At 41.7% G+C, this 131157-nt stretch overlaps 7 protein-coding genes and 1 long non-coding RNA gene across 14 annotated transcripts; 3 read left to right on the top strand and 5 right to left on the bottom strand.

Moving 5' to 3' along the window:
- Positions 1-3443: 3443 nt before the first annotated feature.
- plekhm2 (pleckstrin homology and RUN domain containing M2) lies at positions 3444-23823 on the bottom strand. 5 transcript variants are annotated; one of them, XM_088997126.1, is made up of 21 exons: positions 21711-23823; positions 19300-19406; positions 19118-19227; positions 18941-19040; positions 18217-18304; positions 17967-18141; positions 17634-17693; positions 14156-14432; positions 12870-13246; positions 12572-12788; positions 12438-12507; positions 11813-11903; positions 11600-11664; positions 11238-11326; positions 11028-11160; positions 9718-9890; positions 9472-9537; positions 9236-9395; positions 8360-8539; positions 8138-8254; positions 3444-6141 (listed from the first exon to the last, which is right to left on the bottom strand). In XM_088997126.1, the coding sequence occupies exons 1-21, from the start codon at positions 21771-21773 to the stop codon at positions 6004-6006; spliced, it is 2856 nt and encodes a 951-aa protein (XP_088853252.1). In that variant the 5' UTR covers positions 21774-23823; the 3' UTR covers positions 3444-6003. The 5 variants fall into 5 exon arrangements, with proteins under 5 accessions (XP_088853252.1, XP_088853216.1, XP_088853227.1 ...); XM_088997090.1 differs by having other exon boundaries at positions 12572-13246; XM_088997101.1 differs by having other exon boundaries at positions 12572-13246; positions 14156-14429.
- Positions 23824-23964: 141 nt separating this feature from the next.
- ddost (dolichyl-diphosphooligosaccharide--protein glycosyltransferase non-catalytic subunit) lies at positions 23965-28253 on the bottom strand. The gene is made up of 11 exons (XM_088997173.1): positions 27995-28253; positions 26737-26847; positions 26308-26394; positions 26120-26223; positions 25958-26052; positions 25636-25729; positions 25250-25398; positions 24988-25135; positions 24746-24866; positions 24553-24659; positions 23965-24439 (listed from the first exon to the last, which is right to left on the bottom strand). The coding sequence occupies exons 1-11, from the start codon at positions 28221-28223 to the stop codon at positions 24290-24292; spliced, it is 1395 nt and encodes a 464-aa protein (XP_088853299.1). The 5' UTR covers positions 28224-28253; the 3' UTR covers positions 23965-24289.
- A 1518-nt stretch (positions 28254-29771) lies between these two features.
- Positions 29772-42336, bottom strand: zbtb17 (zinc finger and BTB domain containing 17). Of its 2 annotated transcripts, XM_088997057.1 has the most exons (15): positions 40804-42336; positions 40024-40239; positions 39778-39957; positions 38665-39006; positions 38388-38474; positions 37893-38149; positions 36646-36788; positions 36260-36560; positions 36034-36121; positions 35114-35230; positions 34896-35016; positions 33783-33913; positions 33464-33721; positions 32120-32209; positions 29772-31631 (listed from the first exon to the last, which is right to left on the bottom strand). In XM_088997057.1, the coding sequence occupies exons 2-15, from the start codon at positions 40226-40228 to the stop codon at positions 31231-31233; spliced, it is 2721 nt and encodes a 906-aa protein (XP_088853183.1). In that variant the 5' UTR covers positions 40229-40239; positions 40804-42336; the 3' UTR covers positions 29772-31230. The 2 variants fall into 2 exon arrangements, with proteins under 2 accessions (XP_088853183.1, XP_088853192.1); XM_088997066.1 differs by lacking the exon at positions 40024-40239.
- Positions 42337-42778: 442 nt separating this feature from the next.
- fam131c (family with sequence similarity 131 member C) lies at positions 42779-58995 on the top strand. The gene is made up of 6 exons (XM_088997078.1): positions 42779-46188; positions 47696-47751; positions 52439-52523; positions 53278-53508; positions 53653-53742; positions 56965-58995. The coding sequence occupies exons 1-6, from the start codon at positions 46158-46160 to the stop codon at positions 57228-57230; spliced, it is 759 nt and encodes a 252-aa protein (XP_088853204.1). The 5' UTR covers positions 42779-46157; the 3' UTR covers positions 57231-58995.
- A 5693-nt stretch (positions 58996-64688) lies between these two features.
- clcnk (chloride voltage-gated channel K) lies at positions 64689-78861 on the bottom strand. Its single transcript, XM_088993861.1, has 19 exons — positions 78703-78861; positions 77238-77369; positions 76853-76981; positions 76214-76353; positions 76059-76136; positions 75230-75302; positions 74509-74634; positions 72993-73077; positions 72686-72787; positions 72367-72451; positions 71360-71506; positions 70133-70202; positions 68964-69062; positions 67638-67854; positions 67141-67274; positions 66200-66273; positions 65245-65325; positions 64802-64888; positions 64689-64727 (listed from the first exon to the last, which is right to left on the bottom strand). Exons 1-19 carry the CDS (start codon positions 78854-78856, stop codon positions 64689-64691), a joined length of 2052 nt encoding a protein of 683 aa, XP_088849987.1. The 5' UTR covers positions 78857-78861.
- A 9316-nt stretch (positions 78862-88177) lies between these two features.
- On the top strand, positions 88178-92206 carry hspb7 (heat shock protein family B (small) member 7). Its single transcript, XM_088997044.1, has 3 exons — positions 88178-88509; positions 90952-91076; positions 91603-92206. The coding sequence occupies exons 1-3, from the start codon at positions 88347-88349 to the stop codon at positions 91780-91782; spliced, it is 468 nt and encodes a 155-aa protein (XP_088853170.1). The 5' UTR covers positions 88178-88346; the 3' UTR covers positions 91783-92206.
- A 6756-nt stretch (positions 92207-98962) lies between these two features.
- On the bottom strand, positions 98963-129344 carry epha2b (eph receptor A2 b). The gene is made up of 17 exons (XM_088997022.1): positions 129108-129344; positions 128439-128518; positions 125911-126559; positions 110192-110347; positions 109200-109541; positions 108976-109106; positions 106920-107091; positions 106753-106852; positions 105341-105396; positions 105123-105248; positions 104407-104592; positions 104268-104329; positions 103546-103755; positions 103314-103463; positions 103033-103226; positions 101123-101278; positions 98963-100139 (listed from the first exon to the last, which is right to left on the bottom strand). Exons 1-17 carry the CDS (start codon positions 129193-129195, stop codon positions 100031-100033), a joined length of 2967 nt encoding a protein of 988 aa, XP_088853148.1. The 5' UTR covers positions 129196-129344; the 3' UTR covers positions 98963-100030.
- On the top strand, positions 107031-115598 carry LOC148903143 (uncharacterized). Of its 2 annotated transcripts, XR_016115050.1 has the most exons (4): positions 107031-107171; positions 107555-107669; positions 112706-112844; positions 113048-115598. It is a non-coding gene; the product is annotated as an uncharacterized LOC148903143 (long non-coding RNA). The 2 variants fall into 2 exon arrangements; XR_016115049.1 differs by having other exon boundaries at positions 107100-107669.
- Positions 129345-131157: the final 1813 nt, after the last annotated feature.

The following is a 131157-nucleotide window of genomic DNA, read 5'->3' as shown; positions in this document are numbered from 1 at the left end:
AGTTGTGGTTGATATCGGTTTTCAGCAGACCACAGGTAACACTGCTCTCCAGGTTGTCATTTGTCCCTCTTCTTCCTCCTCGAAGTGACTGGCTCAGTTTGGTTTTAAAGGTGCTTCACCTGAGCTTCTGGCCAATCAGATCCCAGCGGCAATTGGCCATTCCCAGGTGGTTGCAATCACCTTCTCAGAGTCAATTAGTGGTCACCCAACTCCACTGTTTTGGATGGGGAGAAATGCGCACCTTTCTCCCATCCAAAATCCAGAAAACACAAAATTATTTAACATTTATTTTGGCATCATGACACGCTGTCCCAATGATTAAAGAAACGTTTTGTTCTTACTTTCGATTCCTGCTTCATTAATAAATGACCTTAACAATATACAGTGAAACCTCAGCTTACGAACGCTTTAGCTCACAAACGTTTTGCCTCACAAACATTACATTTGCGAGCATATAGTCTTGGCTGTCGAACTAGTTTTCGGCGGACGAACCAAAGCACACAGCGCCACGGTGGCTGGTGAACTAGTGTTCGGCAGATGAACACCAAACCACATGGTCGAACAGCGCCACGGTGGATGGCGGACAAGTTTTTGTCACCCCCTTTCTTTGAGTGCGGACGTGGTTTGTTCTCATCTCATCTCATTTTCCGTACCACTTATTCCTCATTAGGGTCGCGGGGGATGCCGGAGCCTATCTCAGCTGTCTTCGGGCACGAGGCGGGGGACACCCTGAATTGGTTGCCAGCCAATCGCAGGGCACGTGGTTTGTTATCGAGTGGAATACTTTTGCTATTATGGGACCGAAAAAGACCCCACCACAGACTAGTGTTAAGCCGAAAAGGACACAAAAGAAAATTACGGTCGAGCAGAAGAAGGAGCATGAATGAGGTGTGCGTTTGTGCGACTTAGCGTCCCAGTACCAGTACGCTAAGTCGACCATTGCTACGTGTGGCTAAGGGTGTTTCTGTGTTGTCTAAGCATCGGTCTAGGGCAATAGAAGATGTTGAAAAACTTCTGTTGATTTGGATTAACGAAAAGCAGCTAGCAGGGGACAGTGTGAGTGAGGGTATTATCGCCGAGAAAGCACGGCAACTTCACTTGGATATCATCAAGAGGCAACTACATCAACGACCATCACAAAGGTAAATAAAACAACTTTATTATATAGTTTATTTCTTTAAATACAATACAATAGCACATTTATTATACATAAAATAAGTTATATTTTGTGGAGCTTTAAGGCTTATTTAGTAGAAAATTATGTTTTATGGGGACCTGGCAAGGGATTATTCTCATTTTTAATGGTTTCTTATGGGAAATAAATGTTCGGCAGATGAATTTTTCGCCTTACACATTTTCTGGGAACCAGTTAAGTTTGTGAGCTGAGGTATACTTAAAGAAAGCCAATCACCATTCAAATCATCAAAACTATCTTTTATTTTCCAAGAAACTTCAGCGTAAAATACGTTGTTTGTCATTCATTTTTAAGAAGTGTAATGATAACTACACTTGTACTATCCATATTTTGGCTCAGTTCCTATTTCCTTGCAACTGTACTTATGCACTGATGGCTTAATGAATTAACGCAACATCATGTTAATTCAAATAATAATATAATAATAAATTTAATTTACAAGCACCCTTCTGAACACCCAAGGACCTGATTGGCCAGACGCTCAGGTGGTCCCAGCGGCAATTGGCCATTCCCAGGTGGTTGCAATCACCTTCTCAGAGTCAATTAGTGGTCGCCCAGCTCCACTGTTTTGGATGGGGAGAAATGTGCACCTTTCTCCCATCCAAAATCCAGAAAACACAAAATTATTTAACATTTCTTTTGGCATCATGACAAAAACAATAAATAATAAAATAGCAGATTAAACTAGACCATGAAAGCAAGTTTAAACAGGTGCAAATGCTTGGTGTTTCAAATCCTAAGAAAATGTATTTCTGTGTAACATCAGGAACACTCATTAAATGTCTTGGAGCATCCTCAGCCAACAAGATGATATACAGCGGTGTACATTCACAGCTTTTCTGATTGAAATATGCTCCCTTAATTTGAAACACACCTTGCAATTACTGTAATCATCTTCTGTCGGTTTGAAGGATATTATATGGCCCCTTCGTCTTTATTTCCAGTAGTGTGAGCACGTATCACACATTTTTTTCTAACAAGCATTTTTTTCATTGCCTGTATGAACTGATTCAAAAATTCTATGTACTCTTCTAAATTATCATGAAATCATAAGCATGTTAAAACATAGCAGAAAACATGGTAAAATGCATAGTTGAGTGACATTATTTCAATCCCCCCAACTTGGCTGTGACTGTTGATACTTGTGATATGATGCAACAGTAGCGTCGTTGAACCCCTTCGCAGCAATGGTAAACGTAGATGACACCTCCCTCTGGTGGTCAAAATTAAGATAACATAAAAAATGAAAACAAATGTCACAAAAAGTACGTCCACAATAGAGAACAGTCGTCTCAGAATTCAAATTGAAGTTTAGTGTTAAACTATGTCCAGTAATCCTTCGTTTTTCGCGATCAACGGGGTCCAATATCACCCGCCAAACATAAACCCGCAAAGTAGGATTTCTCCGTATTGTTTTTCCTCACATGGGTCAAAGTTTTGCTCACAAGGGGCAAGAGGCCATGTATACCCTTAAACTGGAAAGTAATGGCACTTCTTCACACAACACTCTCATCATTTGTTTCTATTCTGATGTGGTTCCATTCCACAGGCACTGCTCCGTAATGCAACATTGTCATGAAAAAAAAAACAGTAAAACAGTCATATTTACGGAAAATGACATTCGTAAGGCAAATAATATACACAGTGTTCAGTTTTGACTTTATTCTGTTCTGCCACCAGGTTATTATTTTCCAATCATAAGCACAGTTGGCAGTATTAAAAAAAAAAAACACTGGCGCGTGCATGTTCTTTGTAATTTGTGCTACATATACATCCCAATAAAATGGTGTAACTTACATATTTTACTTGCATGACAGTTTTATGAAAACAAAAAAGATGATGTCATCCATCATTGGCCAGCAATGTTTCACTTAATGTTGACATACATTCTTCACACTTGCCACATATGAACTTTACTGTCTGCTACTTTTTTCTCCCCCCTTCTAAAAAAAGGGAAATCCCGCATATAAGATTTCTTTAAACACTGACCAGCCAAAACTTTCCAACAGTTAACGTTTAAGTTTGATTAACATTGTTAGAAGTATGATTGTAACAATATGCTCATTATTGTGACACGTTATACCAAAGCTTAGCTTAGCCATACCTTTGGCTCTGCAGTGTTATCAAAACAAGCAACAGCTCTCAGTATTTGCACACCACTGCAGAGTAACATCGTTCATAATGCTGTAGCCTCTTGGTGTGTATATGATGGAAAGTAAAGTGCGCTTGGGTACCCGAATGCAATACACTGCCTAAAATGACATGCAAGGTCAAATTTGGTTACAAATATTTGCTCCTTTTGCAGACACAGAAGAACTGTTCTGAACTCCAATGAAAAACATGGGAAGTAAAACAATTGCCATAAAATGCAGAAAAAAAGTGAGGAAAGCGGTGAATTTTGAATGCACAGTACCTTTTTCACCTGAGTTTAGATTTGTTTGTAAAAGGGCAGCAGAGGCAATCAAGTGGCACTTGGAAAATATTAAAGCACTCAACACAATGGCACATGGAAGTGAAATATTTACAGTAGATATGAAAAGTCGACAAACATTTTCCACAAATAATGTGACATAGATTGTACAACTAAATCAAATCTTTTAAGACGTGCACTAAAAACAAATAACTGAGATAATGTGGTGGCACGAAACCATCATGGTTTTGCTTGGAAGGGGGAAAAAAGTCGAGTCGAACATTTGAAGTATATCCGAGGTTGATTGACGGCACTGGTTAGGTTGGCACGTGTGTGCTGAATTTAGACATCGCATGAGTTTGGATTTGATGGGTTCATACTAAACCAAGGTTGTTCAAAGAGGGTGTGTTTTTATTTCCTTTCTTGAAAGATTCAATACTTTTTAAATGTGAGTTGTGAAGGTTGTAGGTCACATTCATTCTAAGACCAAGTTTTACCTTGGTCTTGTTTTTTTTTATATCACAGTAACCAGGCATTTGGTTTATATTTGCAGAAAAGTTACAAGATGAAAGCACATTTGTTTTTTTGTTTGTGGTTTAAAAAACAACAAAAAAGTGAATCATACCATGATTGATTTGTGCTATTGCACCAAGGTCTGCCTCATAATCACAAAATCAGCATACCAACACTGACCAAAACAATGTGCAAGTTTGCATGGAAGCCATCTGTTCATGTCAAGTGCACTATCAGGCTATGTCATCATTTCTATGTCATCCCTCACCTCAACTCAGATAAATCCGAATATCGTCGAAAAATTCATATCAGAAGTTGACTTCAAAAAGTGAAATGGTGATGTATGGAGTCATTAAAAATGGGAAACACATTTCAAAAGGCCAACTCCTGTCATCTTCATTTCTTGAGTTGAGGGAATTTCCAAAAGGTGTGAGCAACAATCATTGTTATGGTGAGTGTGTGTGTGTGTGTGTGAGTGTGCTTGTAGTTAATCTCTAACGTTTTGGATAGAAGCGTGGTATTACAGACAAGTAATGAGATAAGCCAATACATACACTCACTACACACCAAAAGTTAGCTATCAGTGAGCCGTCTGGATTAATCTAAAATGACCTATAACCTTAACAGATGAACTGAGTTTGACCTTTTATTAACCTTTGAATATTCACATCCAATTCAATGGTTGAGTGCTATTTTTCCTCAAACGAAATATCAGCATCTCAACAGTAAATATTAGACTGATTATCTTTTTAGTTTTTTTTCTAAATAATACATTTTCAAACACTGACTTTTACTTCAGAAATCATCCATCCATCCATTTTATAAGACTCTTAACCTCATAAGTGTTGCGGGTGTGCTGCAGCCTGACCCAACTGTCTTGAGGCAGTAGGCCAGGGATACGCTGAACGGGTTGCCAGCCAATCGTGGGGCACAATTACAAATAATCATTTGCATCAACAATCAAAACTGGATAATTTTGATCAACCTGTCATGCATGTTTTGAAAAGGTGAGAGAAAACCGGAGTACCCACAGAAAACATACTAGAATAATGAAACTCCACACACGAAGGCAGAGTCTGGATTTGATCTGTGGAAAGAAGCGCTTTTTAAATCCAATCTGTGGATCAAATAATTGACAGATTAATCGATAAATAAAACAATGATTAGCTGCAGAACTGATATCATTTCTGAATGAATCATGGATCAAACGGCATTTTTGAATTTGTCCTGTTCAGCTCCTTGTTAGAGAATATATAGTATAGTATCGTAGTATAGTGAGTATAGTTTTTGCTTTTTTGAACTTTGCTGTGCCGATGACCATTTTGTGTTTGGGAGCCTTTTACTGAATGAGGTGCTTGTTCTGAAGCCACAAAGGGACATAAGTCTTCTTGTGCCGGTCCCAAGCCCGGATAAATACAGAGTTGTGTCAGGAAGGGCATCCGACGTAAAGCTTGGCCAAAACAAACATGCGGATCAAACCTCTAAAGATGGAGGACACTGATTTGCTGTGGCGACCCCTTGAAGGGAAAAGCCAAAAGAAAAAGAAGACGCTCCTTGTTAGAGAATAGCACGCAAAATGTAGGAAAATACTAAAGACATGCACCTTTAAATTGGAAAGCTGAGAGAAGGTCATTTAAGCTCATTAGGAAAGGTTATGCGTACATTTCAGGAGAAATGTGAAATTTCACTTTTTTTTAGGGCTGACATCAGAATTGATGTACCAGCAAGGAATCATGTAACAGTAAATCAGTGACTGTAGGTCATGGAGAATGATTCTATCTACCTGTGCAGGATGAACCGGTAACAGACCATTGTCCGTATGAGTATACTGACCTATCACTGCCAGTAGTGTGCATTCAGGTGTGCGTGTGTCTGTCTGTGTGTGTCAGCACCAAGGCTCGCGATGTGCTCGGCCCCGTGCCAAACTGTCTGCCCGCTGCCAGGCGCTCTTCATTAAGGCCAGGCCTTCACCGCAGTGCTTCTGCACTGACGGTTCGCAAACCTCAAGGTGAGGGAGTGCCACCTGTGGACAATCAAGACACGCTAGTAAAAGGACAAAAGTGCACCAGAGAATCTCAGACTGGACATCCTAACAAGTCATAATACAGTCATGTACCTGTAGAAACAAAAGAGCAAACAAGGAGTCATTTTTTGGAGGATATCCCGTCAAGTATTGTGTAATCTGCACCTCTCATATGCGCAGTTATTTGAGTCACGATTGTTTATGTCTGCTATTCATTTGTCTGTTAAAGAGGGTTTTTTTCAATCCCGTAACGTAGTCCTCCCTTATAGGAAGGTGCAATCCGCATTTTGTATTTCTCACCAAATAGAAAATCCGGGGCCATCTTTGGTGACCTGACAACCTTCTCTTTTCTGTCTCTCTCCGTTGGCCATTGTTTTGTTTTTTTACATTACGGTGATACCTTCGCTTACGAACTTAATTGGTTCCCAGTGTGCAAGGCGAAAAGTGTGTATCCGAAACATTAATTTCCCATAGGAAACTATTAAAATGAGAATAATCCGTTCCCAGGTCCCCATAAAACATAATTTTCTACTTTCTAATTTTCTAAGCCTTAAAACTACACAAAATATACCTTATTTTATCTATAATAAATGTGATATGGTATTGTAATTAAAAAAAGAAACTGCACTGTATAATAAAGTTGTTTTATTTACCTTTGTGATGGTCATTGATGGCTTGATGGAATGGAGTCGCCGGTTTCATTAGCATTAAACACTGGATGAGGAACGTAGCCTTCTTCCACCATCTTGAGGAATGATTCCTTGTAAGCTTTGGCAGCTTTATCGACAGAACTGGCTGCCTCACCATGACGATTGACACTATGAATCCCTATACGACGCTTAAAGTTCTCGAACCGTCCGTGGCTAGCCTTGAAATCATCAATGGATGACGCACTTCCAGGTTGCCTCTTGATGATATCCGAGTGAAGTTGCCGTGCTTTCTCTGCGATAATTTTACCTAGTTCCTCATGAATTGTGTTCTGTTTGATAGCTTTTTGCATCAAGTGTACAGATGGCTTGTGCGGGTTATTTGTGGAGCATGATTGATGGGATATTTTAACTGCAGTCTACACTCTGCCTTTGAACTATCAATAAAGTTGAAACGAGTCCAAATTTCACTGTGTTTTCTATCCATTTTCTCACTCTCTCTCTGTCGTCTGCCTATCTATTTATTATTTGCAGCTTTGTGTTTCTGTAACCCCCCCGCCCTCACTGCTGCGTTCTTGACCAATCACGTGTGGCTTTAACCGAAGACTGGGCGTGGGGAATAGAGGACAAAACAAGTCGGCTGCCATTTCCGTGTTAGGAGAACGGGCTTGTGCGCGAACGACACATAACTCATTATGGCGCTCTGTGTGTATCCCGAAAAATAGTTCGTATGCCAAGATTAAATTCTCGTGAATTTAACGTTCGTAAGCCGAAAAGTTTGTTAGCCAAGGCGTTCGTAAACCGAGGTATCACTGTATATCTCTTGGACAGATTTGGATTGGATTAGCCTTTATTAGTCTTCACAGCAGCAGTTATGATAGGAAGAGGAAAGTAAAGGAAGAAGTAGAAAAACAAAATACAGAGCTACTGTAAAGGCAGCCACTTTCACGGCGCCATTATAAGTGTGAAGTGATTTTTTTGTAGCTCTGTACTTGTGCATCTATGTGTGTTGAGCCACCATTCTGTTCAAACATCCACTGCTTCAAAAACTACCAATGCGAATGTTAACATGTTCGCGGTTTACATTTTTTTTGCATGACCTTTCCGAAGCTATGTGGTTTTTAATACAAACTGTGTTTTTTTTACAGTAAACCTCGACCGTTAAAGACATTCAACAGCTTGAAACCTCTTTTTAGATGAATTGCCAAGCACAACGAAAAACATGAAGAATCCCTATCAGCAATTAGGGTTCAATCCTTGAACTGCATGCCTCAGAAATGTGAAGCAGACATACTAACCATGCATGTATAAAAAATATCAAAGACAGATAACAGCTGCCCCAAACTTACCTGGAAGATGCTTCTCCACGTGCTGTCCAAAACCTTCAGCAGTCTGTCTCTCTCCTCACACCCGCTGAAATACAAGACCCACGGCGGTAGGAAGCTGTCTCGATCTGTAGCAAATTCCTGTTCGTAAAAAAAGCAGAAAAAAGTGGTGATGAAAACACCTGCGGGAGGACATATTTAAGGCATTTGATTTACTCATAGTCAGTCACGTTCAATTTCACTCACAATGACACAATATTCCACGTTGGCCTCCAGGCGGACGGCCTCGACATCACAGATGTTGGCGCTCCCCAGCAAGCGGAAGAAGCTTGTTTGGCAGTCCTGATGACAAGTCAGCATCTTGCTGTTCGTCACAACCAGACAACACGGGATACACGGGGTGGGGGCTGCACCTTGGGGGATAACCTGGAGGAGAACAACTAGTAGATAAATCATGCTGGTACTCAATATTGGCGAACCCCACCTAGTTGTGATTGTCTATTTACAAAAACACCTATTTGTGTTTTTTGTGTCGGTTCTGTGAAACAGTTTTAAGATACTCCCAAAGCTGTGGCTACACTGGACAGGAACACAGTAATTCTATTCCCTGTCCATTTTTACAACAATTTCTGGGGGAGTGACAATGGTGGTCATGAGTGGCAAACAATACAATACATCCTAATTTATATAGTGCTTTCACAAGAGCTGCAGCTGTAACAAAGCGCTTCACTTAATAGTCAACACAAAGCAAAATTATAAACAAAACAGGAACATCAAAACATGGACAGTTGTGCAATCGTACTCTATCTGTACGCTGTGATGTTTGAGTACAAGATAAACACTTTATTACATGAAGCAGTTCTAGATGAAAGAGAAGAGGATGAAAGCCTCCTTTTCACCAGTGGATCAGAGACGTCATGGTGGAATGTGCACGTCTGCTACAAGCTAAGTTTTGAAAGCAAATACGAAGCTGTAGCATCCATTGACAAAAAAGAGATCGTCTCACATCTTCTGTCCCACATAAATCTGCTTCAATTCCAAGCCACGATAGTAATAAATAATGGTAAGTGATCATGCGTAGATACAAAACATTTTATTGAGTCAAAAAATGTTTGTCCTTACTCCTTTGGAGACAGACTGGCAGAGAAGCTGCATCCAGTCAGCCATGTCCTGTTCATTGTTGGCACTGAGCTCCAGTGCGGGGCGCTCTGTCAGGATGACTTGAAAGGCATGGGGACGCTCCGTGCTGTTTGACCGACGACACCCTCCGCAGCACTCCCCCCTGACATAACAAGGAGATAGTGAGCATCAATCCATCTTTTCACCTTTGCCATGGATTAAAAAAACGTTAATGTTACCCCATAGTGACAGAGAGCACAGGTGTCACATCAGTCCTTTCTGCATAGAGGTACAGAATTCCATTACTAGAAGAAAACAAAGTAATTAGACTATTGACAATGCCACATATATTTGTTCAAAAAGAAGTCAGTAGTTTTGATCTACCATTAACTGCTCGGCAGACTGTGCGGGCTGTGCGCATATTGTGCGTACACTTGTATTAACCAACATAACGCTAGGGGAATACGCAAGATTTCGATATGAACCTGAGGACGAGGTAGCAGCTTTTCCACAGTTCTTTCCCCAGGTATGTGGAGCCAGCCCGGTACTGCATCATCCCTTCCTTAACGCTGGAAGGTAATTTCAAGTTGGGCAAGGTCGCATCCATAGGATCCTCCCAGTGGACCAGTGAATACAAATGTATTGACACTTCAGAAACCTGGAGATACGCAGAAGCACTTCCTCAGATATACAGATATATATGAAAGTTGAATATTTATTGAGTATTCACTGAATACTGCAGACAAATTATTTCTATTTCTGCGAAACAAAAAATTTACATCACTGAAACGTTGGTATATCTTAGATAACATGAGAGGTACCGCCGCTCGTTCCTACCGACTGCTGTCAGGCTTTGCAATTCTCAATGATCACATGTGAAAAAAAAAAAACAAACAAAAACTGGACATAAATTGTAATTGAAAATTGTACAATTGTAATTCTAAATATGGGTTGATGCAATATATCAATATGCCTTTCTTGATACTTGCACTATGTACAGTTTTTTTATGAAACGGTTTTGCACATTTACATTTGCACAGTATACAGTTGACATTTTTATTTTGTTATGCTTAGAATATCTTGTTTTCTATCCTTTTACCCCCCACCCCATCCCCTTTCAAATTGCTGCTGTGGACTGCAAATTTCCCCATTGTGGGACAAATAAAGGTTTTCTGATTCTGATTTCTGATTCTGATTACATTCAATGAACAATTTTAATTGATTGATGATAGGGGCGGCCCGGTAGTCGAGTGGTTAGCACAGTGCAGAGGTCACCGGTTCGCGTCCCGGTCCGACCTCCCTGTGTGGAGTTTGCATGTTCTCCCCGGACCCGCGTGGGTTTTCTCCGGGTCCTCCGGTTTCCTCCCACACTCCAAAAACATGCATGGCAGGCAGATTGACCATTCCAAATCACTAGATGTGAGTGTGAGAGTGACTGTTGTACGTCTTTGTGTGCCCTGCGATTGGCTGGCAACCAATTCAGGTTGTCGCCCGCCTTGTGCCCGACCGAAGACAGCTGAGATAGGCTCCAGCGACCCCAATGAGGAATAAGCGGTACGGAAAATGGATGGATGGAACAATTTTGATTGTAAAATTGTGAAATAATCTTCCAAATAGGTGCATATTTGGATTTCTTTGTGAATTTCCTTTACAATAATTGCTGGCCCAGTAGTTCCTTTGAAATCTGATAAATTTTTGAGCATATGCTGCACTTTCGTGAACACCTTTCTTTGGTGGTGTGCTGTGAAACTCCAAGTATGGGAAACAACAAGCAGCCATTTTAGCACATCTTTACCTCACAGTGAGATTCCTGGGAGATAAATTTGGTGAGAGCGAGTTTTTCCATTGTGGCATCAGTAAGGATGGAAGGATATGGGGACTCACGGCAACCATTCACCATGGCTGTCTTAAGAACGGACAAGAACCATCTGGGGGCAAAAGGTGTTGAGATTACTGCAGGCAGTTGGCATCGTTAAGAGACACAGACAGATCGACACACACTCACGTGGTCAAGGAAGCATCAGCTGTGTCCAACAGAAACTTCCTTCTTCTATTAGTGCAAACTATGCTCACTGTCTGTTGATCAAGGCCCACCTAAAAATATGGCAGCTGGTAAACACAGACAGAACACTACAAAAGAGATGTTATGAAGACAGACAGATTTCTCGATTGGTAGATATAGCAATGCAGATAAATAGCTGCAGTAGACAGTAGTTTATATTTCGGTTGAGTTATGTAGGTTATATAGTTCCCACGAAAGGCAGAAAAGGGGTTTTGAATTTATTTATCTCTTCTCTGCACTATAAACAAAGGAAAAGATAAACCTGGACCGCTAGACAGAAAGATCAGGCAAGGAAAAGATCTTACTGAAAGATAGTCCAGCTCATTATAAGAAACAGCATCTTCCACCGTGTAAGGCTTCTCTGCTGCACCTGCGCAGAATCATGAAATGGTGTACCGTCCTTTAAAGGTGGAGCAGAAAAAGGTAGTACGCACAACACCTCAAGGGTCATACATACTTTTTTTTCCACACAAAATGTGGGTATTATTCTTGCAGCACATTCTTATCGACTCACTGACCTTTTCTCAACAAGTAGATATAACAGTCAGTTAGCAGCAGGAAAAGAGGCTGCAGGTCCCCCTCCATATGGCCAGTACTCATTCTCACCATCTAACAAGTGAGATGAATGGAATAATGTTACACTGGACTGCATCATTCACATATTGCAGTTTTGTAAACATCAACAGCTGCATATGAACGTATAGCTCAAAAAACATTTCAAGAGAAAATTATTTAAATACATTACTATACATTACTATGCCAATATAGAGGTACTATCAGTACATGCTGTTGCCTTTAGGTGCCTTTAACTCAAAAATTTTCAAGATACAAGGTGTCACAAGAGCTATTTATTTTTTTTGTCTTGAGATAAAATGAAATTGAGAGAATCAGTCGCACATCTGACTCGCAGCGCTAGATGGTGGCAGCACACTTCGCAACATTCATCCAACATCAAATAACAGTATTATATTTTGGTTTCCTTGCAGTGGAAAGACAGTATCGGTTGGTGGCAGCCATGAGCTATCAAGCTAGTATAGCCATTCTGGCATTTATTTCAGTGGGTAAAGATGATTTAAGATATGAGTGTTTTCCAGAAGGAAAATTTGGAGCTCAAGGCTGTATAAAATATAATATAGTCATCACCCTGAAGAGTTGCTCCTCATTCTCTCTGAATACATGGATCATGAGGAGTAGTAAGTGGTTGTTGTCGACCCTGAAAGACAAAAAGGTATGAAACGCATGTTGTCAGAAGCACCAAAAACAGATTGTGGTCTTACTTAAATTCAGCAGGGTGAGAACTTTCAGAGGAACTAAGCTTCTCCTCTTGCACAGGAGTCATTTTACACCTGTCTGCCTCAAATTCCTCGTTTGTCATGTTAGGCTCCCTTCCTGCTGGCACTTCTGCCTCTCTTTGATCTTCATGGCCACCTGAAAATATCTTTGACTGGCAAGGCTCTGGAGGGTCATGGCCCCGACCACCTGGGGAAGCAGAGTCTGGATCGTTGGGGGTAAGGCAGAATATGTTTTGGGCGGTTTGCAGGTGGTCTGGACACGAGTCAGAGTCAGGAGGCTCACCCCCACAGTCCTCACGAAAGGGCTGCTGCACAGGAGGCTCGGTAACCCCCTCGTACTTGGGTGGGTCTTGGACATCCTCGTTAAGTCTTTCTATGACATCCCGGAGGGGTTCGCCAACACTATCCATGGAGGTGTCGGTCATTTTAGGAAGCCTTAGGAGGACCTCCTCGCCATCCTCATTGTTTTTCTCTGCCACCGGTGTTACCGCCCTGTCAAGGTGAATTACGGTGCAGTGCAAAGAATCAGAATCCTCTGGGTTTGGAAAGGCGCTGTCGATTTCGATGTGCTCAGATGATAAGGAGTTCTGGACGCTGCTGATGGAATCCGTGGAGCTCTTCCCGCGCCGTTTTTTGCTTGATTTCCTTCGTCTTGCCATCCTGAATGTGAAAAGGAATAAACTCTTCATATCACGTTTTACTATTGTTTTCCCTCTGCTATAGGAAATTGCAGGAGAACAACATTTACTTTTACCAAAATACCTTTTAGCCCAAAATTGGATGACATCCTCCTTTTGTGAAAAGAAATGTGAAGCAGAACTGTGACTGAGATTAAGATTTTAGACAGATATGCTTTTCTGACCTCAAATCCAAAGCATAGCAAAAAAACTACCATCTACTGTCACGTTTTTGTCATTACAGTTACATATAACCTAGAATTTCAAGAATCTCTAAAAATGCACATGTGAGCAACATTAATCATTGGATTGCAGCTGAGTTATAGTCATGTCCATGACAGTAAATAACTAGGTTTCATTTTCCTGCATTTAAAACACTGTTAACTCATTCACTGATATGACGTGGAGCACCATTTCCGAATTTGTTCTGGTTTTTCCCTTTTTTTGGGGGGGGGGGGGGGGGGGGGCTTCTGTATAGCCGCCTCCACTTGCACCTCATATTACTCCAGACCCATATAACTTAGGAATTAACTATTTTTTCTGATGAAAGAAGATTCTAAGGATTCTCAACTTGCGTGGAATGTTTATGTAGTCCTAAAACTCAATATTCTGTGAGATTTTGAGTGAAAATGACAAAAACCGTGGCACTGGAGTGGACACATTTTTGCACGTCTGGCAGTGAATGAGTTAAGATTAAAACATACTGTATGAAATATAATTTTTAAAAATGAAACCTCTACCATGTACAGGTAAACACTTGGGCCTATGACGTTGGAATATTTGAATGTTGGCACTTAATGAGGCCAACATTTTTTTTGAGGTGGGACTTGCTATAAAGGTTTTGAGAGTTGCTAATGTAGACAAAAGTAAGAAATTCAGCAATCTACTTTACCGAATGACTTCCAGCTCGTTGTTGGTGCCTTCTGTGTTGTCTGTCGCGCAGGCGATGTGACTGCCGGCCACATGAACCGGTGTGACGTCAGCTGAGGTGTTGATGTCCAAGTCATGATTGAAAGGGTTGTGTCTGGAAGTTGGACTAGGTAGCGATAGCTGAGCGCCCACCTTTGTCTTGCCATTGGTGGCAGGTGAGACCACCAAGTCACTGATGACGGTCAGAGGATCAGAACCACTGGACCTCGGACAGCTGGCCTGGTCGGTCAGGTCACCTTCTTTCGTGGAAAGTGACACCAAGATAACTGAATTAGTGTAAGAAGCGTACTGCATGTTTGCTTTTGGAGTTGTAGAAATACACAACATTTTGAAAATGCTTAGTGTTTTATCATAAATGGAGTCATTATATTACATCAATATTGTACCCCTCTTTGAACTACCAATGACACAAAATAAACATATTTTTACTTTTTTTTTTGGGGGGGGGGGGGAATTGCTTGCAAACTTTTCTATATGATTTTGTGGTAGACACTGCAAATTCCACATTGCACAAGACTTTAAAGTTTCAACCAAAAAATAATAATTACAAAAAAAAGAAACATTTCATGTGCTACAAAAAAGTAGATATTTTTAAACCAGTGTAGAAAATGGACACAGGTACTGATTCAGATTCAAATTTCCTGTTGACCGGTATTATCATCGTTCATCAATAAACGCATTTTCACAGAAACAATTGTACATTTCCACATCCAAACTGCACACAACATATGAGTTACGATGATAGGAATTGTTGATGTTCATCAGCAGTGTCCAAAACATTAAAGACAACACAGTATAGAAAGCCATCAAGTTGTAGTAGATAGGAAGAAGTGTCGCTGGCCCAATCTGAGCATTTCTTAAAGACTAAACTGAGTACCCACATATTCGTCATTTGCCGGATTGAGTTAAGGTGCTTCAATTAGTCAAAATTCTTTCTTTATAAATACCCTGTGCCATTTATAAGCAATTAAACTCCTGTTTAGACCTTTTCGGGTGGTGGTACGAGTCGATTACTCGCGGAATTTGGGCCGTTATTGAAACAATAAAATTAGCCTACCAGTTTAAAAGCATTTCTCTGATATCAAAATATAGCACTAAAAATATTTGTAATTATAGTTCAGCAGCTTGGTGAAAGAGTGGCTGACACATTTGTGTTTCAGTTTGTATATTGCTCACATTGATAGCATGGGTTTTGTCAGTGTATCCCGGATTCTTCCCACTTTCCAAAAACATGCATGCATTGAAGAAACTAAATTATCCACTACGCATTTAGAATTAGGATTGGTTGTTTATCAAAGTGTGCCCTATCAATGGCTGGCTACCTTAACTCTCCCCCAAAGTAGGCTGAGATAAACTCTACCTTGATGGTAAGGAGGATAAACTGTATAGAAAATGCATTGGTGCACATTTGTTAACTAAAACCACTGATCAGATTCTAGGCCAGCGTCACATACACACACACACACCAAGAAGTGTACGACAGACAGATTGAACAAGATGAAAACAGTGGCAACAGCTGCACTTGACAAAAGAAAAAGGAGGTTTAGAATGGCATCCCATATGACCTTCATGCATAAAATAACAGACTGTATCAGGAGAGCAATGAACTTCAGGTGCTTGGATGCTTTTTTAAAAAAGTCATTTAAAGGACAACCGACACCTCCGGACAAGTTGTGTCCATAATTTGTAAAATCACTTCAAATGACTTCTACTGAGTGCATTTTACAAAGATTCCAGCGCATATAGCTATATTTTATGTTTTAAGACTCGCGCTGAATATTCAGTAAGTCTTGTTTTTGAGTTGATGACGATGCCAGACGTGACGTCACGTCAGGAACGACCCTGACCGAGAAAGCGACACACAATACATTTTGGGTACTTTGTTTGGTCTGAAAACATCGTGTTGATCCGTGTTGATGCCAAAATTAGAAGGAAAAACACATACATAACGAGATGGTGTATCGTTGTGTGTCGCACCAACACTACCAATTGCTGTAACACTATAAAAGTGGACACAAATTCTCAGCAGACAAATCAGCCCATTTCCAACGGAGCTTGTGCGCCATACTGTGCATTTTCTGGGAGCTACATTGGAGTCCAGACGGCTTGAATTGATATGGAAGGACTTCTTTAATCGATTGCAAACATTTATGCTTTCCTCTTCAGAACTATTTGAATCATATTCATAACTAGATGAGTCACAAGAAAGCATCTTCCCCCGAATCTGAACTCTCTGAAGCCATTGTTTTGTGTCTGGAGTATCCTGGCGTGACATCACGAACAAGGAGGCGGGACCTTCAGAAACTAGCCATTTCTGAGGTCATTTTGAAGCAGTTTTGGGACACTTTGTGTCATTTTTATTGGTGTTTTGTATTTGACTAAAAATATCAGCCTGCATGTTTTGGATATATTACATGCTATAAAATGTTTTTTTCGGCCTCTCCTCCACCCCCCAAAAATATTTTTGTTATGTGCTTTAAAAGGTATTTAAAAAAACATTATGTAACCATATACTTTATAAAAACATGTAATTGAATGCAAATAATCAGCACCTACATTATGATTTATTGGATCACGTCAATTAATTGGGCTGCTCCTGGCCACTGGAGGCAATATAATATTGATGGTTTTATAGATACAATGAAGAGTCGACAATACTGTACTTTCAGAGCATTGGTAAAAAGAAATTATATTGGTTGACTAGTTTTGTCTTACAGAATATAATTCTGCACGGTGGACCCCTGCATATTTATACCTTCTATTGTTCACCCCTTTATTTTTCAAAATATCAAGGCACGCATGTTTTTCATGGAAAACAATTATTGGCTGAATTCAAGAATTTTCTTGCTTTAAAATGTAGACAATTTTCAGTGCTATTAAATTGGTGTAAATTATTCACGGTTTGTTGCTATTCAAAGGCTGGCACCATGCTGTTCTAAGATCTCAACTTTGTTCACACAAACACACACGATAATTGCTTCTATCTGAAAAAGGATGAGTCATTTGTATCTTCGCAGTCATGAAAACACAAATAAATATTGTGCAAAGATCAAAGGTAGCGTTTGTTTCGCTCTGATGATTAGCCCTTGTTTTATGACTACATTTCTGAAGATATTGCGCCATACAACAGATGTGTTTTGACATGGCTACGATTACTGTGTACACACTATTATCCTGCAATGTTTATCAAAGGAGTTGCTGCACTTCTGCTAAACGTTATTAGCAAGTCATTTCCAGTGATCAAATGAACTCATACTACTCGAGAATGAAGGAGCCATCACAAGAATTCTGCTTCAGAAAGTAAAATGGAGGACCCCCACAATAAAAACACATTTTGCCTGTTATAATAGCAAAGCAACACACACTACACACATCAAGCAACATAGTGGAAAAGGTAGGGTGTGGATTGGCAAGGAGGAAAGGTTTAACCAATGTCCCACCTTCCCGGTCTGCACTTGGCATTGCCGGCAACACGGGGAAGATGTCACCAAAATCATAATCTAAAAAAGGAGGGATAACATGAAAAATTAGGGAGAGCTTTATGCAAATAGAAAAAAATACGAATTATGGCATGCAAACAAACGTGAATCAATGGAGGGAGAGTAAATAGAAAAGTGGGAACTCTAACTGTAGACTTCGACATTGTGAACAAGGGATGTGTCCATCCATGATGTTTTTCACTTTCTCTTCACGAGTCCTAATGACCAATCTCAAAAGGGAAAGTCAAGATCCGCATTACACTTTCAAGAATATGCAGATTATATTCAGTTCACCTTCACTTGAGGGCGCGATGGCACTGTCATCCCACTCCAGGTTGGTGGAGGTCAGGGAGGTGAAGGAGTTCAGGGATAAACTGTCCGAGCTGGGCAGCCTTTCCTCAAAGTCCAGCAGGTTGTGCGGCTTGTAGTATTCTGGCATATATGCGGCCACGTCCAAATAGGGTACATCCTGGAGCATCACACGGGAAAGTCAGAGATGCGTTACGGTTGCATTTGGGAGGGAAAGCGTAAAAGAGATGCGAACCAATTCCAGATCAAAACGAATGAACTCCAAACCGGCAACCAGTGTGAGGAAGAGCGTCAGGTGGTCATGGCTGCACACCAGAGCATTCCTGCAACAGCAAACAAATACGCTTCCATCACATTTGAACGTCCTGTAACTTCTTTCTTGTCTTTCAGTTATGCACAAGTCGAAGAATATACAGTATTTGAAGGGATATATAAATAGGGCCGACATGACCAGACAGACTTTAGTTCGCTGACGAAGCCTCTTGGATAGGAGGCGAAACGTCCGAAACCTTCAAATTTGTACAGATGACGGCTGAAGAAACCTTCTCATCGATACAGTATTTGAAGTTGAAACACACACACGCGCGTTCACACACACACACACACACTCTTTTTACATATATATCAACTGTGCGTCAAACAATGCAAGAATAAAATGATTTCGAATACGTTTTATGAGCAACATGACATTTCGCAAAAAGAATGGCTATTTACAATGGCAACTTCAACAGAAGTACATCAAACCAATAATTTTGAAAATCTGACAAATGGTCTCAGGATATTGAGTTTGTTGTGTGTTTTGTTTATGATATTCTCCACTTCCCTTCTGTTTCATTTGCTACTCGGAAAAAAAAGGCATTTTCAAACGCAACAATTTCAACACCGCCAAAAAGGCTTGGATTAAAAAAATGTATGGCACAAAATGTCCCATAGATGCCTAAAAGGGTTAAATGACTTACTTGAAGTAGTACTTCTGCAGCAGTCCTTGGTTCTCTTGGAAGAGGCGTAGGTAGCTTTCCAAAGAGCTCTCGCTTAACGCCAAGTATAACCATGCCCGACCTAGTAGCAGTTACCATCAGGCAGGGTTCTAGAAGAGCACACACACGAGTGCGTGTGAGGATGCAAGACACACTCACTTCGACCCAGGTTAGTTGCAATGTGCTGAAGCTCGTCAATCTGGCGGACAGCCTCTTTCCTTGTGAAATGAAGGACAAGAACCCAGTAGCCTGAAGAAATATCTTGCAGCCTGCAATGGAGAAAAAAAGTTCAAATACCTGGTGACACATTGGTGGAAGGTGATCATTCACAACTTTCTTACCCATACAGGAGCGCGTGGTCAAGGTGCTCACAGAGCCGCTGCAGAACCCGGTCGTGATTCCTGATGGCTGGAGTCTCATCTTCACATGCTGCAAAGTAACTCTGCAACTGTATAAACACAACACAGTGACACAAGTGTTATTTTTTTCAGCGGGAGAGTAAATATAAACTTGGGCATAAAAGGAAGTAAATTTGATCTCAAATGGGAGACAAAACTCCTTGTTGTGATATTTAGGCAGCAATGTAGCTAACTGAATCCAACTAAAACTTAATAACTTATAATACATGGCGTCTCGGTTTTATGTTTTAGTGTAGATCGTCTAAATTGGGGTTTGAATGCAACTTTTTAAATGAGTGATGTACAGTTGGCAAGGATGAAGGAACAAACATTGGGACAAAGCATGAAACTAATTTGTATGTGAAAAACCTCAATCTAGGAAAGACCAAAGTGAAGGCAAAACATCTTTGACAGAAGTAACAAAATAAAGTGGAAAGGCTGTCAGACTCAGTATTGATCAGAGGGAATCTCGTGCCTGGACGAGTTCAATGAATGAAAGTTCGTGGACTCATTCATACTTTGGAAAAACATGAACTGTGGTGGTCGCCTGACGATTTGCAATGTTATCAATGATTTGTGTTAACAGCATGTGTTGTTATAGGACTAACTGTTGCTTTATGTGCAGCACTTTGAATGCAGTTGTGGTGAATTTATCCAACACTGACTAAAAGCTTTACACTCAGATTAAGAGGACACTTTATTCGTTATTTAGTTTTTTTTTAACTTTATGTTACTTCCGGGTTGAGTGAACGCTGGCGCGTGTAGCTGCCGCTGCTCACCCGCAGAAACAAATTTCCTCTGACTGTAAAGTGTCCTTTAGAGTTTTGAAAGGCGCTTATAAATGAAATTTATTATTATTATTATTATTACTTGACATGATGCACAAGATAGACTTACATAATAGAACTCAGATGTACAGTATAGTCATATAAGACCAGCTAAGTGATGGAATAATGGATTGTACAAAACATCGAAGAATATACTGTCCAATTTCGTCAACACAAAGAAGTTCTTTAACCCAGCTCCTTTCTAAACAAGTCATGAGAACAAGAACTAAACACAGTGCAATTATCTTCACTTTCATCATGTGTTACATTATGTTGGCAATTCTAAATAGGGGACTAAAGATCGATTGCCACATATGAGGATTTCACAAGAGTGACAAGTGAGATGATTGGGTGCTTAAATTGACAACATATTCAAGATTATAGCATCTGTATTTTGTTTCAGTTTATGCCACAAACTCAACTGGATATTCAGTTAGCCTCAATATTTTATTTATTTTTACAAATTGTGCCTGAACAAAGAACATATATTGATGATTTCTACTGTAGATGTTGTGATAAATGTAGAATACTGGGGTGTGCTTCATAAATCAGACGTGTCTAACGGCATACCTGTAACCATAGACACACATTGGTTCCAAAGGAGGGAATGGAGATTATAAATATCCATGACTCGATGACCATATAAAAATGTGGCAGGATCATGCTTAGCCGCATTAGAAGGGTTACTAAAATTTCTTAGCTTGTGTACCGATGTACCTTTTTTCAGACCATGAGTACCTATTCACACCTACTAAGATTTTCCAAAAGTAGAACGCGGTATAACTGGTTATGAAAATGAAAATCATTTTGTTTCATTGAAAAATACAATAAAATAAAGCAAACCTTAATAGTATGTTGCTTTGGAAATAAATAGAGATTAAAATGAATCAAAATGAAGAAAAAGTTGACTTCAGCCAGAAGGCAGTAGACTTCAGTCACCGGGCACATACACAAATGACCACAGCCACATCCACATCGTCATTGAGTGGGAACAAACCCCACACGATCCGCACAAAAGTCGTGCTAGTCTCCCACTGCACCATCACCAACTTCTACTTTGAATAAATCCGTTTTAATACTAACGTTTTTAAACGTCCAATATCAAATTCAACAAGGGGAAATACAGACCAGTTGTGGTACGTTTTACTTTCTTCCATCAGTCATCGGGGCTTTAATGAGAGACATAACGGAGAAACGACCCCGTAGAGATTTTGGAGCGGCTGCCACAATTATTTGATCTTATAAAGTATTCATTTTTACAGATTTCAACATCATCTTTGTATGCTCAGGTTGCCAACCAGAGAAACGTTGGATGTGTGCCGCAGTGGCTCGATGCGGTCATCTTAACTTACTGGAACAGAATGTCTACGTATTGGTAATTTTTGACTTGACAGTAAATACTCGAGTGTGAAAATTAGCCATGTGATTCCGGGTGGGCGCAAGGCTGTTTCCCATGTTGCATCCAACCTGACCAAACATTGGCGCGTTATTAAAAAAAGGGCCAATGTGTGCGTACTGGCGTCTCACCTTCTTGACCGACAAGGACATGTTTTCCAGAATACGGTCCTTAACATTGAGGTTATCCATCATGCGCGGTTCTCTTGTTTACAACGGCAGCGGCACCAGACTGAACGTCAGCTGACTCGATCTGGCCTCGGTACTGCGGGTTTTGCTAAAGCTAATGGCGCCTTAGCCCACTAACTTGCCGGATCGAATTAAGGGCAAAACATTTACCAAATCTCCAATAAACATATTACGTATTTTCGATTTCATTAAAATGCTCGCTCTACCCGATAGGCTTTATATTACTATAACGATTTCGTTCTACGATATATATATAGATAGATAGATAGATATATATAGCTAAAAAGACACTTCTGCGAGGAAAAAAACAGATAACCATTAACGTCAGTAAATGCGACATGTCATTTTTTTCCAAGCAGTTACTTTTATGCCTATCATTCGCCTAATTTTTATTCCCGGGTGGCTAATGTATGCTAACGTTGTGCACTACACGGTTAATGCTGCATTCGACGAAGCTGGGAAGTTACATTTCCTCCCAATCGTATTGTCTCAGTCCCAACCTCAAACCGTTCGAGAAGAATGTAAACAACAAATATGGCTGATTTCGATGACATTGTGACTTTCAGTAAACATTTCCTTCATTTGAATACGTCGAATAACTACTGGCATGGAGACAACAGCACCTCGTCACGCAGTCAGTACTGATCATGTTCTGTTACGTTAGGTTATTTGGCTGTTTATTAGGGCGTTCACATGCCATTTTCGGGTTGTGTTCGGCTATTCGGATTTACGACTATTTTAGAATGTAGCACAACTTTGCATTCCATGTCGCAGGAAATGCTACGACACCGTGGAAGTCAATGCCCAGTCGCAAAAGCTCCTCCTTCAAAATAATAGCATATTTTCCCCACATTTTTTTACGTTGGTGTCCATGCATCATTTTTGCCCTCATATTTATTTGAAGCCATCGAGGTAAAGGTAACGACAAATTTTAAACCATGTATGACATTACAGGCGGCCCGGTAGTCAAGTGGTTAGTTAGCACACCGGCTTCACAGTGCAGAAGTCACCGGTTCGCGTCCTGGTCTGGCCTCCCTGTGTGGAGTTTGCATGTTCTCCCCGAGCCCGTGTGGGTTTTCTCTGGGTCCTCCGGTTTCCTCCCACATTCCAAAAACATGCATGGCAGGCAGATTGAAGACTCCAAATTGTCCCTAGGTGTGAGTGTGACTGTTGTTTGTCTTTGTGTGTCCTGTGATTGGCTGGCAACCAATTCAGGGTGTCCCCCGCCTCGTGCCCGAAGACAGCTGGGATTGGCTCCAGGGTCGCGGGGGATCCCTAATGAGGAATAAACGGTCCGGAAAATGGATGGATGGACAAAGGATTAAGAATTCTCAAGAATCCTTCTATGAATGGATTTGGATTGGATTTGCCTTTATTAGTCTCGCAGTGGAGAAATTTACATTTCACAGCAGGAATGAAAGTAGAAAAACAAAATACAGGAGCTGCTGGAAAGGCAGCCACTCTCGCGGCGCTGTCTTAAGTCAAAAGAACAACAACAAAAAAAACGAAATAACAAATAACATGACAACACAAAGACACAGTCATTCATTCTTTCTTAAGCACTTTCTGTACCCTCTGTTACACGAAGCAGTTCCAGATGAGAGGATCAAAGTGTCTCTTCACCAGTGGATCAGGGGCTAGCAAATCTTAGCGAAAGAAAATAGATGGTTTGAAAGCGGAGTGAAATAAGCTATTTTCATAAAACAGCAAAATCCTTCACTAAACCGCCATGGTAGGGTGAATTTCAATTTGGATCGTTCGTACAATAGACTGCTGAGGCAACTTAGTTATGCTGATGAAGTGATACCAGATCAAATGGGACAATCAGGCGAGTCGTAGACCTCATACTCAGGCCGGACAATAGAAGTAATCAGTCAGGACAATAGAAGTAATCAGTAGAGCCACAGGGAGTAGTCCTCTGCTCCCCCCAACCTGAGAGCAGGGAGCAATCGCCACGTCTGGAGAGTAAGGATATATATATATATATATATATATCGCATCTTGGATAAGAAGCGAAACGTCCGTAACCTTCAAAGAAGTACAGATGACAGCTGAAGAAACCTTTTCATCGATGGACCACTCCTGTACGACTGAGAGCTTACACAGACGTACGTAATACTTTTTAAGGAAAAAAAGATTCTTTACTCAAGCTTCATGTCATTGAACTGTAACATGTTTCAAAATCAGACAAAAACAATCTTGGTTGTACTGTTCCATGCGGAATGTCAGTAATTTATTGTTTAAAAAAAGGCGTTAGACAAATTGCCAGTTGGCATCTTTTTGTTCAGTGCATGTGTCTACCACATTGTGAAAGGTCAATTTCCTAAAAGAAATTGTTTCACAACTTAATATAAAGTAACATGAACAGATTTCAGATTTTTCACAGACTTTGAATTGTAATAGAAAGCCCAAACACCTGCATTAAAACATCCACCAGCCACTTGAATTCCAAACAGATTCCAATTTCGAGTTGCTGTTAAAGTTCACTGTTGTAATTTATCGTTTCCTCCATTCCTCCCATATTAGTCAGACTTTTCCTTCTCCTTCATGTGCAGGAAGACAATGCTGAAGACAAACAGTCCTGACATCATGGAGAAGACACTGGCGTAGTACGGAAAGGCCGACGGGATGAAGCGCTCATATTGTGTGTGCTGCAGGGGACGCACTGACACCTACAGTGACAAACACAATAGCAGTGTACGGAAGAAAATTAATGTACTTGTCCACTCATGTTATATACCCTTTCTCAAAAGTCACAAGAAGTCAGCTTTAAAGAGGAACTAGCCTGAGTGGAGGAGTACAGATGTGTGTATCCCAGTCTGTTGTAGTCCACCTTGAATTGGAAAACTCCATACACATCAGGTAACTTGAACTGGACGCTGTATTCCCCCTCTTTGAATAAATCAAAACATTCCATTGGTATACTGCATGTTAAGATTTAAAGCAGATGACAGCAACAATGGCGCTTGACTCCATACCATCTTTCTTCAGGTAAGTCCTGACAAATGGGTCGATTCTCACAAACTCCAGTTGAATATCATCACCATCGAAAGGAACCCATTGGCCCTCGGACAACATCTCAATGACAATGCTGTATTCCTGCATATATTTTCCATTAAAATTAGAGAAGTATTCCCACATTGCACTCCGCTCACCATACACACACCTTTTCTTAAATGTATTGTTACAAATTTTGGATGTGGTCCACTGTGAAACTCACCACAAGGTCGGTGACTGTATATGCAGCGGGAGGTGTGTCCTCTCCCACAGGATGATGCCTAACTTCACCCACTCGCAGGACACCGGCTTCTTTAAATACCCAGCGAGACAGAGCCTCGGCCAGTTCCATGTTGCCCGTCTGCTCATGCCTACAAGGAACAAGAACAATATCACTTGACGAAAGAATAACACAGTGCATTGCTTGAGCATAATGGGAGGATCGTAACTTTGACCAGAAGGGGGTACAATGAAATGGGACTTACAGCTGAGATCTAGGTGTGGCTTTCTGCACATTGGAAGTGAAGAAGGCATCACTAAAGAAATCCAGCGAGCCACTGAAAACCACTCTGGCATTGTTTCTGGCTTGCAGGCCAGCAATCAGCAGTGTGTTCTTGCCCACAGCATGGGGGTACTGGAGAAAAGAGTTTTAATTAGTCGGCGCCGCGAGAGTGGCTGCCTTTCCAGCAGCTCATGTATTTCGTTTTTCTACTTTCATTCCTTTCATCACTTTGCTGCTGTGAAATGTACATTTCTCCACTGTGAGACTAAAAAAGGCATATCCAATCCAATCAATTCACTTCATAGAAAGAAGGAAAAGTAATAACATCCATACACGACTGCTGCGTGCCACATTATATGGCATTGTTACCTGAGAAATGGGTCTGTCAGGGAAAAATGAATAGGCCGCTGATGAGCCAGTGAGGATGTCAAGAACAAGAGGGTTGTCAGGGTCAGCCACCATGCTGAAAAGGGATAGACATGGCATGTTAGTGACATTTGTCACTATATGTAACATGCAGCAAATAATTTGCTCAGCTTCGATTAATATTTGTGAATGTGACACCCCACAATGTCGGTGGAAAGGAAAATTAACCTGTTGCTATTCTGAAAACAATAATAGCTTTGTGGTAAAATAAAAAAAGGCTAAGATTTTCTGATGAAACTCAAAGATCCCTTTTAATCTTACTTACCCAACACCTTTAAACAGCACAGGTTTATTGGAGTCTTTACCAACAATGGTTGGAGCTTTCAGCAGGTTCTCGGGGTCAGCAACAATCAATGTGTGCTGATGGCAAAAAAGATGACATTGTAAATAACAATGGTGCGACATGGCATTGGTAAAATTGAATTACCTCTCCAGGATCAGATTTGTCATAGTTGTGATGGTCAATGACGGCGGTCCCCTCCTCGTCAAACTCAATGCCACACTCACTCCCTAGCTCCCTTAGTGGGTCACCTGATTAAAGAAGTCAGGAAAATAAACAAGATTAAAATGTTTTACATACATTACCTAAAGCAGAGCAGGCAACAGTGAATTTACCTATATCAGAACTGGCAGCAACTAAGACGTTTCCTCCTCCATCAATGAACGATGTAATGGTCTCCACATTAACATTTCCTCCAAAGTCTGTAGACGGCAAAGAGGATACTTTGGAGTATAGAAGTCAAATGTGACAGGGCGGTATTAAGAAAGAAAAGTGCAAATAGCATACTGTTAAGAAAGTTATATTGTATCCTCATTTTGTGAAATGCTGTAATATTGAGCGGATCTGGCAACCCAGCCACAACGTGACATCACGTGCTTTGTGTGTGTGAGTGACAGGCAGTTATTCTACGACGATGAGAGCAGCGGCTGCTCTCTGTGCTCCGGCAAATAAATATCCTACTTGTTCGAACCTAAACAAGAAGGACCATCTCGAGTCTTTATTCTCCCAAATGCATAGCGAAAGTGCTGAAGATCAACACATACCTTCAACAGAAGGTGCAAAGATGATAAGATGGTCATACAGGAACTGGCCATATTTGATCAGAGAAAGCGAAGGGTCATCTGCGGTCTTGAATGTAAGATCAAAGCCACGATCTGAAACGTTAATGCAGGAAAAATACAACATTAAAGCAATTGTACAGTCACATGACTTTTTTAAATAACCTACACGATCACTTAATTACACAACCAAACCACCTACATCTCAAAGTTAGATACAGTACCTGAAAATTAATGGTGGATAACCATAGAAAGAATACATTGTAAAATATTTATTTTTGTTTTTCATTACCGCAATAGAATATAAGGAAAGCAACCACATCATAAAGATGACAGTTACAAATGAACTGTCGTGTCAAATAGCTGCAATCCTGAGTGCTCAATCACTTAAATTGGCAGAATAATTGGTCCTAAATTGCGATGACATGAAGCAGACTCTACAGTCAATTAAAAGAGTCCACACACATAAAAACTATGCTGACATCACAACACAATTACAAGAAACAAGACGCGGTGGTAACGTAGCAACAACAGTGCACAACACTTTCACACAGTCAATTTAGTTTAACATTCATAACAACACCTGACAATTAATAATGTCAACACTACTGCCACTGATATTATTTATATTTTGTTTGTATATACTGGTGATGAAGGTAATTTCACAACGCCACACTAGACAGGTTTTAAATTAGAGATGTAAGACAGCATACCATTCATTCATAGGTTCAAAACAATAAGATACTATGCAAAACAGGGCCAGTTCTGGAAACGGGTATTTGTCTAATACGCCACTGCTGTAAATTACGACGCGTGGTAAAATCCACAATCCGTGGACTTTCCCCGATCAACTTTAAAAAATGAAAATATATTATCGTTGTGCAGTTACTGGAAAGTAGGTGTGCGTAAAAAGTAAGCGCCGCCAACAATGACGTCATTCATGCACGACGGACCACACGACTGTTTCGTTTGGCTGACCGTTGTGGTGTAAAGTCCATTTAATAACCCCGCTCCTCAAATAATGATTATGGAGTACACAATTAATTAAATTACTGTTCGTTGTGTGATAATATTGCCCACCACACAGAACGGCTTGAGACGCGACCTAGGCTAATGTTAGCCATCCTTTCTCGCTGCATTAAACTCTATCCTGAGCGAACTACTTCCGAAATACGGGACATATTCTCCACACGGCGAGGATATAACATTCACAAAACAATACGATTGCATAATTGACGCTTACCTGACAGACTGCGGAAGAAGATTGAATGTGTTTCCCTGATGTTGACGTTATCCAGCAGAACTAGCGTCTTGCCGTCGGCCGAGGCACAGTGCAACAAGGAGGCAAATGAAATCAACATAAGAATCCTTTCCAAAATAATAGACCGACTAGGAATCGTCTGTGTATTGGGGAACCTAGAGGCGGCCCGGTTTGTCGGCGTGAATCCTATCGATGCGGCCATTATGCTCATATCAATGAAGTCGACGTCAGCGTTAGTGCGGCACTTCACTTTAACCCCCAGAAATAGCCAATTGCAGCAGCCACCGCGTCATCTTTTACTTTTTCATCCACCAATGGGATAAAAGCAACTGCTTTTCCACGCTGTCATGCCTAACGTCACAAAACAGTTTTAGCTCCACATCGACCCCTTTCGAGAACAATTAAAAAATCTGCAGTTTTAAAGATGTCGAAACGTTTCAGAAAGCGATCTGTGTCAAAATCGTGGCCTGTTTGTGAAGCTTGCCGAAAAGTCTTCACAACCAACCAGAAAATAACCAAGCCCAAGGACGTCTGTGTAAGCTCTCAGTCGTACAGGAGTGGTCCATCGATGAAAGGGTTTCTTCAGCCGTCATCTTTCACGCACGGAGAAAATTACATGCAAACAGGGTCGGATATATCGATAGTCCCGGTTATATCGATATTTTTTGGACTCCCTTGAATATCGATATAACGAGACTCTATGACTTTGACGACAATGAGGTTAAAATCTTAGCGAAAGAACATAGATGGTTTGAAAGGGGAGTAAAAGAAGCGATTCTCATAAAACAACTAAATCCTTCATTAAACCGGTTTGGTGGGGTGGGTGGTTTGGTCAATTTAGATCGTTCATACAATAGCCTGCTTAGACAACATAGGATTAGTAATACTGATGAGGTGATACCGGTCGAAGTGGGGCAATCAGGCCAGTCGTTAGTCAGAATAATAGGAACAATCAGTAGAGCTGCAGGGAGTAGTCCTCTGCTCCCCCCAACCTGAGAGCAGGAACCTATCATAGCAGAGTCCGGCACCGCCATGTCTGGACAGTAGGGATATATATATATATATATATATATATATATATATATATATATAGGGCCTAAACTACCAGTAAGACTTTAGTTTGCTGACGAAGTTTCTTGGATAAGAAGCGAAACGTCCGACACCTTCAAAGAAGTACAGATGACGGCTGAAGAAACCTTTTCATCGACAAGCCCAAGGACAACTTTGCAACATTGTAGATTATTAGGTTTTCCACACAACACTAATTGATGGGAAAAACAAACCGTAACGACTTCACATTTTGGTCACACTTATTCACTAAACAAACCAAGCACAGCTCAGCTTTTGGTGGGCAGAGGTCATGGCTGTCCATGTTTTTTAAAAAATCTTTAAATGTAGACGAGTGTAAATGCAACTTTTAGCAGCATTATAAATCCAGAAAAATAATTAATTGTGACTGTCCAGTTTGTATGCATTTTTAATGTCTGGGTGTCGATGTTGATTTAATATAAATACCATAAAATGTATTTTGGTTTACAAACTGGACAAGCTGGTTTGTAATTATCACATGGCAGGTCAATGTACCAAATTTCTCAAGCAAGTTTACATTTATGTGGTTTAACACTGCAAATGAACTCTGCTGACAACAGATTTTGGCACCATATGAATCCAAAAGGGAGGCAAAAAAATTATGCAGGTGCAGCGGCTATCATCAAACATTACAAACAATTACTCAACAGCAGAACCAACACTCGCCATTTGCAAATTGTTTTTAATTACACTTTTGAGGATTACATGATATGGGTGACCACCATTTCACATTTAAAGCGGGAACTCCACAATATAAATGGCAAGAGCAATATCGCGGGTGACTTTTTTTAACTGGATGTATCACATTTAAAGGACGACCGACGTCACGTTTTTTGTTTCCGAACTGACTTGAGAAAAACGTTTTATAGCATCTAAAATACCCAAAACACGCAGTATGATATTTTTATTCAAATGCAAAACACCAATAAAAATGACTTAAAGTGTCCAAAATCTGCAAAAAAATTGAGCTGCGAATTGGGCATTTTCAGAAAGTTCCGCCCCCAGTTCGTGACGTCACACCGCGACGTCTTGCATTGCTGGAGAATCAAAACAATGGCTTCAGATTCAGAGAATATGCTTTCTTGTTACACATCCAGTTATGAATATGATTCAAATAGTTCTGAAGAGGAATGCATACATGTTTGCAATCGATTACATAATTTATTCCGTGCCATTTTCAGGCAACATTGGAGGAAAATGTCTCACCCAAAAAGAGGCAGAAGAAAATGGCAACCTCTTGTAGACATAACAGTGTATTGCGTTTCCACAGGCTGATAAATTCCTTATATGGAGCTTGGACGCCCTCTTCTGGCGCAACACGAGGTTTTCAGAGCAAACAAGCATTGACGTGATGGAAGGACTGCTACAATGTGTCATTTTTTTCGGTCAGGGGCGTTCCTTCAGTGACATCACGTACGGACTTGTCACCAACTCAAAAACAAGATTTCCGGAATATTCAGCACGAGTCTTAAAACGTAAAATATAGCTATATGCGGTGGAATCTTTGTAAAATACGCTCAGTAGAAGTCATTCGAAGCCATTTTACAAATTATGGACACAACTTGTCCGGAGACGTCGGTTGTCCTTTATGTGCCTGCTTCATCCAGACTTCACGACTCCTTCAGTGTATTCAAAGATGAGAATAATAGAATCACAATGAGTATAGTGTCTCTTTTGTTTTTTAATGGAACCACCTTGGGTGCAGTAACATTACTAACTTTGACGATGAAACGTTACAATTTCATTGCAGTATAATTTAAATTGTCCTAAAGTGTAAATAAAACATACATTTTCAGGTTTAATTTCCTCCACCCAACACTTGGAAGACAAAATAAATATACTGTACTAAAAAATTATTTATAGGAAAATATTTAATACATAAAATATATTGTTCTTTAAGGAAATTTATTCAAAATGAGTACCAAACAATACCGTATGTACGTTTCTTGTTCAGAAATGAAAAAAATAAACAGATCACTGTATACGCAACGCATAGCGATGGGATGATACCCTCCCCTTTACTAACGCTGACACCGCTGCTACATTTGTTGCATCCAGTGGAGGGTGACGAAAAGCATCTTTTGCAGCGCTAACACAGCTTTAATCGGAAACCTTGACAGTGAGCATTACTACACTTGAACCTCACACACGCTAAGCTCTCCTTCAATTTTTCGATCAGTCTGGAGTTCAGTCAGCATTTCAATCTGTCCACCCCCCACCGTCTTCCGACCCAGCAACCCTTCTTCCCCTCGTGGCTCCCCAGTCACACTCTCTTCCACATTTCCCTCCCCATCTTGGCTACGGAATATGAGCTCCCCTTCCTGGACCACTTGTTCTGATGCAGGTTGCCAGGTTGAAGTGGCATCCCCCTCAGCAGTGGTGACTGCGGTGTACTGGTAGAAGTCAGAGTCTGCTTGAAACATGACTAGAGCCTGGGCTGTGTGAATGCGTACATGCTGAGCTAGCGAACTAGCATCCAGGAATTTATCCCCGCATGAATCACAGGCATATAGTATCTGCGTGTTGGGATCTGGAAACAGAAAGAGGGAAGTATATTCAAATATATGAATATCAATAGAATGAAAATATATATAATTTCATGATCGTTATCATAAAAAATTGGCATATTTTTACCAATTTTAAGAGATCTCAATATCCTCCAATTCAATCGACTGACCAGATTATCAATGAATGTATGTATAATTACGACCTTATTATCAATAAATATATAGATAATTAGGCCGGTTGATTGAATTGGACGATATTAAGATCTCTGAAAATTGGTAAAAATATGCCAATTTTTATGATAACGTAGTGTTTGTTCATGATCCTTTTGCCATTTTATTTACACAGCCGATTTCGTGGTTGTCCTTGATTTAAAATAGTTCATGTTGTTCAATAAAACATACATGATTAATGCATCATTGAGTTCAACTGTTCGAATAAGAAAACCTATATTTGTCCCAAAATGAAGAAATTAGCGGGAGATGAGGGGGTTCAGCAACCCCCAAGTCTCACCTGCTTCCTGAACTTTCTCGACTGCCTTGGTAATTTCTGCTTTTAGGGCTTCGGTCGCATCAGCACACACGGATGCATCTACTGGTAACACTGAAAATCAAAGAAACATTGTTTTTTTTAAGCTTAATGATGACTTTGACATTGCACATTGGATTGAATATGAATGTTTGTCAAAATGAAAAGCCCTGTAATTGACATGTCTGTTAAACTTGATAGTACAGTTGGCTAGTGTGATGTCAAACGATGACTGGAATACCGTGGCTCCAAGTGGTGTAACAGAAATGAATACAACTACATGAAATAATGCAAAAGATAACAAACAAAAAAACAGTTCACTGCTCAGTCTCATGAGGAGGCATGAGTGGACGATCAAACTCTAAGATTAGACAGACTGAGCTCACAGGTTTATAAATGTGTTGCACATGCTGTACTGTCTGCTCTGGTGTGCTGTGTTGTGTGATTGATAGGGCCCAGAAGAAGCACACAGTCAGAAAAACTAAACTAAACTCTCATGGGCAGAATTAAATCATTCACTGCCAGACGTGCAAAAATGTGTCCACTGCAGTGCCAGGGTTTTTGTCATTACCTAGACTTTCTTTTTTCATCAGAAAAAAAGAGTTAATTCCTAAATTATATGAGTCTGGAGTTATATGAGATGGCTGTCCAAAATACAATGCAATACATACATTATTGGTTTCTATGCATATTAGCATATTTGACAATAAAGCTGACTTTGACTATAGCGCTTTAACAACAGCTGAAGCTGAAACAAAGCGCTAACATCAAAGAAAGGGAAGTGCTGCTCCTTGTGGAAAAAGAAAAAAAAAACATTGCACCCATTATCGGCACCCAAGCATGAAAAAAAAAACAAAACCTGAACAAATTTGGGAATGGCGCTCTACATCATATTTTTAATTGCTGAATTAAATTTGTGGATGGCAGTGAATGAGTTAAAATAAATCCAAATAACTCAAACATAACCATTATGGTCTACTTTGCTGGGAACAAAAGCGATTACACCCCTGATGTGCGCAAAGCGTCAACATTTTGCATGGCCACCTTTATTTTTCTAGCATTTCACAGATATTTACTGGATACTCTCGGCCATCTTTAAGTTGCATGATTGTTTTTTAGAAATCCCCAGAGAGGTCTTCTTTCTGAACTTCAAGTGACCAGTAAGCAGTAACACACCTGCTTCTCATTCGCACCTGATGCCTTTCAGCACTAACAAGTGATATGCCACTGGGGAGGGAACCAGGTTGAATTGTCCCAGTGTAGACATTTTCACTTCGTGATGCGCTCACTTTTGTGTGACATTGTATGAAGACATCTCGATTCTCTGACCTGTTAGTTGAGCAACAGCACTGGCCGTCAGGGCTTCCGTTGCCAAGGTAACAATGTCTTCAGAGACTGTTACGATGTTTATCTCACTGTCTGAGGTGGGTGCCTCAACACAGCCGTCAATGTCCTCGTCTGTTCCGTTGCCGGGCCGCCGTCGCTTAATGCCTGCCTTGCCGCGATGGACAGTCTTGATGTGAGAGCGCAGATTGTCTACGCGGTTAAAGCCTCTGCCGCATTTGTCACACAGGAAGGGCTTCTCTCCTAAGGAGAATTCAACAGTAAAGTGAAAAATGCCAAAAAGGGAAACTAGTACACGTGTTACCTGTGTGAACGATGATGTGCTTGGAAAGGTCGCCCACATTGACAAATGACTTGTCACACATTTGACACTGGTGAGGGCGAATGTTGTCGTGGTGGCGAATGTGATTAGCCAGTTGACTGGACTGCACAAATCTACCAGGAAGAGACAAAAATACAATACAGTACATCCCAAGAAAAGTCCATCACTGGTCACATATTGGTAGCAGGTTGATAACAGATCTTCATTCGTGGTCTCGAGTATTCGCAATGGTGACCAAAACCAGTCACCGCCAACAAGGCACCCGAGTAGGCAGCTGTCAGCAAGTGCTCTCACGAGCCTTGCTTTTGTTGTCGCGTTGGTGTTGTTTTTGTATTTTGTCACTTTGTGTTGTTGTGCACTATGTGGAACGGATACGGATTGTTTTTCAGCATTTTTGGCCATGACATTCATCAAGGAGGAGACTGTGCTGAGCGGTTGCGCCTTTTCGGCAGCATGAATATGCCAGCACCGTTTTTGATTGGGAGGAATGTCGGTGCCATTTGACTGTCATCGCTGGACATCTCTGGGGTGATTGTGCTGTTTTGCGCCTATAATGGGCAGCAAGGTCGGTGCTGTTGGACAGTCTGCGGCTGGATGGATGCATGGCTTGAGAAGTCCGCGATGAGAAGAAAGGAAGGTCAGCGCAGAGCGCTAATGCATATGTGGAAATGTTGCGGCTTGGAATTGAAGCGGATTTATGTGGAACAAATGTGAGATCATCTATATTCGTCAATGGATGCTCCGACTTCATGTTTGCTTTCAACATTTAGCTTGTAGCAGATGTGCACATTACACCATGACATCCCTGATTCGCTGGTGAAAAGGACGCTTTGATCCTTCCTTTCCTGTTACTTTCAGCACTTTGCTGCTTTGAAATGTAAATGTATCCACTGCAAGTCTAATAAAGGCTCATCCAATCCACGTGACAGAATATATTTTACTAATTGCAATCTACAGGTCCTTCTTTGAAATTATGTGTCTTTGCTTTAATATAAATTGTATGCCTTGAAAGTGGTATCAGTCATTTGGTATCGATACGCAAGAATTAAGTACTCGTACTGATATCTGAAAAAAAGTGGAATCGAACATCTTTACCTTTTCCCACAGCGATCACATACGTAAGGTTTCTCCCCTGTGTGCTGACGGACGTGTGCGATGAGCGAGCTGGCCTGGGTGAAGGCTTTGCCACAGGTGGGACACACGCAGGGTTTCTCTCCTAAGAGATAGCAGTGTTGCACAATGCGGCGGCATTCATTTAAGCTCAAGTACAGTACTGGAAATGTTTTGTTGTGCCCTAAATGTCCCCGTCGTACCTGTGTGGATTCGCTCATGTCGCTGCAGAGCTCCAGGATCACTGAACGCTCTTTGGCAGTGAGTACAGACGTATGGTTTCTCACCACTGTGGACCCGAGAATGGCGCTTCAGATTTCCTGAGAAACAAACGATTAGTTGTCATACATAATTTAGATGTTTCAATCAACCACTTGAATATTTACGGTATGTTGGGTTTGGTCGGTGATAGAGAAAAGACAGAAAATAAGTTATCATATTTAAAGGTATCATGCTGCCGAACACAAGGCCCACAATGGAAGAGGTGAACAGACACAGCCTGTTAAACTGTCATCTTCATGTAGGAGATCTATCCTTGGACTAATTTAGGACTTGGTAAATTCTTTCCCAGGAAGAGGTCATTAGCTAGGTTACTAATCTATCAGTTCATGGAAAGGACAACCCATTAAAATGTCTATGTCGTGTTGTTTATAGTTGTGGGTGCTTGGGACAACCAGGGGTGTGGTATTAAAGTCAAGAAGACTATGTTTTACTAATGTATCACTTAAATTTGCATATACTCTCAATAAATAGCTTGGCAGAGGGCTGCAGAAGTTGGGCCTCTGTCATGGATGGCTGGGTCCCCTGCCGGCAGTAAAAGGCAATCTTCCTGTGTTCGAGCCTTTGTTCACAGTGACCAAACATCTCTGACAGTCTGGCAAAGGGGACTGGTGGCCATCAGAAATCTTGAAAAAATATCAATTTTCCTAAACGGTCAGTGTATTTCTGGGCCTGTCCTGGTCATCAGGGCTCACCAACCCTGAATGAAGTGTATGACTGGGGTTAAATTATTCCATGTGGAAAAACATCTCTAAAAATAATCTGTGATCTAAAAAGAACCTGTGATGTAGCAGGCAAATTCAGACATAGCAGGGTAGCAGTCTTCTATCGATGCTTTTCTTACCCGAGGTGGTGAATTGTTTGCCGCATTCTCTGCACTTCAGGGGCCCATCCGCGATATGGATTTTTAAGTGTGCCTTCAGATTTCCAGGCTAAACATAAGGCCACAAAAGTACTAAGCACACCCATTAGTAACTACCAAGTACAGTAACACATTTGATTGGACAAATCATATACTGATCCAACAATTTTAATAGCAATTGAAAAAGGCGCCATGACGAAATCATTACCTGATTGAAGCATTTGTCACAATGCGGGCACTTGTTGCGCTTGTTGGCGTCATGCGTCTCTAAGTGTCGCATCTTGGCAGTGGGGTCCGAGAAAGCCTTGTCGCAGTATTCACAGTGGTACGGCTTCAAACCACTGTGTACTAGGCGGTGTCGCTTTAAATTTCCTGATGTGGTGAACAGCTTCTCGCACTCCTCGCAGCTGTAGCGCGCCTCGCCGGTGTGCCGCTTGCGGTGCAGGTTGAGTAGGCTGATCTGGCGGTAGCTCTTTCCACAGATTGAGCAGCTAAATGGCTTTAGAGGACTTTGCGAAAAGAGAAAACGGCCGCGTAGGGGTTCAGTAGGGTGATATTAAGCCGGGAAAAACATAAATACGACATATATCTGACCTGTGTGTTTTCTCATGAGCTTTACATGCCGCCGCGTCGGAAAAAGCCTTGTTGCAGTCTCGACAGGCAAAGGGTTTCTCCCCTGTGTGAATGCGCATATGTCTCTTGAAATTGCCAGTATGCGTGAATTTCTTCCCACAGTCCTTGAAAGTAGAGCACATCTTATGCTTAGCTTTCATATGTGGAATATATCTCCAAATCTGTATTGTAGGGCTACAAGACACCCTCGACTACTTGCCAGGTAGTGGCAGGGCATGGACAAACAGTATATACATTCACATCTACGGACAATTTTGAGCAGGAGTGGCCAAATTTGGAGGTTGAAAAAAAATAATAGGGTTCCTCCATTGGAAACCTTCCATGAAACGTCTTATGACTTTCTACATTTCACAGAATTTTCTAAATTATGCAAAAACGAAAATAAACTGTGTACGACAGCCCCTCCCACCCAAAAAAAAACAAACAAAAAAAACAATGGTGACTCAGTTAATTGTGAAGAAAAAAACATTACTTTTCCCTCATTAATCTGTCTCCATTTACTTTTCCCTCATTAATCTGTCTCCATTTTATTTTGCTGCTCGTTTCAATTATTCACATGGTTCAAGATTAACAAAACCTTCTGATTTCTCCGTGAACTCTTGGGTATACTAAAAAATGATGATTAAAAAAAGTCTATCTAAAACAGTGTTCTCCACTTTTGGTGTCAAGGCCCGATTTGAGAAGTTGTGGGCTATGGGCCACCTCAAAATCCTCAACTAAAAACTTTAGGACCAAAGATGCAGATTTTCCTAATGAAACAGCAATTTATAAACAATGCATAATTCCTTGCTAGAATGGTTTTGGTATGTTAGAATTGAAGATTTTTCAATGATCCCTTGCATCCTTCCATATTTCTCCATGTGGCCCACTTGGGAAAATATCAGGACACATGGTCTCCAAATAAACTATAAAGCATATTCGTTGTACTAAGTTCATCCTGTCTACTTGATATATAATTATATCTTGATATCTTCACTCTGACGAAGGCGGAAGTAGGCGCCGAAACATGTCAGGTATTTGAACACCTACACTGTCTGTAAGTAAAGAAGCTGTTTTAAATTAAACTATAAAGCATATTATTGCAAAAACAGGACTGCCTGTGTCATCATTCACCACTGGGCTCTAACGCCATTGAGCCAGACTTGCTAAACTGAAAACCCTTCAGCCCCTCCCCACCACGCTGTCCGTCCATTGTGAACATATCTTACCTCACATTTGTGCGTCACAGAGCTGTAAGGCTTTGACTCGAATCGGCTGCTCATCGCAGCAGAAAGGTCTGCTTTCTCAACTGTGTCGTGGCTTGCGTCTCCTTTTGGGGGACTCGTGTCCAATTCAACCTCAGGGGTATTGTCTTCAACAACCTCTTCACAGTCATCTTTCTGGCCTTGCTTTGACATATTCTTTTGAGATTCGTTTTTTATGCTTTCATCATCAGTGTCGTTTCCTGGTGAGCCATCTAGAGAGACTGATGAGAGACAAAGCAACTCTTTTAACAACATGCCCAACTGAGCGCAGTATAAGACAGACAAAGGGATATTCTGTTCTGGAGACTGCTTCTCCCATGGCTTCTTATTAGGACACTCATTTTAGCTGTTCTTTGAAGATGATAAATAATATATGCCTTCATGTATGTTGTATATCTGCAATTGTTGTTCCACCACTGTAACAGGTGAAACAGCAAGTTTATGAAATTGACCGCTCACCATGTGGGAAGTTTCGCCGAGGTTTCCGAATTCGTCTACCACGAGAATTGGTAAGAATGGGCATGGTGACAGATTTAATGGGTGCATCTGGAAAGACATAAAACATCAACGATAATCTAACACATCACACCCAAATGTTCCTCTGTGTTAAAAAAAAAACAAGAGATAAAGCCAACACAGGGACAGCCAACACAGGGACAGCCAACACACACGCACACACACAGACACACACCTCTTTGCAGGCCACTGAGGTCCGTTTTGCTCATCGCTAACTTACGTGGTGTGTAGTCCGCATCGGAGGGGTCATCCTGAAAAGTGGACGTGGCATCCTGTGCAGTGCATCCATCCTCTTCCTCGTTCTTCACAGACGCTCCCTTTTGTGTAGCACTACTTTTGGTAGGTTGTGCATGAATTGGACAGGTTTTGGCAGTGTTCAGCTCTGAAACTTCTGCTGTCTGTGCATTTATGGGAAGGTGGCTGGTTTCCTCCTGGCCTTCTGCAGGCTTGTCGTTCTGATCTTCCGTAGTGTTTGTGGAAGAACTCTCCTCTGCCTGCATTGCTGCTTCAGCCACGTCACTGTCATTACCCTCTCTTGGTTGGACTTCATCTAATTTTTCTCCTTCATTTAAAATTAAAGAAAAATGAGAAGAGAAAGTAAAGGATGAAAGCATTTTTGCAACATGTGCTGCTTTTTTAAGTTAGTTAGTTAAGGGTGGGAAAAGCACTTTATGTCATGTTTGTTAAAACTGGCCCGATAACCTGACAGTAGTGCATTTTTCAAATGGCATTTGAAAAATACATCTGTTTGTCCCCCCGTCTTCTAAATTAATCGATTTCTTTGCCTTTCAATGGACTCCAAAAGCTTTTCCTGAAACTACAGCGGAATATTAATCTCCAGCTCACAATGAAAAATAAAGATATATTAAAGACATGGCATTACTCACCCAAAAAGGCTAAATCTTACAACTTTGACATTACTGTACAGATATTCAAAGGTAAAATATATTCTTTGATTTCTGCTGCTACTCGGAGAAGCCATTCTTTGGTTAGCTGACAAATGTTTGACAAAATATCTACATATTGGCTCCTGCGGGCTGCGATCACTGTGTGAGCAATGTCGGTCGTGTATTTTAGTCAGCAATTGTTTTCTGGTGAATGTATCTGTTGTGTAAGATTTTAGAGTCGTTTGAAGTACAGTCGACATTGCTTTTACGAAATGTAACCGAAAAGCACTGTTCATCGTCACGTTGCTACACAAGTCAAAAAAAAAATAACTGACATCTCAAAAGTTGGGGCACTTTGAAGTCAATGGACCCCCAAACACTATTTGATCAGCAAATAATTGTAATGTTTTCCCACGTGACCTCCATGACAAAAAGAATGAACTCACCTTCATCAAGGGCCAGCGTGATGTGGGATGGAGTTGGATTGGCCATTGACTGGTACAAGGAACAAGCGTTTACAATCTCTTGCATTTGTAGGAAATTGGCAACAGCCATCACATCCTCAAAGTTGTCAGGAGTCAAACTCAGCTTTGCTGTGTACATGAATTCCAGAACTTGGGACAACCCTGCAGCAATTGAAAGCATTACAAATGGCTGTTTTAAAAAAAAGGGGGGAAAGGACTTCTCACAACCTGCAGCGTTGCTGATGTCCAAATGTACAACGTCGGTCTGTTCCAGGAAGAGGGTGCGAAAGTAAACACTGCAGGCTGCCAACACACATTTGTGGGCCTTGAAGTCCACTCCATCCACGACAAATGTGCAGTCACACAAAAACCCCTGCTTTCTCTGGTTGTTGAACTGCTCCAGAACCTTCCCGCTGTGCCACGGGAACTCCATTGTCTTGCAAGCTTTTTGGGTGACCGAGAGGATGACACGGATTCCGATGACAGTTAGTGGAAAGACAGTGGTTTTATTATTTTTACAATATACTTTGTATTTGTTTAAAATGGGGCAAACAGAAATTATGTGCAGACAAGTAGGTCCTACACCACCCGAGTTCCGTTCAATAATTTTATTCAGACATGTTTTCACAACAAACCAAGTTGTCCAAATGGGTAAATGGGCAGAAGCATTAAGTATTCAAGACATAAACTTTAATTCTCAACGCTTTGTAGACTGTTCGACGTTTTTAGCTGTTAAGAAATTTCGAGACGCAATTCTATAAATAACAGCATCCGTAACAGTGTCTGAAAAATATCAACGTTTTCAGGTCCGTTTGTCATGTGTCTGACATTTAAACATCGCAATCAATCGATTACAATGCCTCTCCAATCCGGGTGGTTGTGTTATCAGGGATGAATTTAGCATGCCTAGCGACGACGTCTTACGACGGTAACAAGATGGCGGACGTCTTTGCTTGTTGTTGTCTGCTCGTTCTTCCTAAACGACTCCAAACTGCGCATTCTACCTACCCAGGGAATCGCGTGCTTAGGCTCTCTCCTTTGATGTGTTGTCGAACCTGTAGCCCGGCTGGTGCTCGGAAAAGTGGATCTTAGTAATGGACCCGATCGAGTGTTTCTGTGTTCGATCGTGTGCTGTTGACTTAGTTCAGCGCCATCTTCCTCTCGCTGATCGATTGATAGGGACCAGTCAGATGTTTTATCACGAGCATGCGCAGTGTAAAACATTTGCAGTTGCGGCGCGTGACCGCGTAGCTGCGCTCAAACTCAGCCGCTTCACCACTTAAACCCATTGCCCTTGTCAGATTAGTATTTCGAAACAACGAATATTGTATCAATAAAATCGCTTCAGTCTGGGGATATATGAAAGTGGTTCACATGTAATGAATGAAATCGGCTCAACATTTACTTATAAATGCGTCTGTGTAAGCTCTCAGTTGTACAGGAGTGGTCCACCGATGAAAAGGTTTCTTCAGCCGTCATCTGTACTTCTTTGAAGGTGTCGGACGTTTCGCTTCTTATCCAAGAAACTTCGTCAGCAAACTAAAGTCTTACTGGTAATTTGGCCATATACGTATATATATATATATATATACTGTCCAGACATGGCGGTGACAGACTCTGGTATGATAGGTCCCTGCTCTCAGGTTGGGGGGAGCAGAGGACTACTCCCTGCAGCTGCTCCACTGATAGTTCCTATCGTTCTGACTAACGACTGGCGTGATTGCCCCACTTCGACCGGTGTCACCTCATCAGTATTTAGTATAGAAGTCCAAGATGGCGCCCGAGTAGGCAGCCTCAGCAAGTGCTCTCATGAGCCTTGCTTTTTTTGGTTGTTTTTGTCTTGTTTTGTGTTTTCTTTTGTCACTTTGTGTTGTTGTGCGTCGTGTGGAACGGATACGGATTGTTTTTCAGCATTTTTGACCACGACATTCATCAAGGTGGAGACTGTGCTGAGCGGTTGCGCCTTTGTGGTATAGCATGAATATGCCAGTACTGTTTTTGAATGGGAGGAATGTCGGAGCCATTTGACTGCCATCGCTGGACACCACAGGGGCCAGTGTGCTTTTTGCGCCTGTAATGGGCAGCGTCTTCACAGCCGCGCTTTGTTCAGTGGAAAGGTCAGTGCTGTTGGACAGTCTGCGGCTGGATGGATGCATGGCTTGAGGAACCCGCGATAAGAAGAAAGGAGCGTCAGCGCAGAGCGCCGATGCGTATGTCGAGCTGTTGCGGATTGGAATTGAAGCAGATTTATGTGGAACAGGAGATGTGAGACAATCTCTTTTCGTCAATGGATGCTACAGCTGCGTGTTTGCTTTCAACATTTAGCTTGTAGTCGACGTGCACATTCCACCATGATGTCCCTGATCCACTGGTGGAAAGACGCTTTGATCCTCTCCTCTTTCATCCAGAACTGCTTCATGTCATCACAAAGAGGGTACAGCAAGTCCTGAAGAATGAATGTCTCTCTGTGTCTTTGTTTTGTCATATTGTCTCTTTGCTGTCATATTATTTGTTATTTACTTTTTTTTTTGTTCTTTTGACTTCAAGACGACGCCGCGAGAGTGGCTGCCTTTCCAGCAGTCATATTATTTGTTATTTAGTTTTTTTTTTGTTCTTTTGACTTCAAGACGGCGCCGCGAGAGTGGCTGCCTTTCCAGCAGTCATATTATTTGTTATTTAGTTTTTTTTTTGTTCTTTTGACTTCAAGACGGCGCCGCGAGAGTGGCTGCCTTTCCAGCAGCTCATGTATTTTTTTTCTACTTTCATTCCTTTCATCACTTTGCTGCTGTGAAATGTAAATTTCTCCACTGTGAGACGAATAAAGGCATATCCAATCCAATCCAAGTATTACTAATCCTATATTGCCTGAGCAGGCTATTGTATGAACGATCCAAATTGAACCTCACCCCACCAAACCGGTTTAATGAAGGATTTAGTTGTTTTATGAAAATCGCTTCTTTTACTCCCCTTTCAAACCATCTGTGTTCTTTCGCTAATATTTTAACCTCATTGTATGCCAAGGTAACATTTTCATAAATTTAACGTTCGTAAAACGAAAAGTTCGTAAGCCAAGGGGTTTGTAAACCGAGGTATCGCTGTAAGATTGAAGGATCACCTTGGAGATGGGCTGCGACACAGATGAATGTGACATCTTTAAAGTCATAACATGGACATGGTAGGGGTGTGCCTGTGAGCTGAATGGATACCTGCTTGGACATCAGCAGCATACAAAGTGTTGGAGATCCAGCTCAGTAACAAAAAAACATCGTTTTAACTCATTCACTGCCATAATTGTCTTTCCGCGTGCTACTTTTATAAGTTAGCTACTTTTATAAGTTAGCAGTTTTCGCTTATGTGTGCTTAAAGGACTTTGAAGTTCTGTTTGTGATGCAATATAGGGGGAAAGAGATGTTCATTTAGACATATATCCTGTGACTGGAAGATAAAGCATCTTCAAGGACTTGGAAGTTCTGTTTGTTATGGAATGTAGGGAAAGAGATGCCCATTTCACTGTAAGATCAGAGCATTGTCATCAAACGGTAAGTATAGTTTTTGCTTCTTTCAATGTTGCTGTGCCGATGACCATTTTGTGTTTGGGAGTCTTTTACTGAGCGAGTTGCTCGTTCTGTACCCACAAAGGGACATAAGTCTTCTTGTGCCGGTCCCAAGCCCGGATAAATACAGAGGGTTGTGTCAGGAAGGGCATCCGACGTAAAAGCTTGGCCAAAAAAAAAAAACATGCGGATCAAACCTCTAAAGATGGAGGACACTGATTTGCTGTGGCGACCCCTTGAAGGGAAAAGCTGAAAGGAAAAGAAGAAGATTGTCGTCAAATGAGTGGTTGCTAGCTTTTAGGTGCATATTGGATATTGGATATGCCTTTATTAGTCTCACAGTGGAGAAATTTACATTTCACAGCAGCAAAGTGATGATATGTACTGCTGATTGAGGCCCACTAGTATTATCCCTGCGATGTTGATAGTCTTTTTTGAGAATTTCTTTAGTCTCCCCAATGTACTGCTCGTTACAATTTTCATTCTTACAATGTATTGAATAAACTACATTACGTTGTTTTTCATTTGGCAGCCTATCTTTTGGATGCACTAATTTTTGCCTTAAGGTGTTTATCGGTTTGAAATAAGTAGGAATTTTGTGTTGCCAAAGGACTCTTTGTAGTTTTTCAGAAACTACAAAACGTCAAACGACACCTTCAAAGAAGTACAGATGACGGCTGAAGAAACATTTACTTATAAAATGTAAAAGGAAGAGCGAGATGGGAAAAATAGAAATATAATGAATACAGGTGAGACAACAAACACTCATGAGCCATTTGTCAAATTTCTTTAGGACAACAGGACTGGAAAAAGAAACCGAACATGGAAGTTATTTTATTTAATTACTTTTCCCTGATGTGTTATAAATGAATTTTTACTCATTAACCTGTAGTAGTTTTAATTCCAGAGCAATGTATGTCAGATATACACTAATATCATTTGCACAAAGTATTTTTGCATTCACAAATTCTCAACTATGTATTAGTTATCCTGAATGAGTGCCTTTTAAAACATGCTTGAGTCTGGAAGGACTTGAAAAAGCAAAAGCGCGGCGTTCCAGTTATTTTGAGAATTTTCTATGTATAAGCATTAAAAGACACAAGAAATCACTTACGCAATTGCATTCAGAGCTCTCTGCAACCTTGGGAAAGCAGGCCGATAAAGGGATTGCAGGGGGTTTTGTCCTGGCCAGTGACTCAAGATAAATCCTGCAGAATGATTTCCCTTGACAAAGTCTCACAGTGTGTGACAAAATCTCAGTGTCGCCATATTTTTTTTAATAAGTGACAACAATGCTTTTTTTGGGGGAAGCACAGAATGAAGTTGTCCAACTTCCCTAAGACAGCGTTCAGTTTCTCTGCCTTAAACATTACTTTTCATGTCTTGTGGCAGGATGTGTGCATTGTCTTTTTCCGGCGGTAGATGCTTAATCCGTGCTTTTGATGTGTGATGCGAAACAATACTTTCCTATTTTCATCAACATCACAGTCATGGTTATGAGCTCACTTTACATATGTCTATGTAAGATTGGATGCCATAAGGTGGGGAGCAGCTTGGTTACTATGGGAACAGTGTTCTCATCTAATACTTAGAGGCAAGAGTGTTGTTGGCAAGAGTGCACCCTAAAAGACCCACAAGTGTGTTGTGTACCCATGTAACAAGTCTACAAACATTCCTTTTTTAACTTGATATCTAAAATCCGCCACTGCTCACACACGCGCTAGATCAGTGATTCCCTACCCCTGTACACATTATCCTGCTGCAAGAGGTCTTCAGATGTTTTGTGTATAGCTTATCTTCCACTTTCCTTTAAATGGTCAGAAAATGATTATTGATTTACAACTGATTTATTGGTTCATCTGTCGATGCCAGTCACATTTAGTGACAAGCAACACAATGAAATGCTCATGACTGGATAGCAGAAAAGTACATCATTAAGGTGTCAGAATACTACCTTTGCATTCAAATAAACTCACTATGCAAACCACCACCTGCACCCTCCATTCCGGCAGTGGCCAGTAGCCCCTTCAATCTAGATGTCCACACAACTTTTGGTAGATTACCTCATCAAGTTTCTCCCTCAAACTTTCATTCAGATATCACCATGTAAAAAGTAGACAATGGATGCTCTGCATGATTGCTGTTTTAGCCTGTAATGACCCTTTGAATCATCAGACGCTGTGGTGCAATGTAATGTGTTTTGGAAATATTTAACGACACCACCTTGTACTGTTATTTGCATGTATTTTGCTTTTGTGCTAAACTGCTGTTTGCAGCCAGGTCAGCATTGCAAATGGGAATCGGTTCTAAATTACTATACCGGGAAAAATAAATTATTATTGAAAAACAAAAGCTCTATTGGTAGTTTTTCTTTGGTGGGATGTACTCAAAGTACCCATTAAAAACAAGCCCAGTTTGCAAACAAGTTTGCTCTGATTATGATTCACACACACACCCATATGCCCAATATACACAGTACGGTAAATACATTTTAATCCTATTTAAATCATTCCACTAAAAAGAAAACATCCTAGTTTCTGATGTCATTCCAACCAGTTCATTATATTCCCAGAATGGACCCCCCCTCCACGTTTGTCAGAACAGGAGAAGACTAAAGATAGAGGGGAGGGGGTTTGAGGGAGACGTCAGCAAACATGCATTCATACTTTCTCCCCATTTTCTGCTCTCTCTCTCATATGCTCTCACTCCTTCTCTATCCTTCTTCCTCTCTGTGAGCCAGCTGCCCTCTCTCGTCATCTTCAAGCCACCATGGGCATCAGATAACCGCTTCCAGGCTTTCCACACATCATGGGTTGCTGCCTCTGTAAAAGTCAAAAAGGTCAGTGTTGACGCGTGCGCGCGTGCCTGTGTGTGTGTGTGTGTGAAAGCAAGTCTGAAAGTTGCTCTGATCATTTCATGCTCGCAAGAATGACTGACACTGCTGACAAGTCAAGGGCAGAAATGTAACGTCAGACCATAAAAAATAACAAACAAATAAAAATACCACCATGACCTGAATCCATTCAGTAAATGATAAGGGCAAAGCACACATTAACTAACCTCCCCACAATAATAAAAACAGATTTTTACCAGCTTTTACTGCATGAACCTGCGAGTTGCTGTGCTTTATTTTAGCATCAGGACAGTTCTAAATTCCGTTTGGGTAAAGCCATTGAATGTGTCTCTCTTTATCTGCCTTCTATGAGGCGATGCTTACATGCAAATGTTCACTCGGGGCCTTCCTACTTGGAAGAACTCAAATATCAACGAGACGGTGAAGTGATTTGACATTATTACGAAGAATGAGATTGAACTCTTATAATCCATGCAATATTTCATGTCTGAATATGTGATGCACTCTCAACATAACAGGAGGTTGGCAAATACACAGCTACATCATGTGTGTGTGTGTGTGTGTGTGTGTGTGTGTGTGTGTGTGTGTGTGTGTGTGTGTGTGTGTGTGCGTGTGTGTGTGTGTGTGTGTATGTGTGTATGCCTGTGTCTTTGTGTGTATGTTGGCTCTACAATCATGATACCATCATGATAGCTTTTCTTGTCTTGTGAGTGTGTACTTATGTCTTTGTTTGCTCCAGTGTGTGTGTGTGTGTGTGTGTGTGTGTGTGTGTGTGTGTGTGTGTGAGAAAGAGCAAGAGACTGAGTGAGAAAGAGAGCGAGAAAGAGAGACACACAGACAAAGAGAGAGATATAGAGAGAGACAGAGAGAGCGAGAGAGACACAGACAGAGAGACGGAGGGAGAAACAGAGAGATACAGACAGAGAGAGAGAGAGAAAGAGAGAGAGACATCGATAGAGAGAGTTTTTCCCTGCTTTGGTCAATGAAGTAAATGAAAGGGTATCACTTAGCCTCCTGAAGCTGTTGCGTTGCCATAGCAACAGTAAATTGCCATGACGCTACATCTCAGGGGAAACCCCAAGTGTGTGTGTGTGTGTGTGTGTGTGTGTGTGTGTGTGTGTGTGTGTGTGTGTGTGTGTGTGTGTGTGTGTGTGTGTGTGTGTGTGTGCGTGTGTGTGTGCGTGTGCATGTGTGTGTGTCCACTGACCTTTTTAAGGATGTTAATTTTCATTTCCTTTTGTCAGTCATTGAGTCTCACTAACAAAATGAAGTTGTCTTGAGAATTCAGTCGAAGGATGTTTGGAAAATTGCCTCACTTAACCTTTGCCTAGGATAATAAACAAGAAAATAATAGTTGGGAACTCCCTGAACTCTGTCGAGAAACATGCATAAGGACACGGACTTGCTGATTTCCCTACTGTGGGACTATTAAAGGATTTCTGATTCTGACAGCAGCAACACCGGCACGTGTGTGTTTGTACTTTAACCACAGATCTCCACTATCCCCTAACTGTGCTACACGAGCGACATCCCCCAACTTCAGCCATGGTGAGTCAACCCCAACTCAAAGATCAGCGTCAAAATACATGTGTGTTACATTATTCAAGGTGGACATGGATTATGAACAATCCAAATTGCAATCAATGTTCGCACACAAGACTTCTACTGGGAAAAATGTCAGGGAAAGCCTACTAGAACAGTTTAGAGCACAGGTGTCAAAGTCAAGGCCCGCGGGCCAAATCCGTCCCGCCACATCATTTTTTTCGGCCCGCGAAAGCAAATAAAACTTGTTAAATTCCATGATGATTGCTAAAATCTGAGCAAAAATTTCATATTTTTGGATGTCAACCACAATAAAAGTCATTATTCTTGACTTCAGATTTGAAAACGACTTATTCATTAATTTGCTGTGTGCTCTATATGTAATATTTGAAGGGATTTAAACATTCTAATGGGTTCCCCAAATTCATAACGGCCCTCGGGAGGAAACCATAACTACAATGTGGCCCGCGGCAAAAAATGACTTTGACACCCCTGGTTTAGAGTAATGTGGTGTGTTACACATTAAAAGGTACATGCTGACTTCTGAACATGAATTTGAAAATCCATCCATTTTTTGTATCTACTTCATCCTCAAAAGTGTTGCGGGGGGTGCTGAGGCTTCTCCCAGCTGTCTTTGGGCAGTAGGCGCAGGACACCCTAAACTGGCTGCCAGCCATAAAATCGCAGGAATTTGAAAATAACGGGTGGATTATGACATCCCAAAGGGTCTGTACACTAGTGTTAGCACATTATCGCAGTTGTTTGTTTTTATTTTAAATATTGTTTGTTTTTTTTTCATTTCGTAACTTCGGCAAAGGTTATGAAATTACTTTTTTCTTCTTTCTTTACTTTTTTCATCTTGCAAGAGTGGCATTTAAATAGGGGTGTAAAGACTTTAAAATTGTAATCCTGTTCTTATTATTTTGAACATAACAGTGGCTCATTGAAAATCTGAGAACTGTCTGTGCAGCGTTATGTGCTTGACTTTCAAATGAAATGTCATGACTGATCCACTTTTCAAAAAAATGAAAAGAAGTGGATGAAAAAACTTGTTTTAATTAACAAAATTAAAGGATTAATGCAACATGTGCTTTTCAAAGCGCTACCCTTTTTACATTTCCAAAAAAACAACAGTAATAGCTTCAGTGACCGGATTCGTTTTTAAAAAAATGACAAGCACATATTAGTTCTTCAAATGTCATCTTTTTATGGTAGTGTAACCATTTTGGTTATAGTTCTTATATATATATATATATAGTTCTTGATTGAACAGTTTTTACATAGTGCTTTAGCCTATTCAGCGTGCAGTAGTAGAGTACATTTATGTACATTGTTTTGGTAAACATGGCAGGAAGCAGATGCAAAAACAGATATGTGCTCCCATCGACACATAGCTGCATGTAGATGATGCTCCGGAATGATTGGGAGTAGCCTAATATTCAGGAAAGCAGGGGTTACGGTGCAATTTGGGATTTGTGCTGGGATAAACACACATTAGAAAAATTGTCAGGTGTGTGGGCATCTGTAAAGGAGATCATTTTCTCACATGATCTGCTGTAGGAAATCTCATAATTGTCCCTACCGTCATGCACCGTAGAGCCACTTCCAGATCCTGGTTCTTGCACTCCGTCTGGCCGTTGGATTGAGGGTGGTAGCCAGACGCTACCTCCGCGTCGGGTGTCCACCTAAATGGAACCTTGGTGTAAGTGAGATTGGTTAGGGGGAGTGCCTTCTGACTATAACCGCGGATGAACTGGTGGTAGAAGTTGGCAAACCCCAAAAGTCGCTGGAGTTGTTTGCGCGTCTCGGGGGTTGGCCACTCTACCACCGCTTTGTCTTGGCGGGATCGGCCCGAAGCTGCCCCTGCTCCACAACGAACCTCAATAAAGACAGAGAGCGGACGTGGAGCTCGCACTTCTCTGCCTTCACGTAGAGCCGGTTTTGCAGAGGCCGCGCCAGGACCCGTTGGACATGCTGCCGGTGTTCTGCGGATTTAGAGAAGATCAGGATACCGTCCAAATACACAAAGACAAATACGTTGAGGAAGTCCCTGAGCACATCATTGATGAGACTTGAAAAACGGCGGGAGCGTTGGTGAGTCTGAACAGCATCACCAGGTATTCAAAAATTTTGAATGCAGTCTTCCACTCGTCCCCCTCTCTGATGCGACCCAGATGGTATGCGCTACGCAGATCCAGCTTGGTGAATATGGTGGCCGATTTTAGGGGCGCGAAGGCCGAATCCATGAGGGGGAGAGGGTATTTGTTGCGGATGGTGATGTCGTTCAGACCCCGGTAATCAACACACGGACGCAGGGAATTATCTTTCTTTTCAATAGAGAAGAACCCCGCGCCGAGCGGAGAACGCGAAGGTCGGATGAGTCCCGCCGCGAGGGAAGAGTCAATGTATGTGCGCAGGGCTTCTTGTTCCGGGTGTGAAACGTGGTAAAGTCGGGAGTCCAGTAGTGGAGCCCCTGGCTGCAGTTCTTTGGTGCAGTCATACGGTCGGTGGGGTGGCAGGGATTGTTGTCTTTGTTGGCGTTGTCTTGCTTTGCCTCCCGCAGATCGTGATAACAACGCGGCACGCCCTCGAGACAGATCTCTTTGGGCGAGCCGCCACGGGAGGGGTCTCGCCCAGCCGTAGCCGCCCAGAGAGTTAGCGTAGCAGTAGGGCTCCAACCCTGTATGGTAGGGCCCTCTCACGATATGGAAGGGTCATGGGTGCTGAGCCAGGGGAGGCCCAGCACGAGTGGCACGTTGCGGGAGGGCATGAGCAAAAACCAGCGGTGTTCGACATGGTTGCCCAACAGCCGGAGTTTGAGTGGTGCGGTGATTCGTGTGACTCTGGCTAAAAGTCGGCCGTCAAGGTCGAGAATCTCCTTGGGGATTTTAAGTTCCTCGATACCGCAACCCAATGCCACTGCCAGTTGGGGGTCGATAAAGCACACGTCCACCCCCGAATCCATTAACGCCCGTATAGCTTGGGAGTTGGACGGGCCAATTAATTTGCCGTCCAACTCCAACCGCGTGACGGGCGCCGTCCTCGACGCCTCTGACGGCTGCCTCGGTCGCCGTTTAGACGGTGACTTACAGGTGCTTGAGGTCTTTGGCGGGGGCCCTTGAGTGCGACGACCCCCAGGGTTGGCACGATCGCTCCCGCTCACCATCTGCATCGGCTCTGGGGACCCCTCCTGGCGTCGCGCCTGCTCGTTGCCGCCGGGTGTGGTCGTCCGCTGCTTGCTTCCGAGTTCGCTGGACCGCTGGGTGCCGCTGGGTGCTGCCCGGAGGTGATGGTCCAGGCAGATGACTACATCGATAATCTCGCTGAGGGTGGTGCCAGCGTCGCGGGTAGTCAACTTGTCCTTGAGTGCGACGCTCAGTCCGCAACGAAACACTCCTCTCAGCGCCCGATCGTTGCAGCCACTCCGGGCAGCCAGGATGCGGAAGGCGATGGAATACTCCTTGTACGCAGTCAGGAGTCCCTCAGCCTCGCACTATGTGACCGGGTGGTGGAACATTTGGCGAAGCTCGGCCACAAAGTCCGGGTAGGAAAAGGATAGTTCGGGCTGGGACTCCCGGATGGCCAACACCCAGGACTCGGCCTGGCTCGTGAGCAGGCTGGTAATGAAAGCCACCTTAGCCTCATCGCTAACACAGGCGGAGGGTTGTTGCTCAAAAACTAACAAGCACTGCATCAGGAATTGAGCACAGCGCCCGGGTTCGCCTGCGTAGCATGAGGGGTGCGGTAGAGAAAGCTCGCGACTACTCACAGGGGGGAGGAAGGGGCCGTCAGGGTAGCGAGGCATGTCTCAACCTCCTGTAGGCGTTGAGCCAGCGAGGACACGGTGTGGCGGATCTCTGCGACCGCTTGCGCCAGCAGGCTCGAACGCTCCGCCTGACGGGCTAAGGCGGATATGAACTTGTCTCCATCGGCGAGATCCATAGTTGATCGGTGTATTATGTCACGTCTGCTCGAGGACTGGCGACAGAACTCGGCGTACGAAAAAAAAGGAAGGGTTTGGATCCGAAATACACGATGGAGACAGTATAGTTCAATAAAGATTTACTGAGACACGCAGGGCAAAAACAGAAGGTAAGGCAACCGAACACATGAGCGGGACCAACCTGCGTACTGCTGGGTGACAGGGTAACGAAAGAAAGAATACACCGGCGAGGACCGAGCGGGAACGGGTGGCTTTTATAGCCAGAAGGCACAATCAAAGGGATTGGAATCAGGTGAGTGAGCCCGGAGAGCAGGGAGGGGAGGGGCGCGCACCTGACGCCAAGTAGGATGTGACAATAATGCTCCAACTGCATTTTGCTATCATGCCTCTTTGATGTGTAGTATGTTGAACAAATTGTTGGGCATTGGAGCTGAAGTAATTTCATCATGTACAAAAATATTTGTTGATTATAGAGGAGCATGCATGGTTCTGCTCCTCTTCCACTATCCACAAGCTGCTGTATCCAGAAATAACCACACCCAAGTATATGGGGAACATACAATACAAGCTCCAATCGAGATACGAAACTTTGCAACTTGCCATCAGCTATTTTGACTGTGAGTTGAGAAAACAACTCAGAATCAGAGATTTCCAATTGGCATATGGAATTCACAGCAAATGTAGCACGCTGAACTGTGCCTGCCACCCCACCACCCAATGTGGTAATAAAGATGTGATATTCCCATACAGGATGATCAGGCTCCATCAAATGGTCAAGCACCAGATAAAAGCAACCACTATGGCATTGGCGAACTGGCCACTTCCTCTCTTCTAGGTGAGACCCCACGCACAGTCATGGTGACAACAACCTGAGCTTCAACCACAAATCCAGTGTGAAATGATATTTGAAACCATGGGAGCCTGGTAATGTTATTTGCCTTCTCTGTGCTTTTTTTCTCTGCACACACATCACTACCCTCATATTCATAGACAAGTGGACAAATAAACATTGACAAGTATGATGTGTTGCTCTACTTGTCTCAGCTCAGCTGCATACCTCTTTTCATCACCGTGCACTTTTTCCTCATTGAAAGGTCCATTCTTACTGCCAAATTAGAAAGGCCAGAAAAAAACCATTTTGTTTAATATCCCGCCTCGGGTTTCTCTGTGAATAGCAAACTTGCAGATGACCATTATGAATACATGTTTAATCAAAGATGTTCTTCAAATAAAGCAGGAAATAACTTGTGTTGAATAATGTGTTGAATAGTATGTAAATTGCAGGAAACAGGCAGAAAGCGACGTGGGCCATTCACTGTATTCGATAAAGAGGGGCAATGAACAAATGACCGTACAAAATGATGACAGACGCTTAATTATGATGTTTTAACTTCAATTAAATCATGAGCGATCATCTACAACTTTTTTTATTGTAGTTTTTTCAATGAAGATGTGCAAGCAGTCTTATTTCCTCTTTCAGGGCATTACCCCACCTTAATGGGATTTCCTTTCCATATTATCTTGATCCTTCCTCTGCTTGCACATCTTTATTTCATTTATTTCATCAATATGTATCCCGCTCTATTTAGGTCTGGTGGCCACGATAAAGGAGCATATCACCAAGCCCACGGCTATGGCTCAAGGACGAGTGGCTCACCTGATTGAGTGGAAGGGCTGGGGAGGTGGCGGCGAGACCGGAGCGGGAGTCTGCGGTAGGAGAGGAGGCTGGGCTCGAGGAGACGGAAGCTGGGGCCCTGAGGAAGATCAACAATTTTACTCGCAAATGACAGATGAGATCAAGGAGGCTCGCTTTGCTGCCGGTGAGTCAGAAGAAGGAATTCAATAAAGAAGGGTGAAAAAGGAATCCCTGTGGACGTTGTTGTTGTTCTCAGGCGAGCACAATCAATTTCACTCTCAGGGACAATGACTCATGTAGGGAAAAAAGGAAACATGTTTGTGTGCAGGAGTAGCAGAGCAGTTTGCCTTGGCTGAAGCCGGCATGAGTTTTTGGTCCTTGAACGACTGCTTTGAGCAACCTTCGACCAGTCAGCAAGGTCGGTGGTCATTGGCATGTGGTGCCGGCATTTCTTCTTTTGTGATGACGATATAATTCCACTCAACAGTCCCCCGAGAAGTTCCTTTAAGCTCCATTTCCCAAAAGTCAATAAATTTTGTGCTCTACAGCAGTGGTCCTCAACCTTTTTTGCGCCACGGACCGGTTTAATGTCAGACAATATTTCCACGGAACGGCGGATAAATACAACAAAATAAAATGATACGACAGGCATGGAGACGGTTGATTTCTCTTTCTTTTAAATATCAGAATCAGAATCAGCTTTATTGCCAAGTATGTAGAACACACAAGGAATTTGTTTCCGGTAGAACACGCTGCACTAGTATCGTTGTAAAAAAAAACTGCTAAGTGGCAATATAATAATAAACGTGAATCCATTGTTTATCTTTATACAACTTTATTACCAGAGTCCTGGTAACATCGCGCCATCTCTGCCCCTGAACGCTCTATAGCAGGGGTCGGGAACCTTTTTGACTAAGAGAGCCAAAAAAGTAAAATATTTAGAAATGTTTTTCAGCGAGAGCCACACGCACGCGCGCGCGCACATACAAACGCTCGCGTGCGCGCGCGCGCGCACACGCGCGGCCACTTTTCAACAAAATATCAGAATGTATTATTTAAAATAACTTTGTGATAGTACTCACCGTTAACATGGATGGTTTTCCGTTCCTCGTGTTTGGTAAAAATCCAGGAAAACGATCGGAATGAAATTCAATTTGCCGGTCCAGAGGCGAAGTTACTGCTAGCTAGCCTGCACACGGCTCATATAAGCTTCCACACTTGCTATCTGCAATCTACTTCTCGCAGAAGTATGTTGATGCTAATGTTAACACCGGGCTTGTTAAAATGTCACTGACATTCGACTGTTTCATCGATGGTATTGTTTCATTGCAAATTAGAATCAGAACATTTTCTCTCCTCTCATGCTCCGTTGCATTCACGCTGAAGTGCACAAGTTGGGCTCATTTAAAGGGGCGTTTACCTGTTTCAACATGACGGCCACTATCATCCAATCAACATGGCGCTTTCGGGCATTCTCGGTCAGTGTCATCCAATCAAAATTGCGCTTTCCGCCAACTGCAGCCCCAACGGGAAATGAACGGCGAAAAAAACGACAATATGTATTATAATATGTAATATTTATCGGCGAGCCATATGCAATCATCAAAAGAGCCATATATGGCTCGCGAGCCATAGGTTCCCGACCCCTGTGCTGGGGGAATGAAGGCTCGGGCTCAGTCTCTTCCAAAAACCCCGCCAATGTTTGAAACATGTCAATTACACTGCTATTCATGCGCCGTCCGCACAAATCAAGTTTGGCTTTAAATGCAGCTAATTTATCAGCCAACTTGAAGACAGTTGTCATTTTCCCCTGAAGTGACAGATTGAGTTCATTGAGCAGGTTGAATATGTCTCACAAGTAAGCGAGCTTTGCGACCCATTCCTCGTCACGGAAATGCGCTGCAAGCGGTGACTTTTCATTTTTCAAAATAAAATATTTCGGACTCAGATAATAAATAAAACGGAAATGATGTAAAATATTTATTCTTTCTGCGCGTCTCGGTACCAAATGACCCACAGACCGGTACCGGTCCGCGGCCCGGGGGTTGCGGACCTCTGCTCTGACAGAGTCAAGAAAGACAATACAAGAGCTTTTATAACATGACATTGGTAACCCTTATATAGAATAACATGTAGTCCCGGTTATATCGATACTATTTCTATGCACGCACGGAGAAAATTACATGCAAACAGGGTCGGATATATCGATAGTCCCAGTTATATCGATATTTTTCGGACTCCCTTGAATATCGATATAACGAGACTTTACTGTATATTAAAAATAATTTACGCTCCATTTCTCTCACCCTGTCAGTCCTTGCATCCAAAGGGTGATTGATGTGCTTATTCTTCCACCCATGATGGTAAAAGACAAGGAACTTCCACACAAGAACCATTCAAAAATGTCTTGCAATGATCAAGAGCTCCTTGATGTACAATAAAGTTGTACTTCACTTCTCTTCAAAATAGCACTGCAGAACGTCACACTGCATGGGATGTCTCAGTCAGATATGTACTACTACTCCACTAGAGCAGGGGTCGGGAACCTTTTTGACTAAGAGAGCCATAAAAGTAAAATATTTAGAAATGTTTTTCAGCGAGAGCCACACGCACGCGCGCGCGCACATACAAACGCTCGCGTGCGCACACGCGCGGCCACTTTTCAACAAAATATCAGAATGTATTATTTAAAATAACTTTGTGATAGTACTCACTGTTAACATGAATGGTTTTCCGTTCCTCGTGATTGGTAAAAATCCAGGCAAACGATCGGAATGAAATTCAACTTGCCGGTCAGGAGGCGAAGTTACTGCTAGCGAGCCTGCACACGGCTCATAAGCTTCCACACTTGCTATCTGCAATATACTTCTCGCAGAAGTATGTCGATGTTAACGTTAACATGGGGCTTGTTAAAATGTCACTGACGTTCGACTGGCATCGATGGTATTGTTTCATTGCAAATTAGAATCAGAACATTTTCTCTCCTCAGTGTCATCCAATCAAAATGGCGCTTTCCGCCAACTGCAGCTCCAACGGGAAGTGAACGGCGAAAAAAGCGAGAATATATATTTAGTTTTATTGGAGAGCCATATGCAATCATTAAAAGAGCCATATATAGCTCGCGAGCCATAGGTTCCCGACCCTTGGTTTAGAGCAACAGTTTGATCGCCATATTTGATAAAACAGGGCCCACAGGACTGATTGTAAAGGCGTCCAGGTAGATTTCCGACCCTGGTAACAAATGATGGCTAAAATGTGATTGGTTAAATGCTTAAATATGAAAACACACATCTGCAAACAAGGCAATAGGGGAAAAGTAATGAAAGGAAGCTGAAAGACAATTTGGAATTATTTAATAAGAATTCATGGACAAAATATAATTAAAATCAGTCCGTGATTTAGATATTTTTAGGGCAGCAAAGAAGTCCTTGACGATCCGACTGGTCAAAACATTATGGGCCTTATTTCTGTGCTGAGTGCAAGTCGAGTGCAAAGTGCTGGCAAACTGTGTATGGGTGCTGTTTTCTTTCTTTTGCCATTTTCATATACATATACATGCATTTGTGCCGTTATGGGAGTGAGCAGAGTTGCAAAGTTGAGTTGATTTTTTTTGACTCTCGCTCTTCCCATTCCTTGTCAGGGATGCCGCAAAGCCACCTTTTGTCTTGTTTCCTGCTCGATGATGCAAGCGCCAGCGTCTCGCAGTACCTGCACAGCATCCACGCAGATACGCATGGCGGGAGCAAGCTCAGCGGCCTGGTCATCCCCAAACCTCCATCCACGGCCTCCGTTAAACTTCAGAAGAATTCTACCAGCGAGGATAAATGCAGTGCAGTCACCACAGAGGTTGCTGTGCGACACATAGACAGCAGCTCGCTGTCTGAGGATGATGTGTTTTATAATTGAATACCCTCACATATCAACGGCAGGGGTGCCTTCAGATACGATCTCTATGTGGCTATAGTGAACTCAACTAAGGTAACAATAACAAGCAGTTTGGCAGGGACCAAAATAAGAGGCTTCAAATTGTGAGTGCAAATGCCAGTTGAGGTTGACAGTCAAATTAAATCTATCAATTGTGTCTTAAAACAACCGGGTAAAACAAAGGTCTGCTTTGTTTAATACCCTTTTCCAGCAGGTGAGTTACTAGCAAGACAACCAAGTCAAAATGATGTACCCACTACAAAAATGCAAACTGTACAATGTATGTTCAACTGCATTGTGAAGTCTTGATAGGTACAATGTACTTGGGTGTACCTTGCCGAACCAAATGAGATAAAAATTGCACAATACACATACAAATTAAATATTAACATTGTGTATAATTACCTGCGTCTATTATTTTTAAAATCTCAGAATAATCAGCTGCTTCTACAAATGCCTTGTTTTACCATTGCTACGTCTTGGAAAGACTTATTGTTATTGACAATGATGTGACTGGCACAGAATAATGAGTGAAAAATGACCACTGTTCAGACAAGTGAGATTTTACTTCCACATTTCTCTTTCTCAATTGGCCTTTCTGCAAAATGTCGTGTCATATTGTCAATGAATACTTCAAAACTGGCACTCCACATTTTCTTTCTTTGATATTGCGATGGTAGGCCGACAGATGAAGCACATTTCGAAATTGACAAAGCCCACCCCCCATACTGTATCAAGTATTATTGTTTTTTTTTACATTCTGTCTTTTTTTTGAGTCAGTCCAGCTCCCTCATTCATTTTAATAACCATAAGCTTTAGCAAGGTCTTAACATCTGAGGTAATTCGCTGATTAGCGCATAAGTGTTGTTGCACTTACTGTATGGTCAAAATTCATTTGTCACCTGACTGGTTGCCCTGAACATCAATCAAGTGACAGGATGGATAATAGCCGAACTTTTTTTTACTGTCAGCCTGCGATCAACCCGGTAGATCATGTTTGACGTAATGAGCACATCTAGTTTCAAACTCGCAAAGTTCAAAGTCCTTTGATGGGCTCAGCAGCCACCAACCATCATTTAAGTCATTGATATTTGTATGCAAATTGTGTTGCAACACAATAAAATAGACAATTTTATATGCTTATATTATTTATCCTCGGCAAATAATCACTTCATATGGCTGGCAGCTTATCGAAGAGCTGATACTGATGCCATAAACAGTTACTCATACCATATGTTTGTATTACGCTGCAGGTGCCCGATGTGCGTAAACCAGAAAGAACAGCACAATGTCCACCAAACTGTAGTAAAACAATGTGGCAAAACTACATTTGATTTCTTGATGTTTTATTTAATCGCATCATTACTTTAAGTGTCATATATTGAAAAGCACAATGATCTGAACATGTAGGTTGATTTTATCAGGAGAGATGATTAATGGCATTTCTATTCAATTTCGTGGGAAAAGATGAATTGTAATATAAGCATTTTGCATTCAGAGTGTGTCCAATTCAACTCGTATCTCAAGGCATCCTTATCCTGTATCTGGGTTTGACCAAGGAAAGACTCGTTTAACACCAGCACTCAATGAAAATGACTTCATAGAATTGCCCACATGGAAAACATTTGTGAATGTACTGTATAGTTGCTTCGCTATACTTTTCTTTTCTATTCATTGTACATTAGGTATATTTTATTGTATGTTGTACATAGCCATTGAAAAGTACTGTATTGTGTACTGATCTTGATACAAAACTTGACTAAATTATAGTAAAAACAGTGTCTGAAACTCATGACAAAAAGTTAGCGGACAACAGGGCAGATAACTGAAAAGTTGCCTGCCCCATTTTTCACAACTTGAAGCACAATGAGACAACTAATCACAATACACAAAGTATTGAAGGAAATAAATACATTTAGTTAGCCATTCTTTAACATTGTATGGTGAACATTAAAATAGTGAGTTAATCAGTATCAATGGTGCTTTGTTTTCAGTGGATAGGTGAAGGAACAGATGTGGAATGGTTGCATGTTTGAAGTTGTGGTTGTTTAGATACCAGGCGGTTAAAGGGTCGGCTGGTCTGCAGTAAAGGAAGTAATAAATTTACTTAGCCATGTTAGGCACTGCGTAGGATAAGCGGTAAAACAATTGAGTTATTCAGCATTGATAGTGCTTTGCTTTCAACAGGAGGATGTGCAGGCGGGCATGGACGGTTTGCATGTTTGTGGAGTTGTGTCTGTTCAGGAACCAGGATGTCAAGGGGTCAGCTGGTCCTCATCACCCAAGGAAAGATAAAAGAGTAACTCGAGACGTCTCCACGCTGATTCGTATCACCAAAAGGAGAGGAAAAGTTACGACCTGACCAAGGCTGAAGGAAGGAGGTGAAGGGATACAACATAAACCAACGCTATCTTGACAAAGGCAACTGGAACCGTCTCCACAACACCCCACCAAAAGGATGACGACATCAGAGGAGAGGGATCCAATCAACTGCTGATTTCTTTGTTTGAGCCAAATTTGAATATGCATGTGGGACACCTTTAAATCTGGGCTGCTCAGTCTCAGTCTTTGTCTTTTGTCTCTCTAACTGATTTGGGGCACACGAATATTTTCTGTGTCAGGGAGCTGAGACCCAGAATTCTGCATTAGATCAATTTGTTAGGAATAAATCATCTGTGAGTAACTTGCCGGCGTTTTTGGTGATCTCTCTCACAACGAACATGGCAATTGTGAGGTTACAACGTTGCGCAATAAGGTAAATATTTAATTCCGTTCATAATATTTACAATTTTAAAGATAACCGTAAAATGCTAATATTAGCCTGTAATATTTAAACCTAACACTATAATGTTTTTTTAAAATCAAGAATGTACCTACTACAAATGCTACCTTGCTTAATTTACGATAAATGTGCATGGCTATAGATTTTGCTGCAGTAGTCGATTGTTATTGTGGTGCACAATGCAACGTTTGCATTGCTTACTACGAGCCACAAAGCCCCTTTCATAAGTCTCACGTACACTTTACAGTCACGGTTTAATGTAAATTTACGTTTTGTAGCGTCACATATGTTGTTAGCTTCTTTTGAATCTTTCTTCTGGGCTGAGGTTCTGTGCATCTATTTTGGAAAATGACATGCAATTGCACGACTTTATAACGCTTGCGAAAGTCCGTAAGAAAGAAGCAGGCTTCTGATTGGCTGCCGTGCCGAGTATGCAAATTTCAACTGCAGGTAGTCGAAGTTTGTGTGCTCGGCGACGGTACACGTGTATTGTTTGCGCGTGAAGGTGAGGGCGTCAGCATAGAAATAGATAGGTTTAGAAGTGCCCAAAGGAGGCAATGCCATTGCGCCCGCGGTCACCAGGTCGTGACGTCACCGATGACGTCTCGAGTTGCAGCCTCTGACACGGTTCCGTACCATATGAATAAATTTTCGTCGATTTTCTTCCGGTATTCGACGAAATTCTAATACTTTGTGGCTAAATATGTTTTAGAAGACAACCACTTCACTCTCACGTCGTCTTTCGGCGCGATGTGAAGTCGGACAAGTCCAAAAACCTCAATTTTCAAGATCAGATATGCTTTGGATTATATTTTTTTTATAATCCAAAACATACAATTGCAATTAAATACACCACTATTGATGTATATTTATTCAGAGTCTAAAAATGTAATGAATAATAGAAATGACAGCTCTTTAAGATTGAAAATTCAAATACATAGTATAATTATCTTTTGAGTGTGATTGTAACCAATCTTCAAACGTGAAAAAAATAACATTCATAAAGAATGATCATACTTAATTGGTGATCGGAATTGGACTAAATCAGAAATTGTAGAGGATTAGGTAACACTGTGTATAGTGTATATATGTGTGAAATCTACAACGGATCAAAAAGATCAAGAAGTAATTATTAGTATGTTGTATGAGCAGAGTCGGCTAACCTGGGGCGCGTTTCACTAAACTTTGCTATTTAGCAATATTGCTAAGCGTTAACAATATTGCTAAATGATGTTTAGCGAGACACGTTTTTAGCGTTAACAATGAACTTAGCAATATATTAGCAATATTGCTAAGTTAGCAATGTTTAGTGAAACACACACCCCTGCAGTTCAAATTTAGTGTTGAATTAGTTACATGCTTGAGGAGGCAGAGCCAATTCAATTTCATACTAATGAAGAACAGCTAGAACGTACTTATACACAGTCGAAGATCGAAAACAGGACGAAAATTAGTCGCTAAAACATCGCAAAACGAATGATTATTTTTTCTTTTTATAGAAATTTCATTTTCACTCACTTGAAGAACGAAATTCCTTTGTTTTTCAGCTTGTAGTTGAAGCATCCGTAAGCGAAACATTGCGGCCCCCAACTGTTGTTCCTTTTTACAGCATCCATACGTTAAATAGACCTAAATACGCTCAAACCTATCCTATTTCTATGCCAAACCAAGCCACGTTACTATGGACGCTACAACTCGTGCCGTCACTTCCGGGTTTGCAATCAACCTCGTCTCTACGCCACTTCTAAACCTATCTATTTCTGTGGGCGTCAGTGGAGAGTTTGTTGAGCGCGCGGTCAGGACAAATCATCTATGATTTGGCGGAATTTAACACAAGTAGGTATTATTGAGCTTGAATATTTCGTTGCGTAATAATATGTTTTGAATGTTGAAAGTGATTCCATTTTCAATAAATGTTGATTTCTCTAACTTTGCCCCTTCAATGAAAAATTATTAAAAACAGACACAATCTTGCCATCAACACGGATCAACCCGTGGCTAAATATGTTTTAGAAGACAACCACTTCACTCTCACGTCGTCTTTCGGCGCGATGTGAAGTCGGACAAGTCCAAAAACCTCAATTTTCAAGATCAGATATGCTTTGGATTATAATTTTTTTATAATCCAAAACATACAATTGCAATTAAATACACCACTATTGATGTATATTTATTCAGAGTCTAAAAATGTAATGAATAATAGAAATGACAGCTCTTTAAGATTGAAAATTCAAATACATAGTATAATTATCTTTTGAGTGTGATTGTAACCAATCTTCAAACGTGAAAAAAATAACATTCATAAAGAATGATCATACTTAATTGGTGATCGGAATTGGACTAAATCAGAAATTGTAGAGGATTACGTAACACTGTGTATAGTGTATATATGTGTGAAATCTACAACGGATCAAAAAGATCAAGAAGTAATTATTAGTATGTTGTATGAGCAGAGTCGGCTAACCTGGGGCGCGTTTCACTAAACTTTGCTATTTAGCAATATTGCTAAGCGTTAACAATATTGCTAAATGATGTTTAGTGAGACACGTTTTTTAGCGTTAACAATGAACTTAGCAATATATTAGCAATATTGCTAAGTTAGCAATGTTTAGTGAAACACACACCCCTGCAGTTCAAATTTAGTGTTGAATTAGTTACATGCTTGAGGAGGCAGAGCCAATTCAATTTCATACTAATGAAGAACAGCTAGAACGTACTTATACACAGTCGAAGATCGAAAACAGGACGAAAATTAGTCGCTAAAACATCGCAAAACGAATGATTATTTTTTCTTTTTATAGAAATTTCATTTTCACTCACTTAAAGAACGAAATTCCTTTGTTTTTCAGCTTGTAGTTGAAGCATCCGTAAGCGAAACATTGCGGCCCCCAACTGTTGTTCCTTTTTACAGCATCCATACGTTAAATAGACCTAAATACGCTCAAACCTATCCTATTTCTATGCCAAACTAAGCCATATTACTATGGACGCTACAACTCGTGCCGTCACTTCCGGGTTTGCAATCAACCTCGTCTCTACGCCACTTCTAAACCTATCTATTTCTATGGGCGTCAGTGGAGAGTTTGTTGAGCGCGGTCAGGACAAATCATCTATGATTTGGCGGAATTTAACACAAGTAGGTATTATTGAGCTTGAATATTTCGTTGCGTAATAATATGTTTTGAATGTTGAAAGTGATTCCATTTTCAATAAATGTTGATTTCTTTAACTTTGCCCCTTCAATGAAAAATTATTAAAAACAGACGCAATCTTGATAAATCACAGTGCATATGTTATTTTAATCTACAGTAAAGTCTCGTTATATCGATATCGGATATATCGATAGTCCCGGTTATATCGATACTATTTCTATGCACGCACAGAGAAAATTACATGCAAACAGGGTCGGATATATCGATAGTCCCAGTTATATCGATATTTTTTCGGACTCCCTTGAATATCGATATAACGAGACTTTACTGTATTTCCATTTCCTCCTCCAAGTATCTGCGAAATAGTATGTAAACGCCATATTCCTTGAGACAAATTTATTAACTGATCAGGGATATTTTGTCACATTTGAAAGACAGTTAATAAATTGGGTTGTAGTGTTTTTACTGTGCTATGAGGTTTGTACACACTACATTTAAAGGACAACCGGCACCATTTTTTTGTGTTTCCCACTGACATCAGAAAAACGTTTTATAGCATCTAAAATACCCAAATCAGGCAGGCTGATATTTTAGTTAAATGAAAAACACAAAAATGACTTCAAAATGAATCCCGAAATGGCCAGTTTCAGAAGGTCCCACCCCCTTGTTCGTGACGTCACGCCAAGACGTCTTGCCTTGTTCGAGAATCAAAACAATGGCTTCAGATTCGGAGAAGATGTTTTCTTGTTACTCATCCAGTTATGAATATGATTCAAATAGTTCTGAAGAGGAAAGCATAAATGTTTGCAATTGATTCAAGGAGTCCTCCCATATCAATTCGAGCCATCAATGACAGCAATGTAGCACCCAGAAAATGCAGAAGATTGCGCCCAAGCTCCGTTGGAAATGGGCTGATTTGTCCGCTGGGAATTTGTGTCAGCGAATATCAAATAGTTGTCTTGGTGCAACACACAACGATTCACCATGGCATTATTTATGTGTTTTCCTTCTAATTTTGCCATCAACACGGATCAACACGAAGTTTTCAGACCAAACAAAGTACCCAAAATGCATTGTGTCGCTTTCTCGGTAAGGGGCGGTCCAAACGTGACGTCACATGGGGATCGTCATCAACTCGAAAACAAGACTTCATGAATATTCAGCGCAAGTCTTAAAACGTAAACTATAGCTATATGCTGTGGAATCTTTGTAAAATACGCTCAGTCGAAATCATTTGAAGTGATTTTATAAATTATGGACATAACTTGTCCGGAGGCGTCGGTTGTCCTTTAATGCTTTAGGTTTAGTATTTCCGGCCCAAACACTCCCTCCAAATGCTCCTGGCCCGGATCCTCTGTCAAATTTTAGAACCCAATGCGGCCCGCAAGTCAAAAAGTTTGCCCACCCCTGGTTTTGCCTCTTTTCTTTCATTTCTTGGATTTGCATAACATGCACATTTAATGCAGGTTAGTGAAAAGGTCAGGGACGTCTGTTTCTCCTCAGGCCTTAGATTTCTTTTGCAATGTCTTCTAAAATTCTCTTCATCTGAAGAACAAAACACATTTGTATTGATCCACATGGCAAGAGGGCATATGAGCCTGACCGTGCACAAAAGTTACCTCAGACCATGTGACTTGCCCAATCAGCCTTCCTCTCTCAGTGACAAACACAGTCTGCTCCCCAGCAAGTCTAAGGATGCTTAAAGTCTGAAAGAAACATTGGAATAATCGTTCTCTTCCAATCAGTCAAATTAACAATTTGAAAAGAACGTCTTTTCATGCGTCTGCATAAAGAACAACTAATAGCAATTTTTTGGAAGTGGTTTCAGCCATTGTGGCCTGCGCAGGTGTAAGGTTTTGATCAAATATTTGTTACCAAATTGTCATTTTGGCATGCCATCTCCAAGACGCTCCTTCTGGGGTAAATTGTAAGTCAAACAAAAAAATTGTTGTACGATTTGGAATTGTCGTACAAGGTTGACTTGCTTTATTTTAAATGTGAGCTTCTCAAATGAATTATTTATTGAAATGCAATAACAATACTGCAATAAAAATCTTCTCACCTCCTGAATGGTGCTGTGAGGACACAACAGGGCAAAACAAGGTTGAATGTTGCATACCTCCTCTAAATGCCGATCCACTCTCTGAACAGGGTCCAAAACAAAAAAAGGTCAGACTTTTTAATGTGTTTTTTTTTTCTCCAAACAATTGTGTGATTGGTTAAACTTTTGAGAAACGGGAATTTGTTTCTCCTAAAAGTCAAAGAAGGAAGAGAGGAGGTAATAATTACTGGCCTTTTTCTGCATGCGACAAGCAATGGCGTAATTGCAAAGTACAGGTATTCACATTGTTCACCTGTCACGACTTACGATACCCATTTGAAATAAAAATAAAAAACTCCCCTCGTCGCATTTTTCTTTTCTGGGGATTCCATCCACTGGCTCAAAAACAAAAAATTCAAAATTCAACTCTGACAATTATTGGACACAACGTACACATCTAAATTTTGGGCTGGTCCCTGTTCAACGTGCGTGTGCGTGTGTGTGTGTGTGTGTGCGCGTGTGCGTGTGCGCGTGTGCGTGTGCGTGTTTGTGTGTGTGGTTTTGTCCTATTTCTGTCACGCCACAAGATGTCGTACGACCGCACCAAAGGCTTCACTAAACAGAAAAGAAGAATTATTGCCAAGAAAACATGTTTTAGTGCGACATCTGACTTAGGTACCACTGCAATGGGATAGGAGATACATTTTGCCTTGGTTGTTTGTGACATTTAGGTGACTTTTTAAAAAATTATATAATCTGTAAACCTTTGCATTGTGAAAAAGCTACAATATGACTGACACATGAAACTGTTTTGGCATCATAGTATGTACATACTTAGTTTTTTGTGTTCTACACTAAACATGAATATGCATGTGCGTGTGTGTGTGTGTGTGTGTGTGTGTGTGTGTGTGTGTGTGTGTGTGTGTGTGTGTGTGTGTGTGTGTGTGTGTGTGTGTGTGTGTTTGGACAATTTTACCTGGGAAATTCCACACTGATGCAGAAACATCAGCAGCTGTGATCGCGTAACAAAGCCCAGCAATGTGGGCGCCTCTTCAAAGGAGAGAAGAGCACAAACAGAGTTGGGTCAAACAAGGGATGAAAGATTACTCAGTAAATGTCTCTTCATCATGAGCGATCATAAACATCCTTCTCAGAGCAACTGTTTCATCACAAGACAACAACTAAACACGTCCAATTTACAATTATCTATACAGTTCACAACTTCAAGATGACTTCAAGATGGCCCCGCGAGAATGGTTGCCTTTCCAGCAGCTCCTGTATTTTGTTTTTCTACTTTTTTCTTTCTTCTTCCTTTCTCCAGTGCAAGAGTATTAACTGCAAGAGTGCAACAGTATTAACTCATTCAATGTCAGACGTGTAAAAATGTGTCCACTCCAAAGCCAGGGTTTTTTGTCATTGTCACTCGAATTCCAGGACCCATACAATATTGAGTTTTAGGACTACATAAACATTCAATACAGCGTTAGAAACCTTAGACTCTTCTTTCGTCAAAAAAAAAATGAGTTTAAAAAATGTGTTTATTCCTAAATTATATGGGTCTGGAGTTATTTGAGTTTGAAATGAAAATACATAATCCATACATATTGGTTTATATAGCGCTTTAACAACTGCTGAAGCTGGAACAAAGCGTTAACATGGAAAAGGGGAAATGCTGCCCCCTGGTGGAAAAGAAAAAAACATTGCCAGAGGTCATGGCCAGCGCTTTATCGGCACCTAAGCATGAAAAAACAAAAACTGAATAAATGCAGGAATGGTGCTCTATGTCATATTTTCAATTCCCGAATAAATGAGTTCAAGGCTAATGCATTCCAATCCAATGTGACTTGCAAACTGTTGTGAGCTTTATGTCTGATAATGCAGAGAAGGAACATTATTTTCCACATGTTCTCAGCCCACCGTGTGAGTTCACGACAGGGATTTGCATTTCGCTGCTGCTGTTCATAACATGTCGGACCTCCTGCGGGCCGGCCGTTTTCTGCAGCTGCACTCTCGTTGCTCCCAAAATGTGTCCCAACTGTATGGAGAGAAGCCTGTCAAAGAAGAGACACGATCTACTCAAAGCAGCCGCCAATGTCAAAAGCTTTCATCTCATATTTGTCACCACAATTCTGTGGGGATTGAAGCTGTTACAGAGGGCTAAATTAGATTTGCTCCCCCATTCATTGCGCTGGTTCAGGTTGAGTTTCTTGCTCGTTGTGTCCTTGAGAGTTTTGAAAGGTGCTTATAAATGAAATATATTATTCTTATTCTTATTCTTATTCTTATTCTTATTCTTATTCTTATTCTTATTCTTATTCTTATTCTTATTCAGGAGATGGGATCCATGCATTGAAATGATCGTACTTTGATAAATCCAACATAGCATTTGTTGCACAGATGAACACTTGGTATACCCTGCACGTGTCCTGATGAGAGAGGGCAGGTGCGGCAGCCTCTTGCTGATGGAGACAGCGTCATAGAAAGATGGGCGGCTGCCAGCACGAGCGACACCATTGGCCAGCAGAGTGGCAAGGAGGACGGGAACAATGTGGCTGAATTGACCGGTTAACTCTATGGCCAAGAGGGCCGGTGATAAGGTGTGCGTCACAGCCCCGGAGAATGCCGCTGCACCTATGCAAAGACAACAGCGACACACACCAGATTGAATTATGTACAGTATGTATGTATGAGACATGAGACCAATTCATTATTCAAATGGAACACATCATAACTCATAAATGGTTCTATATTCTGTCCATTCATCCATTTTCTAATGTGATTATCCTAACAAGGATCACTGGGAGCACTGGAGCCAATCTCAAACTTCTTCAGGCAGTAAGTAAGGGACACCCTGAACCGGTTGCCAACCAATCACAGGCCACACAGAGATGAACAACCATTCGCGCTCACACTCACACAGAGGGACAATTTGGAGTTTTCAATCAGGCTACAATCCATGTTTATGGAATGTCGGGGGGGGGGGGGGGGAGATCCCGGGGAAAAAAACCATGGAGGCCCGAGGAGAACATGCAAACTTTACACAGAACGGCCGGAACTCGAATTGAACTTTTGCACTGTGAAGTTGATATGCTAGCCAGTCAACAATAGTGGCAGCCAGTACTGAGAAAAAAAAATAAAAAATGTTACAATTATTTTAAATTGCACCATGCATTGGATTGGATTTAATTAACTTTATTAGTGTCGCAGTGGAGCCATTTACATTTCACAGCAGCAAAGTGATGAAAGTAAGAGGAAAGGAAAGGAAGAAGTAGAAAAACAAAATACAGGAGCTGTTGTAAAGGCAGCAACTCTCACGTCGCCATCTTGAAGTCAAGACAACAACAAAAAAACTAAATAAATAATGTCACACAACACAAAAGACACAGACAGTCATTCAATCATAAAAACCTTTCTGCACCCTCTTTGTTGCAAGAAGCATTTCTGATGAAAGAGGAGATGATCAAAACGTCCTTTTCACCAGTGGATCAGGGACATAATGGTGGAATCGCAACGTCTACTACAAACGTTGAAAGCAAACACAAAGCTGTAGCATCCATTGATGAAAAGAGATTGTCTCACATCCGTCCCACGTAAATATGCTTCGATTCCAAGCCGCGACAGTTACACATACGCTAACGCTCCTTTCCTCTCATCGCGGGCTCCTCAAGACATTACCATTTGAATGCATTGTACTTGTTAGACTCGATAATGCTGTATGTTTTTTTTTTGTTTTTTTTTACCAGCAAGTGCATATGCCCCAGGATTGATAGAAGACCATTCCTGCATGCGGGAGGAAATGTAAAGTATTCCTTCAGCAAGCAAACGACCCATAGCTGCCCCTGAAAATATGGAAAACAAAACAAAGATAAGGATCAACTAAAAACATCTGTATAAAATAATCTGACTTGCTAAAATCGGAAACTCAGATTTATTTTCTCATTGCTTTCTCACATTACAGCACATATTGCAACACCCAATATTGAATAGAAATACCCACATATCCCTATTCGCGTGCATTTGTTCTATATATATAACAATTGAGATCAAGGCAAACAATTTCAAAGAACTGTTCACAACATTATTATTTTGTAAAAAGAAAGGAATTCTCACCAGATGTGATTGAAAATCTAAGTTTGCAAAATTCATATGTGTACATCTAGGTTTGCATGAGTAGTTTACAACTGTTTAATACTCTATGACAGGGGTGTCAAAGTAATTTTTTGCCGCAGGCCACATTGTAGTTATGGTTTCCTCTCGAGGGCCGTTATGAATTTGGGGAACCCATTAGAATGTTTAAATCCCTTCAAATATTACATATAGAGCACACAGCAAATTAATGTATAACTCGTTTTCAAATCTGAAGTCAAGAATAATGACTTTTATTGTGGCTGACATCCAAAAATATGAAATTTTGGCTTGGATTTTAGCAATCATCATGGAATTTAACAAGTTTGATTTGCTTTCGCAGGCCGAAAAAAAATGATGTGGTGGGCCGGATTTGGCCCGCGGGCCTTGACTTTGACACCTGTGCTCTATGATTTCATTGGGGAAATGCATTTTATTAGTTGTTCTTAAGTTTATATTCAAATGGATGGTGACTTAGTCACAATTTAAAAAAAAAAACAAAACAATTTTTGGGCCAACAAGAGTTGAGATCAAATCATCTAAAAATTACTTCCAAACTCAAATGTATGCATCCTGGAGGTTTTTTTGTTCAGTGGAATGTAATTTCATTTCAATATAAATCTAATGGAAAGTACGCCATTGGGTAGATCAGGGATAACTACAATTGCCCACTGAATCTTAACGTGTTTGTGTGTCACAAATGCTTTTGAAAAGACACCACAGCTGCCATCTTGTTTCAATGACACACCACAGACATTTACATTTTACGGGGGTAAGCACTCACCATAGATGAAGACTGGCATGAAGTACCCGGCCGGCAGAGGCAAAGTGCAGGCAAGCACAGACATCCACAGCTGAGAATCAACAATGTAAATCTCACCACAGGCCTCACAAATCCAATTCAATCTGGCTGCATTCATTCTGCAGCATCAATTTGACGCAAATAATGGTGGGTGAAAAGTAAACACAGGCTTATTATGGATGGTCTGAGTAAAAGGACACAAATAAAGATCTAATAAAGTAAAAAAAGACAACCATGGTCTAATAAACACTGAAATGTTCCCTCTGCCGGAAGCAGCTGAATGCATTGTCTTTGCCTACACATGCTTGTTTTTCTCAGTCACGAAATGCCACATAAATACAAACCCTTTATACCAAATACAATAAAGCGAATCTAATAACAGCCTGACTCTGTCCTATGTGGTAGCTTTTCCATGGTACTTTTTAGAGGCCACAGCAAGGCAACAATGAAATCAAATATGGTTAAGTATTGTTGCAAACACAATATATGTGTACTCCACTATGTATGGGTATTTTTTTCTTATATGTTAGTAGAAAGAACCTGGGAGTAAAACCATCTTTGTGACTGCTTTATCTCCTGTATATGATAGTTGTCCACGTTAAGCGCTTTGTTACAGATTCAGCTGTCATTAAAGCGCTATATAAATCAATATGTATTGTGTTGTATTGTATTGTATTGTATTGTATTGTATTGTATTGTATTGCATTGCATTGCATTCTGCCGTGGCAGTGTCCAGGTTTTTTTTTCCAGTGTGAAAGCTTCTATGCATTTTATGGTTTCTGCTTTTGCCATGTGTTTCACAAAATGCAACTGCTTTTCATCGTCTGAAATGTAGCAAAGCCAGTGGCCGAGACCCACCACTCGAGAAATTCATATTAGTATTAGTATGGTCTGCGGGTATGACTACTGTGACTGACTGCACAGGTTTTGCTTTAGTCTTGTGAACAACTGAGCATGGATTTGTCGCGATCGAATTGAAATAGAGATTCCATCAAACACATTTTCACACCAAATATATACACGCTGGCAAGAGATTCTCAGCTGTTTTAACAGACAACAATTCCTTTCAAATCCAGTTTTAAAACGACGCTGCCGCTTCAAATGTCTAGTAATCATGATATGTCGTATTGTCCTATGAAAATGTCAGCCACATGGTGCGTGATATCAAGGCTAATTTTGTCTTCAGTACATTCGGTCCTCCGTTTGTACCTTCATTAGCAGAAAGACAGTCAGCGACAGGTAGACGGAATAGTCAGATGAGCCCCACTCTGTCTCCAGCTGCCACGAGGCATTGTGAGATTGAGACGTCCACGGTGTGTTTTCCAGTAAAGAGGTGAGCAGCTGCTTCATGGTGGACTGAATTAACAGAAAATAATAAAGTGGCTATTTGTCTTTAAAACAACAACAAATTCCCACTGTGGATAAAAGCTGCAGAAATATCTAATGATGAACTCACATTACTCCAGTGTTTGCCAACCTTCATTTAGCTGAGACACATATTTTACATTAGAAATATATATATATATAAATATTGAAATAACAAAGACACTATTCTCATCATTTGTTTGTCACTTACACACGATAGGTCTGGATAGATGCATCAAGATCCATTTGTCGTAAATATAGTTTAATGATTTGGTGAAATTGGATAATAGCAAATCTGATCATCTCTCACTGCACAGTGGTTGGGAATCATCGCACTTGGCAATCTGTGCTCTGGTACGCTTGGCTAGGTCACCTCTCTGATGGGTCTCAAGGTCAGTACCCTTCCCACAAGAGAATGGTTATGACTCACCATCACTGGCACCTTATGTAGTAGAAACCAGCGGAACAATTACGATATCATGATTTTCTCCTAGCTCTTACAATTACATATAACAAAAGAACAAATTGCATTATATGTGTAAATATAGCAGAATAATTGTGACAATTTAGATTGTTGTACTTGTCTGCATTCATTAATATATAATAAGTAACGGACAACAAACTTTGCTAAAAATACAACTTTTGGAATTATAATATTTCATTTGAAGTGTCCTTGAATGTCTTCCTATTCACTGAAAGCAGAAGTAACTTGTATTTTATTTTCCTTTTGTTCCCATAGTGATTGATTGTAATTATGTTCCCATTCATATTAACAGCAAACAGAATTTTTTTGTGTGTAAAACTCCTGCCCGAAGTTCGAACCAGGAGTAGTTTTCTAGATGAAGACCCACCTTGGAAGCCATATGCTGTCCCACGGAGAGAGGGAAGGTAAGAGATGCCAGAAAGAAGGCCACTACGGCAGAGTACAGTACTTTCCTGCACACACGCATTACTGTCATTTCAATTTCATTTGCCATTATGATTGAATTTCATTTGTAGCTACCGTTAATTACTGACTCATCCATCTGAATGTAAAGAATTTAATTTTTGAACTATGTGAAGAATGTGCATGAATAGCACCATATAAATAAAGCTGCCCCTTCTCCACCATCGTGTGTGTGCATGTGTCTGTGTGTGTGTGTGTGTGTGTGTGTGTGTGGATGCACTCACTCCTTTTTCAGTATGTTGATGAGGGCAGCGTTTGTGGTGATGAGCTCTAGCATGAGGCGATGCAGGGAGAGGTATAAGCAGCTGACAGCTCCACAGAGCAACCTGTTCCAGCGCACACACACATACAAACACACGCGCACACGCAGACGCACGCGGTCATGATGAAGCTAGAACAACACAACAAATGAAGCTAGAACAACGCAACAGTTCAGTTTCCACATGGCCTAACGTGAATATGAATAAGTCAGACGTCTTCACTGGGATTGGAAATAAATTGGATATGAAGAGTCAGTCAGCGTCAGCTCACCCCAGCAGAGCAAAGAGCAGAATCTCTGACGGGAGGAAGGGTAATCCCGTGGGGAAATTGGTATGAAACAACACCCGAAGACTCTCTGAAGGGATAAAAGAAATCAAATTTTCCCTTCGTTTAAGTTCAATAAGCTTTTCCTGAAATATGAACCTGATATAAATTGCATCCAAAAAGTCATGTCTTCCTTTCAATGTTTTTTCCAACTCATTTAAATAATGGTGGATGGTTCGGTGCCTAACAATTATTGGACTTGTGCAAACAATCCTCGAGAGTGTGTGCGTGTGCGTGCGTGTGTGAGCGTGTGTGTGTGTGTGTGTGTGTGTGTGTTTGTATGACTAGTCTTGTGAGGACCACTGACATTTTATACCATACGTAGTGAGCACATTTTTGACAAGTGAGGACCTTTTGGCCAGTCCTCACAAGTTTTTCTTTCTAAAGGCTCTATATATGCATCTGTTAAAGTTTCAGAAAGGTCCTCACAAATTTTCATTTCACTTGGATACACACTTTTTACTCACTGTGTTTATGTGTGTGTGTGTGTGTGTGTGTGTGTGTGTGTGTGTGTGTGTGTGTGTGTGTGTGTGTGTGTTAATGAAAGGAAAACGTTCATACCACAACAAGTAAAATGATATTTTAACCAAATTCACCACAGGGGTGAGGACTTTGAATGAAGCCTTTCAGAAACCTCACTCCTGCTGTTATTTCAGTTTCAAGTCCGCTTTTTATTTCTTTGTTTTAAAAGACATTGAAGTGGGAAATGGGGTGACATTTAGTGTTCAAATGTAACAATAGTTCTTCTCTGAACTTATCAGCAACGGTGGTCCTCACTCCTTATCTGGAGTTATCCGGACCTCACAAATTGTTTTTTGAAACAGGAATGTGTGTGTGGGTGTGTGGGGGGGGGGGGGGGGGGTGCGCGCGTGCGTGTGTGTGTATATATGTGTGTGTGTGTGCATACAGGATGTTTGTCCACAAACAAAGATGACTTCAAACTGGTAGTGTCCGGCACATTGAGTTAAAATATCTGAAATCAGACAGAATTTCAATACCACTCCATCTCCGCTGTAAATAGCTGCCTGGAAGCTTTTGGAATCTCACGGTATTGATTTGCGCCCTCAAAGCTCAAAGAGCATTAAGAAGGTTCCGTTGCTGATGTTGATGGATAAGATTCAGGATGAGTCCTGTCGGTCCTAGTTGTGGAAGTGCCTTGAGGACATCTCTTGAAAAGAAGGTAAACATTGAAAAACTAAATGGTACAAATTTGTACAGCACCCCTGCAAATGGGCTTCAATTAAAGTGATAAATTGCCTCGGCTGATAAATTGACTGCACATACCTGTACAGTATAGTCACTAAATTGGCCTGCACGTCATGGAATATTGCTTCTTTTAGTTTGTTTATTAGCATTATAGGAGTTGAGCAGCTTGATAGACCTTTGATTCTAAATTTGCAACTTATAAATGTGTACATTAATTGTTCCCATCTTTTAATGCTATGGTTCAACCATGTTTTACCTTCATTGCCACTCCAGACAGATAACAAACGGAAGGTCAACGCGCCGCCGGCCACTGAGAAGAAAGATGGGAAGTAGTTCTGCATGTCGAAGTGTGAGGACATCAGCTCCATGCTGAAGAGCACACCTATGAGAATGGCAAACAAAACAAACACTGACCTTTACGAGCCTAATTAGCTTAGCTGTCTAACCTTGCTAATAGGGAGAGCAGTGGTTCTTAACCTGGGTTCGACCAAACCTGAGGGGTTCGGTGAATCTGTCTCAGGGGTTCGACAGAGCCTCTGCCGTGAAAGTTAAGACATTCGTGTCTGCCTAGCCTACTTGGCTATCGCTGGCAGGTGATCACATAACATTGCTTGTTCAATCTGTGCTGCGGGATATTTAGTTCGCTTCGTAGTGAATGTGTGACAGTTGTGATAGTACATCTCAAAATTAAAAAAAAACATACTTATGGCTTGAAAATTGCGTTAACCAAACGGTAATTGACAAGAAACACAACTACATTGCTTACGTTGCACCAGACAAAGGTACAAATAATACGTACATGTCATTTTAGCCATATAAATGTGTGTGTCTGCGTGTGTATACATAAGATAGAGTATAATAAATTTGCATGTTCATTGGAACTGTCAAGACATGTAAGTGAGGAGATGATAAAGATGAGGAGAGATTGAAAATGATGGAGGACCAAAAGAAGCAAAATCTAAGGACTTTTTTCTTACCACTAACAGGTGCTCCAAAGCAACTTGCAACACCAACTGCAGCGGCTACAACTAACATGTCTCCACCTGGTTTCTTCCAGACAACATAAAAAAAGGACGATGAGGTCATTTATTCAAACCACCTGACCTGAACTAAGTGGACGGCGTGCTTCCTCTCGGGGGCACCAAGCAACTTAAGGAAAGATGCAACAGCCTGTTTAAAAAATAGAAAATCAGAGCTGCAAGTAGAAATAAATGGACCTTCGTATCCCTGTGGTTTTGAACGTACAACTTTCTGTGAATATATTGCAGCTTATGATGTGAGTTTGAAAAGTGTCAGAAATGATATTATGGCAGCAATACATTTCTGCCAGTAGAGCCATCTACACTATGAATCTCTGAAGGTCAAATCATTTTTTAACAAATATGACAATTTTAGTAACAGAAATGACAAGTTTGGCCAAGAGCCAAGAACTGACAGAATTAACTTACTATTTGGATTTAATATTTTATGATGAGTCAAAAATTATGGCTTGCTTCACTCACACACAGTGAGGAAAAACTCAAGGTGGAAGTGAGTGTACAAAATAAACTCTAAAGTAGCAATAATAACAAAAAATCCTCAAACTTTGTGAAGGCATATACTGTATAGCTGTGATTATTCTTATTGATATGTCTACATGTGTTGCTCAACCATTTGTTTTCGAATGTAATTCAACATTTTGAGGCTTCAAAAACAGCAACTAGCCTTGCTAAGCTGAACAGTAGATGAATTGCTGGATCTAGTGAAATTAGATGGTCCAGTTGATGTTTTTTTTTTTTAATCAAAGGCTTCTTTCTAGAACCGTACCTGCTTTGTGGTTTGTAGTAGTGAGCAGAGATTGCTCAAGTAGCCAGCCATCATGGTGCAAAGATGCACAAATGGACCCTGATATTCGGAAAGAAACACCTATAATAAATAACAGATCATTTTGAAGCTGGATATGCAATGGAAAAAAACCTCACCATTTTTCCCAGGAAAATTGTGCTCCCAGCTGCCAGTGTACAAATGAGACCCAAGAACTTGATGAACATGTTGGTGAGGGATAAATAATGAGGAAGTTGTATCCCCGTCAACATGGTCCTCACCTCTGGTATTCCGGAGCCTGACCAAAATAAATGAATAAATAAATAAATACATTCAAAGGCTTCGAGGCATCCTTGCTTTGTACCGCTGAATAGCCATGCTAAAATAAGTGCAATAAAGCATTTCTTTGGGATAGTTCTCTCAGTACGTTCTAAAAATATCAATCAAGATGTTTTTTTTATGAAGCCAAACAAAAACAAAAAACAAACAAAACAAACGTGAACTAATGTTCAATTGTTCGTCAATTAAAACTTTTAAAACGACTATGCTAATTCAAATAAATGCAATCTCCATTACGTAACTGAAACAAGAAAGCAATATCTTAAACAAAGTATTATAACATGACAGTTTCATTTGTGGACAATTTCATTGATTGTCTCACTGCCAGTACCTCAGCCTAACTTCTATATAGCAATTTACGTACTATATGTATCCAGTGTGTACATATACATGATATGTACTTTATACATACATATATGGAATACAAGTGTACATATGTAACACCTGTGCAGACAGACCTGTGGAGAAGGGACAGATGTTGTGGCACAGTGAAGCTGAGATAGCACAGAGGCATACTGGGTAAAGAGTCCAACAGAAGAACTGAAGCAGACTGCTACCCTCCAGCTGGCTATAAAGCCACTGGTGAACTACACACACACACACACACACACGCACGCACGCACGCACGCACACACACACACACACACACACACACACACACACACACACACACACACACACACACACACACACACACACACACACACACATAAAATAGTGTACGTTTTTGTACTGTACAAACACAGCATAATGTCGGTTTTTCTTTTTCAATTGTTTCGTACAATATCCTATTAAACTTTGCTGCAATGGGTAACGTTGTCATCTTCATGTGTGTTTGTGTACCTGTCAGGAGCTTGCTTACACTCAGGTCCATAAGAAAGCTGAGAATGGCGCTTAACACACCGAGAGCAGCATAGACGTACCATTCCATCCCGCACACTCTTTCCAGGCAATATTTTAGCATCAAAAGACAACCTATGGGGTCATAAATGGGTAACAAATATGAATTTAAGTCTATAAATTAAATATGATACGGCATGAATTGAAACAATGTATACATTATAGTGTCACATCCTCGTCGACGCCAGGAGCGTGCCCCTCCCCTCCTGTCTCTTCCTCTGCTGCTCCTTAGAGCGGGCCCCTCCCTTCCTGGCTCTCCGGATTCACGCACCTGTCCCCCATTTCCTTAATTGTGCCTTCTGGCTATAAAAGCCACCCTTACCGTTCAGTTGTTGTCGGTGTATTCCAGGAAGTTCCCCGTCAACCCTCCGCACACAGGCCTGTTTTTGTCGGTGCCCTCGACCTTGCCTTCGACCTTGCCTTATTTTCTGTTCTTGCCATATGTGTCTCAGTAAAGACTCCACCGTGTATTTTGGATCCGACCTTAACCACGTTCCGTCGTCCCTCGAGTCTTGTCGCCACTCCTCGAGCGGACATGACATATAGATTAAGATGCCATATCTGCCGCCCGCCCAAACATGTCTGATTTCTTTTATGTTGAGAATTAATTGTTGCCTTCCTTGATGCAAAATTGCCCATCATGGCCTTGTGTGATATTTGCTCCCCAACTACGAAGTTGCAGTTTATGAGAGTGGGGTCAAGTAGGTTTCAATTAACTTGACCCTTCTCTGCTTGAGCCATTGGCACAGAAAGAAAGAGATTAATTTGAAGACTAATCTATTTGGCTATTTGTTTCCCGATCTGCTTCAAAAAGCCCCCCTCGTTGATACACAAGTCCGGCACTTTCACAAAGCAAAACCATTTTTTGTCATATGTGTGATTTTTTTTAAGCATGTCTTTCTCCATCCATCAATAACGAGGGCGTCAAACTATTTTTTTTTTTGCGCGGGCCACATTGTAGTTATGGTTTCGTCTCGAGGGCCGTCGTGAATTTGGAGAAGCCATTACAATGTTTAATCCCCTCTACATATTACATACAGAGAGCTCAACAAATTGATGAATGAATACTTGTCAAATCAGAAGTCAAGAATAATGTTTGTTATTGAGGTTTACATACGATCATTTGAAAATTTGGTCACAGGAGCAGCACGTAAAGTCGGGTCTCATGCTCGCCCCTCCTCATCCTCTGTCTAACTTTTCTCGGGAGAACGACAACAGTTATTGCCCCAAGTCAAGATATTGGATGGATGCTAGACATACAATTGTGGTAAAACCCCTACAATCACCAAGTCCAGCAAAGAAAGAGAAGCTTGACCTCAATTATATTAAGACCGTAAATGTCAAACGCTCTTGGGCACGCGTGTGATGAATTGATGTTATCTGCAACGATCAGAGTCAAATGTCAGACCTTTGAGAAATCCACGGGAGCGTCTGTATGGTTTCTGTGGATCAGCGAGGAGCAGCGTCGAACCCTGGAACGTCTCTTCATTTTGAATGCTTCTCTTGTGCCCTCGGTTGCCCCCGTCACTTTCACTCTGACCAGACTCATCCAGGAGCCTCATGGTGCCTTCAAAAGTTTGTGTTGATTCAAACCAGCACAGGCTAAAATCTGTGGATGTTACTGCTTGGTTAGCAAAGCTAAAACCCAAACTAAAGAGACTTACCTGAATACAGTAGGTGTGTTGTACGATATGTTGGCAAGTTCGTGTGTGTGCAGTTATTGCTGTAGGCATGAAGACAATTGAGCAGTCACACTTGGGAGAGCTACGAAGTTTAACTCTTTGGAGAAAGATTGCTACTTGCCTTTCATATGAAATCACCAAGGAATCATTTACTAAAAGGAAGAACAAAACAGTCTTACAGTCATGATGTCAAACCGGGCATGCAAATTAATGTGATTAAAAAAAACTTTTTTATTCCCTATTAAAACATGCACTAAAAGTGAATTTTGTGGCACCAAAATGTTATGTTAATGTTCATTATTAAATACCCTACCTTTCACCGCATACAATGATTAGCTCCATTTCAGACCTGAGTCTCAAGTTCGGGCTCCCTTTAAGAGGTGAATAAACATATTTATGTCTTTTATGACCTCAGTTACACACACACACACACACACGCACACGCACACGCACACGCACACGCACACACACACACACACACACACACACACACACACACACACACACACACACACACACACACGCCCACGTACCTACAGTTGCCCTGAGGCATGAATGTAGACAATGTTTTACTTTTCTCAATTCCATCACCCTTTCACACTTCCAATTAGCACTTGCGCTATTTTAGAGATTTGAGATCTGCTAGCATTAGTTACATGAGTGTGTGTGTGCGCACACACACACATTGATAGAAACATACAAAACTTGTTTCTATGGAGACACTCCACCGAAGTGAAAAGCCGAGTCGATTTTTGATTAACAATAATTGAACACTGTCATGATCTGGTTGGCGACCAATGGGGGACGCTGTCGGCCCCGCCTGCACCTGCACAGGTGCTGGTCGTCCCGATCAGATTGGCGACCAGCGGGTAGAGACGTCAGCCTCGCAGGTGCTGGTCGTTAAAATCAATGACACTTAAAAGGACACCTGGCACGATCATCCGGTGCCGATTCATTGTTTGTTTGCTGCTTGGTTGCAGCATGCATTGTGTACGTGTTTGTTTAACCTTGGCGGACTCTTGCACTTGGTTTTCTGTTGCTACTTTGTATTTTTTCCATTCAGATCAGTTTGATGTTTTACATTTTGTTCCTGCTGACTTTATTTTAATACAATTTGTCGAACAACCTCCTGCTCCCTCCTGCCTGCTTTTTGGGATCCGAACCCGCCATCACCACCTCGCAAAACCGTGACAGAATGAATCGGCCAACGATCGGATCCCGCAGGTACATCGGACCCGTCTCATTTCCACCCTGTGCCTGGCTATGCTACGTCCACATTAGCTCAAGCCTTGTCGCGTTTGAATCGCGTCACTCGACGAGCCGCAACGTCCACGTAAACGCCCGGCCGAGACCTCCTTCCAGGTGGCCGTCCAGGGTGAAACTGGGTGACTGGCATTGCACGCCCACGTCCAGCCACGCTGTCGTCGTGCATGACGAATTGAGTCTCATCCACGACGAGCCGTGCAACGTCCGCGTCAACGTCAGTCCGAGACCCCACTCACCGCTGGATCCCGGAGCGGCTCTGGACTGGTCTCGTTCCCCCGGAGCCGGGCAGTTCACGCCCACGTCGGCGTCCGGCCGAGACCTGGTCCCATACGGCCGTACGGGGTGCCATTCTGCGCCTGGCAGTTCGACGTCCACGCAGAGCCATGCGCCGTCGCGTGACCGTGCGAGAGGGATCGCACTCACGCCCACGACGATCCGTGCCGCGTCTTCGTCCACCCCAGGCCGAGTCCCGTTCCCATCAGGCCGCCGCCCGTCGTGTGTTGGAGAGGCGGCGGTTGCCCTCTCCACCGACCGTTCCCTGGCGAGTGGACCTTTTGGGAGACTGTTGGGACTTCTGGAAGCAGCCCCTTGAAGGGGGGGTACTGTCATGATCTGGTTGGCGACCAATGGGGGACGCTGTCGGCCCCGCCTGCACCTGCACAGGTGCTGGTCGTCCCGATCAGATTGGCGACCAGCGGGTAGAGACGTCAGCCCTGCCGGCAGCCTCGCAGGTGCTGGTCGTTAAAATCAATGACACTTAAAAGGACACCTGGCACGATCATCCGGTGCCGATTCATTGTTTGTTTGCTGCTTGGTTGCAGCATGCATTGTGTACGTGTTTGTTTAACCTTGGCGGACTTTTACTTTTGGTCTTCTTTTGCTACTTTGTATTTTTTTCATTCAGTTCATTTTGATGTTTTACATTTTGTTACTGCTGACCTTTATTTTAATACAATTTGTCAAACAACCTCCTGCTCCCTCCTGCCTGCTTTTTGGGATCCGAACCCGCCATCACCACCTCGCGAACCGTGACAAACACAAGGGCAGGATGTGCATTATACACCTGACCCTCGTTTTCTTCTGATCAATAAATGCACTCTATTTCCCCATTCATCACTTTGCTGCTGTGAAATGTAAATTTCTCCACTGCGAGACTAATAAAGGCAAATCCAATTTAATCCCTATGCGTAGATAAAGCATAGTTAATTTGGTATTATCATCTGTAGGGGCACCATTGTCCACTTGGAGCTCTAATTTGCACAAAGGAACACATTTCAACATCAGAGTGTGAATGTCACACATGAACACTTCAATGTACACTTGACATATCCATCAATACCCCACCCTCATTTCATATGCATTTGACATTTTACTATTTTAGCCATGGTGAGCGATCGTTTATCACATCGGCCTTGCAGTCCTCTGGCCTTTGTGTGTGGATTTTGCATGCTCTAATCGTGATTTTGTCTGGGTACTTATAAATGAAATTTATTATTATTATTCTTATTATTCCCCGCGACCCTAATGAGGAATAAGCGGTACGGAAAATGAGATGAGATGAGATGATTATTATTATTATTATTATTACTCCCGTTTCTTCACACATTCTAAACATATGCATGGCAGGTTAACAGAACACTATTTTCTGCGATTGTAAGCTCCAATGGTTGTTTTTCTGTATGTGGCCTGTGATTGTCTGGAAAGCAGTTAAAGGTATACCCACTCCTACTCAAAGACAGTTTGGATAGGCTCCAGCATACCCATGACCTTTGTGAAGTTAAAGTGGATCGAAAAATGAATGGCTGGATAGCCGCATTGATAGATTGAAAAAAGACACACACATTCTGTTAATTGGAATTCCTTAACATAGAAAAAACAATCCGTAACATGAGAAGACCTTGCATGCTTCCCCCCCATTTATGGTGATGGGCTGTGTTTGCCTGTCTGCCGCCCTTATGTAACACACACAGCAGCTGAAACAGACACACAGTCGGTTCGGAATGTACACAAACAAACTCACAACATAGATTCAATGTCATTGCTGAGCCAGGCAGGATTACTAGACCACGGCCATTTTTTCAAGTACAGTGAGACCTTGGCTTACGAACTTAATTGGTTCCCAGACAGAGTGTGTAAGGCGAAAAGTGTGTATCCCCAAAAAAAAATTCCCATCGGAAACCATTATAATGAGAATAATCCGTTCCCAGGTTTCTATAAAATATAATTTTCAACAAAATAAGCCTTACAACTACACATAACATACCTTATTCTCTGTATAATAAATGTGCTATTGTATTGTAATGAAAGAAATACAATGCACTGTATAATAAAGACACTTTATTTACATTTGTGATGGTCGTTGATGGCTCTTAATTGACACCTGTTGCTTTCTGACTTGTAAGATCTTACGAAACTGAGGCATCACATTATCATTCATCATGTTGATGATTCTCATAGCCTTTTCCGGATGGAACTGTTCAATAAAAGCCTGCACATCACCTCCTGAATGGCCTGCTTCTGCTTGTCCTCTTGAAGGCAAATCAAATCCTCTGTGTTGAGGACCTCATTATGGTCAGCAACAAGCTCCTCGATGTCATCTGCATCCACTTCGAGTCCCGTAGGTGCTGGCAGAGATTTTATTACAACAAGCCTGTCAAGCTAGGCAAAATAAAATGGCACACTCGCGATCCCAGAAAGCAACAAACTTACGCGATTGCGGCTAACAATCACCTCGGGCAAAGCAAACTCTTGGACTTGCCAGCACAACACACAGCGAGGCGCGAGGCGTCGTAATCATGTCACTGGTGAGGTGACAGCGACTAGTTGAAATGTCCCAGTATCTGTGATTAGGGGATCAACACGCACACCTTGTTCGTGTTTCTCAATGATCTCCTTCTTCTCCTTGACTGTAATTTTGTTTTGTGTCTTCTTCGGCTGCCGGAGGTCGGGAGCGGCGGCCCCGCCCCAGCTGTCAACTCACACATGACAATTTCGGTGTCATTAGTCACGTGAAAGCATCGACTGTATCGACTAAATAACGCCTTTGTGTCAAGCTCTTTGCGAAGGATGGTAGCAATGGTGGACGGTACTGGGCTCTTTATTTGTAGGATGGTCGTAGAAAGTTACTATCAGGGAAGTGACACACAGCGTGAGAGATGTGTCAGGCTGAGATTCACATGACGGCCGCGGTGTGGACATGTGACGCCACAAACGCACATCTCGTTCGTGTTTCTCAATGATCTCCTTCTTCTCCTCGACTGTTATTTTGTTTTGTGTCTTATTCGGCTGAACACGAGCCTGTGGTGGCATCTTTTTCGGTCACATAACGGCAAAAGTATCGTTGAAGACGATCGACATGTGCACTCATAGAAAGGGGGTGTGTAAAGGTAGGCCGGCTGGGACGCTGTTCGGTCGTGTGCTTTTGTGTTCTTCCGCCGAAGATTACTCCGCCAGCCGTGGTGGGGGGTGTGTATCGCGAAAATAGTGCGTATGCCAAGGTTTATTTTTCATAAATGTAACATTCGTAAAACGAAAAGTTCGTAAGGCAAGGGGTTCGTAAACCGAGGCCCCACTGTACATTACTTTTCATTCTGTCAACTAACACATCCAATCTAGTCGTTCCATTTACTAGTAGCTGTGATATATTATCAGTTTCAGATTTTTTACTGACAGTTGACCACAGTTGATGTTGGCTTTCATTGGCTAAACCTTTATGCACACATAACATCAAATATAAAGGACTACAAGCTAAGACATTATGTAATTATCTTAAGCTTGCAAGTCGGTCAACTCGTATCTCACAACACCACTGTACATGATTTTATTTCCTTAAATACCAATTAGATTGGGAACATCATGTTATGTTTTGGACTACAATGTGTGGTGTCATTGCACTCAAAAACATAATATGATTTTCAATTGCCTAAAGTGAAGGAAAAAAATACAAAATGGGGTGCATTTTTCTTTATTAAAAAATGCAAATATCACACTCATCAATGGAAAAAAAATCCTTTCAGTCACTAAAATGAACTCCAGTTTACATCTGCTTCACATGTGCATTGAACAGCCCTCTGCAATTATTCCAAACAAACGTACTCGCCATTTGCGAATGTGCAAGGCTTTGTGGCGTACCCACAATGTAAACAGCTCGTCATTGAAATCTTATGGGCGTAACGACATATATACAGCCATTAACAAAGCCACAAAGGCGAATTTTAATGTAGAGGATGTCATCAGCTAGACGTCATGAATTACAGATACTGTATTAATAGACACCAAGCATGACATCGCTGCATGCCCGTCACATGGGCTGCTTTGTTTCCCACTGCATTCTTTCCATCTTTGCTTGGCTCGCAACTTCGCTTTGGAGATAAAATATTTTCCATCCTAGTCAGAGCTTCGCTGTTCTTGCATTTCTGTGTCAATTAAAAAGTAAGGAAGTATATATATATATATATATATATATATATATATATATATATATATATATATATATATATATATATATATATATATATATATATATATATATATATACAGTAAAGTCTCGTTATATCGATATCGGTTATATCGATAGTACCGCTTATTACGATACTATTTTCATTTCCCTTGCACATTTCTAGTCTTTTTATGTATAATTAGTACCGTTTAGTACGATATTACGATAATCCGGTTATTACGGTGCTCCTTTTCATCCCCCGCCGGCCATTTTTGTTGTTTATATCGATATATCCGTCGCGCCATTGGTCAACTTGGTCACGTGTCTTGTTATGTGAGCCGCCATCGGTCGCGCCATTGGTCGACTTGGTCACATGAGCCGCCATCGGTCGCGCTATTGGTCGACTTGGCCGTGTGACTTTGTCACGTGACACGCCATCGGTCGCGCCATTGGTCAACTTGGTCACGTGTCTTGGTTACGTGTCACGCCATCAGTCGCGCCATTGGTCGACTTGGTCAGGTGACTTGGTTACGTGCCCAGCACCCGTGTAGCAGAGCCATTTTCATTTTCAGACGCTAGCTCGTGTGTAGCAGACGAGATTGAAGTGTTTGTGTTAAAAGGTAAAAATGGGAAGCAGAAGAAGATTGATGACTTTTTTAAATTGTATACATAATACAGTAAGATGTAAGCGTTGCAGTTTCCCTGTTGTGTTATGTACATGCCCACTGTACTGTATATGAATGCAATCGTTTTTTGCAACAATGTTTCTTGTTTTGTCTGCTGAAGCGCGATGATTTTGAAAATTATTAACATTTCATACTGTGTATTAAAGGACAGCCGATGTCACTTTTTATTCAAATGCAAATAAAAATGACTTCACGCCAAGACGTCTTGCATTGCTTGTGAATCCAAACAATGGCTTCAGATTCGGATAATATGCTTTCTTGTTACACATCCAGTTATGAATATGTTTCAAATACACTGTAGTTCTGAAGATTAAAGCATACATGTTTACAATCATTAAATAATTATATGTGCCATTTTGAGGCAACATTGGGGGAACATCTCTCACCCTAAAAAAAGGGAGCTACATCTCTCACCCTAAAAAAAAGGGAGCTAATGGCCAGCTCCGTTTCCTATATGGCGCTTGGCTGCCCTCTTTTGGCGGCTTTTGTTTAATGCAGTTCGGCGCAGGATCGGATATATCGATAGTCCCGGTTATATCGATATTTTTTCGGACTCCCTTGAATATCGATATAACGAGACTATACTGTATATATATATATATATATATATATATATATATATATATATATATATATATATATATATATATATATATATATATATATATATATATATATATATATATATATATATATATATATATGGTAGCATCTTGATATATATCAAGATATATATATATATATATATATTTTCCTTAGGCGGAATGTTCTGGCTATTTGGTGTCAGAAAACCTTGATTGTTCTGGCATGTTTTCATTGACCTATATGGAACATGAGGGCCACAAATTCTGCCAAGCTGATGCTACCTGGAAAGAAAATAGGAATGATTCTGTCCAGCATCTGGCTGCCGCTGCTCACCCGCAGAAAAACTTGCCCTGTGACTGTAAAGTGTCCTTGTGTGAACACGCTTTCACTGTTGTGAGCACGTTTTCACTGTTGTGAGCATGTTTTCACTGTATCTACCGCGGTCAAGGATGACACTTCGTACTGATGTCACAACATTTATTGTGAAACACTTGGAACACCGTAAAAACTAAAGGACATTAAAACGACAACATTACAATAAATTCGACAGAACATACAATAAATAAGAAAATTAATAACATACCGTGTGCACCTTATTAACCGAAAGTAGATAAACGTTGACGTAGACCTTAGACTGCCGTTCTCTCTCTAGCAGTTACTTTGGTTCTGTCTCTCTCTAGCATTAGTCTCGTTCTGTCTCTCTCGCTTTACTCTCGTTTATCGAAACACATGACACGGAAGCAGAAGTGATAATGACAAAACATTATAAATAAAGTATTGAAGACGATTTTAAGAAAAACACACAAATAAAGGTTCGCATAGAAACGTTAAACACTTTGACAGAACAACCAGACCAAATAAATTATATTTTTGTTGTCATGGCAACCAATGACAATATACCCGCCAGTTACACCCCCTACACGGCTAATTCATCATGCGGCAACCTGGAAGTTCGCCGTTTATTGATACAAGGGATCATTCCTCGAAATGGTGAAAGAAGAAGGCTACGTTCCTCAGCAAGTATTTAGTGCAGATGAGACCGGCCTTTTTTGGAAAAAGATGCCTAACCGGACTTTGATAATACAGGAAGAGAAGTCTGAACCCCATTCCATCAAGCCATCAACGACCATCGCAAAGGTAAATAAAACAACTTTATTACACAGTGCAGTGTATTTCTTTCATTACAATACAATAGCACATTTATTATATATAGAATAAGGTATATTGTTTGTAGTTTTAAGGCTTATTTAGTTAAAAATGATATTTTATAGAGACCTGGGAACGCATTATTCTCATTTTAATGGTTTCCTTTGGGAAATTTATTTTTGGGATACGCACTTCGCCTTACACACTCTGTCTGGGAACCAATTAAGTGCATAAGCCAAGGTCCCACTGTATTATTTATTTTTAAATCCACATCACAACTACTGTACTTTCAATTCAGTACACTTCAATGTGAAAACAATTATTTGAGCTTCAAGTGTTTTAACCATTGTCACTGAAGAAATCACTGGTAAAATTAAATGTCAATCTCTGCCTTTGTGAATTCCCTCAGTTATGCTTACAAGCAACACATCATATAATATATTCAGTTGGCTACTATGTTGCGGCAATATTTTGTTTTTCTTTTTTAAACGATGTAAAACTTCTCAAGTTTGATAACTAATGAGCCTGAAGTGACTCGTGAGTCACGTGTTGAACAGAGCCGTCATTGGGTGATGCTGCACAGAATACACACACAGGGACAAAGACACACACACACACACACACACACACACACACACACACACACACACACACACACACACACACACACACACACACACAGAAAGAGGCAGGGAGAGGCAGAGAGGCAGAGAGAGAGAGAGAGAGAGAGAGAGAGAGAGAGAGAGAGAGAGAGAAAGGGAGAGAGAGAGAGAGAGAGAGAGAGAGACAGAGAGACAGACAGACAGACAGACAGACAGACAGAGAGAGAGAGAGTGAGAACATTTATTTTAGGAATGGTGAGGCAGGAATGACAACTGTTCACATAGACACACACAACTTTGCTTGCAGCCGGTCTCGATTAACTTGTCCAAGCACAGGGCCTTCCCAGTCGCTCAGTGCCGTGTGCTGATAAAAATAGCCCATTATCACACACATGCACACCTCCTGTCCACAAAAGGACTGGCACTGTTTATATGGAGCTGAGGGGGTGGGGGGTTGCCGCTAAAAAGTGCAGATATAACAGGATGCCTTGATCTCATCGAACACAAATTACAATTGTTTATGAGATGATAAAAGTAGGGAACAAAAACCAAGTTTTGTGTTGTTGTGTTCAGTTGGAAAGTGTGGAAGAAGTGAGCCCCTCTGCCTTTTCCCTTCACTCTGCTTCCCCAAGCAACCTCTGCCATCCATGAGTGCAAGCAACTCTTCTGCCTACCGATCAGAGCGGAGTTTCCATCAGACATCGTCCTCGTCTTCCTCCAGCAAACCGTACATGGAGAAGAGTCACGGGATGTTTTCCGAGGACTTTAGCCCCTTCATGAGGTCTGGGGGTGACACCATGAGCTTTTCGAGTAAGTGAAAGGCAGTTGAAAGTATGATGGTAACAATGTCAGACAGAGACAATAGGTGAGATGAACAGAGCTATCTCATAGCTGCACGGCATGACTGACTATAGCGTGATGCCCTGAGAACCAAGTTTAACTCATTCCATGACGATGCTAGTTTTGTATATAAAGTTGTTTTTTTCTGGGGAGGAGGCTCTCCTATTGTTCAATTTGAAGTGAGTGAGGTGATTAAAAAGAGGCAAGGTCACAAGGGGATCCGCTTTGAGTTCCTAAAGGCTCTTAATATTCTGAAGTTATCCTGGTTGACATGCCTCTGCAATATCACATGGACATCGAGAACAGCGCCTGTGGACTGGCCGGTTGGGATGATTCAGTCTAGCTGTTTGGTCTCTGTACCAACCAGAGATAGGGTGAGAAGCTTGGTCATCACGGTAGCGTTCCTGCTCCTCCACATTTGAAGGAGCCTGATTAAGACTGGATTGATGATGTCTCCCAGATGGCTTGGCAATTCCTCAGCATGCCCTTGGAAGAGCTGCATAAAGCAATCAGGGAGAAGAAAGTTAAAGCTTCCCTGCTGAAGCTGCTGACTCAATGACTCAAGTCAAGAGTCAGAGAGAAAATGGATGGGTGGACGAGGGGATGTAGGGTTTATTTTCTCATTTTTTTCTTCTGTGACTTATTCCCGCACTTTCAAAGTGTTCCGTATAGGCATATGGCACATCCACTATGCGTAACACCTGGAAACGCCTATCAGGGTCCTTCAAATACGCTAGAGTCCAGCAGTCTAGTGTATTTGGAGGACCCACTAGATATCAGAATCATCTTCATCGGCCAAGTGTGTGTCGGCCAAGTAGGACACACAAGGAATTTATCTTCGGTAGGACATGCTGCACTAGTAATAGCACCAAAACATTCAGAAATGACCAGTTGAAAGAGAAACGGCAGATTTCCGGCGCTCAACAATGTTTTAGTGATAGTACTTGTGTAAGCAAATTTCCCACTGACTTTATTCCTATGTTCCTATGACACTGTTTCAAGGGGTTGAATTTAAATTACATAAATACAGTACTTTGTAAAAAAATGTCAAAATGAACACAAATGTAAATATCAATCTGTCTCTCTCTCCTTCTCAATACTGACAATTATTCATGAAAGAAATATCTTCCATAAAGTACAATATGTGCACACGTCACATTTCAATGGACTCTGGGAATTTGTGCTCTGAAAATGTCACAATTATTTTGGGAATCATGATTGGCATGCTGGAGATAGAAGCAGCACAGGAGTTGTCAGAGTGCATAACAATGGATGGACACACACACACACACACACACACACACACACACACACAAACACGCACTCACACACACACACACACACACACACACACACACACGCACGCACGCACGCACGCACACACACACACACACACACACACACACACACACACACACACACACACACACACACACACACACACACACACACACACACACACACACACACACACACACACACACACACACACACACACACGACTGGAGAGAGAATGCCAGACTGCCTGGCAGCAGAGTGACTTCAGAGACAGACTATCTGGATGACGCCTGGGCAAGAGCCATAACCGAAGGGTTGCTCAGTTACCGGTGCGCACACAAATACACGTGCGTGTGTCATATAGTTCCCGACTGAGGTCACAATCGCATACCAGGGTAAACAGTTGTCACTCTCCACACTTCCATTGACCTGCTCAACTCATCGACTGCATCAATTGTAACTCTTGCATACACTTCGTTGTATATACTGTCTATCAGTTGAAACATCAAAATACCAGGGTATCAGAAACTATCAACAAGAAAACAATCACTCACCTCAACGGTGTCTTAATAGCCCGCTGATGATGATGGCCACCAGGACGGCCACAAGTCGGCAGAGTAGCCAAAAATTGTGCTCAAGTAAGAGTATTGTTATTTAGAATCACATGATTCAAGTCAAATTAAAAAGTCCTTCGAATTATCACTTGAGTAAGAGTAAGTATTCAATGAAAAAAAAAACTCAAGCATTGAGTAACTGCAGAGTAACTTTGCGTGGTCTTTTTTTTAATCAGAGCAAAAAATAAAAATAAAAAAACAAAAATAATTTCCCAACAATTACTAGCTAAAACATCTCTATCAGACAGCAAAAAAAAACAACAAATTAATTTGTTATTTCTGCATTGTTTATAAAGGTTAATCAAAAAAGGAGAAATTCTGCTTTCTGTGAGATTCTATGCAGAAAATGCACAACCGAAAATAAATTGCGATCCAAACGGTCTTGTCTGAAAAAACTCCCAAACACATTTTTGAACATCTATGTTACATGCAACTACATGTCTTATCATTTTGCATGACAGCTGTCGTTCAAGAGGCCGATTGTAAGTATGTATTTATTTATGTATTAATTTATTTGCAGGCGGAAGTGGCAAGATCAAAGCATTTGGGGACTCATACCAGTTCACAGTGGATGTTCGGGACTTCTCCCCTGAAGATGTCATTGTTACCACCTCCAACAACCAAATTGAAGTCCGCGCGGAAAAGGTGAGCAGTGTGTGATTTGGCAGCTCACCAAGAAGGCTCATTGGATTCCAAAACATCAAACACATTGACAGGCATCCTGGTCATGGTAACCCACGAAATTGAAGTCCAAAAACCTTCTGCAGTTCAAAATCCTCGGCCGTGTTCCTATTCCTGGCACTGCCCGCCCTGCATTCCACTTAACGAGTCTCTCATTTACCTGCTGACATATCAACCCGTTTAGGCCAGTATTTCCATGGAATGACACATTTGGAGGGTGAGGGGGCGCACGTGTCAAACAGTCATCCACAGGCCATAGGTGATGTGCAAGACTTCCTCCTTTGCCAAGAAAGAACCTGTTCAGTTTGACAAAGCTTACTTTTTATTTGCATTTCTTTGAGACGGGCTGTCCTCTCTACGCAGAATTTACATTGTTGAATTAATGGCTTACCTTTTTGAGATGGCAATGAACTGCTGACTCTGAATGCCTAAAAATGCCTTCCCGAGTATCGAAACATATAATTGACATGTTCTTTTCCCTGAGTGACAGTTGGCCCAGGATGGTTCCGTGATGAACACATTTACCCACAAGTGTCAGCTGCCCGAGGACGTAGACCCCACCTCGGTGACGTCATCACTAGGAGCCCAGGGGACGCTAACTGTCCGGGCACAGCGACATCCGGCCAGACACGAACACGCAAAGACTTTCCGCACCGAAATTAAGATTTAAGTGAGGATTCACTGAGATACACACAATTTTATGACGCGTTTGAAATGAATGCTTGTAACGTATTGTAATATATTATCGGTTGTGTGAATAAAAGTCTCATAGTTTTGTGTTTTTGTCATTTGGAGCCATGAAACATGACCCGTTCATCTACAATGCCCAAAATAATGATACATAAACAATAATTTTGGAGTGAAAAGTGTTCATTTTAGAGCGTGCTTCGCTTTGAATACTGCTGTATAACACCACGTGTACGAAAAAGGAAATTAAAGTGAAGACTTTTAATATGTAAAACGATTTGGAACCAGACTGACCCCTTGTGGTTAGAGAGCAAACACGTCGTTGTGTGGACTACTGTACGTACTTTGTTGACTGTAATCAATACCATACAATCAAGCAAAATGATCAAATAAAAGGCAATACCAAATGCACCGCGTGAGGACCTCTTGTGTACTGTCGTAAACATGACTTCTATCAAATGGTCAGCAGGTGGCGGCACCGGTGTTTGAAGATCGCCCCAAAAAGTTCTGAAAAAGTGTCTGAGACTGTAACCCACAAGACTTAATTAAAAGTAGTAAAAGTAAATAATATATACAGTAAAAAAAGTTTAATATTTAAAGGGCCAAGTTCCTTTTATTACCCTTTTATAAGAGGGTTCTGTTTAATCGTCCCATTAAAAATAAAATTTTTATGGTGCCAGCTCAGTCGCATAGTTTTGTAAGTTGGGGGGCTCATTGTTCATAAATGAATACGTAACTCTATTTCAAGAAAAGGCAAAAGGAAAGCTGCATTCCGTTTGAACATAGCCTTACCTATAGACGTCTGCACCGCAGTACAATCAAACAGCACTCCTCTTGGCCACAAATGACTTCCTGCTTTTCCTAACTTCAACAGCCAAGCATCAGTTATTAATTTCTGTCAAAGGAATTATTTTACAACAGAAATTAATGTGGGTAATTTGAACATAGAATCCCCAAAATCTAAAAAGTCAAGCCCAGTTTGCGCTGCAAAAATAAACATTCGGGTAATCAGACGACAAGGCTGTGGAAAACACCCAAACGCTTGTACAAGAGCTCAAAATTGAAGATGTTCAAGATGAAAAACAAAGAAAAGCACACATTGTGTACCGTTTAGTTGACTTTTATGGTTTGACTTTTACTGACCTTTATGTCCTGACAATTACCAAATGTATTAAGATTGCCTCAAAAACGTTATTTTGGATTTGAACGTGAACATGATCTCATCGTTCAAACCGCCAATTTCATTTTGAACATCCTTTCCGAGACGACTTGTAAAAGCGGCTCTGTGTTCCTCGCTGGTCGTCCTTCTTATTTTCTTTACGCACGTGCGCCAAGGCCAACAGCTAGGGTGAATGCTGGGAAAAGTTTCGAAAAGGCCAAGCAATGGATGACAGTTCCATCCTCCAGCACGATGAGGAAAAGCGGCGGGGGGTTCTGCGGCTTGCGCGCACATGTGAAGTTTGTTTCGCTTATTCAATCGTTTGCATCTGTGAGGACTCCCACAGGGGTAGACACAATGAGAGCTTAATATTAGGCTTAGGCTCACATGACATGACAGGCGTGGTGATGCAAATGTGTGTGTGTATCTAAGTGTATAAATTCTGCAAAACCACTGTCTGCCTCCCTCCCATCTGCTTCAACACCAAAATAGTCTTCAGAGGATGTGAGAGCGGGAAGGACTTTTGCTGGCTAATGCTTCTTGTCACAAAACTGGCAAGGTCTGTGAAGGCGGCACCGACAGGAAGTGCCTTTATCCAATTCACTCCCTTCTCTTATTTTTTTGTGTGTGGACCACCTTAGCTCTCCTGATGGAGGAGAGCAAAGCCTCGGGGTCTAACTAGAACCTGCCCTCCATGTGCTCTGTAATTGCTTTAATGATGGTAATTATCTGCTGGGGTGCATGTTGTGCACGGAACGATTAATGGCCTCCTCAACATATGCAGACAGACGGAAATGAGGGAGGGGGGGGGACTGAAAAGTAAGGGAAGAAAGTCCGCCCACTTTTTAGAGGGGCAGACATCCTGCTGACGACAATAAATAGAATCATGACACAGTACAGGCAATATTTGTTTTGACGAGAATCGCAAAAATGTTCTACGAAATGTTGCTTCTTAATTGGAACTTTGCAGATGTGAAAAGGATGTCGGACCCACACAGGTAAAAGCCACTAAAATTTGGAGTTTCACACTTATTTCTTATATCGGTATGTAATTAATCCATCCATCAATTTTCCAGACCGCTTCTTCCTCATTAGGGCCGCGGGGCGTGCTGGAGCCAATCCCAGCCGTCTTCGGGCACTTGGCGGGGGACAACAACCTGATTTGGTTGTCAGCCAATCACAGGGCACACAGAGACAAACAACAGTCACTCTCACACTCACACTTAGGGACAATTTGAGGTGTTCAATCAGCCTACCATGCATGTTTTTGGAATGTGGGAGGCAACCGGAGGACCCGGAGAAAACCCACGTGGGCCCAGGGAGAACATGCACACGCCACACAGGGAGCCCAGAGAAGGACTCAAACTCGCTACCTCTGCACTGTGATGTCATGCTCACCACTCGACTATAAGGCCGTGTATGAAATGATTTTTTAAAAAGAACTCACAATGTACTTTACAAACATTTTAAATCATACACATTTGACATTTGATGACTTCATTGTCTGCTACAAAAAATATTGGTAATGTATCATTTCGATGATTTTATTTTTTTGTTTTCGTAATTAATGTTGTGCAGATGCATTGAACACTCCAATTGCCCCTAGGTGAGTGTGAGAGTGACTGGTTGTTTGTCTCTGTGTGCCCTGCTAGCGACCAATTCAGGGTGTCCCCAGCCTCGTGCCCGAAGACGGCTGGCATAGGTTCCAGCGACCCAAATTGAGGAATAAGCGGTCCGGAAAATGGATGGATGCGGAAAACGGATGGATGGAGGGCTGGATGGATGGATGGAAAATTCCAATGTATTTTACAAACATTTTAAATCATACATATTTGACATTTGATGACCTCCGTCAGTTGCAAAAATGATCCGTAAAGTATCATTTCGATTTTTTTTGTTTGTTTTGTTTTGTAATTAACATTGTACACTCATCCTGATAGTACAGTAAAGTCTCGTTATATCGATATTGGTTATATCGATAGTACTGCTTATTACGATACTATTTCTATGAACGCAAGGAGAAAATTTCCATGCCGCAGGATCGGACATATCGATAGTCCGGTTATATCGGTATTTTTTCCGACTCCCGAGAATATCGATATAATGAGACTTTACTGTATTAGCATCATGGATAGTTTTCCAAAATAAGCCTCTGAGTTTGTTATTATATATTAACTCAGAATATCCTATAAAACAGTATTAACTTCAACCTGGAATCACTAAATGTACTCACGTCACAAAAACAATAAAAAATAAATCAAGATATCTGCTGTTGCATTTGAACTCTTGAATTGTACAATATAGAAGGAAAAGTTTGGCATTTTGAATTTATCTCTGGTTCACTCTGAATGTAATGTTCCAGAGGCCTCATCTCACGTGTCATTCAGTTCGGGGAAAATCAAGGAAAACAATGTATTCTTTTTTGACACCACGTGGCCGAAGTGGAATCTAGTTAAAGGCTAACAATCGATGAAAAGGTTTCTTCAGCCGTCATCTGTACTTCTTTGAAAGTGTCTGTACGACTGAGACCTTACACAGACGCGAGGCTAACAATTTGTTTCAAATGGTAGTTTTTGAAATGCGTCTCATTTTAGTTCTGGGCATAAAATCTTGCAATTCGGTCACACTGTAGAGCTCGGAGGGGGAATTATGTGCAACATCCCATAAAGAGAGACGCAGGAAGACCAATATAGACAAAAATTGGAGGATGTGTTTTCTGGTCAGGAACCCAAAGCTAAAGTTAGCCAGGATGTAAATTCCACAGCGCTTGCGTTTTTCTCCTTTCTTTTTTTTCCCCCGATGGCTTTTTCATTGCATGACAAAGAGAAACAAGTAGGACATAAAAAAATAGCTGTCTGTCATTCTTTCATCTGGTCTGTACACTGTGAAAAGACGTGGAAGAAGCAGCAAGAAGAGCTGAGTCCCCACGCCGTGGGCACAATGGCCCAAAATGCTAATGTGACCTGGTGTAAACCTTTCGTAGCATGGCTCCGATCTCCAACTAAACCCCGTTGCCAGCGTCACTAACGCCACCGGGCCTCCTTCCTCTCTTGCGCCCCAGGCATGCCTGTTATTTACAGTCCTTAATGACAAGATGCAAACTTGCTCACATTCAGCCCCCGCAGAGCCTGGATAATCACATTACGACTGACGACAGGGACATCAAGCCCAATTCGGTCGGCCGACGTTTGGTTTGGACACGCTCACGTGTAGATTTGCATAAAACCAACCAGTACAATCAGCAGTCTCTTTGCCTCTCTTTTTCCATCTCGCCCTGGAAAAGATAATCCACCGCTGAGAGAGAATGGATGGAAAATGTCTTTCTTCGTTAAGAGCCGGCCACACAAAGCCGCGACTATTTTGAGGCCTTCTATTGGTCGGAGGGGGGGCGAGAACACACAACCAGCTGGAAGTCAAGGACAATGACTCGCCACGGACTTAGTGACAAATCCCAGTTCCCAGGCTCCTTTTTTTCCCAGATGAATTGAATACTTAAACATTGACATTCCTCTTTTCTTATCTGAAGAATGTATTTAAAGGCTCCATCACTTGCATCAATCATTTTGAAGGTGACAGCAAGCGTGATAGCGCTGAACGACCTTGTGGGAGGGAAAAAAAGTCTAATGTTCCGACTAAACATAATGTTGCCAACATGTGTGTCCTTTGGAAAAAGGAAATAGTAACGGCTTGTTACACGACGCAAATGCTTTTGAAACGCTCAATAATGGGCGCAGCACGCTTGGGTGACATCTCAGCACACTCAGTAGGAGCAAGGTTGGCCGAGTGATTTCACCGTAAATAAACAGCAAGGATTTGGGCCAAATTGTCCAGTGAAAACAGCCTGAATAACAAAACAGAAGACTTGGTAATTAAGTCATGGTAATAAAGAAATGGCTCCCTGAAGTAAAGTACAGCGCTCATAACTCACAGACCATCCGAAATTCCCCCAGATCTCACCATGCCATTAGAATTGGATGAGCAAAAGCAGGGATTTCCGTTGAAACAAAAATAGTTTGCTCATCTGTTGCCTCTTTTCTGTATAAACCATTGGGAAAATGTACCAGACAACTTCCTGTCGGGTTGTTTCGAAATCAGTGCCAAATATGGGAGTTGGAAATTAGGTTTGGGAGTTTGGAAACATAATTTCTGGCATCTAAGTTTTAATAGAGGCAATAATATATACAGTAAAAAAATAAGAATAAGTCAAAGGGAGCGAGGGTCTATTATTTCTGCCGGAGACCGATATATGTATCATTAAACTTGACAATAATCTGAATCTACAGTACAGTGTTGCATGTTTTGGCAAATTTATTGATATTTGAGAAAGACTAGTGCATACTCCCTGGTTTATAAAGAGCTCGTCGTATATACCGTATGTTCCGGTTTATAAGGCACACCACCAACGAATGGTGTATTTTCAAACTTTTTCCACATACAGTATAAGGCGCACCGGAGTGTAAGGCCCACCTTCAATGAATGAAAAAGGTTTTCCAAATATAATATAAAGATACATAAAGGTTTTCCAAATATAAGATATATACAACACATTATAAAGCGCTACAGTGGAGGCTGCTATTATACAATACTTCTTCCACAGGGGGAAATGGTGTCGGTGGTGGCTGACAGTTGTTGCGAGACCTTATGTTACTTCACATATAAAGCGCACCTGCGTATAAGGCGTAGGGTCATCTTTTGAAGAAAATCAAGGCTTTTGGGTGCGCCTTCAACACTGGAAAATACAGTACTTAAAGGAAAACCGACATCACTTTTTTGTTTCTTAACTGACATCAGAAAAACGTTTTATAGCATCTATAAATACCCAAAACACGCAGTATGATATTTTTATTCAATGCAAAACACCAATAAAAATGACTTAAAGTGTCCAAAATCTGCAAAAAATTGAGCTACGAATTGGGCATTTTCAGAAAGTCCCGCCCCCAGTTCGTGACGTCACGCCAAGACGTCTTGCATTGCTGGAGAATCAAACCAATGGCTTCTGATTCGGAGAATATGCTTTCTTTTTACACATCCGGTTAAGAATATGATTCAAATAGTTCTGAAGAGGAAAGCATACATGTTTGCAATCGATTAAAGAATTTATTCCGTGCCATTTTGAGGCAACATTGAGGGGAAATGTCTCACCGAAAAAGAGGCACAAAATGGCGACCTCCTGTGGCCACCGCCGTTTCCACAGGCTGATAAATTCCTTATATGGAGCTTGGACGCCCTCTTCTGGCGGCTTTTGGGTGCAACACGAGGTCCCCAGACAAAACAAGTACAGCAAAATACATTGACGTGATGGAAGGACTGCTACAATGCGTCATTTTTTTCGGTCAGGGGCGTTCCTTTAGTGACGTCACATACGGACTCGTCACCAACTCAAAAACAAGACTTCCTGAATATTCAGCGCGAGTCTTAAAACGTAAAATATAGCTATAGGCGGTGGAATCTTTGTAAAATACGCTCAGTAGAAGTCATTTGAAGCCATTTTACAAATTATGGACACAACTTGTCCGGAGACGTCGGTTGTCCTTTAAATGCACTCTGCTGACACTGTCACCCTACTTGTGATAAGTCAACATTTGTGAGACAATATAAATATATGTCTTAATGAGATACTATTTCATGAGAGACTGTACAAGGTCATCATTATCTCATTATGACTTAGTTTTTGATTAAGACTTGTGACCAAGTCTTAATCAAAAACACCAATCACAAACTGTGCTGTATTTAATTGACCATACAAATGTTGATGTTCCACAAGCACAGGGAGAGCATTGTGTGTCAAAAATCAGCATTTAAATCTTTTTTTGCCCCACAAATGTATTAAGGCAAATTGAACTTTAAATATTTCAATAATAAAAGGGACACGTTGTCGTTGTTGGGTTTTTTTAATGAAAGAGCCACCTTCAATTCAACTCCAAGCTCAGTGTTTTATCAGGACGAATAAATAAAAGTACAAAATAAATAAAGACTATTAAATACATTTTTAAAAAGTCAAAACTGAAGGTATTACATCTTTAATGGAAGATCATTTTGGGAGAGGCAGCTAAAATGGCTTTGGATAGAAATAGTGGAAACTGTACAAAATGATCTCTTAAGTGACACCATTTAAAGTGTGACACAAAAAGAATCCCTTTTTCCAAAGCTACATCTATCATCTACAAAAAGATCATTTGAATAATTCAAGTCAAAAAGGTGTACATTAGTAACACAACAATTTGCAGTCATCAATTAAAGAAATTCAAAACAGGCACTTAAAAATGTGGCACTTCATTGTCAAAGCATTTCTTCCCCCTGCCCTCCAGAATAGCACATGAGAATTTGAGTGTAGTTGACAAAAATAGTCATGAAGTTGGAACATCTATTTAGTCAGAAATCATCTTTGCCACGACAAGCCTGACATTTCCTCCGGACATCTTTTTTTCCCCCTCATTCTGGCAACCCACTCCATCTTCATTACCGGCAGATCAAATAGAGTGCCTTTTCATCGGCACCATTGCTTTTTATTTTTAAAAACAAAACTAGCCATTTCCCATCCCTTCTACACAAACCAAAACCACAATATTTTCAAAGGAAGTGCTACATTCGAAATGTTTTAATCCCAGTGGTTTGGGTGAACTCACCAAATGGATTATTTACAGAGTACCTCATACATAAGCCTCACTTTTTGCTTACAACATTCTAGCTTAGTTTGGTTTGGGGCCATCAGGCGCTCTGTTCGAGCGTCCCCGCCGGTTGAACAGGAAGTGGAAGCTGGAGTCCTTAATCGCTCTCTCCGCCCATACGGCCACACCTTGTGCGTTTGCTCCACATATGTGAAAAAATTCCCACGTGTGCTGTTTCTTTTTTTTTTTTTTTGAACAAGACTGAGTATAGGAGTCTACTTGTATATTTCCGCCATTGCTTACTGATGTTCGTTGTGCTCTCTTGCCGATACGAGCGTCAAAAAGCATATAGGATGTTTGTTTTTGCTTGAGCCGTCCGTCCCTGCGGTATCGCTCCACCTGATTCAGGAGTTCAAAGGACTATCTGCTTCAGTGCTTGATTTCATATCCCTCCCTGATGCCGTTCACACTGCAAACACACTCAGGGTGCTGGTCTGGTCCTTTAAGCCCAAAATGCTGTAGGCGATTCTTTTCAAATGGCCAGGCAACCTCACCCCGATGGTCTTAATGTCCCTGTGACAGAGAGACAAGAGAGAGACATGACATTTCTTAAGCGTTTGCACTCTGGGGCCCCTTTCCAACACTTCACGCTCCGGTGCCTTGAAGTCATTAAATATCCGCTTGCACTCCATTCATGTGGAGTGGGTTAAACGTAACAACATGAAAGGACAACACTTAAGTCAAAGCCTTCATTAGCGGCTTTAATGATTTAACAATGATTCACTTGGTTGCCGGTGGCCTTCAGAGTGCTTGCAGATGGAACCGCGCGATCACGGCATAGTCCGTGACAAAAACTTGAAAGGACTTTGTCATCTGCTTCCCAATCTCCCCCAATCACAGAGCGTTAAGACGGCACACTGCAGGCAAGGAAGATTCCCGCCTTTTGTGGCTTCTTTTTGGCTGCTCGCCCGCTCGGAAAAAGCTCTGGGCCTCATTATTGTCCCAAACAAGCAGATATGATGTGCTTGACTAAGTCTTTTCTCCAAACGTTTGGGCAATTTCATTCAATTGCCCTTGTCTAAATGTTGCCATACATGTGAGAAGATAAGACTCAACTCCTCTTACACCTTCAATTTCTTTGACAATATTCTCCTCACTTGAATAAAAAGCCACAAGAAGTATTTGGTTCTCTTCAGCCAAAAGTGACTTTTTGAGGTATGCAAAAGTGCCGCTCCAGGCATAAAGTGTGGGCAAAGGGAAGCATGAAGGGACGAGAGAAAGAAGAAGTGGCTTGGCCTCAAAAAGAAAGCCAAATCTTTTTTCGTCCTTTTTCCATAACAAACATTTGACAAGTTCTGACTGAGGCCTGAGATAATAATGACGCCAGCGATTTTGCCGATTCTAGAAGTTACTTGGACAAAGTCAAGAGCAGATGTTCGGTTGGGAATAAAAATACACACTTGGAATAAAACATGTTGAGCAAAACCCAAAACAAAAACACAATCATATAAAAGGAATACGTGGCATCAGCAAACATGAGCATATACCAAACTTACTCGTTCTTCATCTGCAGGACTTGGTCCATGCTGACGATCCCGGCGCAGCTGAAGTTGTCGCTATATTGACTCATCTTGATGGATTCCAGCCACTCGGACACGGACCTGAAGGGGGAGCCATCTGAACCGCTCACACTGGGCAAACGAATTGATACGCTGCAGAAGAACGAGTAAATCACACATTAATCAATAATAATAATAATTATAATAATAATAATAATGTCTCTGTAGGCTCTCAGTCGTACAGGAGTGGTGCGTCGAGTAAAAGGTTTCTTCAGGCGTCATTTAAACTTCTTTGAATGTGTCGGACATTTCGCTCCTCATCCGAAGAGCTTCATCGTTGTACTAAAGTTGTGCTGGTAACCCTGGCCCTATAGATCTAATGGACAGAGGTGGCCGTACCAGACCTCTGCTCTGATTGGTCCCTGTGCCAGACCCCTGCTCTGATAGGTCCCTGGGGATGGGCACAGGCACCTATCAGAGCAGAGGTCTGGCACGGCCACCTCTGTCCATTAAGGATATATATAGGGCCAGAGCTACCAGCACAACTTTAGTTTGCTTACGAAGCTCTTCGGATGAGGAGCGAAACGTCTGACGCCTTCAAAGAAGTACAGATGATGGCTGAAGAAACATTTTCCTCAATAATAATAATTATAAGACTAATAATATGTGTGTAAAATGTAAATTTCTCCACTGTGAAACTAATACAGGCAAATCCAATCCAATCCAATCCAATATTAATAATAAAGCAGGTGAGTAATGAATTTAATAACAGTGCAGGAAGACACTGTGATGAGAACCAGCTTGCGCAGCCAGGGAAAAAAAAGATCATGAGATACGACAAATGTGGCCTTATGTCCCTGCTACTGTCAAAAAAAGGACAAAAAAATCTCCAACTTGGATCCTTGTACATTCACACACACACGCACACACACGCACACACACACACACGCGCACACACACACACACACACACACACACACACACACACACACACACACACACACACACACACACACACACACACACACACACACACACACACACACACACACACACACACACACACAAAAGCATTTAACAATGTCTGTGTTTCTTTACATTCTACAAGGGCTGTTGTCTCCATTGGTAAAACATTGAATTTGATCGATTGAGTGCACCGGTATATCGGATACACCCTTTCAGTGTTTCTTAAACAAGATCAAATTGATGGATGGATTTTTCAAAAGTAGTGGGTCAAAAGTAACACAATCTGGATAAAATCTGTAATTTATCACAGGTTCTAAAAAGGACAGAGCCAATGGTGGGTTATTTACATGTATTGGTTTGAGGTTTTGATCCAATAGGGGGCAAAACGTCAAACCAGGTTACCACTGCAGTTGTGGAAAGAACAATAATGTAAATCTTACTGTCAACATTCACTAAGAAGAAGCGGCAACGTTGACCAGTCACGGCTCGCCACAGTAAACCACTGAGATCCATGAATGTTTGGTGGCACAGTATTTAATCCTGATGCCGGAGTGAGCTGTCTGTCTTGCATGCGATTTGAACCCTGAACCTGAATTCTGATTCATCTGAGCGCCACCAATGTTTTTTTTTTCAGAATGTCACATTAAATGGACTTCAACTTCAGAACAAAATGGGAACCAGCTTCAGCTCTTGCTCACATTCAATCTCATAAACAATTTGGTGGGTTAAAACAGCCAACTCCATTTTGGGTAAAAGTAACACAATCTGCTAAAAATTCACAACAACCCGGCAAGTAGGTTAGGGCAAGAACCCAGCATTTTTGAATGTGTACCATTTCAGGAGATTGTGCTCCTCATTTGCTCACACAAATGTATTTTTTCACATATTTTTTTCCCACCGTGTCTGGTGTACTTTTGATAAGCCAGTTGGATAAAAATTACCGTGGGTCAAAGTCGGCAATGGCCTTGAGGGAGTCTGGACTCCGCAGCAGTTTGTCCAATAGATTGACAATGTCCCCGAAACGCGGCCTTTTGGAGCGGTCCTGGAGCCAGCATTGCAACATAAGCTGGTACACGGCCGAGGGACAATCCATTGGCGCGGGCAACCTGAAAGCCTCGTTGATAGCCTTCATCACCTGCAGAAAATGTAAGAACATCTCTGCGAATAAGCGCCCAAGAAACATCGGAACCATGTGCCAGAAATACCCAAAAGAAAATCTCACCTCGTGATTACTCATATCCCAGTAGGGCCTTTCGCCAAACGCCATCACTTCCCACATAACAATGCCAAAACTCCACACGTCACTCGCTGATGTGAACTTCCTGTATGCGATTGCTTCCGGAGCCGTCCAGCGAATGGGGATCTTTCCTCCCTGTTAAATAAAAAGCCGCCAAACGCATTTAGACATTCCCTTAAAGTTAAAGGTTGAATCAATGCATCGCTCGTCTACTCACACTTGTGGTGTAGGTCCCCTCAGGATCATCTTCCAGCACGCGTGATAAGCCGAAGTCGGACACTTTGCACTCTAGAGTGTTGTTGACGAGGATGTTGCGAGCAGCCAGATCACGGTGGACGTAGCTCATATCAGAGAGGTACTTCATTCCCGCGGCGATGCCACGCAGCATGCCCACCAGCTGGAAGGAGGAAATCTCGCCATCACGGTCCTGACGGCAAAAAAAAAAAAAAAAAAAAAATAACAAATAAATTATCAACTCAATTGCACAGTTGAAGCTAATGTCTTCCGGAATGTGCTAACGGCTAGCAATTTTAGCACAGTGCTAATGGGTACTTAAAGTTATTATGTTATGTTTTCAATCCATCCATCCATTTTCAACATCGCTTATCCTGAACAGGGTCGAAGGGTGTGCTGGAGGCTATTTCAGCGAACAACGGGTGACATTTTTGCCATGGAGACACAAAATAAATGTGAAAACGCCACAGAGAAATCATTGTATTCCAATTCAGCAGGTTTTGTGAATGGAACACAAAATTGCCTCCGGTGACTTCAATTCTCTCGATGACTGCTTTGCTAATCCATTCATATAAACCCCCATTTTGTACATACACACACACACACGCAAATGCAAACAAGGACACATTGAACAGGGACCAGCCCAAAATTTAGATTTGTACGTTGTGTCCAATAATTGTCAGAGTTGAATTTATGTGAACTCACCCTTAGGTATCTGTCCAGTGCTCCATTTTCCATGTACTCTGTCACAATCATGGCGTGTTTGACTGGAAATTAACACAAAATATATTAAAAATATATATTAAAAACATACGATATGACATTGAAATTGCAAAGTCCTTACATTTGGTGACCACCCCCTCAAGGCGAATGATGTTCTGGTGGGAGAATTGGCCCATTATGGAAGCCTCGCCAAGAAAGTCCTGTCTCTGTTTCTCCGAGTATCCTGGCTTCAATGTCTTGATGGCCACGGCCACCTCTGTCCGACCTTGGACCTTCAGAATACCTCGATATACCTCACCAAACTCTCCTGGAAGCCACCACAGCAATAGGTTATATTAATAAATGTCAGGTGGATGTGTGTTATGGAGTTTTACATGTCGGTCTGCGGGGGATTTTTTTTGTGTATGTGAAACAAAGAGAAAAAGAAGAAGCATTGTGGCTGTTTGGCCTGAGGCTTTCTTGCAGAGGTGTGTTCAAGGTTTGGTGTTGCTTAAGCAGCGGGCGGGCCGTGGTCTGGGAGTATGGGATGGGAATCAGCTGTCACACGAGGAGAAAGGCAAGGAAGGGCGGTATAGCCACGGGAACCGGAGTGGGGGGTGTATCGGAAGGAAAAACAGGGCTGCCACTTGAATAAACATCTCATCAGTGGGAGATTTATAAGGCGCCGATGTACAGTCTCACAACTTGGAAACATTTGGAACAACAGCCCAGGTAGATGTTCATCTAACTGAACTAATCTGCTGTCAATCAACAGGTTAAATTGTGGAAAATGTGCTCTGTCAACAGCCTCGCTGAGGACTGCAACGTCTCTCAGCATGCTGGAAGGCTGTCACTCACCAGCTCCAATGACTTTCTGTTTGCTGATGTGGCTGGGATGGATTTCGGTGGCAAACTTCAGTACAGCTGTGTTGGGGTCCTCGTAGGTGTGCGGGTCCACATAGGTCTTCAGGGGTTTTAGTTGCTCTTTGGGGTCAGACAACAACAAGCATTAGGTCAGATGAATGAAACGAAAACAAAGACAGTTGACATTTGGGTTTTTTTCCCCCCCGGGGTACCTGGGCTGGAGAAGTAGGCGTCTTCCGGTCCCTGTCTTGTATGAGAGTTTCTTTTCCTGAATAACAGACACATAAAACTTCAATTTGATATCCCATCACTTGAATGAGCCCTCATTGAATATTTTGCAACACAAATGTATTCTTATTTTAAAACGCTCTTAACTCATTCACTGCCATTCCCAAATTTGTTTTGGGAATTGAAAATATGACGTCGCGCGCCATTCACAAATTTGTGCAGGTTTTGTTGTTTCGTGCTTGGGTGCCAATAAAGCATTGGTCAGACTTCCGGCAATGTTTTCCCTCCCACGGGGGGGGGGGGGCAACTGTCCTTTGTACAGCCGCCTCCATTGCACAGTCATTACTCCAGAGTCCAGACCCATAGAACTTAGGAATTAACTTTTTTTCTGATGAAAAAAGACACTGTAAGGTTTCTTACCCTGCATTGAATGTTTATGTAGTCCTAAAACTCAATATTCTGTGGGTCCTGGAATCTCAGTCAAAATGACAAAAACCCTGGCACTGGAGTTGACACATTTTTGCACATGTATGGCTGTGAATGAGTTAAGTTACTGGTCAACATATTTTTAAGTTTAAAACTTAGAAAAATAAAATGCCATGAACATTTTTCACCAGGTGCTGGCACCTTTCATACTTTAAGAATAACACGAAATGCATCCCTCTTACCAACCTTGTCTCCGAACCACCTGGGATACCTAACAATAATTGCAATATAAACATAATAGTTCCTTATGTGAACATGACAGTGACACCAAATATGTATTTTTTTGTGCAAATATTATCATTTCAATTGAATACCTTCCATATTTCATGACACACACACACACACACACACACACACACATACACACACACACACACACACACACACACACACGCACGCACACACACGCACAAAACTCAAAATTCCGACATGAAGGCTCGGTGAGTGGGTGAGGTTGTATCTGGCGCTTCGTCATGCAACAGACCTGCATTAATATCAATGGCACATAGCAACCTTTGTCATGGCTTTCAAAAAGGATCTCTTTGATCCGCGCTAATGGTGTGCTGTGTTTGACGAGGCAATTGATTCAAAGGTATGACGATTAGACAGGCTGTTATAGGAATGTTTCAGCTCAGCATTACAAGACATCTAAACACATTGAAGAAAGAGGCCCATCCCTTTTGTCACGACAATGCAGCACTTTGGACACATTTCCTTTCAAAGGCCCTGACAATCTCAAGCATTGAAGCAATGAATGTGCAACACTTTTGTTTTGTTCCCTTGAGGGTTAAAACATATTGAGATTCTGAAAGCTGACAAAGAAAAAAAAAGAAAAGAAGAGGTGACGACAGATTGAATGCAAAGACCATTTGGAGGCCCCATTGAGGAAGGGGAATGAATGCTTACTGACCGTCTGCGGAGGAAGACGACCACGAGCAGTATGAACAACACGGCCGCGCCTGCGACTGGCACGCCGAAAATGAGCACGGGGTTGGTCTGAGTCAACGGTTCTGTAAACAGGCAAGTATAGACGAATAAATTACAGCCGCACAGCCCCTGATTAGTTCTCCCGTTTACCTGCAGAAGCGGTTTCAAACTGTTCCTCTACACTGGAGCCCCCAGGACTCCCGTCGCTACCGAGAGCCTGCACCCTGAACAGGTAGGCCGTCCCTGGGGCCAATTCACTGATCTGTACAGAACTCTTCTCCAGGATCAGCACTGTGTAGGTGGTAACGTCCAGATTGTCATCCTAAAAGGACAGCGTATTTCAAGTCACAATGGTTTTACAAAAACAAAGATATCAACACCATTTGTCCTCTGAACTATACGGTGAGTCATGCAGAATCTTGTTTTGGGAAATATTTATTGAAAATTTAACTACAGTAAAGTCTCATTATATCGATATTGGATATATCGATAGTCCCGGTTATATCGATACTATTTCTATGCACGCACGGAGAAAATTACATGCAAACAGGGTCGGATATATCGATAGTCCCGGTTATATCGATATTTTTTCGGACTCCCTTGAATATCGATATTTAAGACTTTACTGTATATCCAAAGAAATATGTCAAAAACGGCAATATGATGAATATTGTGAAAGTATTCAAACTCCATGTGTCTTTGTTATGGCAAGCTTGAATTGCTTGCCTTCAGACAGGAGGATTTTACATTTCCCATAATTCCATTTGCTCTGACCCTTTGCACAGAACAGACACCGACCTCTGACACCATTATGGACTGCCAAACGTACCGCGTTGTCATTAAGGGCATCCCACACTGTACGAGCAACTTTGCTCCAACATCTTCTCTACAGTTCTGCTGGTGAGACAAAAGAAGGTCCTCCAAACAGAGGATGGATCTTATAGAAAAGATCGTGCCGCCCTCCGACTTGCGGGTTGTCATTGAAGTGGATGAAACGACATATTGAAGCGATTTCATGGTATGATTTCTGTAGTCAAGGGGAAGCGTGATTCCATGGCTTGGTAGTCAGTCTTCAATGACAGGAAATTGCAAAACTACCGTGAATTGTAGCGCAGACAGTAAGCTCCATCGCTGCAATGGTTGCGTTGATTGAAAATCCCATGTCTTGAGGAGAAGAGAGATTGGTGGCCTACACAATAAGTCTGTTGATCATGAAGATTGTTTGGAAGTAAGAAAAAGGTGTCTTAACTTCCTTTGGTGGGCCAAATATATTTTTTTCTGAAATCTGGACTGGCTCAATATGTTGTGCCTGAAAACTCTGCTGGCCTGCTCTTTTCCTCCCTATGGATTCCTTTCTTCTCCTCCTGGTTGCTCTGAGATGAGGTGGTGAAGTTGAGGTTATGCCAGCAATGTCAAACCATCATTAGCGTCTGTCGGCAGCTCCTCAATTGGTTTGAGGATATTCGTTCCTCACCTCCCAGCTTTGGGAGCCAGTATTGAAAACGTGTACTTCCCAGACCTGCCTTCCAGTCTGGGTCAATAGAAACCCTTTGTATGACTCGTCTCTCATTTTCCCTCTTTCTAGCTTGATTTACTAGACTAGTGTCTTGCACACAGCCTCTCTTAAAGTGATGTCCTGTGAACTGGCACTTATTTATTTCGAGACAATTGAAACCACTTCCACTGGTGAATTAGAATGAATGGTGGGATGAACATGTCAACAACCCGATACTTCACCCACGGTAAAAGGGGGTTGTTGATGCTCAACAATGTGAATGTGGTGGTCAGTGTTCATGATGGTGATGATATAACTGATTTCAAAGGTCCTGTTAACGGTTACATTCATTCTCATCAATCTCCTGACATGGAAAGTGTCCAACATAAACAGCAACGCTACCAAATTCCTCGTCTCAACTTCCCATGGACAGCTTCTGGATTTCTAAGACCGGTACAATAAATCTACTGTTTGACTAATACTGCGCCATATAAGTCATGCACTTTATCTACCATGTCATGTCTCACCTACTTTACCACTGCGGCGAGCACTAACACAGATTTCAACAACCCACAAAGAAGCTGCCTTTTATCTGCATCTCTTTGACATGAATTCATACAAAATGCAAATGAGCGCATCAAATCATCCTGATGAGAGGACAAATGTTCTGTTAATACTTGATCGTAATTTTAATTGTGAAAACAAAAGTACCTTCTTGCGATAAGTTAGTTCATAGCGAAAGGGCCGAAGTTGCAAGCGTGGTCGGGGGGATACATCCCAGGAGATGGACAACTTGGTGGCTGATCTCTCCAACATTCGAATGGAGGTGATTTTGGGGGGATCTGAGGACACAGGGTGACTTTTTTCAGTTTGTTTTTTCAACTTAAGGGAAATGGGCATGTTATGCTCCACAAAAGTCCTTTATCCGTCATCACCTGTGTAGTGCAGAGAGGTAGTGAGAGCACTGGTGGAAGGCGCTGTCTGACTGCCAAACATGGACACTCCGCTGTGAGCCTCCACGGTGAAGGTATAGTTTAGGTGGGCGTCCAACTCGCTTACTGACACTTTAGTGTCGGTCAGGCCGATATTGGATGGGTCGTAGTGGATCTTGTCCCCGCACGGATGACAGGAGGAGACCTCACAGCGTTGGCATTCAACGCTGTACGTCAGGTCCGTCCGACCTCCACTGTCATCTGGTGGACTCCAGGAGAGGAGGATTTTTCCAGCAGATAGTTGTGTAGTGGTAGCCATGAGGTCTTTGGGAGCAGAGGGCAGGCCTGAGCACAGGTCAAATAGCACAGGACATTAAAGTATGAAACACAGAATGTTCAAAATGCGGCCAAGAGGCTGATGCACTCTGTTTCACAGCTGCACACAGCATATACTTAAAAGTTTACAAGGTCTTTGTGATTTACGTTCATTGTACTATATCTTTAATGTTAACCACTGCAGAAGTCAATAGAAGGCTAATGTAAAGCATCCATGTCACTTTGCTACGACCCTTTAAACTATGTATTTTTAAACAGACAATATGACAGACCTCACAGGCAAATAGTCTTCCTCCTCTTGAGGAAAATTTGCAATTTTATTGGCATGGGAGCCAACAAACACCTCATTAAACCTGTATCGTGCTTGACTCAGACTCACAATTTCACAAAGCCCATCTACCTGGGTCAAATACCTGCTTCAGAGACTTCAAAATTCTCTCATCTGAGTTTGTGAAAATACAAGCAATTTTCTTTCCTCCTTATTTTGATTATTGTCAGGCCCATCAAGGCATGTATGGAAGAGTTTGGAAAGGGAGCCAAACACCAATTCTTGTCTGACACCTAAGTGAGACGCATTTACATTCCCTCTACTTTGGTTCATATGAGTCAAAGGCCACACTCTACTTGGTGTGAAAAAGGATATGGACGCATGTCATCACCTGAACAGGGTCCAGTAGGGGGGTCGCTGGAGGCCCGAAAAAAGCCATCCATGCAGGAACAGAACAAAGTCCCTGAGCTGGGCCCTTGGGAGTTGGCAGGACATGGCTGACACTTCTCACCAGAAGCTTCTGCTTTGAAGAAGCCGGGCTGACATTCTGCACGGAAAAAAAGTCATTTGCAAGTGTGAATTGAGGCAAACATTACACGTGACACGGAAGCAGTTGGTCCAACCTCCTTGAAGATTGCACCAGTGCCTTGAACTTTTTACCTCTTGTGTGTGTGACCAAGCTTTAGTGGCTGTTTCATTAGACAATGGTCAAAGGTGACAGAGATATGAGAAGGAAAACGGGGGGCCGTGCTGTGTTGACTCAAGTCATTGCAACTCTCCATCTCTGCAGCACTGCTCACGTACTTCATTTTGCTTCTTTTCACACAGCAAATTGCGGCCTCTCTAAACAAACGCAACCAGTCGTCCCACATTCCACAGCAGAAAGATGAGTACAGTGGGAAGCTAAAAAGTTCCAGTCATATTTAAAATATTGGCATCCTTTTGAAACTTCAACATCGTGGATAAATTCACTTCCATTTGACATGGCCAAAGACATTTGTGCTATTTTTAGATTTTGTAACCTCGATCTACAGGAAACATGGAGCCTGTGTACAATCAGAAAATTTAGTATAATTTGATTGCTTCACACACCAGTTTTTTTAATGGCATCAGTTTGAAAATTTAAAAACCAAATTGTGGTTAGTACAGACATCACATTTTCACTGCTACTGTACCAACCACCCTACATCATCAATATCTCTGTCTATCATGGAAATTGGAAATGTCCTTGCATGCGGAAAGGAAAGCCACATTCACACACCTTTCGGCAATTTATTAAGGCTATATGAATGACTATGTCTTGTAAAACACACACTCAGCACACTCGCAGTGCAGTTAGTGTTGGCCACAGTTTATGCCTAAACACTCACAGAGACTTGTCATATTTTGAGAAAACCGGTCAATCTAAGTGATGAAAGAAAGAGGAAAGGAAAGGGAAAAGTAGAAAGACAAAATACAGGACCTGCTGTAAAGGCAGCTACTTTCGATGTGTCATCTTGAAGTCAAAACAACAACAAAAAAACTAAATAACAAATAATGGGACACGAAACAAAAGACGCAGACATTCAAAAACGTTTTAAAATGTGTTTGGATTAGTTTCAATGTGTTTCAGGCACCTGGATGGGCAAATAGTATACTGTAAGTTTTTATGTCTCCCTTAATTGTGGCTTTTCACAAATTGAGAAACTGTTAGCTCAAGTCTGATGAATAGAAGACTTTTTAAAAACAACCGAGGCTGATATAAAGTTCTCTACTTTGAAAATAAAATCCAAAAACAGAAGACAAGTGACATATTTTAAAAGAAAATGGCAAAATAGTAAAAAAACACTAAAATCAGTCTCATACTCAGTTGAAAGCCATGGAATAGTCGGTTCAAGATCATAAAGAAATAGCAAAATCATAAAACTAAAAATAAATTGCAAAGTCGGTTGAGGGAGGTCAAACTAAGAGTTTGTTTGCAAAACACACACTAAGCAAATAAAGGGTTAGTTGCTCCCTCTTTTGTGTTCCAGTCAAGAGATGAATAGCAGCAAATTCAAGCAAGACGTTTGACTCTGGCCTGGCTGACTCCAAAGTAAACTCCATTATAATGACCCATATAACATGTCGTCAAAGCATGGATTGCTGCAAGCAAGTGAAGAAAACTGGATTTATCTAGTGCGCAAACGTGCCCGCTATATGTGTCGATTATCACTTCTTTAATTGAGTCATATTTCCCAGCTGACACAGAAAAAATGTTACTGTACCTGACACATTTAAGAAATGAATATATTTAAACGCAACAGAGGGAAGCAGTGGTGAATGAAGAGCACTCAACATCCCACCACATTCTTGCCCCCTCACACCACATGGATGCTTTTGAAAGCATATGGCCCAGATTAGGTGACACTTGCTTTCACACGTCCAGCATTAAGTGGACCGAACCACAGGTAGTACGCTCGCCCCGCCCTGCGTCGGCATGCTAAAAGATGAACTTAATATGGCGTGAAAAGTTCCAAAGAGTGCGGTATAAAAGAGTGAAAATGAATGAGCGCTCCTTTGGCCGCAAACATTCCGCCAGCAGTTAGCGATAGCGGCTGCTGCATGTCCTCTCATCACAACGTGATGAGAGGACATTACACGTTCGCATGGGCGGCTCGTGCCTGTTGCCGTTCACCTGTTCAAGTCAATTTGGCTGCCTTTCGATGCACATGTATGTTGCTCTTAACTCGAGTTGTCTCTTATCCCAATCGGAATGCCACAAAATTGAAATAGCCCCTTACAGATTACATAAAACGGGAAATGAACATGGTATAAGTAGAAACCATTGGAACACTCGACAACTTTACTTGTCCGCTTTGATGTTTAACCATTGATGTTTAACCATCGACTCATCATGCATTTTTGGCATGTCGTCTTCCAATAGGCCAAGACTTTGTAATGCCGGCTGTGGACTGGTGACTGGCAACTGCACTCGATATTAGCAAGTCCAAAGTACTCTGTATAAAACACATTGCTGGAGGAAAACGTACGCAGGTCTCCTACAAACCTTTATCAGCGTATAGGTGAGTTCTGTTTTCAAACATTTGTTTTTTAGTTATGGATGGATGCATGGATTTGCCTCTATTAGTCTCGCAGTGGACAAATTTACATTTCACAGCAGCAAAGTGAAAATATGGAAAAGTGGAAATATGCTTTAACTTTAGTGAGTGACACAAATAGTTAAAAACGTTGTTGATTAATCACCTTCAACTTCTCTTTCATCTAGTCGGTGAACCTTGAGTATACCCAAGCCACAACAGAGACCAAAATGTGGAACAGTGAAAACAAACAAGGAATTCAGCGTTTGGTAAAAAGAAGAGACCCAAAAGACCGATTTTCCATTGAGTAAACTTCATTTACAAGTATGCATTTTCTCCAATCAGCTAAGCAATTTCAGTGGCATTTGCAGTTCTGCCTTTTTACAAACTAACAAGAGAGTGGAAAAAGGAAAAGGGACAGGCCAAAGAAGACCTATACAAGATGAGTGTCAGCGGGCATCGAGCAGGAGGACACTCGTCATCAAATGTTCCAAATAGGAATGGGCGAAACTAACTAACCAACTGCAACGCAAATTTCCCCATTGTGGGATTAGTAAAGGCTTTCTGATCCTGAAGGAACTAACTTTTTAACATACATAAGCAAGAAATTACATTATGACAAAACCAAATTTGTTGAACAAAACATTTTTGGGTTTTATGGGTTATGTTTATGCTCAAATAAAGGCTAGTGAATCCAACGCAAACCTCAACCATGGTAAAAAAGATTTCCGAAATTGCAGCCTTTGTGATTTGAATGTTTTTCTGTTAGGCTTATGAAACATAAAACTGCAAATGGGAATTTATTTGAGAATATGCAGAGCTGCCAAATGTTATGAACATCCTTCAATGCTAACTTGTGAGGTCAGATACACGTCGGCATAGTTCCGAACATTAATAAGAAATTCGTCAGAGTGGCCACTTGAGATGCCGCTACTCCATCTGTGTCTGACTCGGGAAGCAAGTGTCGCAGCAGATGCGGGGAAGTTAGACCCCCTTTCAAAATGAAGTGTATTCATGTGACATATATATGGAGTGTTGATAGTCACATAACTCATCTTGGCTACTCACTGTCTTTTGCACCAATGTACGAAACGCTAATCACACTTTTTGCATATTTCAACCTATTCTACCATCACCCACCTCACGCTGAACTCCTGCTCCATCAGGAGTGTGGACCTGTGTCCCCTAGACCTGTTCTTCAACGTACACACTATCAACTTAGATTACAACAACCTCACATGCTTCTCAGGTCTCATCCACCTCCCCAATGTCAAAGTACAAACAAGATGAATGACATGAATAATAGTCTTGAGTATAGTTTTTGCTTTTTTGAATGTTGCTGTGCCGATGACCATTTGTGTTTGGGAGTCTTTTAATGAGCGAGTTGCTTGTTCTGTAGCCACAAAGGGACATAAGTCTTCCTGTGCCGGTCCCAAGCCCGGATAAATACAGAGGGTTGTGTCAGCAAAGGCATCCGACGTAAAAGCTTGGCCAAAACAAACATGCAGATCAAACCTCTGAAGATGGAGGACACTGATTTGCTGTGGCGACCCCTTGAAGGGAAAAGCCGAAAGGAAAAGAAGAACCTTGTGCTAAATCAGGGGTGTCAAAATCATTTTTTGCTGCGGGCCACATTGCAGTTATGGTTTCCTCTCGAGGGCCGTTATGAATTTGGGGAACCCATTAGAATGTTTAAATCCCTTCAAATATTACATATAGAGCACACAGCAAATTAATGAATAACTCGTTTTCAAATCTGAAGTCAAGAATAATGACTTTTATTGTGGTTGACATCCAAAAATATGAAATTTTGGCTCAGATTTTAGCAATCATCATGGAATTTAACAAGTTTGATTTGCTTTCGCGGGCCGAAAAAAATGATGTGGCGGGCCGGATTTGGCCCGCGGGCCTTGACTTTGACACCTGTGTGCTAAATGTTAGTGGCTCAACGCAGGGCTGCAGCTAGTCATTTGAGGCCCAATGTAAACACAACCTATGCGCCCTGTACTTGAGTTCAATTTTGAGAAAATGTGAGTGATGTAATTTAGGCCAATTTGTCCTGTTAAGAAAACAAGTGCAATTATCTGACATCTTAACCAATCTTGCCAACTGATACTCAGCACCGTAGTATCTCATAAACTTATACCCTATACTAGATTAAGTCCCTAAAAATCCAATTGAGGGTTATGATCAAACACATCGATTATATACTGTACTTTTTTGCTGTTATTGATGAAAATATTCATCAACGGTGAAAACAATTACTCCTCCAGCTTTTACTCTTGAGCTGTTGTCATATTTTTTTAACTCATTCACTACAATTCCCTACTACAATGTTTTTTCTTGCGGAGGGTGGGGGTTTGTGCCGATAAAGCGCCGGTCAGTCGTCTGGCAAATCTTTTTTCCCTTCCACAAGCGGGCAGCATTTGCCTTTTGTACAGCCGCCCCCATTTCAAGCTCAGATAACTCTAGACCCATATAACTTCAGAATTAACTATTTTTTTCTGATGAAAGAAGAGAGTCTAAGGCTTCTTATGCTGCATTTAATGTTAATGTCGTTCTAAAACTCAGTATTCTGTGGGTCCTGGAATTTGAGTGAAAATGACAAAAACCCTGGCGCTGGAGTGGATAATTTTTTTCACAGCGTCTGGAATCTGGAAGGGAATGAGTTAATAGACATATACAAGTTAAAATTCCAAATTTGTTTTGAATTGCCTCGCTGAAAATGTTTCTAGACAATGAAATAGTTTGCTGCTCTGCTGAAAGTGAATTTAAGATACCCATTTATTGTACTGTAAATAAAAAGCAAATTGATTCTTCATTATCTTCATCTTCATTTTTTGTTGTTGTTTTGACTTCAAGATTGCGCCGCGAGAGTGGTTGCCTTTACAGTCCTGTATTTTCTTGTACTTATTCCTTTCCTTTCGTCATACTTTCATCACTTTGATGCTGTGAAATGTAAATTTCTCTATTACGAGACTAATCAAGGCAAATCCAATCCATTATCAAATGAAATGTGTTGATGAAAATGTGGGTTTCTACAAATACAGAACTACAGTACAACATGTTCAGCATCATACTTGAATGCTGAAATACATTCAAACTCCATTGAAAAAAACTCCTTAAAATTACTATGTTAGTCCTCATTCAATGTCAATGATTAGCAAATATTACTTTTCAATGGAAAAATCGTTATTTTCAAGACTTGCACTACATTGCAACACTGACTTGAATTTTATTAATTGTTCAGCCCTGCCGTATCATCTCAATGGGAGCTCCTGCCAAGCGGTGCACATTAACTCGTAGGGCGGGCGAAAGAACAAAGACAACTAGTTTGCATGAAAAGAATGCACTGGCACGTCACTCAAGCCTGGCATTAAAACAGGAGCTCCTCTCTGCCAGGGCCAGCTGCTTCGCTACTTATTAACTAGGCCGAGCGAGATACGCCGCGGCGAGAAGCTGAGGATCCTGCAGAGGACGGATAGAAAGGGCGGAAAGACACAGGGCAGACTTGACTCCAGCATTGAGAAGGGGAAGCAGCTGCTGCCTGCAACTCACATTCATAGCTCTACCTCTCCACACCCGTAATCCCCAAATTCTTTCCTCCCCTCTCCTCAACTAAGCCATTAACATTGCTATTCACTAGCAAGCAGAAGGCAAGGAGAATGCCACACCATTCAAGTGCAAACAGAGTCGGTCGGCCTTGCGAATGGGAGTTGCCCAAATGCCACATGGCAAGTGAAAAAAAAGGCAAGCTGGCCTCTCTTGCTCGACCTTGCAGTCACATCAAGATGCATTCCGGTGAATGCCACGCAACAGGAGGTCCCAACCAAAACAAGCCGCACTGCTGCTCTTTCTGCAATGAGGAAAAAGCTACACCCTTTGTTGTCTCCATCATGTAAATTTATGAGAAGGAATTCAGTGTTTGTTTGGGTAAAATCAGAATAAAACGAAACAATGTGTTTTGCTACTGACATGCATGACAAAACATACAAACAAAAAGGGGGAGATAAACAACTTTTTCGAGAGCAATACGAGAATTGTTTGCATAAGTGGCCCCAAAACCACAATTCAACAATTACATAGTCAAATACCTCAGTGGGAGCCTACATAAAAGTGTGAAATTTCACGATGAACCCAAAATGCACTTTAACCTTTAAATAGACTAACTTTAAAACTTTAAATAGACTAACTTAACTCGTAAATTCACCAATACGTTTCCAAAAACCTCCACGTCTATGCCTTTTTCAGTGTTTCTGTTGCAATCAGCTGACAAAAGTCTAAGCTTGAGTGCATTTGGATTGGATTGGATTGGATATGCCTTTATTAGTCTCACAGTGGAGAAATTTACATTTCACAGCAGCAAAGTGATGAAAGGAATGAAAGTAGAAAAAAAATACATGAGCTGCTGGAAAGGCAGCCACTCTTGCTTAGGATTTGTCTGATAAAACTGTTTTCAATCCTCGAAAGAATAAGGTACTATTGAATAATTGCTAGTAAGACTGGTTCACACGGTATCCTTTCCAGTGTTATGCTTCTAAACACGCAAGGTGTGCCTGCGAGGCACAGGGAAGATAAACAGTACTTCTCTGGTGATAAAATTACGATAAAAGACTAAAGTTGCAAGTTCCAAACTGCAGAATTGGTACAAAGAGATGATACAGAGCTTTCCTGACCAGAAATAAATCTGACGGACCAAATAAGAATTTAAGTTGTCAGAGGAGACAACAACATAAGAAATTTGTTTGTCCATCTTAACCACAAGCTTGTTGAGGAACATCAAGAATCTGAGTCGAGCAAACGAAAAAAAACGACCATCATCCCAAAACATTGTGAACACTTTATTATTCATTTAAAATTGCCCCATTGTGTGCTGTGAAAATTATGTTTTTAGTTTTAGCACCCAGCACTCAAGTGACATTAGTTGTCTTGTCTTGGTCTCAGCGCACAGAGTCTCAAGAGTATGAGAACACGCTCCCCGAAACCATACATGTTGTTTGAGGTTCTCAGGTACTTCAATTAATTTAGTCTTCAATACCTCTGTTCTTCCTGGGTGGTTTCGACATCCGACACATCACATTCAAGTGATCAGCATCTTAATTCAGCTTCTACAGCACTTGCACTTTGGGATGATGGTCATTGCAATCTCGTTCCACAATTTGCTTTTGCTGTCGAATGGATGTCCTCAAGCTAACGTGTTGAAATGACATCTGTCTAAAGTTTTCGTTTGCTCGACTCAGATTCTTGATGTTCCTCAACAATCAGGTGTTTTGGGTCAGGGAGGCATACAAAGAATCCAGGACCGAAATTGTCCACCCCTGCATTAATGGGAGGAACTTTCAGTCACAGACGCTTGAGGTATACAAGCATATACACCAAAGAGGATTCTTCGACAACAGCGCCAGGAAGCTTCCTGAGTCCACGTAGAAGGCGAATTGTTTTGGTACACGACAGGAAGCAGGAAGTGCGAGACTGATGCATCGCTTGCTTCCTCCCTTAAGGGTTCAATGAAAGTAACAAAATACAGCAAGCGTGATCAAGAAAAGAAACAGAATTGAAGTCAAGTGCGCAGATGGTGGAAATTTAACTGTCGACCTGACAACAACACGGGCCCAAAACTCAAAGTCCAAACATCTGAACTAAAGGAACCCATTTTCCCCCCCACCGTGTTCTAAATTGAAGTGCTGTTTGTCATTTGAGAGGCCCCACCAGCCTCCAGACGATCTGTTTGTTTATTGAAGCTGAGTGCAAGGGGCCTATTCCATTCTGAGAGCCTCCTGATCCAGGAGCTGGAGCCACCATGTTCCCCTCCCTGTGCGTCTGCACAGGTTTTGACGGATGAGATGGTGACAGTGATGAATGCATGCTTGGATTGATGGATGAATGGCTAACATGGAGACTTGACAAGGGAAATCGCCCCTGAGACTTGAGGCATAAGTGTTACAGGGGGGCCCCCACAATGGAGTTTGCCAGTAAGGTCATGTGTGCCTGAGGGCAGCGGTGAGTTAGAGCGTGCACGGCTTCCTGAGATCCGTTGGCCAAGTAAAACAAACTCATGTCCGCAGCAAGCCAGGGAGAAACATGGCCAAGGAACACAAAAGCACAGTGAATGAATACATATAAATAAACGTGTAAATCATTATGTCCAACCCAGTTCCCCTTTTCCTGAGCTACTTGAATATCGCAGCACGACGTCATGTCATTCCGCTTGAATTCAAGGTGACAACACGTTATTAGCATTTCGGCTGATGCTGCAGTGAAACAATGGGGCTCTGTTGGGGGAGGTTACACGACGCGGGAGAAGGTTGTAGGTAGAGGACGGTGGTAAGCGTATATGTGAACGATTATACACAATTAGCCGAAAGGATTAACAGCTGGAAGAGCATTACATCTGTTTCACAATTGCAATCGGGCTTTCATGTGGCGGTTATCAAACAAGCTTCCATAATCTTATTCCCTTTCTCCTCTCGGAGCATCATCCAATGTAAAAAAAAAACACGTTATAAAGTCAAGCTGCCTTAGAAGGGGGTGAAAGATCAGCAGGACTGGCTTGGTGTGATTGAATGCTAAATAACAAAAAACAAAAAGGTAAAAACACTAAATTCGAGCAAGGCCAAGTGAAATCAATGGTGCAGAATAAAGCAAGTATGGTATGTTGAAACTAATTAAGGTAGGAAATTTCTCTGCTCATCTGGTCAAGTGAACCAGCAAAAAAGTTTGGTGGCATATAGCAGCAGCTTCCTTGACTTCCTGATGAAACGCACCAATTGAAATCAATGAAAGTGGCAGAGTGTGGCCGACCACAATAGAAAGCCCTGAGCCAAACGGGTCGGGGAGTCAACCAGGGATTAGGTGGCCTCCGGTTTCCGGTCGTCCTGTTGGCAGTGACGAGTGGCTGGCTGTCGACGGATGAGATGAATGACACAGTGGCAAGGAAAGTGCTGAGCTCACCTTACACAGCAGAACAACACAATGGGCTTCACATTGAATGGACCCCCCTAACCCACTCTCCAATGCCACCACGAGAACATAGCCATACACATAACATGACCAACTTTCCTTCTAACAGAAAAACACAGCCAAAACCGCATCAATATAGATTACAAAATACTTCACAAAACTAAACACACAAAGCTTGAAAATCTCACTTCAGAAATTGGACAACCTCACAGGCATTTGAGAGAATTTTTCTTTCGTAACTTTGTGGATTTGTGCACTGATGTTCACTTGGCTCCACATCTTTCAGTTACATGTGTTAGACCCCCACACCCTCCGCCAATCACATTACAGCATCTGCGTCTTTTATGTTAATTCAATTGGGCCTGAGCTTCACCGCCAGTGGTGCTGGCTGATGTAACTTAATCTATATTCGCAATAGTTTCTTGTACCAATCCAATTTCATCCTCACAGTAACAGCATCGGATGTGTTTCATTGAAATGGTTTTGTCATGTTATTAAATGTATGTTTTGTTTGAACACCTTTTGAATTTTTTTGTGTTGGCCCCTTTGCGTGCCACTGTGCCACCCCGAATCATCAACTCTTCAGAACATGAAGCATATTTGGTCATGAACATCTATTGTGCCAAAACAAACACATATGGTCCTATCCACGACGTTCCTTCTGGCACCATCCTTGTGTTGTTTGACACATGCAAGGAATCATTGTTGCTATCTTAGTTTTGTAAATTAGAATAGTTTAATAAAAAAAACTATTTGGTCAGACACACTTCAAGGCATTTTTATAGTGAAGAATGTGAGCTGACACCATCAACAAATGACTAAGAGCCAAAATACAGTAATGTTAGTCAATCGCAAGCTGCAGTACATACGTGTCAATTAGGTGATACCATCGTATTGGTTCGCACCTCTCTACATTTTTTACATATCTGTAACAGGGAAACACATAAAAATTGTCTTTAACCCAATATGGATCAATTGGAACACATAGCATGTGTCTTCAAGAGTTCGTGACACTAACCGAGAAACAGAAGGATGTTTCCAAATTGTGGTGAACATTCCATTGTTGCAGATTCATAGCATATCATTAAATACATTTTTGCCTGTCTTAGACACCCAGGTACAGTACACCTACTTTTTGTCACGCAAGTGCTCACATTATTACACAACTGAAAGAAAGCACTCGAAAACCGCTTGGTGTATTTTGTCTCTTGGTTTATTGGCACCAATTGCAGCCATGTCTCAAATTTCATAAGGAAGGAAACATGACGTGACTTGAGAGCAAATTTATCATCCTCCCATTATATTTCAAAAGCGACTCCCTCACCGGGCGGATTCTCACTTGGCATCACATCAAATGAAATCATGCTTTAAAGAAGGAAATGAAAAAAAAAGAACACGTGCGTCGAAATGATCAGTCCCATGAAGATCTCAATCTATATTTGACACATGACATCCACCCCAGGTCAAGTGAATCCAATTGGCCACGTTCACGCCTGAGCAGATAAAGTAAAATAGGGTAAAACCTTGGTCTTACAGAGGGTTAAAGAGATTATACACACAAATGTGGCACAAGGGGGAAAGGGGACAGCGAATCACTTGCTTCTGTCAGAATGTTTCAAAACAGCCTTCTTTCTTAAATACCTCAACTATCACATGCCTTGAGGACAAAAATAATCAACAGGAATTCATGTGGCATTCTTACAAAATTGCAGTCAGTTGTGATCCCTAAAAAGCAACGAAACACCATTCAAAAAGTCCTTTATTTTTAATGACAAATTGTTTCTTATTTAAAAAAACATCAACCATCACCCAAGTATAAAATGAATTTTTAAAATGTTTCAACATAGCAGAGAAAAGTAGCACTTTGAGGGCAGCACACACACACACGCACGCACACATACATACATACAAAGCTAGCTAGCAGCTAGCACAAGAAGCTCACAAATATTGAATCAAACTACAGTTACACAAGGTTATGATTAAAAACCTTTGTTCACAAAAAATGGTCAATGATGTCTCATATGAAGCCAACAGCAATGGGACAAAAGCCTAAAGTAGCAGCCAACTAAAATAAATCGAAACAGAAGCAAGATTTGTGCTCAGTCATCTGTGTGACTTTCATCACACTCAAACACTTTGGCTCAAACTATTTGTCTACTGTAATGTTCAGAGGCATACTGTGTTTTTAGCAGTTTTCGTGAGAAGCCCATAATTTTACACATTTGTGGGGTAGATATGTCAAAACGTGCCACTGTAGTTTATTATTGTCTCCAGTTCTGTGCTTTGGAAAGTAAATGTCCACTAAAGTTGCATGATTCCAGTAGTTTTTAAGGTTCGGAACCAAATTACGGGCCGTCATGTCAAGTCATTATATGCTTCATGTTGGGAGCCAATATTTGAAATGCAAGTGAGCTTTTGACACACCACCACTCATTATGTATAAATGCCGCCTTGTGACAAAACAAAGTGATCATTTGTACTTGCAATTGCCCTCAATTCCTAGTTAATTCCTTTAATAGCCATGAAACGTGGCCAATTTAGAATATTTCCGAATTTCCGGAGATTTGGTGTAACTTTCCTATCCCTCTGCATCCCTCAATTCTACTGTTTGAATGTGGTGGGGAAAAGTGAGCAGAGGTCCTCGCAATGTTTCCACCAGGGCCACGCAAAGGATGTTCAAACGTCGTTGATGTCACATTCACGACTCGTGCTGCCAGGCCCCAAGATAACCAGCAAAATTTGTTTGGCAGTTTGTGAGCCATAGGCGGCCTTTGCATTAATCATTGGAAAATACAGATGGGACTATACACCGAGGGGACTCTTTAAATAAATATACAACCGGAGGGAAAAGAGCAATAGTTAGTCTGTGAGAAGAGGTAGTACAAGGAAAATTAACACAAAACCGGTAGTTATTCAAACACACCCAAGTCAATTACTAGCCATTCACATCACTCACCACACAAGTCCACAGTGGTCATTGCGTCATTTGAGGATGAGTGAGGACACTGACACAGAGTGGAAAATTAGGAGATACAGAAAATTGTTTACTGGAATTCCCTGTGAGACCAATAATCACTTTACTGGAAACCTACTATGGCTCCATTCTGTCCACGATGCTAATTCTGCACTCTGCCGTTCAAATACCTCATACTGTGCGTTCCAGAATAAAAACCCAGACTCAGGATTAAATGTGATGAGGCTGATGAGCTGAGGACAGGGAGGGCTATACACAATCCCAAAGTCCAGGAGCCAAAAGCATCTGTGAGTCACGGATAAGCACCTCAATTGGAGTAGGAAGGTTTATTAGTTGGGAAGAACATGGCAGGAAATCAAGACAGGGTGTGTAAATAGATGCCCAGTGCTGCCTTAAGGTATGAATTTAAGTAGTTCGGTGACCACGCTCCGAACGAAGAACACTCGGATGTCAGGTAATGTTTTCCGATTGAAATGAATGGAAATACATTCCATTCAAACCTCCCCAAAAGAACCAACATTTTTGCAATGTGTTTATTTTTTAGGTTACACACAAAAAGAAAAAAATTCAAAGTGCCAAACATTCAGAATGACTCATGACGGAAAAAAAAAAACACTAAAAAGGAGTTTTAGGAAGTGTGAGTAATTGATTTGTGAGGTGCTTTTGCTTGGGTTGTGTGACTGAATCTATTCAAAGCAAAGAAAGCAGCCGTACGGCCTCCCAGATTGACACAACAATCAGGTCAATCTAGACAAGACGTGTGTGGCTGGAAGCGGCTGATTGGTTGACAAAAGAAACAGAGCTGACAAGTAAGGCGTAAACCAAAACTTAACAAGCAAGACTGGACCGCATGAAACAAAAACAATCGAAACAACAAAAACACACATCATGTCAAATCTTCTCTTAGCTCCCTGTCCACTTTCTTTAGGAGTAAAACCCACACAAAGCCAACGAAAAAGAAAAACTCTTGTGTTGTGGTCAAAGCAAGGTTTTTGTACCAATTTAAAGGCTGAAAAGTGAAGTCGTGCAACAGTTTTAGAGTTTTTATTTCACTGTGTTGTTACTTGAACACCATATGCATGTTCAAAAGCAGATTTCATACTAATACCTATTGTGACAGTAACAATGTGCTACCCACTCAAACGGATAAATATATGAAGAGTGATCATAAACTCTGAATCAATGTCTGCTTTATCTTCAACGATGACGGTCACGAATTGCAAGAGTCAAAATAAACAACATGCGTTCATTCCAAACAATTTGGCTGACACACATGAGTTACAGTTTAGAAATGTGATAAAATTCTCCGCAGCCGATCAAGGGATTTAGTCATCCCAGCAAGACAGATTTCCTGTTGAGCAAATGCGCGTCCAAGCCCTATTCAAACGATTGAAGAGCAGTTGGAGAGCAAAAGCAGACATTTCCACCTTCATCTCCAACTTCCTTTATGTGTCTCTTAGCTCCCATTTGACTTCATCTTGGATTTGCGGCGTTTACTCATTTTTATGGGAGGTCTTGACCCAACATCAACGCCCCCGCCCCCACTAGCATCTCCACCAAGCACGACCAGCATGCTTGGAAAGAAGGCTGCTCTTCGGCAAACGGATGAGGAATGCACTGGGGAGGTGAGCGGGGAAACACAGCGCCTCATTGTTCTTCTACCTTTACATTCCAGGCCCTGTTTTAAAATCACATCCCTCCTCTAAATACAAACCTTTGTCGCTTTTCAAAAGTTCTCCCATTTCTACACGCCTCCTCCTCGCTCTTGGTCCCACCTGGCACTTTTCCCCGCAGCAAAGAATGATGCACTGACAGAATATTTCAGCACTTTAATGCCATTGGGAGGGCAAACTAGGTGCAAATATACTACAGGCATGCAGGATTTATGACCCTAATTGTGTGTGCATTTGATTGTGTATGCATACCTGCGCGCGTGTGTGTGCGTGTGTGTGTGTGTGTGTGTGTGTGTGTGTGTGTGTGTGTGTGTGTGTGTGTGTGTGTTTATAGTGCCACGTTCTGGAAAAGGAGCAATTTGGACTGATGAGGAAGTCATGACGTGCTCAGCTATTTAAAAATGCCTGCCGGTGCAAGCAGTCACTCAACACACCCCGAAACTGCAGCCTACGACATTAATGAAAATGAATCGTCTTTTCACTGCATCCTGAAAAATGCAAAGCTCAGTTTCCACAGTCGAAACTGGCAGCTGCGGTTGCCAGAATTTTATTCCTGTATAAGGGGATGATGGTTATCAGTGCAGTGGTACCTGGACCGACATTTTGCATTTGTATGGGGACCAGAATGGAATATCTCCACTAAATTTAAACAAATCCACAAATTCATTCCAGTTCCTAAAAAAACAACACTGATAAAATTAAGTAGTATACAGTAAAGCCCTCTGAATACCAGTTTCTGGGTACGTCACGAGGTGGAGGCCCATGATCATGTTTAACACTGTAAATTTGAAAGAAGAAGAAACAGCAAGTGTTTGAACATCAGCCTCCTTTTAAGTCAGAAAGATGAACAAAAGACTCACTCGTCTATCATTGTACTTCATTAAGCTTACATAAAGGAACGGTTACAGAGTGCATGATCATTGACATGCTTTGGAAAAATGGTGTTTAGGTAAAGTAATCAAGGATCACCTCACTCGCACGTTGTTTATTCCGTGTTTGGGTTTGACCCCATTTCTGAAAGACTTTCAGTTTGAGGAATTTTGTTTCAGTTTTCACACAAATTAATTCAGGTAAGAAAGAAAATATGAATGAGATTTGTACTTTCATCTGAAATACTAAAAAGAGGGAAGAGAGGAACGTGGACTTGTCAAAGTACTTTCCGAGATTTAAACTTCTTAGAATAACCGTGGAGCATAGAAGTCACGCACAATATATCGGTTGTGCTTCCAGGTCAGGGATGATGTTGGAACATGTAGCATTCCTTCCATTGCAGAGGAGCCACATTAGCCAAGGGGGGAATTCCACCGAGCGATGATAATAACGCCCATGACAAACGCGCAGCAAATGACAGCTTAGCAACCCAAACAAACACCCAAGCCAAACGGTCAGTGCCAAGAGACACTTGCAGCAGAAGGACAGTATGAGGGTCCGACCGAGCGCTTACCTTGACATGCGTCTTGGACTTTTTCGTGCCCCGCTTTGCACTGGCATTGGCCGACCGGCACCACCCATTCTCCATCCACGGTGCAGTAGACGCGAGGCAGTTCCTCGCTGACTGCATTACCCACGCATATCCCAGTCACCTCCCTCAGAGCCTGGTTCTCGCCACCCGCCACCGTTTCAGCAAAGGACGCCAGGCTCATCACTGTGGCGGGGCACGTTTTGTAGTAAACCCTGACCGACAGAAGCGCCACACAGGCGCCAATGTCTTGAAAAGCCAAGTAGAAGCCTTTCCGAGAGAGGTTCTCCACCACGCGAGTCTCCGTGTTGATCCGCAACTCGTTCTTGCTGGTGATCTCATCGGGAGCGATGGTGGCCACTTTCTTGAACTGACTCTTGCGGAAGGTGGTGCCCACGTCCACGTCGGACTCGGAAGTGAAGAGGTTGAAGGTTTCCTTACAGGTCATGGACGCGCCGTCGAAGGAGTTGCAGTCGCGTACAATGAACTGGAGCTCCACAAAGACGCGGGAGGCGGACGGACGCCGCTGGATAAAAGTGGTGCGCAGCCAGTTGTCTTGCTCCCGTTCGCCAACGTTACAAACTGAATAGGTGTAAAACTGAGAGCCGTTCAGGGTCCTTTGGACCACCTCCCACTGTAAAACAACACAGAGACTTTAGAGGCAAATTCTCGACCATGGATGACCGGTCATGTTCATGTGTGTTTTTAATCAACAATGATGTCGTCAAGGGAACATGTCAAGGAAATTTTACTTTGTAACGTCTGGTACATGACTAGCAAAAAGATGAAAAGCCACTTTCAAGCGATGGCCTTAGTCTAAAACCCTATCACGCAAAAATGCTCTGAGGGGTGCCATACTCATGCTTGTCAACAGGTAAGCAGAGCGACTGTGAGTTTTGTTGGATGGGATCAGCACGTTATCTTGCATTTTATGCAAGATGAGTGATTGGTTGTAATGTTTTTTTTCCGGTTTATAAGGCGCACTCCCAATGAATGGTGTATTTTTAAACTTTTTCCATAGATAAGGTGCACCGGGCTATGAAGCGCATCTTTAATGAAAGAATAAAGTTTCCCAAATACAATATATAAATATATAAAAGTTTTCCAAATATAAGACACACCACAGGTGCTACAGTAGGGGCTGCAATTACGCTCTACTTCTTCTACAGGGGAAAATGGAGTCGGTGACTGCTGACAGTAGTCGCGAGACCTCTTGTGGCTCAATATTACTTCACATATAAGGCGCACCTGCGTATAAGGCACAGGGTCGTCTTTTGAAGAAAATCAAGGCTTTTGGATGTGCCCTATACACCGGAAAGTACTGTTATGTCAAAATCATGTCACAGACGTGTTACAAAGATGGTGAAAAATGCATAATGTCGCAGTGTTTCCTTTGCAAAGGCCAACTTTGTTTCCACAGTTGCTGTCAATCATAATTGCACCCATGTCTATTACAAATACGAAATTTAAGGTCGGGATTCAATTCCTACTTTAATGTCATCTGGCTGACGGCATACCACATACAATGGTTCCATCCCTGCAGTCTAAACCTGGTTTCAATTTCCTTCGCAGCAGTAATTAAAGTCACGGCATTGCGGAAAAGTGAGTAGTGTTCATTCTTTTTTTTTCTTACACGAGTCCTGTGCTGAACCAACACAGCGTGAGAAATCACTGCACGCTCCCACGTTATTTCCAGTCAGTTTTCCGACACTGCTTCTACTGTACACTAAATGTTGCCACACATATTTCTGGAAAACCCGCAACATGTTTGAACATAGCCTTGGCTCAAGGAACAAGTAGCCCCACGGGGCCTTTTGAGGCAGGCCCGGCAGGGTATGCACTTTTTGTACACCGAAAGTACTGTAGCTGTACAAATTGTGTGTGGCCATGCACCCCCGGTATGCCACCTGAAATAAAAGTAACATCTAAAGCAAAGGAGACGAGCAGCAGGGACACGTCTGAGTCATCAGCACACAAAACGAGCCTACTTACAACGAATTAAGACAGACCAACTACTGTGAGACCGCATTGTGGACAAGGACAAACGCGCCTGTTGTTTAATCACAGCATTTGTCTAAAACAATGAAGGCATTTTCATTTGCCTTCACAATACTTTTGCCGCGGTATTTGTGAACATTAAAAAGCCCCCACTTCTCTAGAAAGGAGGCCGACCAAAAAGTTAATTGCTTGCTAACATATAATTGTGCTGCCCGAAGCTCCAAACCGCAAGAAGCCACAAGTATTCCCAGCTCAGGGCAAGCTGCTATTCTGTCTGCCTCCGCTTTGGCGGAGCCCAGACGTGCACGGTAGGCAACTTCAACCCCTTCCTTCTCAAACGAGAAGCCAACAAGTGGCGCGTTTGACACTAACGGCCGAGACCTTTCACAAGCACACCCTACAAGTCAAATGGTCAAATATTTCACACAAACCGAGGCTTGGCCCTTCCTGTGCAAAGTCTTGGTGCGGGCAAATTCCAAGTGTGTAAAACGTGTGTGTGCCAGAGCAATACTCACCCCAGGCTTGTCTCCTTGCTCAAAAGGCCAAGTCAACCAACCCAGCTCACCTCCTGTGGCCTTCATGTCCAAAAGCACCTCTGTGTGTGGAGACAAGTGTCAAAGTCTTCTTCCGTGTGGGCCATAACACAGTTATTGTTTCCATCAGGAGAGTTTTTCTGGTTGTGAAACTAATAATTTTAATTCAGAAGTCATGGACTTACTTAAGAAAACTACATTTGAATACGACTGCTCAAGTTATGTTAAGATGGAAAACAGTGGTTGTTAGAGCAATAAAAATAAAATAATTCAGGGGCAAATTTTCAATTTATGTCGAAATGAAAAATCAAAATTAATTTTGTGAGTCACTGAAGTAAATTACATTCACTTTATTTGCTTTCGTGGGTCACAACGATGCGACAGGTCAGATGGGATTTCTATCCATCTATTAATCGGTTTATTTATTCAGTCCTTCCCCTGTGAAGGTTTTTTTTTAAGTTGTCATGAACGTCAATAGTGCTACTGATACAAGTACAAAACGAAGAGCATATGTAATAAAGGTGCAATTTTCAAATGTTCGATCTACGCACTCAACTGCTGAACTTTTTTAACTTTCTTCAAGTGACTCGGTGTGGTGCGGCACATCGACGCCGGTGAAGTTTGAACTTTGAAGGCGGACGTGACACTCACCTTCTTTGCTCTGCAGGGTGACAAGGATGCCGTTAATGAGCACATAAGTGAATATTGAGAACGGTCGGACCCCGGTGAAAAATTCCATTTGCTCCACTTGCGTCCGCGCTCGCTCGCTCGCACACTCGGTTGTTCGTTGTAAACTCCCGGGCTGTGACTGACCGGCTGTGGAGCGCCGCTTTGCATACACAAGCACACACACGCAGGCACGCGCGCACACTCATTCACAAAGCAGAAACGCTTGCTTGCTGGAATGTGCGCGTGTGTACGTGCGTGTGTGCGTGTGTGCGTGGGAGGAAAAGGAAGAGGAGGGGGAGACTCCTCCAAAGAAACCTTTGCTGCTGCATTCGCGAACCGTCGGCAATATTATGTGTCGAAAAGAAGTTATAACAACAAACTTTATTGAAAACTACTTCGACCTGAAGTGGGCCAGCTTTTTGTGCTTAAGGGTGAAACGTTTAGTTTTAGAAACCACACAGGTGCACCGGATCATTCGTCGATGATTATGTCAAAGTTTATTTTTAGTGGTAATCCATATGTAATTGTTATGTCCAATGGTAACTGCAATGAATATACTGTATATAGCAGTAGCGTTGCTGTCTTCTCTGCTGGCCTAAATATCTCAATCAAAGACTGATTAATTATATTTTGTCCATACATGCTTATAAATAATTTCAAATAGTCTTTCAGCTTCCTTTCATTACTTTCCCCTGTTGTGATGCTTCCAGATGTGTGTTTTTAAAGCATTTAATCAATTACATTTCAGCCATCATTTGTTAGCAGGGTCAGAAATCTACCTTGGGCGCCTTCACAATCAGTTCTGCAGGCCCTGCCGCATTAAATGCGGTGTCAATGACTCTGTTGCTTTAACTGATGTCTGTTGCTTTAACCAATGAGATTTGGAGTTGATGACTCGCAGGGCCGGCAGGCCTGGGTAACGTCAGAGTTTTCGGAAACTATGATTTGCTATCTGTCCTTTTCAATGTAAATGTAAGTTTACTTCAATGGGGAAAGCAGGGTAACGCCTCATCCTACTAATATAAAAGGACAGAGTGGCAGTGTGGGCGACTGGTTAGCACATCTGCCTCGCACTTTCAATGTGATGTTCCATGCGCTCCCTGTGCTGCATCTTCCTCCCGCTATCTAAAATCATGCGTCTTTAGATTCATTGAAAACACTCAATTCAATATATGTGCTACAAATGGCTGGCGACCAGTCCAGTGTGTAATCCTGCCTCTCATCAGGTGCTATTAACTAACTCATTGGCCCCATGGGTCTTTGCGTGAATTATGGGCGCAACCTCAATGATGAAATGGAACCAGAGTTTTGTTTACTTTGTAACAAGTTGCACGAGTACACTTTCTCAGTTACAGGCTTGAGGAATGTCGGAACACAAGTTGTTGCGGTTTATGAGAGAAGAAACATTTCAAGATTACTCATGTAGCATATTAGGAGGATGACAGAAAAAAGGTCCCAGTGACAACTGAGAACCACATGTTCAGCTCCTTTCTTAACTTTGTCGATGGCAATGAGGGATCTCAAAAAGTTCGGATCACCATCCATCCATCCATCCATGATTGAGGCAATCATTCAAATAATTTTTAACTTCAAAGCCTGGGTTCCAACCGTCAGCTTAAAAATGGTGAGATGGATATGCTGTTCGCTGTTTGGATTTTACCATTCGCATCGACCCCTTTGTCACATACACTTCAAAAAATAAAAAACCTTTTAAAATATATGCAGAGGTAATCCATTTTTTTCTGATGTGCATTTAGTTACGCTATTTTGAACAGAAGGCCATTAGAGTCCTGTTACAGATCATGTTCAACCTTCGAGATTCCGCTTGGTACACAGTATTTTAAAACAGTGAGTACACCTTGCAAATATTTTCGATTTGCATGAGGCAGCCCCTGAAAAAAATGACACCTGGCTACAATATAAAGTAGTCCTATGGAACAACAGCTTATATTACAGTGGAAGTTTTCTGCTCCCTCAACATAAAAATAACCCAACACAGTACACACTACCATTGAAGTCTAAAATGCTAGAA

The sequence above is a fragment of the Hippocampus bargibanti genome, linkage group LG01 (genome assembly GCF_051943395.1).
Source record: "Hippocampus bargibanti isolate YZ-2025 linkage group LG01, ASM5194339v1, whole genome shotgun sequence".
Lineage (NCBI taxonomy): Eukaryota > Metazoa > Chordata > Actinopteri > Syngnathiformes > Syngnathidae > Hippocampus > Hippocampus bargibanti.
This window is presented reverse-complemented; position numbering and strand designations above follow the sequence as displayed.

Coding starts and splice junctions, on each gene's coding strand:
- plekhm2 (XM_088997090.1), bottom strand. CDS start 21,773: ATGATGGATAACCTCAATGTTAAGGACCGTATTCTGGAAAACATGTCC. Junction 9,538..9,717: donor AGCTGCTACCTCGTCCTCAG/GTTCATATCGAA, acceptor GTTTTCTTCTAG/TAATGGAATTCTGTACCTCT. Junction 6,142..8,137: donor CGTGGAGAAGCATCTTCCAG/GTAAGTTTGGGG, acceptor GATTGTCCACAG/GTGGCACTCCCTCACCTTGA.
- ddost (XM_088997173.1), bottom strand. CDS start 28,223: ATGAGCATAATGGCCGCATCGATAGGATTCACGCCGACAAACCGGGCC. Junction 26,224..26,307: donor TGCTGCCAGTTCTGATATAG/GTAAATTCACTG, acceptor TTCTTTAATCAG/GTGACCCACTAAGGGAGCTA. Junction 25,730..25,957: donor GTGCTGTTTAAAGGTGTTGG/GTAAGTAAGATT, acceptor ATCCCTTTTCAG/CATGGTGGCTGACCCTGACA.
- zbtb17 (XM_088997057.1), bottom strand. CDS start 40,228: ATGGAGTTCCCGTGGCACAGCGGGAAGGTTCTGGAGCAGTTCAACAAC. Junction 32,210..33,463: donor TGCTGTTGCTCAACTAACAG/GTCAGAGAATCG, acceptor TTTGATTTTCAG/TGTTACCAGTAGATGCATCC. Junction 31,632..32,119: donor CGAGAAAGTTCAGGAAGCAG/GTGAGACTTGGG, acceptor TTCTGTTTCCAG/ATCCCAACACGCAGATACTA.
- fam131c (XM_088997078.1), top strand. CDS start 46,158: ATGGGTTGCTGCCTCTGTAAAAGTCAAAAAG. Junction 46,189..47,695: donor CCTCTGTAAAAGTCAAAAAG/GTCAGTGTTGAC, acceptor CTTTAACCACAG/ATCTCCACTATCCCCTAACT. Junction 53,743..56,964: donor ACCTTCGACCAGTCAGCAAG/GTCGGTGGTCAT, acceptor ATTCCTTGTCAG/GGATGCCGCAAAGCCACCTT.
- clcnk (XM_088993861.1), bottom strand. CDS start 78,856: ATGAGGCTCCTGGATGAGTCTGGTCAGAGTGAAAGTGACGGGGGCAAC. Junction 64,889..65,244: donor CTCACAGCACCATTCAGGAG/GTGAGAAGATTT, acceptor TGTTTCTTTCAG/ACTTTAAGCATCCTTAGACT. Junction 64,728..64,801: donor GGCAAGTCACATGGTCTGAG/GTAACTTTTGTG, acceptor TTTGTTCTTCAG/ATGAAGAGAATTTTAGAAGA.
- hspb7 (XM_088997044.1), top strand. CDS start 88,347: ATGAGTGCAAGCAACTCTTCTGCCTACCGATCAGAGCGGAGTTTCCAT. Junction 88,510..90,951: donor TGACACCATGAGCTTTTCGA/GTAAGTGAAAGG, acceptor ATTTATTTGCAG/GCGGAAGTGGCAAGATCAAA. Junction 91,077..91,602: donor TTGAAGTCCGCGCGGAAAAG/GTGAGCAGTGTG, acceptor CCTGAGTGACAG/TTGGCCCAGGATGGTTCCGT.
- epha2b (XM_088997022.1), bottom strand. CDS start 129,195: ATGGAATTTTTCACCGGGGTCCGACCGTTCTCAATATTCACTTATGTG. Junction 109,107..109,199: donor TACCTCTCTGCACTACACAG/GTGATGACGGAT, acceptor CTGTGTCCTCAG/ATCCCCCCAAAATCACCTCC. Junction 105,397..106,752: donor GTCGTCTTCCTCCGCAGACG/GTCAGTAAGCAT, acceptor TCTGTTATTCAG/GAAAAGAAACTCTCATACAA.